Raw genomic sequence first — 144,179 nt, forward strand, 5'->3', positions numbered from 1 at the left:
TATAAGCCAGACTTTATCTTCAGCATGACAGATAACCTAAGGAAAAAGCCTGTGGCTCACAGGCTAACAATGGCAATGACAAAGACACATTGACACACACACAGACAAATCAGTGTTAAAGTCAGATGTGTGGTGCATTGCTTACGTTCTTATATTGGGTGAGGTAATAATGTGTGGGACAGAACATGATAAATGTTTTAGTGTCTGTGACACCCAACTTGAAACGGGACGAACAATTTGGTATCAAACAATTTAGCCTGGTGACCCTGAGGAAGAGTCAAGAAATGACATAAAGCAGCAAAATGTTATTTCATGGAGAAAGTAAGTTGATTGTTGAGTCTCCTCCCCAAACCATTCCCAAATACTGACGCTTTGGGTTGGCAGCTCAGGTCGGAGCCCAACCCAAAGCATCAGCCGTTGATGATTTGGCCATGAGACTCAACGATCAACTAACTTTTTCTAGGAAGTTTAAGTACTCAGATTGGCTGCACCAAGTGGTGAGATATTTTGCAGGATATGTGAAAACTTAGTCACAAAAGGAAGTAAAACTCATCCTCTGGGGGCCATGAATTTCAACAGACGGATTGATTGACTGATATTACCATCCCTACAGCTGTTAGCATGGCTAAAAATAGAAATAAATGGGGCATGAAATAGAAGTAGAACCCTTTGAGATCCCTCTTTTGCAGATTGTGAAGTTGACAGTAATTATACTGTAAGCTGAAACGTGTGTCTGTCCTGCTGTGATGTATGCAGGTCACTGGAAACCTTTGAACAAGCTGTAGTCAGTGATTCAGCTCAAAAGGGATCCAGAGCACTACGTACTTGTTATTGCATGTTTAATCTTATCTCATGTGGCCTCCCTTCATGGACACCAAGAAAAGAGGGTTTTCCTTAAAGCTTGTTTTTTTCCTGTCAGGTGAGGTAAACCCCGTGTCACTTCTTGGACTTTGGTTGGCCTCCTTGTGGCACTAAATTGCACCACAAACCTCCCACGCAGTCCACAAGCGATAAGAACGGATCAGCAGTTGTGGCTGTTCGTAACAAGATGTTGTCACAACAGTGAAAGAGACACAGTTGTATTTTACTTGACAGCACATGACGTTAAATATATAATTATAAGAATGGGATATGCGTAAATAGTAACAGTAGGCGACCAGGTAGACAAACTCGTTTCCTGAAAATAGAGGAAAGGACAATGAGTCTTTATCAGATAGCAGGGCTGCGATGAGTCATGTGTGGGTGAAAGTAGGCCAGTCTGAGAATGAGAGACGCAGGTATTCAGGTGTGGGATGTAACCATGGAGTTCAGACACAGACCACAACCCCACCCGTGTGTTTGTACGTTGCAGAATACGTATAGAGACCTGCGTGTTTGAGCGAATTTGAAAGATTGCATTGACACAGCAGATTTCTACAAATAGCAATAAAACATAGAAATCCAGCACGCTTGCAGAAGATGTGGGATAAGAGGTTGTTGTGATACCAGTTAGTCCAGGAGACATTTATTTATCAACGGTCTGCTGGCGTTTGATGCACTGATAAAACTCAACTACAGTAGCTCTGTTTTTACTGGCAGAGCACACTACCATTTCACTCTTAAAAAGGGCATAACATTGTACTTTTTTTCATGCATATGTCCTTGGAGCACTGTTTTTTTTTCCTGAATTGGCTCTTACAAAAGAAAAGAGATCATTTAAATAACTTTTCAGCATTATTATTTGGGCTTAACTGTCACAAAATAAGGTAAATGTCATAAAAAGACTACAGAAATGACCGGAAAGATGAAGGCTGAGGTCATGGCTTTACAGCGTGATAACAGATGTACATATGTGTGTGTTTGTGCGTCTGCAAGGATGTGGGGCTTTCTGTTAAAAAGATATATCAAAAAAGATATATCACAGCACAAGAAAATAATCATGAACCTGTGCGTGAGATTTTGGTATGTATGTATTTTATATCCTAATACCTACAGCTGTTGAGCTGAGAGCTGAGAGCGCGTTACATAATTCAGGGTTTGTTTTGCTGGTATGACGCAACTTCAAATATGGCCCCACAAACCCAGGAGGTTACTTTATAGACATGTAATTTACTTTTATAAGCCCAGCTTTAGTAGTTGGGAGTCAACGATGAAGAAAGAAAACCAACTTTGCCAATGTTTGCATGATTCAGTTCGGCAACGCTCTCGAGCAGAGTGCTAAAGGAATGTATGAGAAAATCTCAACACGACTCCTCAGTGTGTGTCACTGCAGTATCAAAATGATGTTCCCTAAATTAAATGTGGAGTAATGGCTGACACGGAAACCGATACGTTATGGTAAACACGGAGATTTACTGATACAGTAAGTATTTGCACACTGATATGACTTTGGTTGTTTTGGCCTCATTCCAGCATCTTGGATACGGAATGAAACAATGAGTGTGAGGTTAAAGTTCAGAAATTCAGGCTGAAGTGTGTTAAAGGTGCTCAACCATAGTCGTGAACGTCATAGGAATACGTATACACACCCTTTTGGGGGAGTGTATAAAAAGAAAAGCGACAATTTCAACACAGTTTATCTGATGTGGGTGTCAAAGCCTTCAAATTAAAGCTGAAAGTCAGCACTTTATCTCATAGTTATTTCATTTCAAATCCATTTTGAACTGTAAGACGGAAATTTCCACCAGTCTCCTAGAACACGGCTGACTTAATAAGTCAGTCATCTATACAATGGAGAAATGTTAGTAACTATGTAGTATTATTTAAGTTGCTAAAGATAACAGGATCCTTCTTTGTCAGATGTTTCATGAGGACCAGTAAAGACCTCAACCAGCACAGCTTCTGATTGGTTAATATTTAGAACAAGTAGCCAATGTAAGTGAAACCATCGAGCAAGAAGAGCAAACAAGTCTAATCCTTGGTTGTCGTGTTTAGCACGTTTAGTGTGTTTTGTTATCATGTTTAATTTCTGTATTTTTAAGGAGGACAGATTTTAGTAAAAAGTTGCACTTGAAAAACGCAGACAGAAGAAACACTTAGTATGTATGAGACAACTTGACAACCGCGGCTGTATGATCGACACCGCCCCTTTGCCTAGGCCAGACAAAAGAAAGCGCGATGGTGACGTCACCAGCTCGGAAAAAAACGCTTTGTGGACACGGGCCCTAAGATGAGAAGATTGGCGCCACCCTCATTATTGTGCACTAAACATGAAGCTACCAGCAGCAGCTGGATAACTTAGCTTAGCATAGAGACTGGAAACAGGGATAAAGCTAGCATGGCTATGTCCAAAGGCAACAAAATCAACGTAATCTGTACAAAAACCCAGGTGTAAAAATGCCAGGGAGCTATATGCAGGACTACTTGCTAACGTCCTGATGTTTCACTGGTTGCCTAGTAACTTGTCCTGACCTAGAAACAGTCCGGCACAACACCCATAAAATGGTGAACTGTTGTTTTTACATTTCAGTTTCTGTACAGTCAATGTAAAGAAAATGACATATAACATGTTAATCATTGAGCTTTATAGGTGCTGGCAGATATTGTCACAAACTGTCTTCCTGCTTCCGTCTTTATGCTATGCTAGGCTAACAGTATCCTGGCTGTAGCTAGCTAGATCACAGATTGGATGGACACGTACAAGAGTGGTATCAATCTTCTCCTCTAAATCTCGGCAATAAGAGAACAAACAGGGATTTTTCCCTAAATATTGATTTTTTTCTCTAAAGAGGTTTGTAACATACTACCCACACACATGCTGCACGGCACGGAGATGGCTGGCTGGATCGTTATACTGACATGCGAGGCAGACAGGTAGTGAGGTCTGCAGCAGTTGATCCCTGGCCAGCAGGGTGTGGGTTCACTTCCTTTGCCAGAGCCGTGTCAAAACTCTGGCACAGGGCTTCATGTCCTCTGGTGGGTGGAGAGCTTCTGTGTTGTCTGGTGATGAAGTGCCCCGTCATGGCAGATGAATGAGGGCGGGGTGAAAAGACTAAAACGTTTGAGAGCATCAATGGGCGTACGGAAAGATATCCAGCATGTATGAAGGTACTTGTGTTTGTGCACATGGGTGTGTGCATTCCTTGATCACGGCGAGGCCCTTCTTGTGTGTATCCCTCCAGCTGACAGGAGCTTCCTGTTGTAGTAATTGTCTTTTTATAGCCAGACAGAGGCGCCCCTTGGCCCAGGGCAGACAGACATGCAGGCACTTCAAAAATCACCTGCTAGTCAGTGAAGAAGAAGCTCACTTAATGACAGCAGAAGAAAGTGAAAGAGGCTAAGTGCTTTCAGGTGAATTTAGGAATGTTAAAATGTCAAGAGGCCAATCAGTTAAAGGCTTAAATCAGCCCGATGTGGCAGCAGCCGCTCAGGACCTTACGTAACTTTCGCTCCATTTTGTTTCTCTTGAACTACACTTATCTGAACCGTGGCCCCCGTAAAAGGAGCCTTGTATTGTTCCTGAACAGAATAGTAACAAGATTAGACCTAGCTCGGCTTTGTGTGTGTAATAACTCCACCTCTGTAGCATTCATAACACAGGCCTGGGTCACAGTTAAGAGGCAGAGAGGATAAAATAAAGCAACGGCAGCGTTCTTATCCGACGCTCCCCTCCCTTCTCCTTTCCTTCCTGCGAAATCAGATCTGAGCTCTGGCCTGTCTCTCCACCCGGCCCCCCGAGAGAGATGGAGGGGTCTGTCTGTCCTCAGTGCTTCCTCCCCGGTCTGACCAACACGGGTGGCGCTGGGGCTGTTGTGTAACTGCAGGTTGAAGGCATGATGTTATGAGGTCATCGTCCTGTGACCGACATTTATGCCTGCCGACTCCTCTCCAGCCAGGCTCAAGCTCCAGCCTGTTCCTCCCTTCCTGTGTGCATCCTGTGATGTAGTGAAAGTAGGTCTGAGTCTGAGGTCAAGTCATGCTCCTGCTGCAGTAGGCGCACGTAGAGGGGTGAAAACACTAACGGGTGAGGCTGATATTATGTCATAATTCAACACAAAAAAAATAAAAGAAAGTTGACCTTCTGGATAACGGTGGATAAATTCTTTTGAGCGTCACAACCCCCGAAAAATGACTCTTTTCACTATCATAATTTGAGCCATTCGGTCCAATAACATTTGGAAAGTCTAGAAGAGCCACACAATTAATTTATTTTATCCCCCTTCAAGTTAGCCGGGCGCTAAACTGAAAGGGTTTTAGCATAGCAAGGAAATTGGATCTTTTTCAGCTTCAAAACACCAATGAACAGGGTTCTGCCTCCGACAGGGTGTCCAGTCTTAAATAAAAACGTCCTTAATAGACCGTATCCTAAATTCCTTCCTTATTTACGCGCCACCATGTTGATAACGTGTCATCACTTCGCGCGGTGGAATTTAGCGTATTCACCCAGGTCTTACGTTTAGATCAGAGCCGAGCCGAGGTGGTAAAAACCTGCGTCTACTACAGAGTCAATTGACCCGGTGTAAATGCAGAGTTCACACATTCCCATTGCACACAAAAGCCCGATCTTAGCTGGTTCAAGCGGGATATATGACTAGTGGAAAAGGAGTATTATTTTGTAACCTCATTTATCAGTATGCTTCAAACAGAGTGCTTGTTGGATCATCTAATAACGCATTGGGGGATGCCTCCAATTTTTGTATCTTCCATAGACCAACATTGGCGCTGCCAGTAGGCAAAACTTTTCACCTACTCTGAGAAATATCTAAAAATCCATCGTTCCCCAAAATTGTATCTGAATCAATTTGATGTTTGCTGACTACTCTTTGGTGTCGCCATGTGGTTTTTATATCTGGACAATTATGACACATTCTTGTCACTTTGAACCGGACTTAGGCCCGATATAAACAGGCCTGGATGAGCAAATATTCCATTGTGACACCGTCCAACAACCCCTGAGTTTGGATTGGTTGGTCACTGCAACCTCTGACGATATAAAACTGTGTCTTTGTGCTTATCAATCAAAGCATCAGTGAACTCAAACAGGAAATGTTTTTTTAATGACCATGCTGCCCCTGTACCGTAACGCTGTGCTAGCCAATTAGCTGCCAATAATTACATGCTCATGTGTATTTCAGAAATGGACCTTAGCTCTGAACACAGTCATTAGTTCTGTTTAGACAGTGAAAGTCTGTGAAAAGGTCTCTTTGAGAAGCTCCTCAGGTGCTTTTTGTCACTGCGGTCTGCTGCCTTATCTGATGGATTATGAGACGGAGCTAGCATTCTGTGGTCCACTTTAGCATTTCCTACAGCGAAAACTAAAACATTTTGTGCTGCAGATAGTCACGACATGAACTGGAGACAGAATGGCGCACAAATATGATGATAAGCATCAAATTGCTGCCATCAGCGACAAAAACTGTCTCTGTTTCTCACATTTTGTGGCTCAGGCAAAGCACGCCTTTTGAAAAGTAGCTGAATAGGACACATTATTGAATTATCACAGCATTTAGGTAAGGAATGACAAGTGGGCAGAACATTCAACTACCTTAATATACAAGTTTAATGTGTGAGTGGAGGTTTTCATTGCGTTTGCTTGGCTCTTTTCCTTTGCCATATTTTCATGCTCATAAATGAGAGTTTTTACGGGGATCCTAAAAATGAAGTACCTCAGAAAAAGCATTCAGTTTATGTGTAAGCAAACAGCTAAAATCACTTCAACACAAGCCACACAGACTCTCCAGTACGGTGGGCATGGTATATCACATGCAATATGAGTCTGGGCTCGAATTTACGCAATGACTTAAGCAACATGATTGGATCTTTACATTAAAATCATTCATTCCTGATATTTTCCATACACGCTGAGGATGCCAGATCAGCTTTTTCTAACTGCTCAGTGCTGCTATTTTTTCTGTCCTGTCACTGTTACTGAGCCAGTGTGTGTACAGTTTAAGATAAAAGGCTGCTCCTATCTGTGGGCAGAGGGTGTGTACACCAGATCAGCACGCACATTATCGTCAAGTGAATATTTACTCTTGGCCTGGTGCCTTAGCTTCTCTCTCACGATGGCATCTGACGTGGTTTCTGTGCCTCCGCACTCACTCAACTGTGGACGGTGCCACATTTTGATCCAAACTGAAGTCAGATTTTCACATTCCTGTTGGGTTTTTCTTCGATTTCAGAACATTACCAGAGCTGGGTTGTATATATGTCACATGGACAAGCTGATACAGTGACTGCTTTGGTGAAGCCAAGTGTAATAGTATTGCTGGCAGTGTCCACCGTGACATTATAATTTAGGTAACACCCTCATTATGGCTTAATGGGGCTGTAAGAGTGACATAATACTACAGAGACCCTCAGCTCGATGGAAAACCCCCTCGACAATGATCTTTCTTTGACCCACAGTTGTGTTACTATCCCCAACACCTGCTTTGTTTCACACTCTGAAAGTCTTTCTCCTCACTTCCATCATCACTCACACATCCCTCTTTTCTTTTATGCTGCCTCTGTAGTCTTATCTATCTCTTCTGTTGTTACATCTGTGTATCAGTTTCAGGCTCCTTACTTGCTCTCTTTCAGTGCATATAAAACAAATAAACAGCTTAACATTTCCATGGAGATGCATTATCTACATTACAATCTAAGCCTGGCTGCCAAAGTGCGCTTCTCTCTCTGTTTTTGTACACAGCGTCATTCACACCGGCCTGGCACCGGGAGCAACAACAGCGTTGATGATGAAGACGAGGACAATAATAATAATGGCAAGAGTAATGGAATACTACTCTCAGGTCTGCAGCGGCTGCTTACGCACATATGAGAGTGAGTCACAGGGAAGGGAGGGTCCTCCCTCCTTCTGCAACTTTGTGGTGAGGTATTAACATAGTGAGGAGAGAGGAAAAAAAACTGGTTTGACAGACAGTTACACAATCTGGATTCTTTGTTTTGGAACGCAGGGTAAGCCGTGGTGGATGTGTTGATGAGGGGCAGTGTGCGTGCACATTATTCTGCTGTTTATACGAAGAAATATTCAAGGAGAAGGAAAGAGAGGAAAATCAATATGGTATTTGGAAGCGATGATATTTTAATTGAATCCACACGAGCTTGCTGTGTACTTTACATTAAAAGATAATTGTGGTTTGTTATAACTTGGGTCTTATTTTGACAGTTTTAACCATCCTATGAATCTGTTATTATAACACTGTACTCAACATCGCTACGATTACTTCAGATGGGAGAAGAAACAGATCAGACAGGTTGTGGACAAGCCAAGTCACATGATCTAGACCACTTTGTTTTAAAGGGAGCGTCATGGAAATGGAGACTGTGTGCACACACAACTAAGTAAGTTACTGGGTCATAAGTAGGCCTACAGTCGGTTGGATGAAGCAGGAAGCTGCCCTGCCCAGCTATGCAGGATGTTGACAGTGGACAGTCGGGGCTATAATCTTACGTTGCTCTGTATTTTTATGTTTTTTATTTTGTTCCTCTAAAACCATGATGCAAACCCGTGATGTTTCTTTCCCATTTAAAGCAACATTATGTAACTATTTTAGCCTAAGATAACAGCTTCAAAATCTTTTTGATGGTACACTGACTTCTCAGAGGGAGAACTCTCCCTGTTATTCTCGCTCTGCTCCCCGAATGTTTGTTCTTTCACTATGAAACTTCAGTGAGCAAGTACCGAAGAGGACGTTGAAGGAGAAGAGGAAGAGAAGACAGCGACCAAGCATGACGCATGGGACAAGAGTAAATCTCAGACTGGCCTTTTAGAGCTGAAAGGCACATGCTACAGATATTCATGGTCCCCAGATGATGAGATGGAATCTCTTGGAATCATCTGACTTTCCATCTATTCTAGTGTAATCACTGGGTCAGATTTTTAATTTCTCCAATACATGCAAAACTAATGTTGTTCCCATTAGCCTCAGCTACTTTGTGTCTAATGCTGTATGTTAAATGTTAGCATTTAGCCTAAGAACAGCCTCACATAGCTGCTAACCTGGTTGTAGACGCTTGCTAGAGATGCTGCGCGTTTACAGATCTAACCAAATAAATTGAAGAGTATTATTAACAACACCAAGGAGGTTTGTTGGTTGGTTGGTTTGTCACCAGGATCACACAAAAACTACTGAACTGATTTCTACAAAACTTGGATGGAGGATGGGTCTCAGCCCAGAATAGATCCCATTAACTTTTGGTGCAACATTGTTTGGACTTTTTCAACAATTACTCAGGAAAAAAGCATAGATCTTGATGGACTGATCAGGTGCAATGAGGGTGCTGATGATGGGGATTGTTGGCTACCTCTTGGGGCTATGTGCTCTACTTGTCGCAATCGTAGTTACAAATAGGAGTTAGAAATCTAAGAAAATAATACAAGTAGACAATAACTTGCTAAGTGCTGTATGGTAGGCAACTGGACTTGATTCAGTTTCTTGAAGACGTTTCACCTATCATGCGAGAGGCTTATTCAGTTCTAACTACCTGGAGGGGAGTTGCAGGCTTTTAAACTCTGTGTAGGAGTGTCCTTGCAAAGTCGTTAAGGTCACGCGTGAAGTCGTTAGGGCCACTTCTGAATCGAGGAGTTGGCCCTCCTGCGCTGTGCCATTTACTTATAAATATATAAGTGAATGACAAGTTATAATAAACCGTAAAAACATCATTCTAAATACAAACTATTACAGCATGGCCATGTTCACAATCCTCTGGGACAGTCTTGAACCCAGAGGGGAAAAAGAGGTAAGTTGCTCCAAAAATAGCTCCACGTCCTCCCTGCGGTGGTTCCCAGCTCCGTGACACAGGAGAGAAACTCACACACTGAACTAACCTTCTCAGGTATACAATACACTCCTCCCCTATTCATATGTCTGTCATGTCTCACATAAATGCACATGTAGATTGAGGAAGTGAGGATACTTATAGCTCCAGGGTACGTGTGAGCACAGTAACACAACCGTTTACAACCCTTCAGTCACAACAGGCACACACACAGTTGATTGTTCTTCTCTTCACGTCATCCTGCACACTGTGGAGTCATCTCATGCACTTGTTTTGCTCTATGCAGGAAGGAGCCCTTAATTTATTTAACAAGAAAATACAAATACACGGCCAGCTGAATAAGCCCTTCATTGTTAACGCGGGTGTGCTTTAAATAGCAAAATGAGTTTTTCTTGCTGTGTGTGAATGTGGTGACACTGGTGCCGAAGCCTCCAACACAAACAAAAGGTTGTATTTTTCCCTCAGCGTTCAAAGTAGAGCTGTGTACGACTGTGTGCGCGCATATGCTTACATGGTGTTTGCATGCCAACGTCTTACTGGCTTGTTGTCAAGTTCCATAATATGTCGACATCTCACCACAGCAGAGTATACCGCATCACATTTTCCCTGGTGCAGATGTAGCTAGCTCACGTCTGCCATGTATGTGAGCAGGCATACATACTGTACTGTAGCTTAGCATTGTGGGGTAGTGGAATAAGTCCACACACACACCGTCAACAAGCTGGAGAGCGTCCACTCTGGCTGTAAAGTCTTTAAACCGACGCAGGGCAACGAGGTCACACAGTTAGAAACACAACCGCTGCGTGAGTCACACAGTCCTCTTTAAAAAAAAAAAGTCTTGTGGTTTGAAAAGCAGCACAGTGAGAAAAAGTTTGATATGTTTCAAGATAATTATCCGAATCCGTCAAACTGATGAAAGCCTTCATTTAAAAACAATTGTGGAAGCAGAACAAAACTGGCATCTCCTCAGGTTCCAATTCGGCGTGTTCACACAGGCAAAATGTCAACCTTGCAAGCAAATTATGCTTCAAACACTGCAGCTTGTGGAGGCAATGGCCAGCAAAACTCATTCACCATCTCCCCACGTTCTCTCAACTGACATATTTCTACAATAATGTCTGATTAGCTGTTGTTAAATGCAGGTTTCTGGGCACTGGTTAAAGATTTTGTTCTTCAGTTTGATATTTATAGTTGAATGAGTATGAAGATACTCATATATCAAACAGAATAGGGTTGAGAGAAACTTTTTTTGTGAGTCAGAAAGTTTTGCTTGCAAATACAACAGTTTTTGCGTGTTGAATCTCGTGGGCGTGACCTACGCTAAAAGACACATCTCGACAGAGAAGCCCTTTGCCTCTGATATCACGCTCAGGGTGGGAAGCTCAAATGTCGTGGTTGCAAGTTGGAAAAAAACGATTCCCAATTAATCAGCAGCTGGAAAAGACATCAGGCCATATTTTAAGATAGAACAATCAATGTACATCTTGGACACATTTATTGCAGTTGCTGATGGATCAATAACTGTTGAAATGAAAACAGTTTGTCACAATCCCTACATTTATACGACTTGCAACCTGTAACACAATAGCACTTTATCCTAGCATTTGAGTTTCCCATCCTGAGCGTGACATAAGAGGAAAATGGCCACCTTGTGAACATGGGCCACTCTGTATTGAGCTGTATAAGAAGTTGGTGTCGTGAAACAATATGGCATCAGCATATAAAACCTTATGTTGCGGCAAAGTCGCCAAACCTTTTAAGTGGATTTATTGAAGTTATGGCTCTCTCCCCATTCATTTAGATAGGAGCCTGGTCTTGTTAGCCCAAAATGACTGTCTGCAGGTGCTGCCAAGATGGCTGGCTAGACTTGCCTATAAGGACTAATCATCTTTAGTTAGCTCAGTGTTGTATGACTGGCAAGTACACCACTAATGTACTTACATCCATAAAAATTCAAAAGCAGACAGGGAGATGAGACTGGCTTAAGTCACAGCAAATACATTTGTGGTTTAGCCTTAAGATCTATGTCCTTCTCAAGACTGCACTTGATTGGTTAATGCTGTCAAATATTTGTTGTTATGCTGTAGTGAATGCTCACTGTTAGCTCTAAAGCTCTGTCTCTACCAGAACATAGAACAGTGTTCCTGTGCTAGTAGCTGGAAAATGAGATGACCAATATGACTGGGATCAGGTGTTGATCTTACATCAGTTCCAGTGGACCCACAGCTTTTTCTAATATCTCTCATCTGGGCCATCTTTACACAATTTACCCAGTTTTCCCACCAGAGATCAATAAAATCTGTGGGCAAGAAACACAGTAATCAGAGTGCTAAAACAGACTTACATATATCTCCACCGATGGCCAAGCTTTAATGATTTCCATGCTTTTGTCATGTTTATGAGCGTTTATTTGGAAGGTTTTGCCAGGGGAATCCTGATTTTACTCCGGAGAAATTCTGTGTTTTTTTTCTCTCTCAGGCCTATTTGATTACAGTACCATAGCATACAAGCTGCATCATGAATGTCATTAACAGTTGGTGAAATTACTTTAATGCCTTCACTATTGATCGCAGTTGGTATGAAATCAGAAAGCCTTTCATGTCTGTTCAAAAATGCCCGCAAATGAAGAGCGTTTTGCTGATGTGGCAATTTTCCCGTTTTGGTTCTGAAGAATGTGGACCTACTAATTTAGCTCACTTCTAACAGCCAGTTTTCTCTTCACACTCATTAAATCCATGTGTCTAATGAACAGCCTGTGTAGTAGCTCTCTCCCTCTTTGTGTATGATGTGTGTGCACATGTGTGTGTCATGTTAACGTTCTGGATTGAAACTTTGCTTTGGCTTCAAAGGAAATAGTTTGACAATTTGGGAAATATGCATATTTGCTTTTCGTGCAGAGAAGATGGATACCACTCGCATGTTTGTACGCTTAATATGTAGCTGGAGCCAGCAGTCTGTTAGCTTAGCACAGAAATTGGAAAAAGGGGGGAGACAGCTAGCTTGGCTGTGTTCAAAGGGAGGAAAACCCACCTCTGAAGCTCAATATTTTATATTTCATACTTTCTTGGCCTGGCAACTGGGCCCTGCTGTGAAATAGTCTGGCCCATAACTTTGCTGATTCTGTTGCCATACAGACCTACAGTAGTGAAGCTCCAGTTACCCCAGTGAGCATTTTTCTGTTGAAAAAACAGGGCAGTGGTCACCAGTGAAAGGCGTCTGAACACTGGTTTAAAGGTGAATTTTTTTTTTCACTGACTAACTGTTGATTGACAAGATGTTGTTTCAAGGGGCCCTGTTGAACTTCTGTGTTGCACTTGTTAATTTAATTTACCGGACTCCATTTCTAGCTAACGTTAGCTACTCTGTTCGCGGAGCAGAGAGAGGCACCGAGACGAGGCAGTAGGTTACGTGGATAAAGTCACATCTAAAGTCACATCTGACGCCAGTTACCTTTCAAATGCGTAGTATGAGCATTTGCTAATTGGCAAGACACTGGCGAGACGGTGTCCAAATGCCAACGTCTTCCATCTTTCAACACATCTTTCAACCTCCAAATTAACAAATTATCCAAATGATTACACAAACGTGCAACATGCTGATGGTAACCGCATTTTAGCTGGTTGAAAACATGGCGAAAAGACGTCTTAGACACTCGGACTGAATATGAACCAGCTTTTAAGTAGAAATTAACATTGAAATCCTAGTTGGGGCTCACTTAGTACATATTTAGTATTCAGACATTAAAAAACAGTCTCAATCTTTTTATCTAACTCTTGACAAGAAAGCAAACATTCCCAAAATGTCAAACTATTCCCTCAGGGGAATTCATTAGTCTATCCCAAAAGGAAAAATCGATATAAAATCCATGCATTTGGACATGCAAAGATAAAACTCTCCTGCCAGCTTAGTATGTTTTTATGATAAATGGCATGGTATCAGATTCTTACAATCAATATAAATCTGACCAAATAGGTCAGTTTAATGACACTTTATTTTATAGTTAACTATTTCATTGAGCCAAAACAGCTCTGAGTGTAAAAGTGAGGGAGAGAGACAGTGAGTGAGGAAGGGTGGAGAGAGAGAGAGGGGGGGGGGGGCTGTTAGTTCATGAGCTGGTGGCCCATCTGGTTTGAGTTACTGAAACCCCCCTCCTCAATTAGACTCAGCATGATGTCAATAAAACGTCAGACTGGAGAAGCTATCACTTAAATTGGGCCTGTCAAGTATTGTTCTTTCCTCAGCATTCCAGCGGGGACGATCAGTCTGAAATGATTTGTAGTTTGATTAAGGTTACCACAACGTGCCATTTCTGATTTGATTTGGACACTTGGCTTGAAAATGTTGCCATAAAAGTTGTTTGCCTAATGCCGGGGATATATTTGCACAGAGAAACTGCACTAAGGAAGGGAAACTAATGGTATTGAGTGAGAAAAAAAAGCAAGAAATAAGCATATACTTTGAACTTTATAACATTTTTCTGACTCTAATTTTCCATGTCTCTGCTTGTAGTCCTTAACAACATTCCTCTTTTATTCAACTCTTGCAAAGTTTTGCCATCTAGCTCTCAGATTTATGCCTGAGTATTAAAGTTCATACCATGGGGAGGTTTGGAGAAACAGCGGTGACATTTATGTCTCTCCTCTCTTATTGCACAGTGAATTTATTAGGAGTTCCCTGCTTTTAGTGACGGGAGTTTCCCAACAAGACTGTCTCCTCTCTCCTACAAACCATGGATCATCCCGCAGCGCCTACGTGCTGATATTCACAGTTATTACTGTCATTTTACGTCTCTGAATGGTTGCACCAATGGCAGGCATGTTTCCAGAGAGTTAATCCAGGACCTAAAAAAACGGCGATCCGTGGAAAAGGTCACACATTCCCAACCACTCCCACTGGGAAAACAGGAGAGTCCACACCTTCTCAGGAACGCAGAGGCCTACTACCCTGAAATCTGACAACAATTACCACATGAATTTCTGCATAATATAATGCCAAACACTTTGTCTGCAGTGGTGTTCAGCCAGTCTGGAGAACATCAGCAAGTGATGTGTAGGCTATTTGGTAGATTTAACTGTAAAAACTTATTTATACTTCAACTAAATCTGTTGGATAGCTCCAAATTTACTTACTTAAATGCTTAAAATTCCAAGCGCAATGACACGCAGGCTCAAAGCTCTGGAAATCACTCGGTTACACGTTTATGCCGCTATCAAGCTGCATCTCAGATTCCACGAACATCAAGATTTAATCAAGCGTTGTTGAAATGTGACAGCCGTGGTTTAACAGCAGTGCACGGAGAGCATAGGCGACCTATAAGCTGCTTTTGAATCAATGCCAGGGCGCCCTTGAAGGTTCGAGAATGCTGGTGATTGCCGTAATTGCTGTGCAACAGGGGTCTGATACAGACGCATACGGAGAAATAAAAAACTAAAACAGTCGTATGTTTCTATAGGAACCTCTCTAACATTGTAAAGATGTGGTCTTGGTTTACTGACGGCCTGTACACTCAGCTTTTATGGTACCATCGTGACTGGAACGGTTCATGTTAAATTAGATTGTTCTATAGGCTCATGTTGCTCTGGAATATACTTTATAAGACATAGATACAGGGGTGGACAAAATAATGGAAACATTTTAGGATAAGTCACTTTTTATTGCTAACATGCCCACAGATGTTGGTTATACTGACTTGCTGATTAGCTGAACCATATGGAACAATGTACTTTAAATTTCCAACATACTGTAACTACGTTAGTCAGCTTCAGCTTGTGAGTGCAATATTTGTTTTCCACATCATCCTGATTTCTGCGTTGGCTCCAATCCCATATTTTTTTTCTGCACCTGCACTTTCAGCACAGATGACTTGGCTTCTTTGCAGCTCAATTAATTGACCTCTATTGTGTTGAAACTTTGAATTCGCATATCAAAGAGTGGATTGCCAGATCTCCTTTATGGCTGACAGATGCTGCTGACTGGTATTCGACCTTAGACGACCCGTGTTTGAATCAGCGTTCCTTCCTCTCCATGTTTACATTATGTTGTCTACACCCTCGGATAAAAAGTACACACAGTATATATTTTATTAAGTACGCTGCTTTAAATGCAGACAACCTTACCATTTGGATGGTGAGTCACGTTTAAATAAAACAATAAATATAAAGCGTGGCGAATCAGGTTGAGGCATTCAGTAACTTAATGCTCAGCTCTTTCTCAATCTTTTGATTGAGAAAGAGCTGAGCATTAAGTTACTGAACATAGCAATACACCACTATATAAAAAGTGGCTTCAACATCAAATACACTGCACAATAGGAATCTGCCACTGATCCAGTACCCATGGATAGAACATGCTAGTGAAGTAAACCCAGCACACGCCAGTGTTATTTTATATTATTTTTGGGTTACTTGCTCAAACTGAGTGCTTAACACAACAAGCTCAAGTTCTACGTTACAATCTACAATTTAAGATATGGCCAGAATTTTAGTTTTTAATATTCAAAAAATGACACAGAGTGTGAAGAAACAAACTATGTTGACGTTATGTCAAAGACATCTGTGTATTGAGTTGCAGAGATATCTACTGAAGTTAGCTTGCTAACCAGCTAGCAAGGCACATCCCGTCTTGTAATACCACATTGTACCTCAAGGGTTGATAGTCCAATAGCCCCCTGTAGTATGGGAGCTTGGAGATGTTTACAAGTGCCGAGTTTGCTACGTTTTACAAGCTCTCTTAGCCTAGCAAGGAAATATACTGACATGTTTTTTCCTTTTAAATCAGAAAATAAAGCTGTACAGCTTCTACATTTAAGTTTCTCTCTTTTAGCGAGCTCAGATGAAACAAGCTTAATCAATATAAAATACACTTCAAACTTTTGTTTGGTTTTGTCTTTCCACAATGACCTCTGGTTTGGTCAAAATAAATCAAGTCACAGAGTAAAATGTGAATATATTTACTGGCTCTATACTACATTTTCACATGTTGCATGTGACTCTCTTGTCCCCTCCTGCCATCTTCACTGTAGCTGGAGTCAGAGTCCTGATCGGTGCCGCTGTAAATCACCTCTGTAATATAGCCCTTGTCTTCAAACTAGTCTCGGTCAGCCTCGGTGGGTGTGTTTGGTTGCAGTCTGGTATCCAGCCATGTTCACAACAATACTTCCATTGCTGGCGGTGTAAACACCAACACCAGCTTCAAGGCTAACTGAGCTAACTAGCAGCTTGTAGCTACAGCTCCAGATAGATTCAGCAAAGAGTACATTAAGCAGCAGTTGGCGTGATATGCTGCCCCCTATTAGATTGAAGCAACCTTCGACCAGTGGCTGTTTCTGTTATTAATTGCATCTTTAAAACTGTTGTATGAATTTTAGTGCTTGTATATTGACAAATATCCTGATTTAATCTTATTTAAACTAAATTAAGGCTGACATATTCTGCATGCTCATCCATGTATGATGATGTATCCACTGTGTATAAGAAGCAACCCAAATCAGTCAAACTTTAGGGTCTGTGATGTGAAGCTGGTACTAATTTAGCTGGTAGTGAGCTTGTGCAGTTAGAGACATGAACCAGTCCAAGTTCTCTGTATGTCAACAAGGTGAGCTCATGGGAAGTCCCTGATTCTCCCATGTCAGACAGACAGAGAAACACATTTTCTCCAGCTCTGGCAGCCCAGACCCAGGCCTTTTCTTTTTAGAGGCTTCTAATCCTGGCGGGTCCCTGGCCTGACGTCACAGCGTCCTCCCCCCACCACTCTGTCGGTTGATGTGCTGTACCCACGCTCTCATTTCCTCTGGAGCTCACGAACGCCAATCTCAGCTCTGGACGCTTTGGCTTCTGACGTCTGAGCATCTAATTAAAACAGACTGCCTCATCTGGCCAGCTGAGGGGGTTAAACGTTAGAGAAAGGAGGTGCTGAGTGAAAATGTGGGCTGGTGTGGGTATGAGGCAGCCAACCCAGCTCCCTCTCCTTCCCTCATTCGCTCTTCCCCACCTTCCCTCTCCTCTGAATCTTATTCAGCTGCCTGAGCGTCATGTGACCAGGAAGTGTGGCTCCCCTCCATTTCCCCTCCTGACAGAAAGGAAATATTGTAACAGAGGGGGCCGGCGCTGGGCTCTGTTACGTCGCTGGTTAAAAATAACTGGCATATTTAAGGCAGCCGAGGAATCCCAGGGCAGGCAAAGGCTGGACAGCCTGCCGCCCGGCAGGAGCTCTCTCCTCCCTCTCAGTCTCTTCTCGCCGACTTCTCCCTCTCTCGGCTTCCTCTTCGAAACCCATTTCACTTTACACAAGCCCTGCGACATGACCACGACCACCAACCCATTTCTCAACCACATTTTTCGACCCCTGTGGAAGCCCACCACTAAGTTATATGACGTGATGAAAGCTCAGGGTTGGTCTGTTGCATCCAAGCCCAGCCGCAGCTCTGTCCAGCTATAAAGGCTTGGCCAGCATTGTCCAAACAAACAGCCCCCACTGACTCAGACCTCATCCATATGCATACCATCACACAGCAGAACTGTCAACCAGCCCTGTCTAATAACATAGTAGCCCTTTGGAAAACAAATTCAGAACTGTTTTGTCATAAAACCAGAGCTAATTTCTGTCACTGCGGTGATTTATGTAGTAGGTTTCCACTTGTTGGTGAATGTCTGGACCACAGTAACAGGTGTGGTGAACTGAGACGGCCTAACAACTGTGTTTAGCTGGACACCAGGTCCGGAACGTAAAAGATCAGAGGTTCTCAACCATTTGTAAGTTACGGTCCACCTCTGATTGTTAAAAAATGTCTACCTTCCCAAATAGAAAAAAAACCCCATAACTTGACATAGGAGAAAACTAACTTGGCTGTGATGGGATTTCACCAGCGCAATGTGCTTTCAGCTCAACATCACTACCTGCCATCATGAATCCAAATCTAATGTATTCAGCATTGTAAAACACCAAAAATTGTAATAAGAAAAATGATTTTAATCGTAACATCTGGAAGTACCACTGCCAACCCACCAGTTGAGAATGGCTGCTTTAGATTATCTGAAATGAAAAAGTCAAGCAGTCCTGTTCATCCTCAGATCTGCACTCCTAATCTAAGAGGGTTGTTTAAAGTCTAACAATAATGACTGTAAATGGGGATTTAATTAATAATAATCAATAAACTTGTCACGTGACTGTTGTACATCACCTGATTTTAGAAGAAATGCAAATGCCATGATTTACAGCAACTATTTTGACACTCAATCAATAAGTTTAGTCATTTTTCAAGCAAAAATGTCAACATTTACGTCCAGTTTCTAAAATCTGAAAATGTACTGCTTCTGTTTAAATTGCATATCTTTTTGGTTTTTGGACTGTTGATTGGACAAAAAGCAACTTGAAGCCGTCACCTTGATCTCTGAAAAATGGTGGTAGACACTTCGTGGTGGTTATGTTTTCACCTGTGTTGGTTGGTTGGTTTGTCAGCAGGATTACACAAAAACTACTGAACAGATTTCCACAAAACACAAAACCACTAACTTGTGATTTAGATCTGGATAGAGGGACGAATCCAGGAAGTTGTTTCCACTTTCTTTAACATTGCGAGATATCAACATTTTTGTTTATTTCTCAGGGAATAATGCATGGATCTTGTAGAAAACAACCAGGAGTGAGTACAAAAGGGGACTTTGGGACTTTAGCGGTGATGTGTGCTCTAGTGATCGAGTGCCACTCTTGTGTCACTAGCCTGAAAAAATATATGACAATATACTAAATAATTAATTGCAGCCCTAGATGTTTGTATCATAATTTAAGGATTACAATATTTCATCAACAACATGGTGTTAATTATTGTTGTTTTCTTTATGAGTTTGTCATGCCTGAATTGTAGTTTATGATGTTTGAACAGATGTTTGCGTCAAATATGAAGCCAAACGGAGGAGTTAAATACGTTAGTTGACATGTTCAATTGAAAATAGCTTTTTAAACATGTCTCTTTTTAGGCAACGTCAGTCAAGTCTTCAAAATTCAAAAACAACAAACAAAAAAAAAACCCACCAGTGCCAGAGCAAAAGCTGTAAGCGCCATAGTGTGCCTTGATGCTTGAGCTGTTCAATAATTCTTTGGCTTCGCACTGGGTGACAAAACAGGCATTAAGTTCCTATGTATAATTGTATTAGAGCTAATGTGAGGTGGAGTGGAGGGAAGTTCAGCACCGAGAATCCAAAAAAGCTTGAGTCAGCTTTCCAGAATTAAGGAAAGAATGAAAGCTATTTTTTAATTACTGAACAGCATCTGGAAGAGAGCGCTGAAAACCTCAATATCTGGAGTTATGATCCGCTGGTACTCATATTCACTTGGGTGCTTTCCAGGAGGGGGAATTTCACTGAGGGACACCGGTGGAAGTCATGTCAGTCACTAAGCACCAAGGGGGGAAAAGCTGAAATGCTCAAGAGTTGTGCAGTCTAATTATTTAACTATCTGAATTGCGTTTCCACCGCAGCAACTTTCCTCTGGGACTCTGAACCTTTGGAGGAACTGAATGTGTTTGCACCGCAGGGACCTGGGTCTTAATTAAGTTCCGGGTACGTTTTTCTACCCACCAATTTATCCAAAAGTACCGGATATTTCTTTTTAGTTACTCGCAGCTTTTTATTTGAGCCACCATTTTTAAAAATCAAACCCTTTTAAAAGGTCTAAATTCATCAAATACTGTGTTTGGGATGGCCACCAACTAAACTATCTCTAAATAGGACTTTTAAAGGCTTTTTTGTCTCATATTTAAAACAAATAGGTGGCAGCAACAGAGTAACTGCTGCTAATTGTAGCTGACATTAGCAAGTTAGCTCAGTTAGCTGTGCAGCTAGCAGTCCAGACAAAGGGCCCGGGGTATTGTTGGTGTTTAGACCGCTAGCAAAGGAGCTTTGCAGCTGAAATGGCTGTGGCTAGCTGGATAGCATGCTAATTTCAGTAAATATCACAAGATCAAAACTGTTGTTTCTTCCCATTCTGTTTTTATTTTTAGTACATTTTAAATTTTTTCAACTAAAATTCTTACGTCGTTGCATGATAATATGACTTTTTAAAAAAGATGTGCTTGTACTTTTGTACTGAAGAAACTGAAGGAAATGTTTTGTTCCTTGAAACTGGGACTAAAAGTTCCTGGTACTTTGGGTGGAAATGTTGCTTTATACTCTATGTTTCCTTATACTATTAGATAAGTCATCACAACTGTGTGACTGCATAAGCAACTGAGCTTGACTTGAATATTAGCGTAACCACAGAATACATCCGCTCGACTGTTTTGAAAATACTTTCGCAGTCGAAACTCTCAGACCGGCCAAGAACAACACCTGAGCTCACCTGATTATTTTGAAGGTGCTGCACACTTGATGAGCACACAGAAACCACATTATCAGGACACTTAATGAGTTAATGAGAGGAAAATGTGACACATCCGAAGTATCCTTGCTGATGAAATAACATTACCTCATTATCTCAACATCCGATTCTACAGTTATGTCACCGATGACTTTAACAAAATGTCAAAATCCGTGTTACACGGATGATTCACTGAGGGCTGGGTATTGCAGCTTGCACTTCATATTCTGTCTACATTCGGTTAATACTGTAAGTCTTGCATCATAATGCCGTACAAAGGACTTGGTGTGAGTTACTAAATCACCATGACTTCATTGTGTCAAGAAAAGCACACAGTGGTGTCATTTTCTCTTCCTTTATGTCTTTTCTCTATTCCTTCTTTTCTCTGTCATTATTGCGATGCAAAGCAGCCCAGTTGTCAAAGTCAAGCCTTTGTTTTCAGGATCATTTTCAAAACCATTATCTCCCACCATAAAGAATATGGCTATAATGACAGAGCTGCCATTGTGTTCCTACCTGCTGTAGGAAACAGGTCTTCAAGAACAAGAGATGCAGTTCAAACACTAGAGGTTTAAAGGCATCACTTCTTACCACGCAATTTTGAAAACTAAGTTGAAGACAATACAAATATTACTGTTTGGATACTCGCTGGAATAAGTGTCTTATTGTTAATATATCAGACCATAAATCATGGGTTGCCCAACAGGATACACATCTATTTACCGAGTACCCATGTCTTCTTAGTCCATGCTTTTCCCACCAGTTGTTTGCCAACCAAAGCAACGTGCATTCAACCAATTCAAAGCTTTGAATGAAGACACCAACATGCGCTGACAGTAAATGTGTCCTGTTGAAGTGACGGCACTTTTGTTGACATGCCTAACTGACAAGATCCTGAAGCAGCAGGATCAGCGGCTACGCTGTGTTTGCTCTTGCACTGAACTCTTGAGTAAATGTGTCTAATTATGTTGGACAGAGAGGTTTGTGTTAGCTCGCGAGCTCTGAGCAAACACTGCCTGAACCCAATTCAAACTCCACACTGAACACTTCTCAGCATTGTAATGTTCTCAGGTGAGGTATGTTTTTAATAACTAATGTATACTGTAGTGTTAGTGTTAAAGAAGAGTATCACCACTGGAAAGACGTCTCTTGGATAAAACTGGGCTGCCTGTGCAGTAGAAAGTAGAAAGATGCAAATAACTCTGAAACAGGTGCCACATGACCAGTGAAGACAGAAAAACGGCTGTGGTGTTCTCTTGTGCTCAAAAGGTAGAAAACCTACAACAACCAGAATTCAATGCACCGCACCGGACAAATAAACACTCTGAACAGGGCTTGGTATTAGCTCAGAGTCCGTTTTAATACAGCAAACAGTACACTATAATATGTTTTGTGGTTTTCACAATACAGAAATACAGGCTTTTGTGTCATTTGGTGGATTTTTGAGAGCAGGGGGCTCTGGGTACAGGCAAAATGGTGAGGATTTTACAATTGTTCAGATGCACTAACTACTAACATTGTAATAATACGACTACTAATAACAATAATACATTTTAATTTGGATCTCTTAAAACATTTTGTAAAGGATTGTAAAAAGGAATAAAGGTGCAAATAGATGTTTTTCTTTATTTAAATCACAGCAACAAGAAATGGTGATAGCGAAAATAAACTGTTACATTTCAGGTGCAGCACTGCGACCAATGAATATATTTAGTCACACTTGTGACTTGACAGATTTTTGGGTGCATGTGCGACCAAAATAGTCGCACCCTGTAGCATATAGACTATGTACTATGGGCTTAATCACATGAGTCTGACTTTTCTGTCAGGATAAAAAAAGAGTATAGAGGTGATTATCTTTGATAATGTTGGCAATGCATAATTCATACGTCTACAATGTTTATGTGCATACTGTATGTGGAATTTCGAAAATATAGTTTTCTTGTACTGCCTGCTTAACTAAGCATAAAACTGTAAAAGTAAAAATAATATTATGATATAATATTAAAGATGCAATATGTACGGCTAACTGAGCTAATTTGCTAATTGTAGCTACAGTAAGCAGCAGTTAGCGGTTGTTCTGGTGATGTGTTTTCCCTTATTTGTTTTGAGAACTATTTCAACAGGATTCCAATCATTACATACTGCACGTTTAATATTATATTAAAATAACATGTTGTATTGGGTTTAGCATACCAGTCTTGTTATGTGGACCCAACGTGCACCCACAATAGAGTGGTGTAGCGATGACGTAGGCTAACCCGGAAGTTAGCATCGGCCTGGTTCATAATACTTACATGTTTTGTTTCACAATATAATCTTCACGGATGAGCACCACTTTGTAACTTTTGCCACTTTGTAACTAAATTGAATCTCTAGAAGGTAAAAGCTAATGTTAGGCTACAGACTACATTGCAGTCGCATGACTTAAACGTCATCACCATTAAGCATCTTACTGCACGTATTCTGTAAATTAATAAATCTACAAGTTGTAAAGTTAGAGTTAGAATAGTTTAAAACTGAAGTTGGCCTCTAAAGACAGGCTAGTGAGTAGATGAGTCTTGTGTTCGGCGTGATGACAACATTTGTAGTCTCAATTAGCCACTTGTTAGCAACCCCCATTTTTAAGAAACGTAAGCACTTTATAATTAAATTGTGGGACGTTTAATGATTTATTTTATGTGGTAGAACAAAATGTGTTAATATCTTTAGCCTGTGGTAACCACAGACCTTATTTCGGGTATTAGACAAAAAAACAAAAAAAACAATTAAACTTTAAATTAAACTCTGACTTTGAGATGAGGGAAGAGGATGTGCAAAAATGCTACATGCTACATTGGGAAATGCCAGATGAACAACACGGTGTTACTGTGTGCTAAATAACAAGTTCATCATCTAGCTAGCCAGCTAGGCTAACCTGTAGCCTCTGGGTGTGAGCTTACGTGTAGCCTAGCTTGCAGAAGTATGCTAATGTCAGCTTCAGGTGAGGCAGGTGAGGCAGGTGACACTCCGGACATAATCCAAGGATACTCACTGACATTCCAACTTCCGGCGGCGCTTCTTCACCTACATTTCGCAGGGACAAGAGCAGTAAGGATTGGTCCCGTTGCTATGCATATAAACAAACCTCTCTCTCCCACTCTCTCTCTCTCTCTCTCTTTCTCTCTCCCTCTCTTTCTTCCCCGCCTCACCCCCACGTGCTCCTCCCCTCCCGCCCCTCCCTCCCTCTCCCTCGCGCTGTATTGTTTTTCAAGCGGTCGCATAGCAACGAGGGGCGGGGTCAAACTCCAGTGATTTAAGGATACCTCTCACGCAGTGTGCTCAGTACAGCCCGCCGGTCTGCTGCATGGCAACAGGCGAGAGGGATTCCCCCCGTGTGTCGCCTCTCCGTCCTCCCCGTCAACGCCACCGCCGCTCCAACCGTTCACAATCAATCAGCGCGGCTGCTTCGCGACCCGGCGCGCCCATCAGCGGCGGCATGTCCTGGAATACAGCATAAGCGAGCGACGCCGGAGCAGAAACTTTAAACGCGGGGGGGAATATTTCACCCCTAAAAACACTAGAAAAAAAAAAAAAAAGTGCAAGTGAGCCGCACAGGACTCTACATCCCCAGATTCTCATTGATGAGGTGTGGAAACTTTTTTAATTTTTTTTTTATATAAATAACAAACTGATGAGCATCTACTCCGTGGACTATAACTGTATACCTGCTCCAAGGATCGCTCCACAAGGATTTACGTTGTTTGTTTTTTTTCTCCTCTTTGATTTCAGGCAGCCTCCAAATGACGTCGAGATGGCTTTAGGTGGGACACTGCTGCCGTCGATATCCACGTTCGCCAGCGGCCCTACTATCAAGAGTAAATCCATAGGAAGCGGCAATCTAGTGAGTAGCAGCCCGGGATCACTTCTTGTTGCATGCGCATGACAAATAGCCACGGGGCACGAGGGGGAAATGTGAGGCGAGACATGTAAGCATGCAGTTTTATTGACAGTGAAGCTGTTCCTCCACTCTGCTGGGGCGTGCACCAGCTTTAACACAGGCTTTCATACAGCATGCATGGGGCATCCTGCTGCCTAACATTCTGATTATTATTTGAACATCACAGTGGGTCTTAAATAGACTACGAAACTTGATTGCAAGAATCCTCTGATGGCAGCCCGAGGCTCATCGTGCCACCACCAGCCCTCTCCAAGCGCACTTTCCTCATGAATGAGAATAATTTGTATTCTAGGAAGTGCTCTGTGCCAAGGACACTTGCTACAGCAGCTCTGTAGCTGAGCTGTCATAATAATCTTTCCATTACAGATTCAGGCTTTCCTTTCTCCTCGAAGCGCTGACTTTTTACTACATGTCCTTATCTGTTCAAAACAAGCTTCTAAGTAGGACAGACCTAATGTGATTTTTGGCTTTGGCTTTGGCTTTGCAAACACAAACACTCAGAAGAGTACAGTCATTAATGCCTCTGTAACTTTCCCCCTAGAGATGGAAGGAGGAGTTGTCCCTTCTTAAGAGACCCAGTGTGCCGACCGAAAGCAGCTGCTCTGACCCAGACCATCCCACTGCCACCAGCACGACAAGCCCCAGCATGTCAAAAAAACACGCCGAGCCTGACTTGGACTTAGACTACGACTTCATCCTGTCTAACTCCATGCTCCAGCAGCAGCAGCAACAGCAGCAGCAGCAGCAGGAGGAGGCCATGGCATGCGGCTCTGCCCAGGCCCTGTCTCCTTCCCCTGGCTCTTTCTCCTCATCCTACCCTCTCCCCTCCCCTCAGGGCACCGCCAGCGAGCTCCTCTATACCATCCCAGACATCAGCGACGTCTCGCCCTCTGGAGGCTTCGTAGCAGAGCTCATGAGGCCCGAGTTGGACCCGGCGTACCTCCACCCCACCAGCCTCCACGGCAAGTTCGTGGTCAAGACGACAATGGACATGGGAGAGTACAGCCAAGGCGTGAGCGTAACCAAGGCCTGCGTTAATGCGGTGTCAGACCCTTCAAGGGTCTCGCCTTCCTTTCCGTGCCACAGGATAAAGCAGGAGAATCCAAGTAACTGCACCATCTCGCAGCCCATTGACCTGCACCTGGCTGGGGTGAACTCCCAGGGTCGAGGGAGCCAGCAGCAGCAGCGCCCAGGCCACTTGGAGCTACATGGCTTCCCTGGTGGAGGGAGATCCATGACAGGTGGTGGCAGGTTATCTTCTTCCTCCTCCCTCTCGCCAGACCATCCTCTGAGCCGGGAGGTCCTGGGGCATCCCCACTCTCAGATCAGTCTACCTCCCCAGGGATACCACCACGGCTCCACGCAGGGCTACGCCTCCTATCCTCAGCCATCTTCCATGCAGTATCAAGGTGAGCGCACGCTCCTTTATCCTCATCATTCAGAGCTGTTTTATGAACTTTTCTTGTGATTTTTTTTATGGCTAAATCAAAGAAAATGCATCACAAAACAGAATAGACAACAGGAACACAAAGAGTCTATTTAAATGCATCTAAGGGCTACAATTATACCCCAGAACCAGCAGTTCAAAAGGATTGAAACCTACATCCAATTTCCTTCGCCAACAAACCTTCAAAGACATTCCCAGATGTTTAACAAGATGTGCAATTATTAAGTTATTTTTGGACAGTCAGTGTTTATTGTTCCTTTTTATGCTTTTGTACTTTAGATTTCTGTGAAAAATCTGCAGTTTTTAACAAGTTTTTATGAGATAAAAGCTGATTTTTAGGGACTTTCTCTACCGTACATCAACCAGTGTGTCTAAAGTGATTACATGCTCTCCAAAACACAAAACTATCTGCCATTTTGGAAACTGTAACACCTCATAACACCGTGTTGAATCTGATATATTTCCACACTGACTATTTTCTCCTTACATGTGATAATGACCTTGACATTTGGCCCCACAGAGCCCCTCATGATCACCAGTGGCGACTGCCTGCCGGAGGAACCGAAGCCCAAGCGTGGCCGGCGCTCCTGGCCGAGGAAGCGGGTCGCCACGCACACGTGCGACTACGTCGGCTGTGGGAAAACGTACACGAAGAGCTCCCACCTCAAAGCACATCACCGCACGCACACAGGTATGTAAATGTGTCACGTTCATGCCTTTTATATTTGGTTATAAATTAAATTATGTCACCTGCAGGAAGCAGGAAGCTTAACTTTGTTAGCTATTAAACGCTCTTTAACACACTTCTTTCATGCTGTTTTTACTATCCCACACATCTGTTGCACATAATGCTCCAACACATTGAATAATTGAGGCGTGAATGGGGGTTAGATGAGTGGGGGATGGGGTAGTCGTTTGGCAGGTGCGGTACAACAGGTTGATACTGATCCCTGTTCAAATACAAACCCCAGGCTGATTAGCTCGGCCTTTATACGCTCGCTGCAGGACAGGACGAACCTCTTTTCTCCTGCGAAAAGGTTGGACCAGTTTAACCTCTGGGCTGCCACTAACTGCTCCATGTGTGTATTGTGTTTCCATCAAAGGGGAGAAGCCTTACCACTGCGACTGGGAGGGCTGTGGTTGGAAGTTTGCACGTTCGGATGAGCTCACACGCCACTACAGGAAACACACAGGCCACCGGCCGTTTCAGTGTCAGAAATGCGACCGGGCCTTCTCGAGATCGGACCACCTTGCTCTCCACATGAAGAGACACTTATGATGAGACTTGGCGATGGGAATGAAGGCTCCAGAAATAAACTGACGTCAGCAGAACAAACTTTTTAAAAACCATAATTTGCCTTCAGGCCGTCGTCAAGGAACTAGACAAGCTGTGGCGTTCACGGCAAAAAGAGCATTACTTTCTCAAGAGCCTCGAGCTTTCTCTCGAGGCCGATCCCCCGCAGGTGACTCGACAAGACCTCTCAGTCAGGGTTGTAAACTTTTATGAAAGGGACCAAACTGGAATTTGTCTTATTTAACCGACAAAACTTGGAGGACCAGGTGCCAACAGCTTTTAACTGGAAGTGTATTTCTGTCAGGGAAACCAGGAGCAACAGACAAACATCTCCAGAGGCCTTCTACCAGCAACACGCCAATATAGGCTCTCTTAACAACTACACACTGTATTAGTAAATACATCTATATTTATATACACATTTCACCTGCAATGCCATTAATTTCAGGTACAATGTTAACTTATACAGAACGGTGCTCAGTGACTCTGAAGGGTTTTTTTTTAAGAAAAAGGTACCAAAGATTAAGGAAAATATACAAAAAGGGTGAAAACTATGAAAAAAGTGCCATATGGTTGTTTATGTGTTTCCTAGAAACCTCTCTTCCACAATCGGACTTAAATCAGGTGAACACTTCACTTATAAACGGTGATGGCAATCTTCAATGCACTGCAGCTGCAAAGTGCAATAATTTATATGAGACATTCATATTTTTGTATTGAATGAGTGAACTCTGAACAAAGATTTTTTTGTTTATAGCCAAAATATGTAATATAATCTTAAATTTTGTACATTTGTGAATAAAAACGCTTTGTTATTGTTTTGTATTTTACAGTATAATAAAATGTATTTGAAATAAGAAAACCCACATTGACCTTCATGCTCATTATCGCCTGAAGAACAGTAAGAAAACATGTTGACCCCAGAAAGTAAACAACAGTAGGAGTAGTAGTGAACATCAGCAGTGAAAGTAATGGTAGATATCCCTGCGAGTGTAAATTGAGAAGCCCATTTAAAGTGCAGCAATAGCTCACACACACACACAATATCCCCCCCGATAATAGTGAGATCGCCGCAGGCAAGCCAACACAATGTTGCCGGTAAAAAAGATTTTCAAAAAAATGTCCTGTTTCCATGGGGTTCTCTTTCCACCTGTCACTGGTTTGAATGGGGAGGACAGCAGAGTTACTGGCTGACATTCAAGGGTGACACCAAATCTGAGCTGCAGCCCCTGAGGCGCACAATATGAATAAAACCCATAAAGATGCAACAGCAAGATAGCGTCTTGATGTGTATCTGCTATATGATTTCTGCATCATTTTGTGTGGTGAATGTAATGTATCCAACTAGATGTTTTTTTTTTTTTTTTTTACAAAAAAGTTAAATGACAATATCACGAAACTGAATTTACATAAACATAGGTTATTACCACAGTTTTACTTACATATAGTGAATAATTTGTCTTTTTTATAAGTTATATCACCTTAAAATTGATTCAACACTGATGGTGCATGACCTGTAAATGTTCAGCTAATGTTATATCCCACAATTCTTTTGTATAGATTGGCAACATCATATCAAAATGGCAAAAAATGTCTTAAAATTATTAAATAGTACAAACGACCAACAAAAACAAATTAGTGACGCAGTTTAAATAGCATTAGGGCCAAACTTTTGTATTCATTAAAGGGCCACAAGGTCTTAAAATATGTATTTCAACTGTTTTAAGTCGCCTGGTAAGAGGTCAAACTGTTGTACTTTAACAGTTTATTTACATAAACAGAGTTTATTACTGCTACATTTACTTCCCACAGTGAAAAATATAAATCACACCTTTGATATTCACTTATTTTGCGATCACACATATTCCAGAACCTTGGTGTTGATGGTGTTAACTTTTGGAAACATGTTGCGGTCTATGTTGCCCCCTATAGGTCAACTTAAGCACGTTCAGGGCTCTTGGAGTTTTAGCCTTTCTTCCATGGAGCATTTTTAGGCCTTTAAAAATAATTCAACATGTTGCAGTTCACCAACAAGCCCGAGGCAACCTGCAAAATATAAGAAGCGGGTTAGATCTGTTGTTTCGACAGGAGTTCTGTTGGTTGTGAGGTCCCCAGCAGAAGAGGACCTAAAATACCTCAAACATTTATCCCAGTTTTTTGGAAGTTGGAACAAAGAAAACAACTATAGTGATCCTAGTGATCACTGATTGACTTTAACATTTTTTTTTATCTTTTAACCTAATAATGCAATAAAAGAAAATACAAAATTCTCTGAAATTAGGTGTCTGTGGTCTACTGTGCATGTATTGTGGCAGAGTTAGCCATTTTTTCCCTCTGTAATCAAAGGCATCATCAGATTTCTCTGGTGTTTTAGTGGTCTAGTGGACAAATTACTCTCTGAAAAAAGGCAAAAGTTTACCAATAAATTGGGACCGGGATCAATCAATAGTCATAAAGTGACTGTACACAACCAACACAAAAAGTGTATTTAGTGCTATGATAGTCACAGCCTACATTCTGATGTTTGCAGTCACACTTCAAGCAAATACAGCAGAACAGGCACGACTTTCATTTTATTTTGAAAACTTTATTTTTCTGTAAAAATGACAGTCATTGCAACTGAACCCTACAACATGTATATAAACTATATACATGTTAAAATGCCTTCATATATGCATCGCAGTTCAGACTGCTGCCTACAATCATGTAGATTTACATGCAGATGAGGGATGTAACATAGAAAAGGAACCAGTGTTGCATTTAAATCTCCATAACTTGTCAAAACAGAATATGAGTGCATGAATACTGCCATAACTTCCAGATCTGAACTAACCCCACTTATAATGCGACATATGATACCATCGCAAACCAAATCCTTATCAAAAGAATTATATCGTTTTAACTAAAGTGTTTAAAAAAATCAATAACACAGGTAATTTCTGATGCAAAGTTATTGTACTTTAATTATTCCTCCATTTCAAACTGATCACAAACAGCCTGCCCGTGTACACCATAATGATCCAGTGTTATTAAGAAAAGGTGAATGTGGAAGTACAGAATAAAACGTTTTGTTTTGGAAATGTAAAAGGCTCGTTTTACATATATATTCAATATCAGCGATCGAAAAGTAGAGGAAGAAATAAGAAAACAGTCAAAACGAAGACGTCACTTTTAATCATCGTCAAAGTTCTGTTGTAAAAGGAAGTTGGCGGCCAAGTTCTCGTTCTTCTCACAAGCAAAGTAGGCTTGTATAACGAGTCCCTCTGGAAATCCTAAGGCTTTTAGCTGGAATAAGATCGAGAAGAGTTGCAAGTTAGACAAACAATACTTTAATAAGCGAGTGACAACCTGTGCTTCATGTTGACTGATCTCTACTGTGTGAAAGATAAAAGTGAGGATTCACATTCCAGCACTTTTGAACTTTGGACAGAGGGAAAAGGTCAGTGACAGTGTTGTGCTCCTCCTCACCCTCTCAATGGCCTCCTTCTCCTGCGGCGTGACCTGGATGTAGCTCATGTGACTCCCGCCGGCTGCGTCACCTGCCGCCACCCCTCCGGCTCCCCCTGCTCCTCCTCCTCCTCCTCCGCCTCCTCCTCCTCCACCTGCTGGCACTGGCTCTGGATTGGGTTCATTAAGCATCTGGATGAACTGCTCCTGATGGCTGCTTATCTCCTACAGTGGTAAATGGACAGTTGACATATGACTGTTTACTGTTCTTCGGCACTTATAACTCTGAATGGGAGAAAAATATTATTGAAAAACACTTTTTTCTAAATCATTTAGGGGTCTTAAAACAGACGCAACTTTTAGTCTCTAAAATGCTCAAACTGCTAGATCCTACAATTCCCATAATCCCTTCAAAAGTGTCGTTCATAAGACATCCTGCGTCCTAAATGCAGTCGTCATGCCAACTCCGCACCTTCAGTTTGCAACGCAGGATTGTTAAAATTCTTAAAACGTCTTTGTGTTTCCAGAGGAAGCTGCACTTTACCTGATAAATTGCCTCCAGTGATGTCACTCAGTGGCTGTTGCATTGTGGGTAATGTAGGTGACAGGTTTTTAAAAGCAGTCCACTGGTCTTGCAATGCACTCCTATAACACTGTTGGACTCATGATGGACAATTTAAAAACAAATGATCAAAATCGATACAGCGGCTCCAGAGATATCACCTTTTACAATCCACGTCTTCCTTTTCAAAACCAAGCGCCTACATTACCCACAATGCCACTCGCCGCTGAGTGACATCACTGGAGGCAATACACTACTTTGCGCTACTTTATTCACATATGCAGTAGTACTCCCCAAGACCTGTTAACACACTTTAATGTGTAAAATTGGTGGAGTTACCCTTTAATTGAACTGCGATTCCAACCCATATCACCTTATTAATTCAGAACTGTGTCAAGGGCCTCAAGCACATCCACACTTGTCACTTAAAACACATTGTCAGTGCTTCACCTGCAGCAGCTCTGGGTTTTCCCTGCCAATCTCCTGCAGCAGGGCAGGAAGCAGGGAGGCGTTCTGCTGGATCAGCTGCCGCATCATTTGGAACTGAGGCTGATTTCTTAGGAAACTCAACGGGTTGACTGAAAGTTTCAAGTGAGAGTCAGAAAGTCACAGAAGGATAATAATAGAAAAACAATTTTGATTTGCTCATTGAGGCTGCTGGATTATGCAGAAGAGTATGGGCTACTTACCTCCTCCAGCACTTGGTGAAGAGCCAGTGTTGGCGGGGGCGCTACTACCGCTTGTGGGTGCAGCAGGAGCAGGAGCTCCGCTCACTGCAGGAGCCACTGCGTCAGGTCCTGTTGCATCTCTGCCTGGAATACCCTGGAAGAAAAGTCATGAAACATTAAACTAACCAAGCTCGGGTGTCACAGTTTGATTTTGAGAATCAGTTTTACTTGTAGTTCACTTAAATTTGTGGTTAAATAAAGTCATATTGGGATTCAAATTATTCAAGAAGCAACTGAGGGAGTTTTTGAGAAGTGTTTGATTTGTATAACCATGTCATGAATGTCAATGTCGAGACACAAATGTAGTCGTGAGTAAACATAAATGTCTGCAAATTAACACATTCCTCAGGCACTCCAAATGATACCTGTGTAAGATCCTGACCTGAGCAGTGATGCTAAGCTCTATGATTCACCAAAACCACGGACACGGACATTAACACTGTACTTACTGTGAGCAGGTACTCCACAGCTCTGTCTGGGTTGTTGAAGCTCGCTCTCAGAGCCGCTACTACCTGCTCCCTCTCGTAGCCCATGAGCATCATCTCGTTCACCATGGCGTCATATGATTGGCCTGTCACTGAAGGAAACACCGAGTGCGTTATCAGTAGTGGTGGGACTTAAGAGCTTCTCAGTGGGTCAACTTTTGTTTTGTCAAGTGCAGCGCTGTGATTGGCCATATTTAAAGCCAGAAAATTAAGAACTTAAGCCCCAATTACTTTTAATCGCGAATGATTTTTAAAAAAAAAATACAAGATGCGGCTTAAAGGCACTGAGGCAGGAAGTAATTTCTGCACAAATGCCGCTCAATAATGACCAACACATTATGCTAACGAATGCAGCCTTACCTAGAGTTGAAACGGCCTCATCAATTAGGTTTGTGTTTGTTGAAGCCTCAGAGCTGCTGCGACAGAAAAGAAACCTTGGGTGAGGCGTGACCTGCACATCACTTATCAAAGCAAGGCACAATGAAACCAGAAAGATAGTGAAAGACCAACATCTACCCATCTTTACCCGACAGGGGTGGTAGCCGGTTCAGCAGTCGAAGACGGTCTCTCCTCTGGTTTGTCGTCTGCGGAGGCTCGCTCTGTGCTCGTTTCTGAGCTGGACGATGAGGCGGGAGGGGCAGCGGGGGCTGTAGTGCTGGGAGCTGAGGAGGTGGGTGAGGCCGTTTTAGCCTGAAAGTCGAGACAATTTATAATATAAAAATATGTAGAGTCACAGTGGATAATTTGCCATCAAAACGTTACTTTTGGTCCATCTTTATATTTTACTTCGGGGCGTGTTTGCTTAAGCAATGTCCTGGCTATCCTTTAATTACACTAATAAAGGCCATTGTGGAATTAAACTCTGTGATAAAACTAGAATGAGTTTTCTTTCAGATATACCGATCGCAAATTAAATTTACTCCCTGTTAGGGTTGCCTAAAATCATGTTTTTGCTCCCACATTAAAATAGGTGAAGCTTTCTAAATGTGTGGCCTCTAAACACCTCCGCAGGAACAAAATACAGTCCAATCACTGTATTCTACACTGTCCTGTAGTATGTCTGTATTACATTGTACATCATGTATGTATCACAGCAGGAAGGTAACATGAGGAAATCACAAATCAAATGCAGTTAAATGTATATAATATACCTTAATATATTTATATATATTAAGGAAAATGGATTTGCGTGCATCTACAAAGATAATCTTATCTTCATCTCATCTTATCCGCAATATACTGCAATATATAGGGGCAAACCAGAGCCAGGCATTGAGAGCACTGACCCCACTCTCAGCCTACAGTGGTCACACTGTGAGCTACTTGTTCTAGTGCACCATAAGAGCCTCGTTCAGCAGCTCCAGACAGACAGACATAAGTGGTTGGCAGTGGAAAGAGCAGGCTGCAATCCTAATCATATCTCACCGTTCGCTCCTATTTTTAACATTCAAGGTTGTGATTTTCTACAAGACAAATGTCACAAACAAAACCTGCCATTTACTGAAACTATTTCTACATCCCGCACCTTTGTCACCATGACGACCACAAAGTTCTTCTCATTGATTTTGTATTCTTTGAGGGCTGTGTCATCGTTGAGGATTTTACCTGTGAAGAAACAGAAAAATGAGTCACAGTTCTGTTGACTTTACCTGACGTGAACTCTGAAACTAAACACAGGGATGTAACAATAGTTGGTGTCACATTTCATCACTGAATAGACGGTTGTTGATCGGATAAAATTGCCTGCTTCGCCACATCTGCTTCTTTTCATTATGGCGTAAAACAGTAACTTTTGTTTTGTTTTGTGTTGTTGTGTGTCTGAGAAGCCACTTGAGGTAGGTCTCACAAAACTCCAGTGTCTAAATGACACTGTATGCATATACATACACGCTGCCTATAAAATGTCTTCATCCTCCCTTGGGAGTTTGTCGCATTTGATTGTTTAAACACAAAGCACACTGGTGTTATCGAGGGACTGACAAAAAACGTAATTACCAACCGGTTTTCCCCCCCGTGTTCCCCAAGCTTTATCTATCTTTTGAAAGACAGATAACTACAGAGCTTGTTTAAACAAATGAAGGTAGGTATGTCCTGAAATTCTTGTGCTTTCACGAGCTGCAACCTTTGCAGTTATCTGGCTCACATTTGTCTGACAGACAGGTGTGTTCTTTGCCAGGTTTCTTGCTACATGAGATTTGATATAACCAGCCTTTACCGTAGCTTTAATGCATCTGTTTTACCTGTCTAATAAAGACATTTCAGGCCTTCAGCAGCTGCTCTGATACACTGCATTTTTATATATGTGCATTATCACAGAGAATCTAAAATGACACATAGTGCCCGTTGAGTTAAATAACTCTAGCGTCTGTACATTTGCATAACAAAGCACAGGCAGCTACAATAGATATGGAGACAGATGCTTATTTACAATTACACAAGTTCTATTACTATGCATATCATAATCTGACTGATAACGAGGAAGACAAAGAGCTGAACAACTTCTGTCTCATCAAAGTTTGATTGAAAGGCTCAGTGACTCGACGGTAGACTACAGAAAAGCCTCGTGCTATGACTCACAAACCAAGACGCCAGGCGACAACAAAAGCTAAATCTAGAAATCATGTTTTTCCGACTGTGTTCAAGGCTTGTTTATATCAGTTTTGTTTGTAAACACATGAGTAGAACAACCCTATAAAAATGTATTTCTTATAACAATAACTGGGATGTTACAAACCAGTCTAAATAATGGGGTAAGAGGGGGATCCAGGCAGGATTTGATCGATTGATATGGGCTTTCTCTCGAAAATGCCACACTGTGCTCCATTGAAACACTGGAACTGCACAGCGGTGGAAGCAAGGTAACCACGAGTGAACCAACGAGGGATTAAACAGCAGACAGCAGTTTCAATTATTTATCAGCATGCAGCAGCGAGATGAGAGCTGTTCCAGGAAAAACAGTCACTTTGCCTTGATTTCTGAGAAGATCTGGAGGTGTACCACACGTTTATAATGCTGTTTTTATACTGCACATAAACGCCAGTGTATTTTCATGATGGGTTTTTGTCAATTTTTTTGCCACTAAGGTTCAACATTCACTCTCCCCTTTACATTTATAGCATACAATTTGCTATTTGCTAAAGGATATGTTACAACCTTTCACAGTACACCATTACAGGAAAGCTGTGATGCAGAGGTACCTTCTGAATGCAGAACTATTCAGCAACATTTTAATAATCTTAATATAGGCCCACGTCAGGCTTCAAGAGCACTGTGAATCAAATCTACTAGCTTGTTCGTTTTTATGACACATTTCCCTGTGACTGAGCAGAATACAAAACACTGACGACGTGGATCCAAATATGCATCAGAAGAAAACGCTGGCATGAAGGCTTGCAGACAGCAAATACATCGACTCACCACCATTTCAGCTAGGGATGTCCAAGGGAACACATTGGATAGTGAGAATAAACGTCCGTTTCAGCTACGCATACGTTGGATAAACAAGGTGCTTCCTGACCGGTGTGAGTGTTTTACAGTTTGCAAACAGTTCTCTGTTGGCATCAGCATCTCACATGCATCGCTATCATAATTTGACAGTGTAATGGGCATCAGAAATGACATTAACACCCAATACAATCCAACAAAACACAAAAGGCAGCTATTTTGCGAGATCTTTTAAATCATTGAACCATTGATCAACAACCTGGAAATCAAGGCAGTGTAGACTTTGGCTCGCACAGAAAGTAAAGGTGGAAAAGTGAGGATTTAAGAAGGGTCAAAGCAGCCTGTGACATACCAGCATATATCAGCTTCAGTCCAGAAACTGAGAAATTGTCTTTTCCTTTCTCCTCTTCGATCTTCTCCTTTAACGTCTTCACCTGTGAAAAAGATGATTTGTTACAGTGACCTTTTCACCCAGCCCTCTTTGTAGAAAGAGTCATCAAGTCCAAAGTGTGAACTGGACAACTGCTAACACCATCATAAAACTGCTCATGTATAGACATAACACTGCTGGCTCCTTACCAGTGACCCCAGAAAGCATGTTGTAAACTGAATTTAAATTAAACATTGACAGAATAACGTGAATTATAACGAGAACATAAAAATGTTCACGTGTATTGTAACGTTAACGCTTCATATGAAGACTGTGTACAGTAGCTATTTACGCTAACGTAGCTAACGTAATATGCAGGCTTTTCGAAAGTAAAACAATAACTGTTAATGCTGCGAAATGTGGCTATAGTTTAATATACAGTGAACAGTCATGGACTCTAAAGTTACATTCATTGTTATCACCAAACACAACGTTAAGTCGAGGTTTACAACTTTCAGACTAGCTAAAAATTACAGCAAAGTCATGTTAGCTAACATTAAAGGCTCTGACTAAGTAACGTTCAACATTTAAGTTTAATTGACATCTGTCACCTAAGTCGTGCTAATTAAATGTATTTCACAGAACTGTAATAATTTATCATAACTCCGCGTTATTCTTCTACAAAAGCTAATCAGCGTTATTGCTAACTTGTTCACCCCCCCTCAATCTGGAACCTGAAGTGGGCTACGGCTAAATGCTGGCAGTAGAAACTACTTATCTGATCGGTATTTAACAAATTGAGCTAATTTGTCTCATATCGCGGGTCAAACACAAGCCGTACCACCCCGAACATGTACTCAATCCAAAATGTATTCGTGAGGTCTAGGCAGACCTATCTATCGCTCATTTAATTTGAAATGGTTATGAACTAAAGTACTCCGTTCCAGGACATACCCAACTCCCACTCCACCCCCCTTAGACAAATGCATGGTTTCAATTCTCACCGTCTCGTCTTCATCGATGTCGATTTTGAACGTCTGCTGCTGTAAGGTTTTCAAAGTTATCTGCATTTTGCCGTCTGTGTTTTTTTTTTTGTATCCCCGGGCCTGGTTTAAACGCTGTGGGTCCAACTTGCAAGAATCTTGTCTGTTTTCGTTGGCTCATTACAAACTGTCAGCCGCCATGACTTTTCGCCGTTCTTCTTCTACGGGTGATATTTAGGCAACAGCGCCCCCCTCCTGGTGAGCATTTAAACTGCAGTGAATTCCGCCTGTTTGTGAGTGGAATTGGGAGTTTTCATTGCAATCATCACATGATCCTTTAATAAATAAAAGTTGTGCAACCTTAGTTTTTTAAAATACTCAATTACAGGAAAGAGTCCTATTCAACATTACAACATCACATAGTACTTAAACATAGAGGTGTTGTAAGCAAAATGTACTTTTTACACAGAATGGCTCTTCTTAGAGTGTTATAGGCTACTATTACAGTGTGCTGTTTTACTGAGTACCTATTACTGATGCATTGACATGTAAGCAGCATTTAAATGTTGTAGTTTGTTAATATGGAGCCAACTACTGACATTATATGCTGCTTCATGTTCTTTATTCAAAATCCTCTTTATATGCAAAGTAACTAGTAACTATAACTGTCAATACATGTAGTAAAGTAAAAATTAGATTACTTGCCACTGAAATGGAGCTTAGTAGAAGTGTGGAGTCACAGAAAATAGAAATACTAAAGTAAAGCTCATTGATGGAATGTAACAAAGTATATTTATTTGTCTACTGTACTTGAATATACTTGTACTGTACATTTTGAGGAACTTGTGCTGTACTTGAGAATTTCCATTTTCCGCTACTTTATACTTACACTCAACTACATTTTGCAGGCAAATATTGCACTTTTACTCCTTTACATTCATTTGATAACTTTAGTTACTTTGCAGATTACAGCCTGCATCAGTGACAGTAGTAGTAGTGCTTTTATAAAATGTATTTATTTGATCAGCAGTCGGATTAAAAAAAAACACTGATTCCAGTAATCAGAAAATGACAGTATAATGACAGTATAAAAAGAGGAACATAACTTAGAGTGACACATGCACACACGGCTAATTCAGGGTGTAACAGCGAACATAAAGTTGTGTCACTGCAGAGCAACAACTCGACCATTGAAACCAAAGCATTGTTAACTGGCTAGTTTTAATTTCTGATTCAAGAATCCTTGACAGATTCAACATTTTACTTGCAGTTTACCTTTGGATACTTCATGTTTTTGGAGCTTCGTCTCTATGCTCTCAAAGTTGACATTGTTAGAATATAAACGGCGCCCTTACTGAACTTTAGAAAGCATTTTATGCTGTTATCATAAATTTCAACAAATCCCCGGCCCTTCAAGCATGGAGGAATGTGAGTATCCAGCACTCAGTATTCAGAGGCTTTATTGACTTCTCGCTCATACGCTGCCATGCTGCCCAGCTCTGACTTTGACACTTTGACTGTTAAGTGCCAGAGATAATATGCTAGAGCTCAATGGGGTCTCTTCCCCCAGACTACTTCAACCTTATTCTCATATCGCTCCCACTCACTCTCTATGAGTCTGTTTATCTTTATCTGCCACTCCTCTCAACACTCTCATTCTTCTTCTACCCTGAATTTCCCTCCTCTCTCTCTCTCTCTGTCTACACTCAGTCCTCTCCCCATCCAGTCATTACGGCGGGAGCAGTGCGCCCTCGCCTGCCCGGGCCCGAGCACGCTCTCATCAGGCATTCCTTTTGTTGCTCCACTCAGCAGCAGCAGCAGCAGCAGCGGCAGCGGCAGTGTCCTCCTTTCCCCTCTCCCCACTGTGGCTGTGCCTCTTGCTCCCGTCTCCAGGGGTCGTCAGTCTGCCATCGGCCCCCTCTGATGTGGTGAGCCACAGAGATTACAGTCTGATCCCTGGTGACTTGGAGATATTTTTAAGAGATGATGTTAGACATGTGAAATAAAGACTTTGCCCCTTTCTAAAATAGGCAGGGGAGGAAATGCTGAGGACAACTGAGACCTTCAGCAGAAAGACACCAGGGACAGACTACTCCACATGCTGTTTTTTGGTGATACAGGGAAAAGATAAAGTGGAAACATAGCTGAATTGGTTAGATGGCACCGTAGAGAGAGTGGGACTTGCTGAGAGCTCCTTTTATACAGTTTAACTTATTTTTTACTTAATCTTTGCACGATAACAATACACCCTTGTTGCCGTTATATTTGTGTCTCATGTACATACATGTATAGACAGTATAGACACATGCACCATATCCCTGCTGTCCACATTTTTATTCAGCATACTCTGTTTTTGTTTCTCTTTATTGATTATTGTATTATTCTTATTATTGTAGTGGAGTCTCCGAGCTATAGACTTTCACATGAGTGTACTTGAACAACCGGAGTGACAATAAACATCCTGAATCTTGAACTCGCTGATCTCAATGACTTGTGGTACTCAAGCATTTCATGCCTGTACATTACCCAGACACACAAAGACGCACACGCACATGACTGGCATTTGCAAGGTTTGTGGTTTTGGTCAGCAAAGAAAGAAAGAGAGGGAGAGAGAGAGAGAGAGCAACAGAAGGGTGGAAGGGTGGAACACAGTTGAAGGCCACTGAGATGCCTTCTCAGCCCGAAGCTATTTCCTGTGGACAAGCTGCCGGGACTATTATTGGTTGTTCCAAGGGGCCCTGCGGACATGTTACAAAGGAAATCCTGTGTGTCACTGGGAATGGGAAACATGTTGCACTAAAGCTAGAGTGGATAACCATGAAGAGATTTTACAAAGTGCATGATTAACTTTGGAGGACGAGTAATTAATGATTAGATTGTTTCCACTGAGTGTCACCAGCAGAGGCTGAAGTGGTTCTGGTGTCCGTCTTCTGTTGTTAATCTTCATAAATATTAACATAATTTATGAACAAGCAGCAGACTAATGACAGAGGAGGCTCAATTTTAAATATGTAAATTAACAGTAAGAAACCAAGACAAAGAGCCGGCAGGGGTGTGCTAACATGCTCACAATGACAATGCTAACTGATGTTTAGCAGGGTCATTTTTACCATGTGCAACATTTTGGTTTGGTTTGTTAGCATGCTTGGGGCGGCTGTATCTCAGGAGGTAGAGCAGGTTGTCCAGTAATCTGAAGGTCGCTGGTTCAAAGTACCAAGTCGAAGTGTCCTTGAGCAAGATACTGAACCCCAATTTTTTTGGCACCTTGCATTGCAGCCTCTGCCATCAGTGTGTGTGAATGGCTGAATGTGACAACTGTTGTAAAGCGCTTTAAGTGGTCAGCAGACTGGAAAAAACGCTATAGAAATGCAAGTCCATTTACCACTTGCCAATTAGCTAAGTGCAGTGTCATCAGGTATTTTCTGTTAAAAAACAAAGATGGTGCTGGACCAAATAGCAGGTTATCAGCCAGAGTCATCCAGAGAGAAACTGTCAAACACATTTGAGGAGCCTCCTAGTGGAAATATATTTGAGTTTCAGCCCCTCTCGCTACCACAAAACGTAAATGGATGCTTGTCTCATGTTTTTTTTTTCATGATGATGATGATTTATGATCAAGGTGATCCAGCAATGTCCTTAATTAGTGTGGAGAATATTTGGCAGGGTATTCAAATATATCATGCCCAACATAAACTTCAAGTAATGACATGAAATACTCACTATTTGATAAAGTTTGACAATATTTTTATGCATTAATGTTCTTTTCACTGACACCTTATTCTCATTTTGCTATTCAGGAAGCTTGCTTATTGGAAAATGTTGGTACTTTGACATCTGTGCTGCTTTAGAGGGCAGAGGAAGTTATGAGGAAGTGCTAATATCTGTGATAAAGTGTATCAAGTCTGCAGAAAATATATAAAAAGTTATATCAGAAGGTAAAAAGGCATCGTCGTCCCACAATTCTATATAAAAATCATCAGATGGGTCCGGCTTGACCCTAAACTTCTGATGCAATTCACAGCATATGACGTGTCTGTACAAAGAGGACATCCACACAATGAACCGTTATCTGATAACTTTATTATCAAGTTAAAAAAAGACAATGAATTACAATATTTACAGAATATCCAGAGATAAATGGAATAAAATTGTAAACAATCATTCTAGGCAACATCACAACCCACCATCAGGTAATCAGATTTATATGGGAAGAAAGGCAAGAAGGAGAGATTCTAGTGTCAAACTATGGAGACAACAGTCTGAAAAGAGAAATGCTTCGGAAACAAACCAAACATATATACAAGTATCCAGTGTGTTGTCAGCAGGGGCGTAACTTTGGGTAAACTGGGAGTATCACAGTCTAGAGACTGCACACAGTGAGGGATTCATAGTCATTTTCTATTAAAATGATCACAGACCGACAAACAATTTTGGGTTTGACAGCTTCATTAACCCGAACGGCCCAGTATATCATCGTTATGGTTCGCACTGGGCTTTCGCGCTGGGCAACAAGCTGCCTTACAAAGCTTATTTCTACAACAACAGTTTTACTTTGAAAAAGCTACAAGCTGGTCCTGAAAAACAGAAAAAAAGGGCTTTGAGATTCAGCACCAACTCAAACGGTTTCTCAGGTTTTACAAGGACTGAGGAGTTCAGTGGGGTTGCTACATTCCCACCTATTGTCAACTGGGTAGACTAAGGGCAGGAGCAAGTGAGCTGATGCCCTCACTGGTCGTGGATAGAAGATACTGGAGTGTCAGCTAGATCTCAGAGGGATCTATCGGTTGACTGGGAACCCAGACGGTGGCCAATCCCAGAAAAAGGACCAAGCAGTTTAGGTAAATGCCCCCAAAGGAACAAATATTTTCTTTTCTCTTAGTTTGCCATCTTTTTCTCCTTCACAATAAAAGCTCTGTCCGCCATTTTTCCTTCACGTGTTTAAATATTGTACAACCACACTGCTCTTCCTATCTGCTCATTCCCATTACAGTACAAAAAAGGAGATATTTTTCATTGTAACCAGACATTGTACGACAGTGTAATAATGTTGGATTGGGGGACTCAAAAAGCCCCTGAGGGTTAGCTATCATCTTTAAATTCCTTTTTTTTTTCGTCTTTTTTTTAAGAAATGAGAACACCTAAAGGAAAAAAAAGGGTTAAAGTATCCTTTCTGAAACACCACAGTTCAAACACTTAACGAGTAGTTTTGTTTTTCTATACATGGCTGCAAACATGTAGTTCTCCTGGGTTCCATTAGAACTCTAATTCCATTATTCCTATGGTCCGAACCCAGATTTCCCATTTCCATCAATGGTTCAATGCTCAGGAAGGACAATCACAGCAGCAAACACAGCAGGCTTGGTAAATATTTTGGTACCGAGAACACAATTACATTAATTGTGCTCCTCCTCTACTAATTTGATATTGTAGTCATCAGCCATTTTTATTTCAGACTGTTCAATGTTGCTTATTGGTCTTATCTGAATTGGACATAAATTTGACTTAATTGCTATTTATTATCTTATAAGGCTTTAGGGCATTCAAGCAGCAACTTCCAACAAATACAATCTCTGCCTTTTTTCAGTATCAACGATAACGTGACGACTGCATCTAAAAAGAAGCACACAAATGCAGGTTGTGTCGATACACAATGAGAATTTAAATGGGTTAAAGTCGGGGGATTTGACACCTTTGAAAAGTCAATCTTCAACATACAGTCCCAGTGGCAAATATATTCTATATATATATTTGAAAACATATGGTTAAAGGTTTTTCTGACATGGCTACACTTGTCTTTTCAGTAATCGTGATAATCTTATCACGTCAAAACTGGATCTGTAGTTTTTCTGTGGGGAGAAAAGGATGTTTTTGAATTTGGAGTAGAGGTAATCACCAGGGCTGAATGTGAAAGGCAGAGACATCTGTCAATCAAGCAAACATGGGTCCAAATATATCTGTTATATGGAGTTTCATTTGTGGTGCTCACAGTATTAAAATAAAAACACTTATTAAAGTGACTAGCAGCATTTCTTTCCATAAACAACATGGCCGTTTACTCAAGATAACAGAGCACAACACACAGAACACACCGTCAACAGTTCTCAGAGGGACGACTGATTTCAGGCCTATTAACGACTTTTTTTTAAAAGGGCCAGATTCAGAGAAAAGAAAAGTGCCAAGGTGCCGGACATTTTCATCTGAGCTGTAAAGTTCGGATTATAAATATGTTAAAAAGATTCACTTTTTATTTTCTCTTCACTTGATTGGTTTTCACAATTGAAAAAGGATCGTTACGTGTACAACATTGCAGGAAACCGGAATAACCGCCTCACGGTCAAGATGCTGATCCAGAGCTGTCGCCTTGAATAACGGGAGGAACATTTTTTAGCAGAATATTATGACGTCACAGTGCATTTAACCTGTTGACCTTTTGGATACATATCAGTTCATCCTTGAGTCAAAGGGGGCCGAATTTTAAGATATTCCTTTGATGCATTCTTCAGATAAGGCGTTCTTTAGAACGGTACAGATGCACGAGCGACCCGGAAACATAACGCCTACCCTCCAGCGACTGCCGTGGCTGGGAGCATTCTGTTTTTGGGTTGACTCTCCTAAATTCCTCCTGGTTAAACAGCCTGGGTTGAAATAAAAGTATTTCTGTGTTTGGCAACAGACATAACTAATGACTGGGCCGAGTAGCAAACTAATCAAAGGGCGACAATAAGGCTGTTAAACGGCCACATTCAGCCCGCGTGTTGCAGGTTCTGGTTTATTTGTGAAAGAAAGTAAAGTAATTCTGATGAAAACACATTTTTCAATGCTGTGAGTTTAACAAATGAAGTCCCATTCACTTCTAATGCATCAGCAGAAATCTCAAAGCGTTGGCGAATAAACCAAAGCTATTTGCAGTGGGCTAAACACCACCAGAGGTCAGTGAGAATATTTACATCTATATATTTTGTGACACTTTAGCCGCAGCATCCTCTTTGCTACGGTTTGCTCAGCTAGTTAGACGCTAAACCACATTTCTTTGTATTGGTATTACAATGCAATTACAATGGAGTCAAATCTAATTTAATCTGATCTGATCCTAATTAAACAATGACTTTCCAAATTGCCACTAAGGCACACATTAGAAGAAGTGAAATTAGCTGTTGAGGTCATAAATTCTTGTGGGAAAAACTTTGCATTTTGAGAGAGAAGTTGATTGTTTGTCTGGTTTTTAAAGTCATTTAAGCCGTCTAGTGGATATCCGCATTTTTAAGGCACTTGGGCACTGGCTTCAACACTCAGCCTGGGTGGTCATTTTATCATTTATCCATCACTCGTGGATGCACCACATTCAATCACAAATTTTGCACTGAAAAGACAAGTGTAATCAAGTGATCATGATGACTGATGATATCACACCACTGATGTTAAAACCTGTAGTTATGTTCCAGGGTAACGCTTGCAATGCTCAGCTTTAACGGACACCTACGTAATATGGATACAGTTATGACACATTAAATACCTCTGTTGTTATATTGATCTGCAGAGTGATATTGTTTAACCTGGACGACGAACAACATATCCTACAGGGGAGGGGAGATCTCAACAGTTATTTCCATGTTTTCATCACATCAGTGAAATTACCGGACAATAAAATATCACAGTCAAAATGCGAAGGGTGCCACAGGCTGAAGGCTTATACGTAGTATAATATTAAGGGACATAAAATATAGCAATTTGCTACAAACATTGAGGGGGAAAAATTTCATAATCCTACGAATGAAGAAAAAATGATTTGTGATTCCACTAAAATAGATAAGGTGCGACTCTTCCTCAAGGAATACTTCTACACATTTAACACGAGGCTAACATGGAAAAAAAGGTCTCAGATTTCGACAAGAAACAAGAAAAGGGTAGCTCTACAGTGGGCCACGGTTGTAAATGCTTTCATATCTCGTTTGCTCCTTTTAAGTGAATTTACAGTAACCCTGTTTTGGACGAGCAGGGGGAGGGGAGTGTAAAAGGTGCTTCAAATAATAAAAAGCTAAATTTAGTTCATCATTTTGGACAACATTCTTTATAAATAGCTTCGTTTTTCTCTAGGTGGGATCTTTCACTGTAGATTTGACCAGAATGTCAGCAATAAAGAGTTCTGTTCACTATTGGTTACCAATATATTAAGATCTGTCCTAGGGGACTGCCCGTTTAAAGAGCTCAGCCGTTTTATGCAGCACAACCTAATACTTAAATATGTAACACCTAAAATCTAGTAATGCGCCAACTCATAAGAAGTCTTTTTTTTTTTTTTTCATTTTCACTCTTTTCGTTTCCTTTGAAGTCCTATTTTAAGATCCAACTCAGTGCTGATCCTAACCAATATCAGTTATCAGTTTCAAGCACAATATCCCAAGAGGCCACAATCAGTTCAACCAAACTGTTGATCCTTTTTGGTGTCGAGCATTTCTTTGTCTTCCACGTACTGGCTTTGACTTCTCAGTGATAGATCAGCGTCCTCTTTTTTGTTGCTGGACAGGTCCAAACCCGTGTCCATCGGGGCGGAGGAGCTGGTGGAAGATGAAGCTGAGGCCTCGATTGAGGAGGTGGTGCCGGTCTCCATCCGGCTGTTGTTTACCATCCTGACAATGAAGCACAAAGAGGTGTTTTTAACCTGTGGAAATATACGGACAAATGTAGGACTTACAAAAGAAGGGGCGTAATTTCAATATGCAGATACACAGAAAAGACACAGGACTTAAAGTCTTCAGTCGTGCTGGAGACACTGAGCAGTACTATGAGCCAAATGCTTGCAGGCGCTCAACGACAATGCTAACATGCTGACGTCTAGCATGTATGTTTACCATGTTCACCGTCTTTGTTTAGCATGTGTGCATACTAATCTTTGCCAATTAGTACAGCTGAGGCAGATGGTAGTATCATCCCCCATGATAGTGCCCTCTGGGGCAAAACGTGGTGAAGTGACGTTTCTTTACTATAAATATATCACTGCTGCGTGTCTCATTTTTTTTGCCTCTGCCCCTCAAACAGCCTGAATCCACCACTGGTTTTGCAGTTATCTGGTTATCTGGTCATGAATGAAGGATTACAGTTCATCCTCTGGGGAACATGAATGTCTGAACCAAATTTCATGACACTAATATCAACCTTAACGCCATGGAAGCACAAGATTACCTTGTGAGGTCACATGATGGTTGACCCAATCAGCATCCTTTGAGGAACTATTGGCAGCTATGGCTGTGGTTTAGGTGAGGTGCCCAGCGTGAGAAGCCACTGTCCGATTGAAAAGACAATGTCGGCTCCTCAAGAGGCTAGTGTAGCTGCAATAGCATCAGTTGCATGAGAACTGGAGGGTATATTTCATTGAAAGACAGCAAATAAAGGCACTGAAGACTTTTTCTTGGTGGAAAAGATGTTTTTTTCTCTTTCAACTGGCTTGGGTGAGAGGTTGATTTACCAACAGGTTCTGCTGGTGGTAGCACTCTCCTACTGTTGATCTGATTCATCCCCTGTGGACCAAGTGTCACGTCAGCCTGATGCTTGTACCACACCTACTAACTGCTCTCTGCCTCTGCCATCTATAAACTCACCTACCACTCCCTCCTTCCCTGCAGTAAACCCTTTGTTCACGCCATTCAAATCAACTGCCTTTCCCTCGCCCACCTGCGCACCTGTTCCTACTTCCTTATAAGCCTTGCAGTACATACTGTGGACTTGTTCGCCTTTCCCTGCTCCTAGCTGGCCAAATCTTACCATCTCTTCCTTCCTGACGATGAGTACGGCTTAGCATTCAACTTTACCAGCCTGCTTCACTGAGTGAATGTGTGTACCGGATTTCATGGCTATCCATTCAACTATCTATAGAGCCACGCTTGCAAGGCTAACGTGGCTAAAAATGTTCCTTGTAGTGCAGCACTGAGAGAGATACTTCCCTCACCTTGTGTCACCCTGACATCTATCGTCTGTCATTTGCACAAAGACCAGAGAGACAGGTGAGGAGGCTCACACGCAAGGAGAGAGTGAAGAAGAAGAAGAAATTTGAAAAATAACCTACATGCCATGTCGCAGGACATGTCGTTCCCACTCGAGGCTGTTGGTGAAGCAGCGGCCACAGAACTCACAGGGGATACGCTTCTCCACACCGCTCGGCACAGAGCTGCTGTTGGTGCTGCTGGTGGGAGACGCAAGGACCTCTGGGATATAGAGTTCATGGAAATATTTACTGCTTTATTTGCAGGAAATCAATATTCCACACATAAATGTGAAGATTCTCAACGTGATCTTCAGTAATATTCTGGTATGAAATCTACTTTCTCCTTCAGTGAGCAACCAATATCAGTAAAGTGACTCCATTTATTACAAGCTAGAAGAATGAAATGAGAAATCAATTCAGAATTACATTGAGATTTTGGCTATTTTGGAGGACAAACAGTTCTCACGAAGAACAACTAAAGCACAATACTCATTACACAGCAGTCTACATCTCACTGATGGGCCCATTGATTTGGCTTAAAAGGACACAGGAGATTTTCACACATTTTGAACAGAAAGACAGAAAATGACTTTTCAGCAGAAGCACATTTATAGCTTTAGAAAATAAATATGCAGAGTGACAAACATCTGTATTTACCTTGGAGGGCAGGCCTCTCTTCCTCCACCTCCTTGATTTCCTCTTCCTCCTCTTCCTCCTCCTCCTCCTCTTCCTCTTTGATGTTGTCCTCCATCTCTTCATCATCCATCTCCCTCTGCTGCCGCACCAGATTCTCCATCATCACCATTCTGTCATCGTCGTCGTCGTACTCCTCCTCCACCTCTGCAGCAGCTACGTTTCCACCTCCAACCATCTCCATCTCCATTGCCATCATTTCTCGCTCTTCGTCCTCCTCCTCTGCGCTGCTCTCCTGTCCCTTTATCATCTCCAGCTGGTCCAGGTTGACCCGGCCCATCAGCTCAAAGTTGCGGATAACCTGGTCGGAAACAGGAGGTGTTAGTCAGTTCGGTGTTGAGGGATCTGAGCAGGATTTATCTCAGAAATTCTCTTTTCTTTTCTGCTGCGGTTTGTTGAAGCCTTCAACAGTGTGAAGGAGTGGAAACTTTATTCGCATATAGCGTTAAATTTTATGTGTTTCGGTCTTTATTCCTCTTTTTATATAGTGAAATGCCACTAAAAAGTTATTACACAAATTTTAGGCAGACTGTTCTTGTAATCTGCATTTTTATATTTAATATTAACCACACAATTATAAATTCCGGACCCTTTTTGATGCAGATTTTACGACTGGTTTAAGACAGTAAAACTGGTGTTTCTGATCTTGGTTCAACACAAATCCACACCCTGCTGATACGAGATATTCAACCTGCAGTAAAACTGAGCAAATGTTTTAGCAGAAGCCCGTCCTTCAGCACAATCTATGTTTTGAGGCTGATTTAAATTTATATTAGCTCGAAGTACAACAACTGACTTCCCCCATGTCTTTTCGAAAACAAAGAAATATATCTGTGTACTGTACAGGACAGCATGAGATCATTAGTCAGTGAAAAGTGATCTGAGAGAGAGGTATTTTAACAAAGATTGTGATGACAGTATCAGACCCTCACATGGTTATGTATCTTGTCATAAATTACATCACTCTTTGTGAGCAATTCCCTCCTCGTATACTCCCTGCAGACATGCTTCCGAGCAGTGAAAACACCTGCTCCGAAATAAAATTCATCCAGTATGAGAAATACTTGCGCATTGTCTTTTCTGGACCTTTCATGACGTTCAGCGACCCGTGAAGTCACATGTACTGGTACTCATTTTATTTATAATTGAAAATATTCATATGGATCCATTTGTGTAAACATAGCCAGGGACAAAACTCACCGGTCAGAGGATATCAGCAGCACCTCTCAGTATCCAAACAAATTAAGGTTAATGAGCTCTTCTAATTATAAACAAAATCCTAAAATGAGCCATTCTAGCTACAAATGAGAATAATTTACAAATGTCAAAAGATAATCTGCACAGGCACACGTTATCAGATCAAATAGAAACAAATACCATACTAGAGTTAGTATAGTTGTTGTTTCAGAGCTATCGCGTTGAATAATGGGCAACATTTTTAACAGAATATTATGATGTCAGAGTGCATTTAACCTCTGACCTTTTGATTATCAAATGTCACAACTTCATCATTTTATCTAATTTGGCATTTGTGTATAATTGTAATGTAATTATCGTATTAATTCTTGAGTTATGGCCAAAAATGTGTTTTGTGAAGTCACAGTGACCTTGACCTTTGACCTTTGGACACAAAATTTTAATTTTAATCAGAAGAGAAAGATCTTCAACGAAGGATTTTTTTTATGCCTAAACAAACTAAATAAACTATAGTTTATATGTGGCGGACCCTGCCACCTTTCTAGCTACAAACAGTGTTCTCGGGACCTTGTTTTCCTCTAAGAAAAGCTTGTTTATTCAGTTATGATATATTATTACCTCATTAGTATTGTAAATATAAAAATTCTGAGTTTCAATTTCTTCTCCAAAACTACATAGTGCCCCTTTAAGTGAGTACAAGTGACTGACAGTGTGTGTGATTTTTCAGGTCTTTCAAAGTAAGAGTTTTTTGATCTGGCGCCTCTGTCTGATGTGCAGTAACTTTGTAGTAACTGTGACCTTGATCTACATCTTAATTAGCAACACTTCTCTTCCAAATGATTATCTTAATGCGATAGAGGTGTAATAATACCATACTCTTAAAAATTATGATTGACACTAATTGTTATTATGATGCTTGTTTTGTTTTGTCTGAAACATGTATCACATCAAACAAGCGCTTTTCCTCTTTCTGTCCTTGTACTTATTATCCCTGTTTCTATCATTATTCTACTTGTAAAGCCAACATTATTAACTTATTCAAGTATTTTTTAAAGTAAAAACCAAAACAAAAAACCCTATAAAATTTTAAAAGATCAAGAACTGCATCAGCTCTTTTTAAAGCTTCAGGTATCTGGGATTCAAATCATTACAGGATATTTGATTTTTTTCTTTTTTTGCAATTCAGCCACTGATTACTGAGGACAAGTTTGATTTAGGAGTTGTTGGCATAGCGACTTGATATTGCTGTAATATAGACTGGCCTTATGATTACCTGCCATAAAGCCATATAGTAGAATTAATTGAACAGTTTGAAATTATAGAGTGCATAAGCTGTAAACACCTCATGTTACAGCCATTAAAGCAAGTTCATTATGAACTGTTCTAATAATAAACCACTTTAAATGAGACTTACAATCTCATCTGCCAAATGAGGGCCAGCCATGGCCAGACTCTTGCTACTTTTACATGATGTCTGTCAATTTAAATGTAGTTTTACTCCCAACTTTATGTGCATCACACGTGGATTTTTACTGACCTTGTGCTCAAGGCGGAGATGCTCCTCCAGCTGGCTCCGCCGACTGCTGTCATAATAACAGAGCTGGCACTGGTAGGGTTTGATCTCAGCGTGCTTCTGCAGGTGCAGCTGCAAGGCCTGGTCGCTGGAGCATGTGAACGTGCATTTGTGGCATCGGAACACGAGGCCCTGAAGGTGTCGCGACAGCTTGGAGCGGCTGACCTCGAGCGGACCCACGCGCTCCTCTGGAGGAGGAAGAGGAGAGAGGTGAGAGGATTATTAGGTTGAGGAGAGGAAAGGCGTAGGCGAAATATAACATGATATTTGTCAACAGTAAAAGGTAATCATAGTTTTGTAGCTTCTCACTTTCAACACAAACACTTCCTCGACATAACTCGTGATAGTCTCGTATAAAAACTACCCAAACGCCGACTAAAGTGCGATCGACTTATCACATCAGTTCCTTCTCTCTGTTCATGTTTTGGATTACACTGTAAGCAACATCTTAATTATTCAATAAAGAAATAACTCTGCTTGTACACATTTAATATGACTTTTGTTTAATTTTTTAAATTATGTTTACATTTCTGATCATGTAATACAGGGTGCAGGTCAAAGGTCTCAGGAGCTCGGTTTGTCACAAAACATGTTCATAACTCGAGTTATGAGGTTTCCATTTGACAGTGATAGCATGTCAGTTAAGTTTGACATTTTGAGAAATAAACTAAAATGCGAGTTGATGAGAAGATTGATGCATCTCTCGTGTCTGTGTGGTAAATGTGAGCCAGAAGGCAGTTAGCTTAGCTTAGCATAAAGACTGAAAACAGGGTCTAGCCTGGCTCTGTAAAGAATGTAAAAAAGTCTGCACCTCTACAGCTCACCAACTAACAGGGTATATAATATATACATATATTTTCTCTTTTTCTCTCTAAACAACCCAAAATTGTTTCAGTGCAAATAAAATGTGTTTATCCTAAAACAGTACTACACAAACTACAGGTGCACTGTGCTTATTCTTGTTGCTGCTAGCTCTGTATATCAGAAGTGCTTTTCAAGAGTTAATAAGAGTTTTGGTTACCATGAAAACAAGGTTTTATCGAAGTGTTATACTTTAAAGACTTTATCACAAATGTTATCATGTTATCCTTGACAATGTGACTATAATCTAGTTACCTTCGCCGAGGACATTACCCAAAAACTACTGAATGGATTTCCACAAAACTTGGTTGGAGGATGTGTCTCAGGTCAGAAAAGACTACCTCCAGTTCTGGTGTGGATCTGGATATAGGGACGAATCCAGGAATTTTTTCTGACTTTCTTTAACATTGCATGATAGCGTTGTTTTTTTTTGACATTTTCATTCATTTCTCATGAATCTTGATGAAAAAGAATCATTTCAGTGGTTGGTATCTATGAGTGACAACAATGATGATGAAGATCCTAACAAAAGTCTGGATGTTGAATTAGGCTTGATTGAATTAAAGGGGACTGTTGGGCCTTTGTGGAGGTTTGTACTGTACTGTGCCATTCTAAGTACACTACTGGAAATGTAATCTAGGCTACTAATACCATCGGTTACCTGTTACTATCCAACCCTGCCAATTCACATGTCATATCTCGTTTATTTAATCTGCACAAAAATCAAGGTGTGAAAATGACAAATTGTGATTTTAGAGGAAAGTTCGAGTGAGCAGCTGAGTGACTCCAACTCTTAATTAATAAATTGACTCTTAAAGCAACAGTAGCTCCCTCTTGGTGAAAAGAACTACAGGAAGTGATGCTAACATGGCTGCAAAGCACCATCACTGCCTAATAAAATCCAATATTTACACTAATACATTTGATCAGAAAAGCAAAAGTTGAACTGTTCCTTTAGAAGTAAAGTTTCCCTACCTCTGTGCAGGACAATGTGGTCAATCATATTGCTCTTGTGTTTGGTGTGATAGAGGCAGAGAGGGCAGCGCAGATCTTTAGGTAGGTCGTCAGGTATGTTGTTGTTGTGACCGGCGTCCACGTGCATGGTGAAGGTATTCCTGAGGTGGATTCACACACAGACAGATGGATCATTGAACTGTTGATCCATCTATACTCACATAAACAGCATCTATCATACATATACAACATTTTCCTCTTTCTCTCTGTCGCTCCTTACTTGTAGCAGGTGAAAAAGGAACAGTCTTTGCACTTGAAGAGCTTCTTGCCACCGTGGCGGTCCCTGTAGTGCCGACGCAGGCTCTGCATGTACCCAGAGCTGAACTCGCAGAACTCGCAAGTGAGGACGCCGTCTGGTCGATTGTCAGCCACTGTTGAGCCACCAGGTGTTGAGCTGGAAGACATTTGACTGCGGGAGGCCAGCTGGTAATGACTAAGTTGCTGACGAACGTCCGCTGGCTCCAGGTACGATGGGTCTAAAGAGGGGCAAAGAAATCGAGAAAAACCTCAGATTTTGCAGCAAAGTATTTTTACATTGTTGTATTGGTACTTTTACTCAAGTAAACTGTCTCTGTACACATGTATTCTTGAGAAAATGATGGATTTTATGGAGGATATAATGAGAACACATTATCTTTGTATCTTTTCTACTAGTTTCAAGAGGATCTGGACCAGCTTTCAACCCAGAGTCACTACATCTAAGACTTATGTTATTCCAATGCAAATCTTTGCACAGCAGGAGGGAGTATAACCTACTTTATTTATCCTCTCCAAGTGCCTCAACTATTCTCTTTAGGAGATGCCTGATGAGTTAAAAAAAGTGCATATATGCTGTAAACATAAAGAATATTTAATGAAAGGCAATCGGCACACAGCAGTCGATCCTTTTCTCTTGAAAAGAGACAAGACTACCACCACCCCCCCTCTATGTTTAACAGTGACTGTCATCATTTGTCCCCTACCTCTTTCCCTCCTCATTCCCTTTCTCAAGAGCCTATAATATCAGTGAGCAAGCTCATCTTCTCGTCCTACTTTGAGCCTCCAACACATCAATAAATAAACCACAGTGACACTAATAGAATATCTATCCATGTGAAAAATGCTTCATTCAGCACTCGCAGTACGAGAAAGCATGGAAGAAAGAAGGAAAAAAGAAAACTTTTAAACTTTAACTTTATAAAATGCTTGAGATCCAATTTCTCACTTTTGCAGAGGAGGCAGAGGAATTCATACGAATCAAACAATGCCACAGTTGATTCATGCTTTTAATATCCTCTCTGCATTGTTGAGATGTATGGAGATGAGATATCAGACGGAGAGCAAATGCTGTCATAAGATGGCGACGCGTCTTCTTGAATGGATTAGCGGTCAAAAACTGTCTATTACATGGCATAAATGAGAGGTGGAGGAGATGGGAGGAGAACGCCTCGAAATATCTCAAGAATGACTTTAAAGCAGCGTAAATAAGTGAGGATGTGGTTGGAGCTCCGAGGTGTGATATCCGTAGATTTGTGCAGGTGTAACTGCTTCAAAGCTGCAGCTATACATTTAAACCATTTCCCAATAAATCAGAGTAAACATCACGGCCGATCAAGTGTTAATCTTTCAAGAACAAACCCTCTGTTCCGCCGCGAACATCAGAATTTTAGACATTCATCTGAAGGTAGCTCGTTTGGCACAGCAGAGAGACATTCAATATGTCAGCTCTGCTCTTTCTCAATGCTTCACTTGTCTTGCTAAGGCACAGCTGACAGTGGTGGTTGGTGCATTGAGGAATGCTGCCCTGCTTCAGCTCCAGGGAAGATTCCACAGCTCCAGCAGCAAGGTGACAGCTGCTGCCAAGAACAGTCTGCGAGCTAGAGCTGCGGCTGCACAGCCACTGAAACACCTACGACACGGCAGCACATCAAGGAGCGAGCTGCTGCACCTACTGTACCTACAGTGAAGGCGCCTCTTTGGTAGAAAATGTTCTGTAGCCGAGACTGTCGAACGCAACAGTCAAACTCCTAAATTCTCATATAATTTATTCAATCCAGGCACACAACCCTTCCTCAAAGACGATGGCACAGACTTGATGACACTAACTGTTGATTTTCCATATGTTCATGTTATAAAACCACCCTGGATGAAAAGACCCACAAGAAAATGTATTTTTTTTTAGCCGAAATGTTGCCTTTGAAGTCTAAAATGCAAATGAAATAGCTCCCCCTCCAGTCAAAAATGTGTTTTTCTTCTTGTTCCTACAGATGAATGTTTGAGCTTCACACTGTAGAATGATGTGTGTGAAGGTTTCGACACCAGCACCACCTTTACACCAAAAATAGTGTGAATATGCAGGTTTTTAAAGCGAGTAGACCCACTAATAATAGATGTTTAACTCGAGACGATAAGATAAGATAAGATAAGATAGACAAATAAAACAGGGTAAAATAAAAATATACTCCAATAAATAGATAAAGTAGAACAGAATAAAATACATGCTATATACACTAGATGGATCTGTGTGCAGATACCTGTGTCAGACAACATCCAGAAGACATTAAAACGTATTTTAAAAGGTCTTAATCAATAAAAATTCTTGCTTAGACACATCGTTTTTCCCCGGAGCTAACGATAAAAGTTGCTAAGGAGTGAGATATCTCACTTCTTTTATTGAGAGTTGCTCAAGCACAGTAGCGTCCAGGCAGCTGGCCAGGCTCGTGTACTGACATGGAAGCCACTGACATGTAACAGCGGTAACTTTTCATTATCTTTTACTTCAGTCTCTCAGTCAAACTCATACACCATACATAAATATATCCTGATAACGAAGCCAACAAAGATCCACCCCCTGGTTTACACAGTGGTTTCTGTTTCAAACAGACCATTGGTTGGCTCAATTGGCAAGTTCAGCCTCCATTAACTAAATTAGCACGTCCACCCTGGTGTCAGCTGACCGGAGCTGGAGCCGATCATCACCCTTGACTACTGCAGATTTTAGGAGGCAGGCCTGCTATATATCCTAGATTTATTCATGTATCCTGGAATGTGGGAGAAGCAGTGGGTGTCATTTTGAGGATTTTAATGTGGGTTTTCTTTTGTGTTTTTTCTGCAAAAGCCGTGTCAGACACACATTAGAGACCTGTTTGTATGGCTAAATACCTTAATGTGTGAAAGCGATCATTAAGTATTATTCTATAACATTTATTATGCTACTTTTTTTGTTTTCATGAGAAAAAAGAATGATATATTTGCTAGAGCTGATCTGATTAATGTATTAGTTAATTACAGGAAAATTGACAGTGATTTTGATAATGGATTTTTCAGAATAATTGTCATTTTTCTAGCAGAAAGGCAGAACATTAGATGGTTTTATGTTTTTTTAATGTGAGGATTTGATGCGTTCCATTGTCTTATAATGATAGTTAAGTGAATTTCTTTGGGATTTGGACAGTTGGTCCAATTAAAAAAGATATACGAGTACATCTGCTCGGCTCTGGAAACATTAAAATGAGCATTTGTCACAATTTTCTCATATTTTATAGACCGACTAAAGAAAGATTATCTTAATGATATCAATAAAATAAATCACTAATGAAAATAATTGTTGGTTTTAGTCTGAAAATACAAACATAATAGATAGATTACTAAAACCTGCATTGGGCCTTTTTTTCCTTAAGAAAATGTACCAGAGTAGATTCTGCTTTAATGTTCGATTGAGACTTTCCAAATCTGTCTCGACGAGCTTATCATGTGATCTTATGTATCTTTATTAAAATGACATTATTACCATCTGGGGCCAAGGGAGTCTGCTCTGTGTTACCGGCCAGCCGGGAGGGCCTGAGGGCGGCGTGAGCAGCCTGGGTCGCAGCCCGGAGTTTTGGGAGGGTTAGCGCTTCACCGTGGTCTCTCAGAGAGTGCTCCTTCAGCTGGCTGATGGTCATGGAGGAGAAGGGGCACGACAAGCACTTGTACGTGTGCTGCTCACCTGGAAATCAAGAACCACATCAGTCAACAACTTGTATTAAAGGCTGTATTAGACGAGGATCTGTGGAAGAAGAAGAAGATTCTTTACATAAAAACACAGCGATGATAAACACATCCAAACAAAGCGATTCCCCTCTGAGGCAATCTGGAATATGTCATCTTGTGCTCACTTAGTGCTCCCCTTGGAATAATTAGCATAAATCTGATAGAAAAGATGTTCAGCTGCGACGTTTATTAAAGGTCCATTAAAATTCAAATAGAAAAGACTTGAGGTGTCGCGCATAAACATGATCTTACATATTAAGTTGGATTCCAGTTCCTCAATATACACTTTTTCTTGTCGGCAATGAGGAAGTCACAAAGTTGATGTTGTATTTATTCTACAAAAACGAGGAGAGTCTGGAGGGCAGGCATAATTAGCATGTAGCTCATTAGCTAGTCTCACTGTTTCTTGTTGTTTTTCAATGAAAATGGCACCTGAATGGATCAGACTGCCGAAGTCAGCCAATGAGGTCTGATTTCAGCATCTCCACATTAAAATAAATGCTTTGTGCTGGTTGGTGAGCCATTTATGGGGCTATACTGAATCTGGTTTTGCTACAGTGTGTTGGCAAACACTTTGGCAGAGGTATAATGTACCCACGGGGGGGTTTATAGCATCTTGCTTCCTGTAGGTGTTGAATATTTAAGCAATATCACACGAGAGGGTGTGCTTTAAGCGCCGACGTCCTTAAGCATCACTGAAGTGCCAATAATGAGAGTGAAGCTCACCCGCGAGTGTAATATTGTGATTACACAATGATTACCAACAAAGTAAAAGATGTTTTTAAATGTATTCATATTGTGAGGCAATTATCTCTCAAAATAGATCTCAGTTTAGTCTAAATCTCAGTTTCCCTGAAAATAGATGGGGTCTGACTAATAACTGGAAAACCATCAGTTACGTCAGTAGACTCCTGTGTAATGTAGCCTTGTCCACAGGCTTGGGGAGTAACGGATTACATGTAAAGAGACTGTAATACTTGGATTAGGCTCCTGACCACATTTTTTAACAGGCAATACATTTACATTTTTAAGTAATCTTCCAAACCTCTCGTTCGCCACTCCAGCAAGTAGGCAGACCCTTAGTAACGATTCCTAGTCAACCTCAGCTAATGTTAGTGTTTTATTCCCAAGATGAATAAAAACTACACACATAAGCACAACACTGCCTATAATCATGTAACTGTAAGATAGTAGCAACGTCAGCATGCGCTCGGTGTGCTGTCATGCTGATTTGGTCACGTACAAAATTTCTAGTTGACCAATCAGATCGCTTGGTCTGAACTACTTGTTGTATACATTTGCTTAACAGTGTTTCCCACATCATGTGCAATAAATTACTGTTGTTTGTAGCGTTTATGGAGCATTCATTTATACTGCTAACTACTGCCAACTATTTTATTTTTACTTATTTCGTATTGTCTTCCTTATTCATATCTCTCTATACTGTGATCTTTCTTTTCTAGAAGGAACTGTAGTAACAGTAAAGTACCAATTTCCCCTTGGCGATCAATAAAGTACTTCTGATTTTCTGATTCCTGTAAACAACCTGATGAAATCCTGAGGAGTGGCGCCGTTAAAATCAAATCTGCGCTGAGTGTTACATATTTTTCCCGAGAAGCAGTTAAACAAGGAAACAATGTCCTGTTTGAAATGTTTCTAGCAGGAACCTGTTCGTCATGAGGCGATCAATCCGAAGTATCTTTATCTTGTTAGAGTTGAAGCAAGGACACATAAAGTAAGGAACTGAGTCACAATGATGACATTTAAAGCTCACAGTGTTCACAAAATGTGCAAAATCACTCAATACTTAAAAGTGGTTTGTATTAATGCTCGCTAACATTTGTTGACTCTTAGAGCTGGTTCTCGTTCTCTACAATCAGACAGTTGAGAGCACTCAACGCCTTTTGAAAATTGGTCTTTCTCGTTTGCCAGTCTGATTCTTTCTTCTGCTCTGTCTATGTATTGATCGCTCAGGTTGCATTTGCTTGAATGTCTGGGCCTTTCTCTGCCATCTGGCTCGCTTAAAAAACAACGCCTTCGTGGCATGCTGAGGGTTTTAAGCTATTTGTGCTAAAATTTTAATCCCAAAATGGTTGTTTTGGATGCATAATTAGGTAAATACACAGTGAATAGCAACGCTGGTCCTACAGCTGATCCACAGGTTGCATTGTGCTGGGTCAGCTAAGTCAAGCCCAGTGTCGTTATGTGGAAGATGATAATCAGGAGGCTGCTATCCTGGCCCAGGAACACATTGTTAGTCGTGGATACTGCTGTAAGATGTGATTTAATGTGTGTCTGTGTGTGTGTGTGTGTGTGTGAGTGTGTGTTTTTACCTGTGTGTGCCTTATGCAGGTGGCTCTTCAAGCGACTCACATAGGCAGATTTAAAGGGGCAGAGTTTGCACTTGAAGGGCTTGTGGTGTCCGTGGTGAGACTGCACATGTCTGTCCAGACTGGCGATGAGACAGAACATATTAAAAAAGATAGAAAAAACAAGGAGGGTGGATATGAGATAAGAGGATAAAAGATGTACAAAAAAAACAGATGAATTGAGGACAAAAGGATGGCAGATAAAGAGGGAAAGTGACAAGAACAGAGCGGAGGGAAGAAATAGAGAGAGATCTACTCTACAGCATCCCCTCTGATGATTTCAACAGCGGGGTTTTTCAGCAGCATCTAAAGCACTCGATTCTGTTTACCTCACAAACAACAGCCGTCGCACATTTCCAATGACTACAGAAAGAGGAGCCGTGGGGTGAACTCATCTACCCACAATCCCCTGGCGGGAATGAGTGCGTGAGTGCCTGTGGGGACGGTGGCTGTGTTTTTAATGCCAGCCTCCTAGGTGGCATGGGAATGCGGCTTCTTTCTGGGTCAGGGCACATACAGTACAGAGGGATTACACCTGGGAGCTCAGAGGAGATGAGGACTCTCTCCCTCTCCCCCTCGCTCCGTGTCTCTGTGATGGATAAAACAAATCACACTACCAAAATGTCTGTCTCGCTGTAATGTTTGTCTTACTCTCCTAGGAGGCAGGAAATCTTAGGAGAAGATTGAGGATTCAAAGGGCTTCTGGTAGGGTAAACAGAGCAAGGTGTAAAATTGTGCTGTGTACAAAATGACTTTAACATCCAGTAGATTTGCAGAACAGCTGGTGTAAGACTGGTAAGGTATAGAAGCTACATACTGTAAGGGAGGGGGTGTACTGATCTGTCACTGAGACAAATGACATTATTGATGCGTAGCTTTTCATTAATGGCAAATAAACTTTTTTCTTACACTTCAAGAAGTGTAAGAAAAGCTGTCAGAAACAGAGATTAGCCTTGAAAGTTATAATCTTTAAGATTATAACAAGATCATATCCTGTTTCATCAAGAAGTTTCCATTGTTTGTGGCGCGGTCCGCCATTCCCGCAACTGTATTCAAATCACCTTCACACACGAGGGATTCACAGGTCATGTGTTGAGTCACTGCTAATGCAAGCCAAACATTTCCTACTGACGCTGCTTCAAAATAAAAGCACTCACCTGTCAAAACCATGACATGGATTTTATTGTGAAGCAGACACAGGAAACGCAAATTTGGTTGTCATCATGGTGGACTACCGTTTATGATAATGCGAATTAAATTGTCACCAGATCAGTTTTGATCGAAGGGGAGTAACGGAACAAAAAGGAGCAGCCAAAAAGGCAACTGACGCTGTGAACGGAGATTATATCAGTTACTTCTTTTATAAAAACAAGGTCACTTTGTTCGGCTGTATTGTAAAAAGATCCACCAGTTGCTCTTCTGTTCTTCTTCAGCTGCTGAGTGAGTGTCTGTTGTAGTATTAAACCACACTTGCTGATACTACCAGTAACAGGGGATTTTCTTTTAATTTCAAAGGGACAGTTCAACCCAAAATCAAAAACATGCATTTTTCCTCTTACCTGCAGTGTTATTTATCCACCTACAATGTTTTGGTGAGACGATAGACACGTCTGCCTTCTCCCTAATATAATGGAAGTAGATTGGTTTGTGGTACTTTGTGGTAATCCTTGTTGTGAGCAGTTTCATGTATTTTCTTTCTGTATCACCCCGCAGTGCATCTACTCATGCATGAGAGGCTGGCTAACTAACATTACAGCACAGCTGAGGAGGACACCGTGAACGTTTGCACCCCGCACTATCACGAGTTTCTTCTGTGTGTTGGTACTTTTGGCGGCTGTGGTTTGGTAGAAAGAAAATAGTTCCTGCATGCAACTGCTCACAACAAGGTCTGTGGATTATCTTGCGTAACTGGGTCATGATTTCTGGGAAGACACATTGCTCTTGACTTCTTCAAATGTATTATTTGGTGCCATCAGGTTCCATTATATACCAGAAAAGGCAGACGGTTGATACCTCTGAAACTCGGCTACTCACTCCAGAGCAGTCTGATGGATGAATAGCACTAAAAATGTGCATTTTTGATTATAGGGTGAACTGTTCCTTTAAAGGAACTGGACAGTTTGTTAAAAAATAAGATTATGGAAGACATGTTTCTATCTTGGACGAAGTTTATTAAGTATTATCTGATAGAGAGGGGACACTGCTGTATCCTCCATACTTACTTGTGTCTGAAGGGTGAGACGAACTGGCAGTACTGGCAGCTGTATTTGTCCTCTCTGCTGAACAGCGCCATGGCTGAGTGGCTCCTCTCATGGGACCTCAGTCCCTGCATGGACATGAAGACTCGATCACACTGGGCACACGGGTGACCCCCTGCTGTTAACCGCTGCTTCAGTTGGTCCTCTGACACCACGGCCCTCGCCGCAGCCACGAGGGCCGCCGCCCTTCCCTCGATAGCATCCGCTTCTGGCTCCAGCGCCTCCGCCTTAACATCATCAGAGGCTGTGGAAACCAAGGCCGGACCTATCATTGTAGCCGCGGGTCTCTCGAGGTCGTCTGCTTCAGCCGCTTCATCCTCCTGAAGGTCGCCGTTAGTAAGGCTCTCTGAAGGCAGCGTCAGGGGGACCTCGCTGACTTCCTGCTGCAAAACAAAGAGGAGAAGATGTTGATTAACCTTTCTGTGCCTGGTGATTTTGTCTGTCAAAGCCTTTTCCTGATGCGGGCGCACAACACTGCAGCAAAAAGAAAAAGATTGTCAGGGTTTGGGTTTTGGTTTTGGTTATTTCTTGTTTTATATAGCAGACAAGGTGGGGAGAGAGTTACAGTTACTAATTACCTGTTGACTAATCAGTAGTCAGCAACCTAATCCGAGTAGTTACATTACTTTAATATTAAACTAATGCAACTTGATTACTTTCCATTACTTTTGCATTACCTCAATACCAAACATATGCAAATGAAGACTAGAGAAAAGAAATATCAGTAAGATTTGCCTTTTAATTCAACTGCCGATAAAATAAATTAATTTCAAAAAGCTCTGATGATGTAATCCGCAAAGTAACTAGTAACTTAAGTTATCTAATAAATGTAGTGGAGTAAATACAACAATTAAAAACAAGATTTTCTATGACTCTTTATTTTTCTGGACTTTACTCCGCCTGCCTTTCTGCTGCCTGGCCTTCAGATTTTGGACTTTGGATCACAACTTTATTTTAATAAAGCTTGCATTTAGTTTTTCAACCTGCCCGTCTGGGTCCTTTTTGACAAAGTCTGACAAACACAAAGGGTGACAATTTATTTGAATGGTCCATTGTCGATACCGGCTACCAGATGACAGAAATAGCTGCTCAATACGGGAATCACTTCGAGTCTTGAAACTCTAACCCTTTTTTCCAAGATCAGGAAACCCTCACAGCACACAAGGACCAGTTTTAAATATCTGTCTCACACCACTGCTTCTATCTATATCAGATCAAGTCACAGCTCTCTCACTCACCCTCTGTACCTGAAGCTGATTACATTATGCCTGAGTACTGAATATTTAAAGATCAGCATGTGGGTATATCATTGACCAGAAAGCTTTTCTATTATCTTGAACTATTTGTCAGAAACAGCCAAAACATGAGCCTGCATGAGGGGCAAAATTAAAATGTTTCTGGTCCAAGAAGTCCAGTAGAGACAAGCTTTAACAGTATCCTTAGGCCAACTCCACTCCTGACCTGAAACTCTGCTGTCTGCCGGTATTTACTGACACACCACTCTTGCTTGATATTGAGTTAATTGCAATATCCAAATGGAATGTGACAGGAAAATTTGAGTCCGACTCCCTCGAATCTCCCCAGGAGCTTTCCTACATATCGTCTCCAACTCTCTTACATCTTTTAACTGTAATGCAATAAAAATCCGTCTTAACAAAATCAATCGCCCACTCCTATCTTTATACCAGGCCACAAGCATCTATTCTGAGTGTTTAATATTCTTTGTCTGCTGCTACCAGAGCTGTTTCATTATGAACTGCTGCTGATGCTAAATCACCCCGAAAAGAAACAACAGATAAAGAGCTAAAACAAAGTCACACAGTTTTGTTTTGTATTCTGCCAACTGCAAAGCAAAACTCCTCCGTGTATTTCTTCTTCTCCCCTCCGTCTGCAGGCTGGTTTCTGCAGTCGTCACAAGTGGACGGACAATCACCATGACTTCTTTACTGCCCCGAGGAAGCTCATTCTTTCTGTGGAAGGACCTGACCCTGCACTTCATGCAGCCATAAATAAGATGTGGCATCCACAGACCCAACCTTGCCATCCAGTCTGCCCTGGCTGAACTGTCAGCCTGTGCTTCATCCAACTGTATTAAAAACCATCGCAGCAACTGTGTCCACGTTACTATAAAAAGCAACACTCTGCGATGTGTAAAACATACAGTTCATTCCAACTGTTGTATCATCAATACGGTCATTGTGTTGTAGCCCATGACTGCTTGCAACCTAAGTGCCATTAGCTACACAAGTTAACATCTTATCCCACATACTCAAGATACCAAGTCAAAGTCGCCCCAGAAGTACTCCCTTTATTTTAGTAGACCTCAGCTGCCAAAGTGAATCACTCCCCGTGGCCTCAAACCATCTCATCTTAAATACATAAAAGACAGACTGAGTGTCTGACGGAAGAACCAGGCCTCCGTTTGGGTGAGGCGTTGGATCCTCAGGCCTGTTCCCCTCACTGGCAGCCTCAGTGGAATACTAATGTTCGAATGGTTACCCGCCGCTGCCCTAAAAGTTATGGCTCACCACTCTGTCCTCCACTCACCCTCCTCCCCCTCCACTGCAGTGGGACGGCGTTGCTTGTTTTCTCTGGGGGAAGCTGACAGACTGTCTACCCAGAAGCCTCCGTCAGTAATAAACAGAATGGGAAGCAGAACCCCAGTTCAGTAAAACAGATCAGTGTGGAGCGAGGAGGATGAGAGTTAGATTACAAGACAGAAACACAGGGGACGGACAAAGTGGGTCTTTTAAGTGTTGTTTAAAAAAAATAAAAAATCTATAATGTTGTTATCACTTTTGCTTAATCCCTGAAGTCGAGCTGTTGTAGCTGCACTATTTGTTAAAGGAATAGTGTGACATTTTGGGGAAATTGTGGAAAAACACCTTTAAACTTTACAATTTTTTTCCCAGTTTTTAGTCTTTATTTGAACCCGACTGATACTCGATGGGGTTGACGCCAATCTGATATCTACATAACAATACCGGGAATGTTAACCTTATACATTAAAACAAGCATCTCTTTCTGCATTATGTTCTGTAAAACATAACAACAACAACTCTTTGTATCAGTGTATATTGGACAACATCTAAGCCAATACCAATATATTTATGATAAACCGATATCGGCCTTGATACTTTGGTCAAGCACTAGTCTTTTTGCTAAGCTAAGCCAATTCAGCTACTGGCTGCGGCTTTATATTAACTGGACGTATATGTAAGTGAGTTTCGATCTTCTCATCTAACTTGGAAAGAAAGTTACAAACTACTAAACAACAATTGCCGTATTAAAAAAGAAAACTGTGTTGTGTTGTATTTTAATTTACTCTTTCCCAACTTTTTAGGAACCCGGGTTTAATTAACATGAATCAATTTAGTCTCATTTTAAATAAATATGTTTAACATTGACATAGTCGATATGAAAGCATTTTAAATGTGATATAACAAATTCCCAGTTGAATAAACTAAATACTACAATAGGTCTGAAGACATGTAAAATAAATCCAACTCATTTTACCTTGACGTGTCCTTCCTTGACCTCTCCATACTGGACGTGCTTCCTAAGGTGGTTGCAGATGGCTCGGATGGTGGGGTGCACCTCTACGCAGAAGTTACACCTGAATCCTATGGGAGCTTTATTTACAAGGCTTTCCTGTTCACAGAAAGAGAAGGACAAAAAGGCAAAGGTTTAGTTGTTTGACAACTTGACAAGATATAACAACAGTGTTATATATCTAGAGCTATTGACTCCTATGAATCTATCTGAAACAGATGATGTATTTGCCACAGTCAGAGGATACTAATATTTCTTTTCTGTCTATGAAGTTAAAGATTGTTACTGTTCTCCAATTAGAGCAATGGTATTTTAATGAACTTATTATGAAACTAATTATCAAATCTCACTATCATGCATGGTTATATGTTCCTGGTGACATTAAAGGGCCAATTTGGTATATATAATTATCTCTTTAATTACATTTTGGCAGGATAGGACTACTTTGGGTACAACTGCAATGATTGTCATGTTATGATCAATTAACAATACACTTAGTGATACAGTATGTCTCTATGAGCTGTCAAAAGACTTAAATATGATAGACAGTGGCACTTTGTGACTACAGCATCAGTAGATTGAGAGTATGCTCTCAGATATTAATGAAAAACGAAGGACTTGTATCTTAGCTCACCTTCTCAAGTTTATTCTCCGGTAATTCTGCGGCCTTCTGTTTGCTGAGCAGCTGCCTCCTCCTCTCCTGCCTCATGGCCCTCTTCTGAAACTCCTCGTTGTGGTTCAACAGATGTTTAGCCAGGATTGGGAGAGCCAGGAACTTGAGCTCACAGTGAGAACACTGGTACAACTCAGAGTCTTCATCCCCGGGACCGGGCGCTACCAAAAAGTCCCTCTTCAAGTCATTGCTGTGGTGGTCGTTGTAGTGCATAGAGAGCAGCTCGCCTGTGCTGAAGGACAACCGGAAGCATTTTAGACACTTGAATGGCAGCCATTCAATATCTGCGTCCTGCTCGGGCTCGAGTGGAACCTCCAGGATCTCCTTGTCTTCCTCTACCACCTCGCTGCAAGGAATCTTCTCGGGTTCTTTGGCATAGATAACAGTAAAGTAGCGACCAAGCTTGCTGGCATGCTGCTTCTTGGGGAAGACACCTGGGTGGCGTTTAATGTAGTGTGAGACAATGCTCTTCCTGCTGAAGGCCTGGAATGCGCAAAGAGAGCACCGTCGTCTCTCCACAGCCAAACGCAAGTCTTCACTCATCTCTGAATTTTCCGCTTCTGGCGGCGGGGATGCCACCACTTTGGTAGGCTTTTCGGTCATAGTCTTGGAAGCAGCCAGACAGTGTGTGTAATAGGCATCGATATCATGCCGCTTCTGGTAGTGTGCTGCCAGGCCTTTGCGTATAGGGTTTGTATACGCACACAGAGCACATTTGAAGACGTTGTTTTTGCCTTCTGGCTGAGCACGGACGTTGTTGTGCTTGATGCGGTAGTGGCGAGCGATGCCTTTCCTGGTGGAGCAGAAGTATTTGCAGAGCTGACACTTGAATATAGCATGTTTGCTTGTCTTATTGATGGGTAACTGGGAGAGGGCAAGATCCAATTCACTGACCTCCTGGACTTTTGCTGCACTTGATAAATTACTAGCACTGCATTCAGCTACTGGCTCTGTATCCCTACCAGGAGAGAAAGGTGTCACAGAGGCAGCGAACATATCCGAGGCCGACTGATTGTGATATTTCTCATAATGGATTTTAAGTTTCTCCAGTGTCCCATGTGTGTACGGGCACATTTTGCATCTGTACGCACCGTAGCCCTGCCTTTGAGTTTTGCACTTGTCATCTCCTTCATTTAAGTCAGCGATTTGCTCTATGTCATCTGCAAAGTCTTCTGCAGTGACTTTCACTAGCGGGTGTCTTTTCTGATAGTGAGTCAGGACGCCGTGGATGCGGGAGTTGACATACGGACAGTGACGACATTTATACACAGAACTGGGGTTGATGTCTGCCTCCTGTGCAAAATCTGCAGCTTTTACTTTCATGCCCGGGTGCTTCTTCCCGTAGTGAGTGAGGAGGCCGTGGAGGCTGTTGTACTCGGACAGACATACAGTACACTGATAAGGATTGTTAGAGATGGAAAGACGTGGATGGGAAGGGTGGGGGTTGCTTTCTTGAGGCGGGGTGGCGATGATCAGTGCGCCGTCATCTTCTACAGAACTGAAAGACAAGTGTTCTTTGACAACCTGCTGCTGGATCTTTTCAACCGAGCCATTTCCTTTGATTATATCCAAAAGCACAGATTCATCCCCTTTGATGGCCCATGGGTGCACTGCCTGATAGTGACTGGTGATGTCCCATATTGTACAGGCCTCAAAAGCACAGTCTCTGCATTTGTAATGCTTGGTTTCTATATTGCCCCCTTGTTGGGTGGTCTCCGGACCAGCCCACAGCTTGCTGGCCATGTATGTGTAGTCGACGTTGTGCTCAGGATGCCGTCTTTGGTAATGGAGCAGCAGGCCTTGGGGTTCAGCATGGGAGTAAATGCACCACTCACAGTGGTAGCCAGCCTCCAGAATGCCATCTTGGTAAGCCCAGTGTAAAATGGTCATGGCTGTGGCTTTCACAGTGGGGTGCACTTTCTTCAGGTGCTTCTTCAGGGCATAGACATAAGGGGATGTGTAGGAACAGTGTCTGCACTTAAGGGAACGCAAGGACGTAGAGTTTTCAGGTTCTGGAGGAGCCGGGATCATGGCAGAGGAGACACTACTCGACTGAACCATCTGAGCACGCTCGCGCTGACTCCGGACAACAGCAGTGTGACGACGTACGAGGTCAGCGTTGGCCTTGGTTTCCCTGTGCTTCTTCTGGTAATGGATGAGCACTCCTTTAACAGTCCGGTTGCCGTAATCACAGTGCTGACAAAAGAAGAGCTCGTCCTCACCTTTCTCACCACTTCCTGGTTTAGGGCTTGAGTTGTTGGATCCATCGTGTCCGTTGTTTTGAAATTGCTTCAAAAACTGTTTTGGAGCCGCAATTTGCAATTCATCCATCAATTTCATCAAACCAGGGGTGGGGGCGCCGTGTTTGATATATTTTGCTGTTACTTTTACTTCTGGATGTCTCTTCTGGTAATGGACCAACACGCCAACAACAGACCTGTTGCTGTACACGCAGTGTTTACAGTAGTACATTTCTTCATCAGATCCATATAGTGCTGCGCTCTGTTGTTTCGGAGGCGTAGCCACACTTAGATTATAAGAAGAGTTTGCGACAGAGGGTGATTGATCCACTGACACCACCTTCATGTTTTTCTGGATACGGAAATAAGATGCCTTTTGCTCTGGGTGTTTCTTCTGATAGTGGACCAAAACAGAGTGCATGTTGGGGCTAGCAAAAGAACACACATCGCAATCATAGACGACAACATTACTACCCACAGATTCTTTGAGAGGCTCTGGTTCAGCGCTGGCTTCAGGGGTCTTGGAGACAGTTTTCGGCACTGGACTCGAGGAGGACCTCGGGGTCGAGGTGGCTGAGTTAAAATTTTTGGGACCAGAGTTCAATATTTCCCTCAGGGTTTGTGATTCACCCGTCTTTTGGGACTGCTCCACGACATAGCTGGAGAAGATCATAGCATTGTTGATTTTCACCTCAGGATGCATTCTTTGGTAATGGGGCATTAGGCTCCTGACGTTGGGGCTCGTGTACGAACAGAAGCGGCACATGTATACCAGGTTTGGTTGGTTGAAGTTGAGCACGTTGCTCGCTTCAGGGTGGTGATCCATGTAGTGTTGGTGAAGATCGTTGTAATTGGTGTATTCGATGTAGCACTCTAAGCAGCGGAAGACCGCGCTCTGGTCCTCGGGGTCCAGGATGTACTTAAAGCTGAACTTGATGTAAGGGTGCATCCTCTGGTAATGTGTGCTGACGCTACGAGCTGACTTGTTGTGGTAATCACAGTGTTTACAGTAGAAACGTGCCGTTCCTGGTTCTTCTGAATAATCAGCATTCTCTTGGCTGGTGCTGTCGCTGGGATCAGCAGAGATGTTCTCACTATCGTCTGAGAGAGTCAAGGATATCGGGATGTTTCGAGGTTTTGACTTAGGGTTGCTTTTTCTTTTCCCTATCCTGCCTCCCTCGTGAGGGATCACTGACTCTCTTGCATGAAGCTGCTGGCTGTTATAAGCGAAGACAGGGTTCTTATTATCATGTTCTCTATCCTCTTTATCAGCACCTGCATGATTTTCTCCTGCGTCTTCCTCATCCATGTCATCTAGGTTTATGATCATGTCCTGCTGGCTTTGGCTTATCTTACTTTGAAGGTTACTGGCAATTTCATCAATTCTAGTTCTCTTCTTAACTGAGGATAAATCCAAAGGCAAGTCATTAATGGACTTCCTGGCTCTTTTCCCTGTAACTAAGGACTTTTTGGTGGCAAGTCCTAAAATGGAGGTCTGGGTTTTTTGTAGAAAGATCGGAGAAGCGTCCACTTCAGAGTCCTGCTGGTCAGTCAGCTGGCTTTCAAAGACAGTTGGATCTAGGTCATCACAGTAGGAATGCTTATGCTGCTGGTGCACCCTCAGACCTTTCAGAGTGGTGGTGGAGAAGCTGCAGAGCGTGCAGCGGTGAGGGTTCTGCTGGTCGTTGGATGTGCTGGTTATCTTTTTTCCATTGACTTTGGAGCTGACATTACCCCCATTGACTGGCTCTGCAGCATCATTCGGAGGATCCGGGCTGTCACTTGTTAGGTCCATGGTATCTAAATCTGAGGAGCTGTGGCTCTTTTTGTGCGTGCCTAGTTTGAGAGGGCTGGTGCAAATAAACGGGCATTCATCACATTTATACACGGTGGTTTTACCAGAGAGGTGGATGTTTTCGATGTGGCGGGAGATGCTCCGCCTGTGCATGGTGAGGAAGGAGCAGAAGGGGCATTGAAATCGGTTCATGTACTTCCTAAACGGTATTCCTTTAGTCTCCAGTAATTTATTATCGTCGTCGGTTAAAAGCTGCTTTGCATCTGCTGACAGCGTCCCAGTGTAGCTGGGATCATCTATATCACCCAGCTCCTCTTCATCATCATCCTCTAAGCTGCTCCTAGAGTCTTCCTCGTTGAGTAAGTTGGCATCCATCTCTGTGACACTGTTGGAGACATCGGATGAAGCAAACCTCTTGGACAATATGGAGGAGCCTGTGCTATTGGGTGTTACGGCACTTATCTGTGCATATTGGAAGGATGAGAGCTCTGGGATTGTATCCTCCAATGTGTTTTCTGCTGGTTTTGCTCCTGAATCTTCCTTCCCAGTGAGACTGATCTTTGATCTAGTTGGGCTTCGGGAAGCGGAGGGAGAATCTGGTTTGGGCGAGCTTGCACTTGCCTCTCCTTCCAGCTCTGCAATGCCGGAAACTATCTTGACCTTGTCGCTGTGTTCTTTCACCACGTGATTGGTCCAGCTGTCCTTCTGGTCAGTCTGATAGTCGCACCATTCACAGGCAAATGTTCCCTTCATGAGTCCGCTGGCCGAGTCAGATTCCTCTCCGGTCTCGGTGGAAGGATCTCCAGTGCTCTCTGAGGGAACTTTGTTATGATACATAAGCTGATGTTTAATTATCCTTGCTTTGCGTGGAGACTTGTATGTGCAATACTGACAGGAATACACTTTTGAATGGTCATTGTGCATTATAACAGTGTAGCTGGGCTGCTTAGCTGTCTGTGAGGAGATACTTGCATCCGAATCTTCCTCTACAACGTTATGCACTTTTTTGGTGTGGTTTCTTAAGAATGATTTCGATCTGAAGTAACGGACACAGAACTTGCACTGGTAAAACGGCAGATGGGTTTCGGCGGTCTGCTTTTGTGTTGCTGGGGTGGAACTTTCAGTAGAGTTGGGGCCTAAAAAAGAAGAAGAAGAGAGAGTGTGTGAGATGTCTGGGGAAAAATTGTCAATCACAATAACATTTTCCTGCCATTATTTAGTCAAGTAGTGTCCAAACTTTTTCTCTAGGAGGGTCAAAACTAAAATTAAATTGTGGGCAAGTACCAAAATCAAGCGCCTATTGAAGCAATGTTACACATTAAAGTGTGTTTACAGGAGTAGTAGTATAAATCCTTTTTTGGCTCTGAAGAAAGCTGCATGTAATCTCATGAATTGCTTCCAGTGATGTCACTCAGTGGCTAAGATGCATTGTGGGTAATGTAGGCAGCAGGGCATAAAAAAGGCGATACATCTGGTTCGGCTGTATTGATTTTGATAATTTGTTTTTAAATTGTCCATAATGAGTCCAACAGTGATAGAGGAGTGCAATGTTAGACCAGTGGACTGCCTACATTACCCACAACTTTGCTGCTGAGTGAACACTGAAGGCAATTTTTCAGATTACATGCAGCCAGAAAAAGGGTTCATACTACTTTTTTTTCCATAGATGCAGCAGTATATCCTAAAACCTGTAAACACACTTTACTGTGTAAAATAAGGATTCCATATTTAAAGAGCAGTTTACCTTACAAAAATAAAACTTCCAGCAGGCCGAACTGTACCTTATGTTGGGCCAAATTTGGCCCACGGGCCCCACTTTGAACAGCCCAGATTTAGATTCTCAATAAAACCAGCAACAGTGCAATAAATTTTTACGCTCCTTAATAAAACAAACAATCATCCTACTATAAAGAGTTCTTTGAAACAGAAAAAATAAGTGTATCCTAATCCTCAACAAATTAACTGTAACATCTGAATTAATGTGGTTGGGCCTACTCGTTCCAGCTTTAGGAGGCGTGTAATCCTTGTCATCCCTCTCATCCTTATCCTGGCAGTCCTCCTCTTCCTCCTCATCTTCATCCCCGTCTTTCAGAGAGTCAGACTCATCTGCATCTGCAGGCTGCAGGAAAACAGTGTGCACTTCCTGAATGTGGGTCTTCAAGTCGTCATATGACTCGGCACGGAAGTCACAGCCATCACACTGCAATACCTCCATCACTAAAAAGAGGGAGCACTCCCTGGAAAATCAGGGAAACCTACAGAGAAAAGAGAGAGAAAGAAAAGTCAGGAGGACTCATTTTTCCAAAGAGTACAAGCTAGAATACATGTCATGTTAAGGACTAATTTCCTGTAAAGTTTCATATTCAGTGTAGTGAACAAGTCCTTTCCATAAAATTAAGCTTTGTGATGATCAAGCATGATTAACAATGGCAATTCCTGCTGTGAACAAGGAATCATCAAGTGCAGGAGATGACACACATTTCCAACAAGTAAGACAATGGCCAGCAAAAGGTGTAATGCTTTCAAATGTTCATGGGTATTTGCTCAAGTGTTATGGAGCCTCTTCAAGGTGCATTCACAAAGAATATGTACTGTTTTTGTATCTTTATATATTATTACTGCCAGCATTAAAGGACACCTATTATGCTTTTTTCTTTTCCTTCAGTATGTTACACAGGTTCTTGTGCATTTAAAAGGTCTTGAAATTTAAAAAGTCTGATGAGCTCCTCTCTCCTACAGAAAACACTGCTCCTGAAACGCCTCGTCAGTAGTCCCGCCTTTAACTCCATGACGTCTTGACATCACATTATATCACATCACAGTCGCACATTTGTATGATTTTTGCCTATATTCACGGAGAAAGTTGACAGAGCCGACCGGAGACACTAGAGTGAGCTCAGGCGTGTGTCAGCTGACCAATCAGAGCGGACTGGGTAATCGGAAGAGAGGCCTTAAAGAGACAGGAGCTAAAACAGAGCATCTCAGACCGATGGGGAATACAGTGCTGCTGGATCGTATGAGAAAACTGATGTGTTTTTTTTGGAAATCAAAGCATATAAACCTAATCTTGTAGGAACCCAAAATAAATTATGAACCTGAAAATAAACAAGTTTTCCAATGATTAATTTTAAAATTGCTTTGATGTTGTATAACACGTGATAGTCATGAGATGAGACACACAAGCACGAGTCTAAAAGTACGACTGAAATATGACACTAAAATATAAACAAACCACAAAAAATTAAACAAAAATTAAAAAAGCCTTATTCTCAAAAATTAAATACAGAAGGCACATTTGTTCATTTATGCCCTGCAACAAATGTGTATTGTCTCATGATGAAGACAAAACCACATGAATAACAAGTCACAAAGTCATGGAAAAATTAGAATATTTTCAATCACCAAAGCGCCTGAAGCTGATAGAGGTCTGATACAAAGCCTGACGAAACATAACAAAGCGGAGAATTCAGCAGATGCTGATGTTACTCCGAATACTAAGAAGGTCCCATTTTTTAGCATAGCATCATTCCAAGAACAATGGAGGGACTGAGGAGGGATTATGGGCTGATTTGTCCCATTTTTATTACCTTGGGATAAGCAACAGCTGGAGAGCAGCTCCACAGCTCAGTATTTAGAGCAGACTATTCCATCAGATTGTATCAAGCGCTCTGAAATAAGATTGAATGAATCAGCTGAGAGATGAAGGCTTTATGTCTTTGTGCTGCTTTGCAGTTTGGACTTGGCCAGAAAAATGGATGTGGATGATGTGGCCATCATTTCACAGCTCTTTCATCATGGCTGTCTAATCAACTGACGTTTTGTCTCAGAAACCGTATAATAACATGGGGCACAGTTTACAACCTTGACTCTTAAATCAAAACCCGATCAATATGAGCTTTTCACACTTTCTTTTGAACACAAGAAGAAGTAAATCAAACAAAAGACACAGAAAGTTTCTCATTTCTGTGAGCTGTTTTCTTTGAGGGGAAAAAAATCAAACACGTTGCATTGGAGATGCAGTAACGAAGGTGAATCATATTACTGTTGTATGACTACGAGGGTCACGATCCTGCAGATCCATCACTCAATTTGAAGGTCACGATTTGATTAAATTCTCCATTTAAACATTTTTTTCAGCACCGCCGGCAATGCCATTGTTAGACTATCAAGTCTTGATTTCTAAAGATCAACAGATCAGAGTTTTACTCCCAAGTGTCATTTATATTTTAAAAATCTTCTTTAAAAAAAATAGGCTTCAAGTAAAAAAGTGTGATATAACTGACTTGTGGTTTTTGGCTCGGGCTGCAACTAACTAACTAATTATTTTTTGTGTTGATTAATCTGTTGATCATTTTCCTGATTAATAGAATAGTTGTTTGTTCTATAAAATGTCAGAAAATGGGAGAATTTTGACTTTTTTTCTTTAAAAAAAATAAATAAACAGATTAAACAAATGAATAGTTGACAACTTATCAATTAATCATTGCACCTCTAGGTGAGGGTGAAGAGAAAAAAAAGATTCTGGGAGAATCGCTGATCCTGCTTTTGATTGTGATAATTGAAATTGTGACACCTGACGACTACTAATTATACTTTAACAGGGCTCTAGACTCATTTTTTTTTTACACTGGTTGCACTGGTGAGTCGAAATCTTTCATTTAGGTGCACCAGCATACAGTCTAGGTGCACCCAATAATAGGAATACAGGAATACAATTTAAATCACATTCCAGGCAACAAGGCCATCTCAAATAAATCAACCTAGAATATTATCAATTAATCATAATGTCAATTTATATAAAAGTTAACAATCTAATCTACAGAAACTGTGTTTATAGGCTAATCTTTGTTCAAAAGCAACTGTCTGTACATCTAGTTAGTGTTTGTTAAAAATACTTTTACAGGCAACATTTCTTTGATCTGACCTGCTAATACGACCAATGAGTATACGTCAGGTTTAAAAGACTCACAGAGATCGAACGGTCAGGTATAAAAATCTGCATGTTACATACGAACAAACTGCACAACATATTGTTACTTAGTTTGAAGAAAGTCAACAAATATATGCTTAACAGGAACTGAATCAGCACCTCTCTGACCCAGTTTGTACAAGAGCCGCACATGTGGGTTTTAACAAAGCTGATATTTATATATAACAAGGCTCCCATTCATATCCAAAGTGCTCATATCCACGGCCCATTCACAAAGACACAACTGACACAGAGGATCTGTAATGGTATGGCTGCGTTGTGGGATTCACTCGGTCTGTTGATTGATCTTCATAGATCCATGAAGGCCAACAGCCTTATAGTAGGAGACCATTTCACAGACTGTGGCACAAACACTGGTTCGTCATGATGTTTCAATATCTCAGGACGATTACATCCTCAAACCACCAGGCAAGATTAAGAGCAGTATTGTCTGAATCTACACACAGTTACACCTTCTACGACGGCATTTCAGTATAGATCTAATACAACACTAAAAAAACAATGAGGTTTACACAGGGAGAGTATGCACACACGAGGGTGTGTACACAGACGCACACACACGTCAGTTCTGTTTGTAACCGTTAAAAGCGACCAGATCAAAAGACTTGTATATTTTTGTGTACTTACAAAGTTATTGATTTTGTTTTGTACGTAACATGTTTTCTGAAGTATTTTTGCCTTTGTTGTACAGCTCGACAATATACAGTAAAGTAATTGGCAACATGGGGAGAGAGAGATGATGTAATTCATGTAAGGACAGCACGATGACATTGGCCACATTACGGTCCAATAAAAGGACGATATCTCTGGTTCTGCTTGAAGATTGAGGTGGAGATGCACCGATCCACTTTTTCTGATACCTTAATTTGGATATCTACATAACACGATACAAGTTCCTGTCTTGCTTTCGCTTGCTTTGAGACTAAAATATCTCCAAACTAAGGACATGTTGAGTTCGCCAACTGGTCCGAGCTCATTCAGTTTAAGACTATCTCATGTTGGGTTACGGGGAGTACGACGTTACTTCCATTCACATAGGGACTACTGGATATCTTAGTAGAAGTGTTTAATGGCTGTAGGATCTTGGTTATGGCATTAAAATGGCCATCATTACATTTTTATAATTCACAACAACATCAGACTGAAGAATCTGGATCGGCATGTGGATCAGTGATTCCAGCGAGTAAAAGTATTGGCACCCTGGCCCGTTTTTGAATCGGTTCAGTCCCAGTTCTAGTGTAAAGCTAAACTGGGGCAGTGCTTTTTAAATATCTCCAGTTTTGGCTGGATAGTAGGAAGGCTCAAGAGAGGAGAAATCCGGATATTTCATTATAACTGCGCCCACACAAGTCAGAGTATCTTGGAGCAGTTGTTTTTTAACAGGAAAAGGCTTACTACTCAAGTGTACCAACTTAAAAACAGACTTTGATATTTGCAAAGTAGCCTCAAATATTCAAGTTTCAGCCATTTCTTTCATTCTCAGAAAAATGTTCTCTGTCTATTTTTGTACAACAAAACATTTCACAGTTCCAGTGTTATTTATTTTCACGAGAAACAAATCAATGAAAGAAACGATGTACTACTGGGAAAAAAAACAGGAATTGGGTATTGTGTTACAAAGTCAGCTTTGATTTTGACAGATATATTACAGAAATATAGCTTTAGTGCCACGATCAGATTCAATCCAAATGATCTGGATACTGAATTATTATAATTTTTTTTAAGTGAGATGGAGCCAGAGACAGTTGGGAATCCCGCCCTGCTTCCTACACCCAACTGGCCGTCCAGTGGAGAGCTCCATGTGAGCCGGCCAAGCTGCCAGTATGTCCCTGAGCAACCAGGGGATCCATTGTTGTCCAGGGTCAGGTTACAGCCTCACCAAGGGGCCCCACCCTGCTCTCTTGGCAGTTCACTGCTGTTTTGAACAAAGTTGCCTCCTAATGCCAGGTTCCTTGACATGGATATCAAGAGAATCCTTTCGGAGAGAAGGGGAGAGGAATGCCCGGGGAGGAAAGAAAAAAAAAAAAAAAGCCTCCTACACAACCACCATCTGCCTTAGAGTTGGCTGTGTCTTTTCAGCCAGTCAGTCCCTGCGCCACACCAAGTTAATGGGTGAGATTGTGTAACTGCTTTCATCTCGTCAGCTGGGGCTCTAACAGGCAGCGACTGAGCTGCTCAGATCCTCCTCTGAGCCGAGCTTCAAGGGCAGCCATTTTAGGAGCAGACTATGTGCGCTTAGGTGTTTCAGCCAGCACACAACATGGACCCGCAGATCTGATCCTCTTCCTCAAAGGCAGGCAGCCCTGACACTGGAGAGCTGCTGACAGAAATCTATCTGCCAGATGTACAGAGCTGTGCCCAAGCCCTCTGCCCACACAGCTCAGCAGAAAACATCTCACGCTCTTGCTAGGCTGACTTTGCCTCGTCCTCTCATTTCTCAGGGACATTATCTCTCACACATCGGGAGATTTCCAGAGAAACGCTTCCAATCCCAGTTCCAAAGAAAGACGGGGAGTAGGTCAGCGCGAGCGGCATGCACCAACACTTTCGTGGAGAAGCTGCCAGCTACGTTCCACAAGGGGGGTCTAAAAATGTGAGGCATGTCTGAACTTCTTTATCTCAGAGCTCTGCAAACCCTCAGCCCCGAGGAGAAGACGGGGAAAAAAGGGCAGAGGGAAGCAGGAGGGGAGAGCGGCGAAGGGCCCTGGAGGGGAAGGGTGGGAGGGAGGAAGGGAGGCAGCGAGGGAGCATGACAGAGCCACCTGGAAGACCTTCAGTGGGAAGCAACAGAGGACAAAGCCATCAGACTGGGCTCCCCAGATTCCAAAGTCTACTGACATTTGTTAATCACCAACCGGTCTCTCTGCATCGGCGAGCTCTGCCAGCAGTCACACCCTCTACTCAAACTGGCTGACAGCAGCTGCTCTGTCTGAAAGAGGGCCTTTGAATAAGCCAGCATTAAGCTGATTAGGAGTACAGAGGTTTTGTCCTTAACTGTTGGTTAGTGCTACCATCTCATGCCGACAGGGAGAGGAAAAACCCACTCGTGTGTTGTTATATTGTTACACGTCGAGCATCCCTGGCTGCAGTTAATTCATCATGACGTGCATCTTGTCAACCTGCACACCCTCAATAATTAATGAGCCATTGATTGAAAACGACAGCCAGCTTTTTGAAAGGGGGGGAGAAAAAAAACAGTGGCAATAACAGCAGGTGACCACAGCCATGGAGATTGATTTTTCTTTTTCTTTTTTTTTGCGAGATGAGATGACAACATCAGAGGGAAATCAATATATTTTCAGTCAAGAAAGTTATTAAAAAACAAAGAGAAAGAAGGAGCGAGGGTAATCATATAATCCCTCAAATTCTGATCTCTTCAGTCCACAGACGAGAGCCGACAAGACAGCGGCAGAAAGATCTCATTGTGTCTGCAGACGGAGCAGAAAAACGTTGCGTCACGCGAGCGGCGTGAGTCTTGGCCTCTTGCACAAACAGGAGACGGAGAGCTGGAGATCAAGATGGCTACTCCCATCCTCTGATGTCATCAGTCAGAGAGAAACTCAACACACCAGATCTGATAGCAGTGTGCGTACACAAATAACACGAGGCACGATACAGCGCAACACAAAACAAGACACCGCAGACTGCAGATCAACAACGGCTGTGCAGATGCAGGTGTTCAGATGTCCACCTGCCCTCCATGGACACATCTGCGGCAAAATCAAATCAAATCAAAAGTGTCACAAATAAACATTATTTTATTATCCAGCAGCAAACTCCAGTTGTAAATATTTAGCTCATCATGTTCGTCGAGAATGACGGCTCAGAAAGTCAAGCAAAGTAATCAACAGTTTAATCCACAGTAAAAAATATTCGTTAGTTGAAGCCCTAGAAACACGTATAAGCCTCATCAGAAGGTAATATCCAGACAGCAAAACTTGGCCTTAGTGTCTAAAAACGTTGGATCAACAGAGCAGGACACCTCAATGGTTCGTCGCTGCGACTCTTTTATCATTCAATCATCGCTGACATAAGAGACGAGAAGTCTGCAGCGCTTGACTATGACACAAAGCAAACGGGTTCACAATCAGCAGCTTCTGTATGCGGCCTCACTGCCTCTGTGTAAATAACTGATATTCAGATTGATGTGGCAATCTCATCAATGCCTAGTCCCTTTTGTCTTACCCTCACAGTACTAATATGCACCTTCTATTCACTTTTGGGCACGTCGTTCCACTTTAAAAGCACTTTCTGCCATGAAATGTGCCAATTTGTGACAGGATGCTGCAATGAGGCTTCAACAAGATCTGGTCAAGAGGAGCGAAATGGAGAATGAGCAGTTAAATGCATAACTGTGATGATAACAGGTATTACGACTGATGATGGTGCTGCATTTGTATAGAAATTGATGGAACTGAAAAACAGATTTTAAGGAGGTATATTGGTATAAAGAAAAGGCTTTTATTGTGAAGCAGCTTCAGGCACCAGTCGCCAGAATAAAATGTTGGCACGTTTCTCAAACCGCTGATACGTTCACGTCTGTATGTGTCATAAACGACGTACCATATTGACATTTCCACATAATGCATCGTATTGTTTATGACCTGACTTTCATACTGGGAGGCAGAGGGGGGATGGTGGTGGAGTTAAGGGAGAAGGCTACCAAGCCAGTGACTGCAGTTCAAGACTGTGTTTCAACATTTGTAAGTTTGAAGCCACTGGATACTTTTTAAGGAGACGTCTACGGCCTCGTTTATGGCGCCAAAAAAGGGTGTTATTAAGGAGACCCTGAGACATCTCAAGCTGCGTTTGTAGCTATCAAAGCAGGCTAACCCTAACCCTAGCCTTGTACGCCAACAACAAGTGTTTTTTGTACCAGTTTCAACATATAGTCCCCTCCAAAACTATTTGAACAGCAAGGCCAACAGTTTTATATTTGCTGTACACTGAAAACATTTCGGTTCGACACCATAAGATGAATATGAGACAAGAGATCAGTATGTCAGCATCCATTTCCAGGTATTTACATCTAGATCTGTTAAAAAAACAGGTGTGTCCTATTACAAAATATAGCTGAATGTCTACTCTCAGTTTCAGCTTTGGGTTTTGCCTTTGCAGACTGCATTTATAGTTAAAAAGGTGTAACCATCATGAAGACCAGAGAGCTGTCTATGGGATAAAAACCAAGCAATTTTGAAGTGGAGAGAAGATGGAAAATCAATCAGAGCTATTGGCCATCGCCAGTACAACCATTTGGAACGTCCTGAAGAAGAAAGAAACCACTGGTGTACTCAGCAACAGATGTCCAACTGGTAGACGAAGGAAAACATCAGCGATTGATGACAAAACATTGTGAGAGCCGTAAAGAAAAACCCTAAATCAACTGTTAGTGACATCACCAGCAACCTCCAGACGGCAGCAGTGAAGGTATCACAATCCAGCATTCGCAGGAGACTTCGGGAACAAAAGTTCAGAGACGAAGCTCAAAATTTCTGGAACAAAGTTTTATGGACGGATGAGACAAAGATTAACCTTTACCAAAGTGATGGAAAGGCTAATGTGTGGAGAAATAAAAGGATCTGCTCTTAATCCCAAACACACAAGCCCATCTGTCAAACAAGGTGGAGGTAATATCATGGCTTGGGTATGCATGGCTTCTTCTGTGGATGGGCTCATTGAGCTTCATTGATGATGTAACACATGATGGCAGCAGCCAAATGAACTCAGAAGTCTACAGAAACATTTTGTCTGCCAATTTAAAGAGAGACGGAACCAAACTGATGAGGAGATCCTTCATCGTGCAGCAAGACAACGACCCAAAACACAACCGAGGAGTTCATCAGTTGTTCCTTTACAAGTTATGCTATCTTCTGAGTTTTATTACAGATCTAGATGTACCTACCGCGCTTGACAAACAACTTTAAAGATGAATCAACTCTTAGTTTCCCAGTGAAGCTTCTATCCATCAACTTATCTATTAATTGACCTGTCGTTTCAACGCTGACGCATACAGAACAATTACGTCTACAACACTTTCTATTTTTACTCCCTTGAACACCTTTGTTTCGACTGCATATCACAACACAACTGTTATTGTATGTGAACTATGAGGCAAAGCAAGTTCTACAATAGATGCGAGACTAACAGCATTTGATGTGTAATCCCATTTTTGATCTTGATAGATATCAGTCAGTTCAATTCCTGATAACAAATTGTCAATGTGTATTCCTTTCATTGGATCACCTACTTGAATACTGTCGCCCCATGCTGTGCGCGAGCCTGCACACCCACCCTCGTTATCACACTTTTTGGTTTAAGTTTAGTAAACATTTAGCAGCACAACCTGCCTTTCCTGAATGTGCCAGATCTGCCTACGTATCTCTGAATCCAGTCAGTGTAAATATGTTTTTCATTATAATTGTATTATAACATTTGGGATCCCATTTTTTTTTTTATTGGGGAGCTAAAGGACATTTTCGTCTAACTCCTGCACCTGTCTTTATGGCACTACGAGCTCTCCGCAGCCCCTCAGTTGTTGTTTTTTTTTTTGTATCCGAAGGCTCAAATCATCGTCCTGAAATCCAACATCTGCTGATGCAAGTATGGGCCAAGTCAAGCAGCAGCAAGACATATTTATTTTGGCACCAAACCTTTAATCATTCCCTTTACCAACTTCACAACTGAGGGACTTTGAAACCAGAAAAAACTTCACGAAAGGCTTCGGTTTCAAAGTCAAAGTTTTTTCTTTGCTCGTTCTACACCTGGCAACCGCATCGTTGGGTGTAAGATTTAGGATGACGATCGGCGCTCGGTTACATGAGAGTTTAACTCGTATTTGCAGTTTTACAGTTCAAATGTCAGAATATTAACAGCCTTCTGCCATCCAACCGAAGTCATTTGGTATGAACACTTGTTAAGACATTTTTCAAGCATTAAAAGGCCAAACATTCTTTAGTTTCAGATTCCTAATTGTGAGGATTTTCTGCTTTTCTCTGTCTAATGTGATGGTAAGCTGAATATTTTGGGGGGTTTCAGACTGGTAGTCGAGCAAAACGAGCGATTGAGGACATCGAATCTGGCTTTAGAAGTCTGTGATGGACATTGTTCACTATATTTATAATATCCATGATAAATAAATGGTAAATTTACAGTAATTAAACTTAAGTTATTGTCAACACACAACATTATTACACAAAAGCGTTACCAAACAATTAACTGAAATAATAATTACCAGATTAATCATGACAAAGACATCTATTAGTCGCAGCTCGAGACCAGACTACTGATTCACACACACAAAGTATTTCATGTTTCTCTCATGTGCAGCACTTGTCACAGAAAATATTCTGTCTTTAGAGCTTCTTCAAAACCACTTTCCGCCACGAGTTTTCCACTCAGACTGTAAAAGACACCTAAACGATGTACAAGGTGCATTTCAATGTAAACCAAGCGAACTCTTCACGCCCTGAATGTGAAAAAAGTCGAGGAAAAATCCAACGTGCTGACGAGAGCGCCAGATCTGCCCGAAGAAGGCAACATGTGAGCGTTTTAACCGTACGAGACGTAACTCCTCACACTTCAGACTCTGCGGCTGACACCACCATCCAGGCCGCTCCGAGTTGCAAATAGAGCCACCACAGACAGTGACGAGAGGGTGAGGACAACTGAGTCACTCCTTCCACATCTGTGGGAAATCTTAACACACCATTTCTGTGTGAGCTGAAGCAAACTCACTCGACCTTAGCAACCTTTTTAACCGCAAAACAGTTTGATCTGTGGCGACTGCATTCAATATCGTCACGGCTCTTGCAGCTAAATAGTTTAATGAATCCATCTGACTACATTTAAAAGCTTAAATCATGATTGATTATTTGTTTTGTTCAGAAAATGTGAAGAGCCTATTTTCCCAGAGCCGGAGGTGGCATCTTAACATTATTTGGGTTTATTTGACCAATTATACAAAAACTCCAAGAGAAACAGTTAATTATCATATATTACAAAGATAAGCAGCTAATCTTTTATTCAAATAAGTAACAGAAAGTTTAAACATGAAAGAAAATGTGACACTTTCTCCTCCTAACAAATGAAAAGTGGAATTAATTGGCTCACTCAGATCTTAACACTCAAGGGTTTTTACAGTTTGGTCCAGTGTGACCAATTACTCATCGTGGCTAATGTTAGCTAATGTTAGCAAACTTTAAATAGATATTCCTGTTTAATTGAAATTACTGAGTCAGTTCACTGGTTTTTTGATTTTATAGTTCGTTCTGTGGTTATAATCTCTGAAAACAATGTGAAGAGGTTGGTCAAAGTTATGCTAGCCCTGTCTTTACAGAGCATTATACCTAGTTTCAGCTAATTCTTTAGCTTTGCAGCAACTTTACTAATTTGTTTCACCCTCACCCCTCTCGTAGCGTTGCTCCGGTCACAGCAGGCAGTTGTTTTTAGTGATAAAGCTCTAAAAACTCACTGTACGCTACCTGTTCGACACCAAACAGCAGACACAGTAAGCAGCTAGCTGGCAAACAAAATGGCGCATATAGCAGCTAAAGAGCTGGGTATTTCCCTCTGGATGTTAGCCTCGACTTTAAAGTGCATTATGCCTAGTTTCAGTTAATTCTTTACTATTTTGGTTCACTCTCACTGCTTCCGTAGCGTTGCTATGGTAACAGCATCCAGTTCGACAACCAAACCGCAGACAGCTAGCAGCTAGCTAGCAAACAAAATGGCGCACATAGCAGCTAATAGCTGGATATTTCCCTCTCGAGTTGGTAGCGACCAAAAACAGAGCTTAAAGGAGACATTAGCTAGATCAGGTGGCCAGAAATACAACTACAAATAAATGCTTATGTGTAAATAAACATCTCTTTGCTAATAAGTTTGCTGTATCAACTGAAAAGGAGATGATTTTCTGTACATAACAAAAACAAATTTGGCCAAGAAAATCAGGTAGAATTATAATATCAACGTAAATAAAATAGCATGACATTGTTATCAGTTTTATGGGGTCAGACACATTTAAATCATAAACTTCCAGCACATTCCTGCTGTATTATTTATGGTGAGCAGACACGGGGCTGCTGCAGGCACTCGAACCACAGCCAAAGGGTAACCAGGAAGCATAATTAACGTTTGGACGGTTAGACTGCCGGCTAACATGCAACCATATGTGAATGTGCCTACAATCTCTTAGCCAGGCGTGCACAACATTCATGAGAAGAAGGAACACAAACACACACACACACACACACATGCACCATCACCACCTCAAACTGACACGAACATCTGAATTTCAGCATCCACTATTTTTGGTTTTCTTCATAGATTTGCCTCACCTGAGGGTCTCAAACACACATGAAAAAGGGGCGCTGGTGCTGAATATGCCACAAAGAATCACTCCCTAAAAAGGATCTCCAAAGAATTTCTTAACACACATTTTGGAAGTTATTTCGGTGCAGATTAGGAACGGTGCCCTCAAATGCGAGCCAGCCAAAATAGCAGCGTCTGGTTTGTAGCGATTCTTTGGCCCGCGTGCAGCTTACACTCGCGTTGGCTCACAGTTTGGCTTTTATCTGTCGGCACTGTAGCAGATAACAACACTGGTTCAAATGAGAAAAGCTGGTCCGACCTGACTGACCTTCATATTCCATTAATCCCTTCACAGAAGAATAATATATTGACAAATGCAACCCCAACACTGCATGGGAGTCTCATATTGTGTCAGTAAGCATGATAAGTGGAGATGGTGAACTTAAGTTTTTCACAGATTTTCATTAAAATCACATCAGTTTAAACTGATTTTGTTATTGTAGCTTAAGTTACCTCACACCTACGAGTGTTTCCGGCAACAAGAAGACACCAAAGTTTACAGTAAACGCAGTACTCATGCAAAACGGAGAGCTCAGACAATGAAGATGAAAAAAAATGCAAATGAGTTACTGAGTAGTGTTGCAACGGTTTCATTATTAGTCTGCTTATTGTTTCTAACGATATAAAACAGAGACGAGCAACAAATCCTCACATTTGAGGAACTGAGATCAGAAAATGTTTAGTATTTCAAGACATGCTAATTCATTTTTCCCACCACTTTGGTCCAGACTACAATATCTCAACAACTATAGGATGGATTGCCTTGAAATGTGGTGCATTCACACATACATTCCTTCAAATCTAATCAAATAACATCCCATCAGCCTCAGCTGTAGGTTACTTATGTGCTACTTAGCAAATGTTAGCATGCTAACACACTAAATATGATAAATATTATGCCTGCTCAAATCAGCATGTTAGCATTGTCATTGTGAGTGTGTTAGCATGCTGATGTTAGCCTTTAGCTCATGTCGATAGCATGGTTTTTGGTTTTGTGAATACCTTAGAAAACTACTACTACTACGACAACATTCTCTTTAGCCTCAGCTGTACTTTGTGTTTAGTGCTATTTAGATAATGCTAACATGCTAAACTAGGATGTACTAAACAGAATTCATTATACCCTTCTAAAATCAACATGTTAGCTTTGCTATTGTGAGCATGGTGGCATGCCTTTAGCTTGTGTTGCTAGCATAGCTCTTGGTTTTGTGTCGTCTTGTGCTTCCTCCTAAGTTAAAAATATACTTTGGTTATGACCCAGTAGGCTAACCCTTTATGGCATTCACACTAGTCTCAGCTGTAGGCCTTCTTGTGTTTAATGCTATTTAGCAAATTTTAGCATGCTAGCAAGCTAAGAAAACGAAGACAGACTGCAAGGTAAACATGTTAACATTGCCATTGTGAGCATATTAGCATGCTGATGTTAAAATATCCTCAACTTGAAGAAAGGCTAAGGAGGGGCAGTAGCTCATAGCTGCATAGCAAATGTTAGCATGCTAACACGCTAAACTAAGATGGACCACATGGTAAACATACCATCTAAAACCAGCATGTTAGCATTGTCATGTTAGCATACTGATATCAGCCTTTAGCTCGCGCTGCTAAGATACTTTATCTGTACTTTATCAAGTAATAGCTTCAGTCCTGCACAAGAGTGATTTTAAGTAAGTATAACAAATAACTTTTGAACATGTAATTGCCACATTCTTCTAAATATATGTTGTTAAAAAGCTAAATTATGTTTTAAAATCAGAAAATAATATTAGGTGACCAAACTAACATGGCTGGACCTCCATGCCTCTGTTACTTTGGCCTCTAACACCTTCATAACTGTACATCCATAAATAATAATCAATTGAATCTTAAACATAATCTAACACACTTTGACATTGGAATTCATTTACAATCCCACAATCTAATACCTGAATCTGACAGATATCTTGTTATTGATCTCGATGAGCCTATCTGTTTCATTACAGCAGCGTTTCAGCTCTCGGGGGTGATAAGAAACAACAGTGATCTGGACGGTGACCTCACTCCCGTCTGACTGCTCAGAGCAGAGAGCTTCCTTAAATGATGTGATCACATGGCGCTGCTCATTTGAGGAAGTCTGAATGCACAGAGATGAGACATCGATCCCACCTGGCCGATCGATAGACCAGGCCCTTTTTCAGGGGAGATGTGAGGAATCAATAATGTTCGGTATGAACGTTTTGTCATAACATTCATCAGACATCTGCAGGAATGGGATGAAAGGGGTGAGAATGGCATGAAACAGCAGCAGAATAGAGCAGGAAATACAACACAGAGGCCTGTAAACTGCTTACTGTTTGATTTTAATTATTTTAACTTTACATCCAAGCCTGAGGCTATTTCCAACTATGATCATGTTTGTAGGTTCTGTTTTTTTACGCTTCAAGGTCAACGTATTGAATCGGGCAGCAATTTTTAATCATCCTTTTCCAGCTAAATCACCAGCTACACATTCAGAGGCCATATCATGTTAAAAGTGAAACAACCAACCATCTAAACAACCATCAACGTTATCGTACGATATCATCAACCACCTGACTAAACACGCTGGCTGTTAATCTTGCAACAAATCTGTTTCATGAAGCATATGGCATTCAAAAAAAAGTAGGTCAACCATTAACCAGCTAGCAAGGCCTCGACCAGAAACCTTCTCCAGCACTCCTTCATCTTGAACCACAAAGTCCATCTGAGATATCAGATGAAGAACAGAAATAGACACAACACATGTTGCAAATTACAATAAATAAACGTAATAATTATCAGGACACTGAAGGGGTTCGCTGCTGCAGCCTGATACTTAGTATGTAGTAGTAGTAGTATAGCTTCCGGTGGCTAATGTTAGCTAAGGTTAGCAAACACTGGCTTTATTGAGTCAGTTCTCCGACCTTGTGCCTCTTCTGTACTTCTGTTCTACTGTTAAACTACATTTAAGCATTTTACCATCATTGCATAATATTCATGTTACTGCTGTTTGGCAGAAGCTCAACAGGAATGCTTTATTTTGAGTTAAAGGACAGTCCGTGACTTAGGACTGCTCTGTTCTTCTTTAGGTTTACTTTTGGGGACAGGAAGTGACAGGGAAGGTCTCATTTATCCCGTAACATAACAATTTTCGCACAGACACGAAGAAAAAAGGGATTCATTCATGTAAATGGCTGTATATTTTTTTACGTAGAGCCCCTTTAATGTAGGACTGCTCTGTTTTTCCTCACTTTTGGAGACAGGAAGTGGTTTCCTATCCAAGGTATTAACTCACTAAAAGCCCTTTTTTTAGAAATTTAATATTAATTGAATATTTAGTTTTCATTCTACAGTTTAGTTTCTTTATTTTCCCCAAGAAAAAATGACTTGAAATGTATTTTCCTCTTCATATTTGGTGACTTTTTAATGATTACATGACACAGCCAAGTCCTTTCTAACCTTTAACCTCTAACACATCGTCTCACAGTGTCTTTAACTATTCCCCTTTCTTAGCCAGCACGACAGCTGTGTAGTATTACGGTCCCTTCATTACTGTAAGCATTGTTCCTTAAGCACACGGACCTGTACTCCATGTGCCACGGCTCTATATTTAGGAATCAGCATCAAACGTTCTACCTTGGTTTCATCAGATCACAAGTTCCACTTCCTGTCATGGGAATGAACCACATGCTTGCAACATGAACATGTGCTTTCTTTTTGGTGAGAAGTGCTCCTCGTCTTGTTGCCCCTTCAGCTCAGAAGTGTTCAGAACACATAAAAACTCTTGCTAAGTGCATGTTGCGGATAGTCTCAGCTATTCGGTTATTTTTAGCTCGGCGTCGGCCTCTTGGTAGTTTTTCCTTTACAGCTTCCTCTTAAACATGACCGTCCATCACAGACAGATGACCCCGATCTAGATTAAAGGTCCTGATGGAGACGTAATTCTTCACAGTCTTCAAGTTTGTCTTCATTTTATTCAACAATAAACGTAAAGCGTCTTAAAATCTGATTTTTTTTTGTCTTGTTGCTGGCTCCTTCCTGTCCGGGCTCTTCTCTGCAGGCTCTGACATTCACTGAGAATCTACTTTTATTTGATCTAATAAGAATCACTTCATTTAATTGAAGAAACATTAGCTCACTTCTTGATTTTCATTGCAGCCAATTGAAACCTTAACAAAATTACAACCCTGAGTTTCATGAGGTATGCGCATACTCGCGCTACCAAAATGTTTTGAATGCATTCTTCACACCCACAAAAGCCCTTTTGTGTTTAACTTTCCCCTTCTGCTGGCTACTTTAACCGAATGAAACGAGTCGAGAAAAAGTCTGGATTTTGGGTCGAGCGCTCGGGAAAACCTGCTCGGTAATCCCACATTGTCTCAGAGGATTGGTAAATACAGGTGCAGAGCGTTCCAGACGCCGCAATCCAGCGAGCTTTGCTGATCTGTCTGCTGCCTGACCTTCACTGGTGTCACATTCAGAGGGCGTTAAAAGGAAACACTTCACGACTGCAGACCCGGGCCGCCCCTTAAGGATTCTGGGTAAAGGAGAAGATCATGTCGGCTTAGCACCGTCCTGTTTGACTCACTGAATGTAGATTTAACGGAACAAAATGAAGCCGAACTGGATTCCTTCTTTACTTTATCGCAAGATTCCGCCTTTTAAAACTGGTTTGCCTATCAATATCATGCTCGGGGACATAATCTGATTCAAGTTAATGCATAACATGATATGAACATGTGCCGCCACGGTAATAAAAAAAGGACAGCAAGCCGAGTGCAGACGACTGACGGAGTTTGATCTTTGGACCTCAAAGTATTCTGCTGACTGAGGCCTTCAAGCAAGTCCTCACATCAAAAAAGAGAGACGGAGAAGCTGAAAGGGAGAGCGAGGAATGCCATTAACATGGCGCCCAGTTGCAATACCATGCTAATCCCAGGAAGAGAAAGATAATTTTTCTATTTTATGTGTGTGCCGTCCATACTGCAAGGTCAGACAGTGCTTGTGTCAGCCTGTCTCTCTCTGACAGATGGCTACCTGACTTCACCCGCCCGGTCAGACGGCCTTTAATACTTAATATCAGTGCGCTCGCTCTTCCTATTTATATTCTTTCTTCTTGCGAACCGTGACATTTCTTCTCTCAATCAAAAGACATCCCGACTCGCTAATTACATGTTTCTCTCTCAGGCCGCACCACGAAAAAAGAGAAGAGAGCTGACCATCGCGGTACGAGTAACCTTGCTCCAAGGGTAGCCTTTGTGTTTAGCGAAGGGCTCGGATTGTTCCTTCTGAAAGGACGAGAGGACGGCTGCATCGCAGAGCGATCGCTACCAACATCTGACCTCTTTTGCACAGAAGATAATGACCAAGCAGATTAAGAGGAGACAAGCATTAATGGCTGACGTCCATGTGGCTGCACCGCCTTCAGGTTGTCATGGTGAAAACTCACTCCTTCAAAATACAAAAAAAAAAATATTAAAATACGACTCCATTCAAACTAAAGCTTACAGTCTTTTCCATCTTAGAGATATTTACGTGACCTTCACTCCTCAAATTTGCACAAAGCAACAAAACAGGCTGGTAAATCCCTCGGCTAAAGCCTGCTGGGTGTGAAGGTTAGATAATGAATGCCCTCACATGCTCGCACTCTTCTTCCCGTTAACAAAACCCAGTGATGAATCTTTTCATCTAAGCTGATTTTTTTTTGTGCGTGCGTTTCTCTCCAGCCACCGTGCGTCCGAGCACCGGATGAAAAAAAAAACGCCAGTTAATAACAGAAGTCAGAACCCGGGAAATGGAGTAGCTGAGCTGAGGGATGAGACGTGGGAAGACACGCATGAGTCTGAATTCTCTGGAAGTCTACAGCTCAAGCTCCCCTCAGTATAGTCACCTCACTTGGCTGCTCTCTCGTCTCTCTCTCTCGGGGCTGACAGAATTATCTTCTGCATCAGAGCTGAGGCCGGGCCAACGCTCCACACAGAGGACTCCATTTCACACAGCCGGCCCCACTGTGGCCAAGGAGACACAGGCAATCATGCTGGAGTGTCAGTGGCAGTGGCCATCCACCATTTTGTGCTCCTCAAGGTCTTTGACTGTCCTGCTCAGCTGCGTGGAGCTCGCCTCTGCTCGCTTCTGCTATCTTGTTACACAGATGGAAGTGTTTAACTTTAAGAGCAGAGACCTGAGCGAGCAGCCTCGCCTCCTCCTGTCTGTTCCTCTGCAGACTGTCATGGCAGTCAGCAAAAAAAGCAGAAGTGAGATGTGCGGGTTTTTTTTTTTTGCTCGCTTGCGAAGATGGCCACCTAGAGAGAGGCTCGCGCTGATCTTCAGAAATCTGAGGACTGCTTCTAAATATGGAGCTTTCATGCAGAACTTTGAAGAAGATACGTGTCTGTTATCCGGAGATAACGTGATCAAACACAGGTGACCCAAAAAACATGTTTCAGAGCTTCAGCGAGAGACGTTAGAATATTTTTCTTCTCTCGACTGAAAAGCACAAAAGATAAAACTTGGGGCAACCCTCTGCAACGTGATTAACTATTCCATCCAAAAAATGATTAAGTGCACGATTTAATTAATCGCCTCAGGCGTGATTATTTTTACAATTTTATATGGGAAGGAATAGGTAGATATATTTGGTTTTCTCAAGAGGTCTCTTCCCTGGAGCTCAGGGAGAAAAACTCTCAGAATAAAGGATTGTGTGAAGCGCTGTGCACGAGTAGGCTACGGCAGGAAAAACACATATTTATACCGCTTCACATACAAACACACAAGTCTCCACCAAAGCTTCCCTACAGATGTCTCATGACTGGGTTCATAGGCTACATAAACACCGCTGAAGACTCTAAGCAACTGAAGGATGTCCAAGGACAGATCTTGGAGAGAAACCAGGAAGTGTTTTTCCACAAAGACAATTACTCCAGGAAACCTTACATTCCACGCAGCCCTCTCGACCATCTCTCCTAGGAAACCATTTCCTGGTGTAAATCAATCTGACGCCGTCTCAAATAAATCCTGTATCATCTCAGACGACATATATGGTCTACTTCACTCGCTGAGGGCAGATATTGGAGGTGCCAAACTCTGAAGTGTGTGATTTCCTCCTCACTATGAGCAAAACAATCTTCCACTGACGGCTCTTATCTGATCTTAATCAACAGTCTAAGTCCTTGGTTTTCATCGCTGTTTTTCCCTTTTATCTATTTAAACGCCTTCAGGAGTATCTATTTCAACCAATTCACCAAAAAAGAACCAAAAAAAAAAAAGCCCAAGATGACAAGAAAAGGCTGTGAGATGCACTGAAGGGATCCTTGTAAGTGCAGCTCGGTGGACAACTGCCAGAAAACACTGCAATGCTGACTTCCTTGTAAGCCTGACATGGCAGTTACTACAGTTACAGGGAGTGGGTGAGGTTACAAGCTCGTCAGGATGGAGCATTTCAGAGTGACCAACAGAAGACGGTGGAAGGAAGAAGACACACAAAAATCAAAAGTCAAACTCAGGTTCACTCGCAGAATTGTTTGGGGAGGCAAGACGGTTTATTTCTGGACAGCTTTTTAAAGCTGATTTTTATCTAAGAGGAGGCGAGTCTCCTCTCCAGGTTCAACCAAACCGACCTCTTGAGGCAACAAGTTTGAGACGGGAAAGATGAGAGACCCATCAATATTAACTTACCACCGAGACCTCCTTTCCAAGCCCTTAAATATTTAATCGTCTTTGGACAGCTCTGTTGCTTCGTAGGCCGAGCCAGTGTGGATCCCTTCTACAAGACCACTCCTGTTCCTGCTCAATGAAGGCCTTGTCTGGTGGCACCACACTGCCCAAGGAACGGGCGTCTCCAAAGAATTCAGGATTTTTTTTTTTTTTCCACCACTGCAGGCAGCTCGAGGCTGACAAGAGTCGGTTCACTGTGTCTTATTAGAGAAGGGCATAAATCCTGAACTGGGGCTGGAAACCTGAGCACACCGTGATGGCTTCATTTATCTCACGGGGCAAAACTGTACAGGCATAAAAAAAGTCTTTCTGACTAACCCTCCACATGCTTCACATGTGTGCTGAAAAGACTGGCAAAAGACACAAACGCGAGCTATATTGAGCTACAAGCGATTTCTTCCAGGAGGGGGTAAAAGGTGACATCTGAACTGTTGATGTTCGGATGGAAAGCAGAGAGGAGGAACCAGTTTTGCAGCGACGTGGCAACTGACAACAGAAACTGGAATGACACCTCCTGAGAGCTACTTCCTTGTTACAATTTAAAGCCCCTGACATGATGCAGTTTGTTAGCTTTTCTGCAACAGTGCCCTTCACGTCTCAATCATACAACTAAATCTAGAAATAAAACTGTTTTATGGAGTGAAGGAGGTCAGTAAAACTACAAGAGAGAGCGGCGAGTTTGCTGCTCTGCTGTGATAGTGTTGTTTTGGATCTGGGGCCCTTGTGTGTCTCAGCACACTTACAAGTGTAGCAGCAGGGCCAAGCTGCATCTCATGAGCCATGCATCATGTCAAGAAAGCACTCACTGGAGCATTTCAATTTGCTTTTGTGCGTCTCTCCAGCCTTCTTCACTGCCCCAGGTAGAGAAGAATGGAGGAGTGCATCACCCAATGTGAGTGAGTGAATGAGAGGGAGGGAGGGAGGGGAGGGAGGGAGGGAAGGCCGCTGTGTGTGTGTGTGTGTGTGTGTGTGCGAGAGACGCAGAAAGAGTATCAGCGTGAGTGATGAGCTTCAAACCACTTCCTTCCAGCGTTCGAACCATCACAGAAGTCTCTCTTGTTTAATCCTCTGTCCTCTCTGTCGAGCTTTTTCAGTGTAATCCTGAAATACCTTGCAAAAATCCAGTTATGTAATTTTATTTCTAAAAGTATCCACCGCGGTTCAGTTCTGCCCTGTCACCTTAAAGCTGAACCGCGAGCAACAGTGTGTGTGCGTTTAATATTTCACGCCAGGGTAAAAAAAAAAAAATTCAACCAGCTTTTGAATCGGATGGTCGCCGTCGCTGCCAAACACCGTTAGTCAGTCACACATTCGGGGCCATGTTGCAAAAATACTGCGTTATTATCCATTTAATTAAAGGTTGATATTCACAATATTAATGAGGTAATGTCAGAAATATATATGTTTTTCCATAACTAAGTAAACAAGATGTTCTCAGAGGAAAATAAGGTCCCCAGAACAGGTTTTGAAGCTAGAAAGGTGGCAGGGTCCGCCACATATACACAAAGTAAAACAGTATTGTGTTGTCCTTTAAGGTCAGTCTGTTTTTTCAGTTTATTCAGTCATGAAACAAAGAGTTTGTTTCTTCCCCCAAAACTACATAGTGCACCTTTAAAGCCCTATGCTGGTGTGTTTACCAAATGACAGTGTCTGTTTGAGGAAGGGCCGGACGAAACTGCTAAGGAGGCTTCAGGGCAGAAATGAGGTGTGGGCCCCCTCTGAGCCCGGCTCCACACACATACTCTCCTGATGCATTCAAGTCCCAGAAAACAACCTTTTTTTGTCTCCTGACGGTGGAATACACCCCGACCCCAGGCCAATGAGTTTGTGATAAACTGATTAAACGCAAATTTGTTTAACGATAAGCGCCGTGTGAGTAAAATACTGACGATTCAATTGAGTGGCGAGTAATGACTATTTTCAGCTGGATTAATCCGACGATTATGTTCTCGATGTTTATCTAGAAAATGCAAGAATAAAAGGCGACATAAACATCTAGTTTTGTTTAAAATCCAGGGAAATTCAGTGAACTAACATACACTCAGACAAATGAGAGCATATGTTTGGAATTATATCAGTTTAAGTTGAAATAAAAACCAAGAAAAGCAGCCAAATCCTCGCATTTAAGAAACTGGAGCCTGAAAAATGTTTGTCCCAACATTGGCAGATTCATTTTCTGTCTTCACAATTCAGACACATGCTCTCTATAAGACGCAGCCTCGAGATAATAAAAATCCAAGCACCACCTCAGGGCCCTGAGCTTTTCAGTTTTTTAATGTACTTTTCTGGTGTATAAACTCCTAATTAATCAAATTACAACAAAGTAATTGCCATGCAGAGAACCTCGGGGGCCTCCGAGAGTCTGGGGCCCCCGAGGCAGTTGCACCACTTTGCCCTGTTAGTGATCCAGCCTCGCTTCACTATAACACAAACGATGCCATCTCTGCACCCAGCAAAAAAAAAAAAAAAAGCAGACAGCCCTGACCCTCGTGACCTTAGCTGGTCGAGTTGCAGTGAAAACCTGAGCACACAGATTAGCTTCCAGCCTAGCATGAATGAGCTTCACAATGGAGGATGGAGTCAAGAATGTGTTGAGGACTTGTGAAAGTTACAACAGGAACTCTGAGACGGCAAACAGCGTCGGTGTCGCCGAGACAGCTACCTCCACAGAACATCCACCATCCATCCACGACTAGACTACATCCACCTACAGCACCCCCGAGGAAACAAAATGTGTCGACCGCAGCAGATTCCTGCCCGGCCCGTCCTCTACCTCTGTCGCCTCCTTTCCTTTGAGAACCTGTTTGCCCTGCTGCCACGCCAGGGAGAAGGAGCATCGCCACCATTTTGATTGCTCTTCTCAGCCCCGGCATTGTCGCAGCACAGTGTGTCAAGCTCGCAGTCTCCTTGTCAGCAAGATTTCACACAGTGGCCAGGGGAACTGCAGAGCGTAGCACAGCCACAGCCACACACACACACACGCACACAGAGCTTGCAAACACACCTCCGTCTTCACTCAGGCTGACAGGCTGGTCAACAGACACCCTTTAAGGATATAACGTGTGAAAAGTCACCTACATTATAGAACAACAACCTAATCCATTAAATAACTTTTGAAATCTTGCAAAAACAGGCAGAGGCAGCGACCCACCGGTCCCGCCAAGAACCAGAACACTTTAATTGTGAAGTCAAAAGCCATTTTAGACCAGACACAGGTGAGAAAACGTCCCAGAAACCCATCGAAAACAACGAGCAGAGAACCATCTTGAGAACTTCCTTAAAGAAGCTGCAACAGCCATTACTTCACACTCGCACACACACATACACACACACACACACTCAGAGCGAGCGAGAGAGAGAGTGTGTGTGTCTGAAAGCGTGTGTGTGTGTGTGTGAGACCACTTAGTTGAACATTAACCACCTGCACAGCCCAAAAAACACTGCATTATTCAGCATTAAGATTCCCTCAGACATCACAAACAACCACAACAGGACAGACAAGCGTCACCTTCAATCAAATCTTTTCAAAATAAAATCATACTTAAAAAAAAACATGAGTGAAGAAGAAGCAGCAAGTTCATGGAGTTAAAAACGACACAAGTTAACCTTGAAAGCCCCACCACCACCACTGGAAGGACCCCAACCTCCCTCACTTTGCAGACTTCTTCTGCTTCCTCTGGCTGACTATAAACTTCCGAGCTGAAAACGCAGAAAAAGAAAGAAGAGAAGAAGAAGAAGAAGAAGAAGAAGAAGAAGAAGAGGAAGCAGCAGAAGCAGAAGCAGAAGAAGAAGCAGAAGAAGAAGAAGGAGGAGGAGGAGCAGGAGGAGGAGGTGTTGGTGGCTGTGGCCGATTATTTCTTGAACACAACCTTTGTTCTGGCGTGAGGGGATCCTGCCTGTCTGACTCCAGGGCTTCTCCTTGGAGACTCATCTGCCTTTCCTCCATTTTATGGTTGAAGCCCTACCAGCAGCTGACATACCTGACTTTGAGAGCAGTGACAGCAAATAAGGCATCCAGAAAAGAAAAATATAAAAAATAAAAAAAAAATAAAGCGACAAAAACATTAGAATAAAAATAGCTCCACACATTCATTTCACCACCATCACCATCTAGCTCCAACCCTGAGGAGACTCAAAAAAAATCGCCACCAGATCCTGTTTTTTTCTCCTTTTCATTAAGAAACGAGCAGGAGGGCTGCACGTACAGCCTCCTCGCACTGGACATGGCTCTCATAGTGTGTGTGAGTGTGTGTGTGTGCGTGTGTGTGTGACTGGACCCAGCGGCTATGCCAGCTCCTCTGTGTCGCTAATGGAGGCTTGGTTGAGGAGAGGAGAGCAATCCGTGCAATGGCTTCTCCATGAAGCTAACGCGCAACAACACGCACGGCCGGAGAAGAAGCGCAGGAGGTGGAGGGGGGGGGGGTGGTGGTGGACGACGCACGGCACGGCACGGCACAGCACAGCCGGCCGGGTCTGCCTTTTTTTTTTTTTTTTTTAATTCCCCTGACCAAAGACATGTCAGAATAACAAAACACTCCGGTGCTGCTCACAAAAACACACGCAGGCGAGCCCTCGGTTGTGTGTTTCTGTTTTTTTAGTAGACACCGCCGCGTCCATTTCCTTGTGTCACTTTGACAACAAACCCCCGACAAGGCGACATAGCGAGGACGCGAAGGTAAGGCAGGGTTGGCTAGGATATTAACTGGGGAAACGAGAAGACCCACTTGACTTTGTGGCTGTTTGCATGGAGCGCCCACCCGACTACACACACACACACACACACACACACAAAAACGGGATACAAAATAATAATAATCTCGCCCCGGCTTCCTTCTCCCAAGTCGGCTTGGACCTGGACTATAAAAAAAAAAAAGGAGAGACGGAGGAGGGGGGTCAGCTCTTTCCAGGTCATTCACGAGGCGCTCTCCAAATTATATCCCATGATCTACCATAGCGACGTTCTCGCAGACCTTGAAAGCCCAGCCGAAACTGGAAATATAGTAGTGCAAAGAGGTGGGGAGGCAAAAAACCAAAACTCACTGGTACAATCTTCTCCTCAAGCGATCCTCCGAAAAGTTGTCCTCGTATTTCATGCGTGCGCCCGGTCGGTCTAATGGATGATCGCCATCTTTCCTGCTTCTCCTTTGCTGCAGCTGCAGATGACCTGAGATCCGTCTGTCTCTGAATAATGAGCAACCACACAGACAAGGAAGACAATCTGCAAAGCAGGCTACACAAAGAAGTTTGGGAGACTAGCAAGCACCAGAGGGTGCACAAGAGTTTACGATGAGACGAGGGAGCATCAGCAGGATGGACAACGTCTACGTCTGAGAAGCTCATCCTTCATCTGGACTGAAGGCAGATAGCCCCGCAAAGCCTTATCTGCGGTTCAGACCACCACCGAGATACATGCGGGGCTCTGTGAATTTTATATAGGCTTTACCATACAGTGTGTCTGCCACGTCATGGGGTTATCTGCAGTTCACTTTGGTGGTGATGATGCTGCTTCACACTTCAAGCACACAACATAGATAGATAGATAGATAGATAGATAGATAGATAGATGGAGTTACAATGAAAATATCACAATATATGAATAAACATATTAAAATATAATAATAATAAAAATATTTTTAAAAATCCCATCCAGTGATCCCCACACAATAACCATTTTAACCCAACAGTCTCAATTCATTCTGTCCTTCATTCAGAAAAAACAAACAAACAAACAAACAACACAAAACAAACATGGCTGATGTGTTGCAGCATGTTGTCATCACACTGTTACTACTGTAACACTGCTGCTCTGTCCACCAGCTGCTAACAAAGAGGGAGCGACCAAGACAAAAGGTGCAGGGTCCTGCTTAGATGTATGGATGGGTGGGTGTGGGCGGGCGGGTGGGTACAGTAGGTGGGGGGTCGAGCGGTAAAGAAGGGGGCACACATGGGTGGGTGGGTGAGGAGAAGAGTCTACCTCGCGTGATGGAGAGGCTGTAATGTCATCCGGGAGCTGTAAAATATTTAAAAATATACTTAAAAATATTTAGTATTTGAGGAACACAAATGTCAGAGTACTTACGTCAGGGCGGCAGCTCACACTATCTGAAGATTTGAGAGTATTAAATAACTTGAAAGTCATTTTTTTTGCTTGTAAGTGGATCAGAGGAGAAATATAACAACAAGTTTATCTCTAACATGAATTATTATGATTATATGTGATGTACTTTAATTTACTCAAATTGCTTATGAAGTCCTGTGAATATCCTCAATAAAGTGTTGTTATTTATTTTTTTAGGTTTGTTTTGATTGTTTTCAAAATATATTTGTGTTCATAGACATTTAATTTATTTAACTTATAATTTTGCTATTATAATTCTGACAAGCTGATCCTTCTCGAGAAAGAAAAAGAAATTGATGAAACGGATCAATTAATTATCAAGTAAAATAGACTAATGGATTTTAAATTGTTTACGCTTCTCGGCTTGTACAACCTAAATGTAATAATTGACCTTGCTTGGCAACTCTGAGGTAAATAGTTTCCTGACTTTTTGTTAAAGAAAGTCAACTTTTATAATTTACAGTGTTGTTTTTTTCTACTATTTTGAATGCATATTTGTTTTTAATGTCACTTTTGTGATGTAATAACCCTGATGGTGGTCACCTGGATCACACCTGTGTAATGATTACACAACTATTCACATTTTGATGAATTTATTACAGAAAATCTAAAAATAAAGTTGTAACAAGGTCACTTTTGTCTCTAACTGACCTGACACCTAAATGAATCATGCACAGTCTAAACTTCACAATAAAAGCATGGATATATTGAAGTGTGTCGACCAACGGATGTAGGATCTTTTTATTTTTTTGTTTCATAGTATGATGGGAGTCTTTTGTTCTTCCTCCCTCATCCAAGTTCGGGTTCTCTACCAGAGCCTGAGGGTCCTGCTCAGTATCTCAGCTGTTCCCAGGGCTTCACTCTTCTGGACAGAGATCTCGGATGTTGTTCCTGGAATCTGCTGGAGCCACTCTCCCAGTTTCGGGGGGTCACAGCTCCAAGTGCTCCTATTACCGCTGTTACCTCCACCCTCCATATCTTCTCCAGCTCTTCTTTCAGCTCTTGGTATTTCTCAAGCTTCTTGTGTTCCTTCCTCCGGATGTTGCTGTCCCTTGGGACTGCTACATCTATCACCACTGCCTTTTTTTCTGATGTCTGTCCACAACAACTATGTCCGGTTGGTTAGCCATCACCAGTTTGTCTGTCGGTCTGGTTTTGGCCTGGTCATTCTCCAACACCTCCGGAGGTGTCTCCCATTTTGTCCAAGGGGCTTCCAGCCCACACTGCATACAACCCGCTGCTATGTGCTGGATTGTCTCAGGGGTGTCTTTGCACAGCCTGCATCTGGGGTCCTGTCTGGTGTGGTGGACCCCTGCCACAATCAATCTTGCAATTGCAACTCAAAAAGATACTATTTATAACATAAATAAGATAAAAAACATGTATTAATATTCATAATTAAATAAACAAGCCGTCCTTGGACTAGAATAAGGAGCTCCTGCAGCATCAGGCCGAGTAAAACACTATGAAGTGTGACGTCCTTTGTTTGTTTATTCAGTTACCTTTTATATGCACAGAAATGACCTGAATAAATGAAACTATCATTAGTCTAATATGTAACATTATATTTAAACGCATGTTTATGTTTGATACCTGCTCTCACTGTGCTCTCTGTCTCTCTGCCTGTGTGAGATGCTTTTCTTTTGTCCTCTACAGACAGTAGATGGCAACAACAACATCCGCCCTGATTACAACAAAAGCATGCAAACTCCTCTGCAGCGTTTGTAATTTTCAACAACAAAGTTGTTTGCATCCCAGAAACTTTTTTTTTTTCCACCCTATAATCCTGCCTGTGACATTAAAACACCTCAAAAACCCTCCACCACAAATCTTGCGAGCTCCCTTGGTTGCTGATCGTTGGCTGATTTACAGACAGCGACACAGAGAGGAATTAAATTTGTGTAAGATACAGACGTAGTTAATCATGTTTGACAAGTGTTGGTGTTGCCTCTTGCGAGCGTTCGGTTATGAATTATGGATTGTGGGATACATATTTTTCGTGGGATTTAATAGAAAGCTTCAGATAAGAAATGATATTCAGTCAGTCTTTGTATCACCAGCCTGCTCTGCATGTCAGTGGTGCTAATACAGGGCTCGATTCTCCACAATGCTGTTAAACAGTGTGACACAAACAGCGTCTAAAATATGTGACACCTTGGGATCTGAATCATGTGAGGGTATGAAATATATAATGTGCTGTTAAACATAAGGTGACAGATGGGAACAGGATTTTTTTTTTTAATGCAGCTCCATAGTGCCAGTTTTCCTGTTGCAGTGACGTACATAGCCCCATGTATTTCCCAAACACTGTGGCCAATGATCACTTGGCCCAGGAATGACTTCCTCCTCCTTCGTGTTTACCTCTGATGACCTCTTGTTCATTCATGTTTTTATCTTCCAGAAAATTAGAAAGATCACACACACACACACAAAAAACACCTGTAATATTTCTAACATTTTTGATGTCTCAACAGATCCCTTGAAGGAAAGTCTCCGGAGGAGCGACGTGTGAAATACACACACCCCTGCAGACACACACAAACTGTGTTGACAGTGTGTCCTGTGGGTGCCAGGTAGCAGCCGGGGTTTATCATGCTGCTTGGACATATGGCTGCTGCGGCAAATCTGATTAATATGGGAAGGCCGGGCGTCCAGCGTACAGCAGAGGACAGACTGCGACAGGACATCCCCACTGGTCCGGCCTCCCCCGCACACCGTGCCAGGCCTCCATCCAGCGCGGCTAAAAACAGACCAGTCGTCAGGGATTCAGATGGTCTGAGCGGCGGGTGAGCGGGAGGAGCGGAGGGGTGCTGGACAGATTTAGAAAAGGATTTTTTGGATGCGTTAATATTCATGTATCACCATTTCACTGGGAAAATATTATCGCTAATTAGTAACAAACATCTTCAGTTGGTTATTTCTTTAGATTTTTGGCAAATATGAATATGATTAAAGGAGCAGTTCACTCAAAAATGAAAATACAGTCAACAGTGTAGCATTCAAGAAAACTGAAGTTTTTCTTCTTTAAATCAACATTATGTAGAAATGGCCTTTTTGCATGATTTGGCGCCCCCCACAGTTTGTGAGCGCAACACCGCCGTCTCAAATACAAATACCAGGTCTGTAACAGTTTGTCAGATGTAATGTAGGTGCCAAAACTTGTATGATGGAGCAAACATGTATGTAACGCTGTGATCTTAACCCTCTCACTGAAGTTACATACTGCAGAAACAAGTGATGGGGAGCGGAGACAGAGACACCGTTCACTCTATTACAAGACACTGTGCCATCTACATGGTTTGTTTTAAGGTAAAAAAAAAAAAGTTATGTAGCATTAAAGGCATCTGAGAAGAAAATTAAAAATGTGACCTTGTGCTGCAAACTCTCCGATACGCTGGCGAGAAATGCACCTGCTTGAAAAGTTCCCAAGTCTGGAATTGAGACACAGCGGAGTCCTGTACGGGTCAGCAAACATTATTAGAGGTCCACCCTGTGCCAGTGGAGAGGGGAGAAAAGAGATACGAGGAGATAAAATGATCGTCGCTCTGATGGTATCTTCAGCCGCAAGTCTGATTGTGTCTGTTTTTTCTAATCTGTTTGACGCTTTTTACGTCTCGAGGAAGATAACCTCCGTATACACAGCGAACACGTAAACACACTGTATGTGCAACTTCAAGTCTCGTATTCTCAAGAAAGGCAGACAGGAGAAAGAAAAGGTTGACACGTCTTCATAATTGAAATGGATTTTCCTGAGATTATGATGAAAGAAATGGCAATACATATTATTGTTTCTTTCATCAGTATCTACACCATCTCACAAGAATAGCTTTTTTTTTCTCCACTGCAGCTACTGCATGAGGGATCGCTTGAATTACAGAACGCAAGTTAACAACGTGCATACAATGGAAATATAACCAGAGAAGCTGTTGCCTGCGAGGACTTCCAGACGGGGATGTTACATCCCGTAAATTGTGGTGGCATGTGCCTAAATGGAGAAATGATCATGAATTATTAATGCTTCAATTACTATTTCATTCAGATATACCCTTCGACTCTTCAGTAATGTCTTCATGTTTTCAGGATTAGCAGAAATGGGTGCGGATGAACACGGATCTTGCTTGTTGGTTGTGAGGTTAGCAACGTTTGCTTGTTTTGCTAGTGCTGGCTCTCGTCTGTGTGTTATACCGTCTTCTAACAGCTTAAAGATGCAAATCAGGCAAATCTGAGGCCCTAAGTTGCCCTAAAGTCTGTGTTTACCCTGCAGACTAGTGACCTGTATGTTTCCCTTCTCTATGCACAACAAGAATATGTAAATACAGACGACGACAAGAAAGAGACTCTGGAAAGATGTTCTACAAAAAAGTAACACCAAGACTTTTGAGCAGCATCTGAGGTATCTAGTAAAAAAAAGCAACCTTTTCAGACGTTCAGGTGTCTCTGAGCCTTTATTCAGTCGCATTTATGTAGTTCCAAGTGAATTTTTTCTCCAAAACCAAAAGAGAACAAGCGGTACAATCATTACAGTGCACTTACAGTAGCACGTCCAACAATACACATACCTGCTGTGTAATCTGAATGCAATTTTCAGCGGGCTAAACTTAAAATGCTCCTCTGAATGAGAGCACTTTATATATTTTGTGGAACACAACAATTTGTGGCGGCAGACAAAGCGAAGAGACAGAGGGAGAGATTTTCATTTTTTTTACTTTCAAGCTGCTGTTTCCCTCAAAAAATCTTCCTAATCATCGTATTTATAGAGCATCTTTAGTTATTAAAATCAAATTGTTACGTATTCTTTTATGGGAAGACAACTAAAAAACAACATTTTATGACATTACTGTTGTTTTCCGCTGACCTTCAGAGACAAATCAATTGATAAAAGTGAGCTACTCAAAATATGAGTTTTCACTTACTTCAATCAGCGCCTAACAAATGTACAGCCGTTCATTCACATGCACGTCGAGGCACATAAAAGAAATGTTAACATCTGAACCTTTGATGTAGATACAGTTTGTGTTGACGCTCCCCGATGTGAAGGGAACGGTCCACACACGACAGAACCAGCGTGGCTCTGGGCCGCCTGCAAACTGCTGCCCAGTGATTTGCATAACCTTTTCACAGCTCATTTGACTATCGTATTCTAATCGGGAGATGGTGTCACTTGATGCATCACCTTTCTACAGGGCTGAGGGATTGCTCTGCCACTCCCGTTCATCCCTCGCCTCCCTCATGGCTGACTGGCTCTGTTTGCTCCTCTCTGGTGCTGATGGTACTGATGGTGTGTAGGAGTGATCTGTACTCTTGGACTGTACGCAGACAAATGGGTGTCTGGATGCGCCGCTTTTTTATTTTGCTCAGATCAACAAGTCAGCTCTTGGTTTTTATAAATTTAGGATCAAATAAAAGACATTGATATAAGCTAATGTTAGCGCTAATGGCTCTGATATGTCATATTATGTTCACCTTACATGTTTATGACCAAGCTTTAATCACGAGAGGTGGAAGCCAATGACCGCCGTTTGAGACTGCGTTTCAACATTTGTAAGCGTGACAACTCTGGATTTTTTTAGGAGAACTCAGGCTTTGTCCAGCTGTGTTTGTGGCGAATAAAACAGAAATGACCTTTTCTAACCCTTACCAAATGTTTTTCGTCCAAACCTCATCAAATCATAAGCACAGCATTGTCGCAACTTAAAATAGAAAATGTAACCTAAAGAAACATAAAATTGCGACATAAATACATGTAAAGTTTCAACATATGTAACATTTATTCTGGCAATTTGGCTGAATAAGTACTTCAACAAGACACAGACTACGTTTTAGCTACAAGCTAATGCTAACATGCCCGCACCCCTCAGTGACAAAGCTAACATGTTTGGTAATCAACTGAATGACGATTGAGACAAGAAAAATTCAACATTTAGGAAAAGCTAAAGAAATAGTTAGCTAATTTTCTTCATGCTAGTTTAGCTCACTTCGAGTCGATAGCATTTGAGTATGCTAAAATTAGCTATTTAATGAGCTATTTAGCTATTAGCCATTGAAGATGCTGCAAACACGGCTAAAAATGAGTAGTGCTGACCAGTCCTTACTGTCTTTATCTGCTGTATTTATTTTTCTACCAGTTGAAAATATATGTGTGGCTTCATGTATAGAAGCTGCTCTTTGTATAATATTGTTTCATTCATGGTAAAGTGCTTCAGCATATGTTTCTGCACATTAAAAATACCATTGTGTGTGCACATGTGTGTTACTCTGTGTGTGCTGGTGGATAATCCCTCATTGTGGGGAATTTTATTGCTTTCAAGTCCTCATTCTCTGACCTCAGTGAAGTGATTGCCTCTGATAATGCCATTAACCACTGCCCTGCAATTCTCTGGGGCGCAGTCAAGAGACTGAGAATAGAAAATACTTTTATTTCAGAGAGAGAGGTGTGGATGTCTCTAGCTCCAGATTTATCAAAGGGCAAAAATTGACCACATTTTATTTGCTGCTAACTAACTGAATCATACATCGATCGGTGCTCACATACTAAGCCTTTCATTTGTATGCCAGCGGCTGAGGCGGACAAAGCTGGTCAAATGAATGGACAGCAACAAATGGCACTTTTATGCTGAAAAAGCCGCGACCTTCTTTTTTGTTATTGCTGTAAAAAGGAATAGAAATGGGCTCAGTAATCATCTGAGTCTTTAGTGTTTACTGTTTATTATAATAGAAAGATGAGAGCGAGAAACTGCTTTTTATTATTTGATATTGTGATATTTCTTCTCTACAATTATGTGATTTTTTTGAGCTCATCACTTGCTGTTTGTTCACAGCTATTTATTCATTTCCATGCTAGCAAAATGGCTGCAGGGATGGCAGTGTTGGGTGATCTGATGGTCCGGACTGAAATATCTCAACAATTATTGTTTTGATTGCGATGAAATTTAGTAAAAACATTCATGTCCCATTCTCCTGACTATTCATACAGCGCCATCGTTAGGTCAAAAATTCAAAAACTAAACTAAATAAACTATTTCCTTCAGCCTCAGCTGTACTTTGCATGGTGAACATGGTAAACATTACAACTGCAGTTGTCATGGTGAGCATGCTAGCAGGAGTTTGTTAGCATTTAGCCCAATGTATGCCGTCCAAGCCCCCGGGAATAGTGGCAGGCTTTGAAGACAGTTGGCCAAATCATGTAACTACAATTTACATTACAACTCCAATGAAATTCATTTTACTGTCGTAATTTGAGCCATTTGGTCTGATAACATTTGGAAAGTCCAGGAGAGCCGCACAATTAAATAATTTTATTCCACATTCAAGTTAGCCAGGCATCAAACCAGAAGTTAGGCGTCTTGACTTGGCTTTATGGGCCCCGCAACGCAGAAAATCTGGGTATACCCATTTTATAACTGGGAATTTGACCTTTTTTGGCTTCATGTGCCAATGAACGGGGGTCCGCCTCCATTGATGTATCCATATTTTCCTTGTTGGATCCATGTTGCTGTCAGGGCCTCCAACAGGGTGGTACATAGGGTCAGTTGTCCCGGGCCCTGGGTCCTGGGAGGGCCCAAAAGCAATATGTAACTGATGAAGTAATCCGCTGGGGTGGCTTTTGGATATCATCTTGCCCTGGGCACGAACAAAACAGTGGCCCTTTATGCTGCGCTTAAATAGCCCCCAAAATCCACTAACATGGCTGGAGATACTTAGCCTTGTTACATGCAGTTTTATGTGAGGGACATGGAGCTGCAATCGTTTGTATTTGAATCTGTGCCTCATACTTTCCACTTAAGAGCTATCTGAATCTCACAACCTGTTTCTTTGTCTCTTTATCTGCGATTCTGTCTGCAGTCGGTGTCCAAGGTGCCCAGTCTTTATCCCCATCTATGTAACAATAAATCTGCTCTGCCATAGGAACTAAAAAGTCCCCAGGTGAGAGCTGCACGAGGAGGCCCTCCTATCAGGGAACAGCCAAGCATACAGTGGACAGTGGCATCTCTGGGATTAAAAACTGCTGCATCCACTGTTCCCCTGGCCCATTGACGGATGGATAAAGCCTTGGACTTCACCTTATTGAAAGAAGGAGAGAGCGCCCGGGGAGCCATGAAATCCATAGACCCTTCTTTAAATGGGTTTGTAAGAGGCTTCCGCCTAGCAAACCACGGCTGAAAGAGCCCATTAAATAAAGCCCAGCTCCTCAGCAAGGAGCTGGGGCAGATTCATCAGAGAGAAGAAGGCAAAGATAATGATAGCTCATGGCCAGATGTGAGACGTTGACTCCACTCGCGTGTCATGTGGGACCATGTCAATAACAACAGACAGACAGTCTCTTCTCACTTTCTGCTGCCGTCTCTCTTTGGGGACCGTGTCTTGCAGAAGCAGCCACATGTGGACAGACAAGTGAGCACATCATGTACACACAAGTTTGGGACAGAAAACAAGTTAACTCGCCCCGAGGGTGGGCTGTTTTCCTACCTAAGCAGTCTTACAATCTTTTATTAACCAGCTTCAGTTTTATTTCTTCTCGGCTCTTGTGCTGCAGAGCACCACTTACGACGTATGCCTCTGTCATTTTGATGTGTCTAGCTGTGTTTTAAAGAGTCAGGGTGGGGACATTAGCCCACCTTCTTTCTCCCTTGGTGGTTTGGCGAGACCTTCACGGCGAGAGAAGGTGGAATGCAGCCTGGGCAGATTTGAATATCAATGTGGTCAGATACGATGGGAAGGTGGCTTGGAGGAAGGAGGGAGGAAGGAAGGCTGAGGAGGGCCTCTGGCAGGACAGTGGGTGAGATGGAGAGAGAGAGAGAGAGAGAGAGAGATGCAGGGAGGGATGAGGAGAGAGATTTGTCATTTGCTCTCCGTTCCACCTGCTCCCCTGTCATGCATCCTGCCGGGGGGGAAATACACCCTGATGTCTGAGGGAGACAGAGGGAAGAGGATGAGTGAGGTGGCGGGGTGGAGGAGGGCGGGGGGTGAATAAGCAAATAGAGGAGGGGAAAAGATGGACAGGAGTGAGAAGGAGACAAAGGAAGGCGAGATGGGGGGGGGAAAAGGACACACAGTTATAGAAAAGAGGAGGAAAATATATGCATACCGTTGCGTATTTGAGGTGCCAAGTCCTGAAACGCAGGAGCTAACTACAGGGGCTGGCAGGTATGCAAATAGGAGGATGTACCAGTGCGCCACCAGATTACTTTTCCTGCATTTGCTATTCATATATTTGCAAGGTGACTCACTTCAGACAAAGCAGGTGATCAAGAGCTCTTTCCCTTTTTCCCCTCTCGCTTTTCTCCTTCTCTCTCTCTTTCCTCCACATCTGAATAGCAAGGAGAAGAGGAGAAGGCAGGCAAGGCATGATGGATCCACAGCCTCAGCAGAAGTCATAAGCCTTGCAAATGCCGCAGCCTCACAATTGCATGCCCGCAGATTTGATATGTATTCCGTCAGCAAACCCCGTTTAATCCATTTTGCTGTCAGCCCCCCTTAAAAAGCATCTCGACTAATGCGGGGAGAGTTAAGAGTGCAGGAGAGAGACAAACAAGACACCAACACGCATAGCTAACGATCACACCTGAATCACAGGGAAACATTTGAAACGTTCGCTGCGCTTCTCCTGACCCGTTCTCCTCTAATCGCTGTCTCTGTCCGTCAGAGATTCAAGCTTGTTTATTAAGGGCCGACTTTCCCCAAAAGCATCTAAGCATCGACATCTCCATCGACTAATTGCGCAGAGTTCATATTTTGACCAAAATGCTTTTGGCAACTGAAGCCCAGGTTGCAAATGGATGTACTTGACTTTGGGAACACACTTGAAAACACTGACCTGCCTCCTGCTGTTTGCTTAATGAACATGTAGTGAAACGGCGCTCGACTGAGCTTCTGCATACAAATGTTAAACACCTCAAAGATTATATTTATGTGAGGAATTAGGTCTCTCTGAAGCTCGACCCTGGCAGTTTTAAAGTCCTGCACTGTATCTCTATTTCTATTACCCCAACATAAAGATACCAACCCCAAATGGTCCCATCATCAATGGAACCAGCTTTCCAGACTTCCTGTGTGCGCTGACCGGTCCTCATTCGTCTTACCGGATCTGGAAGTCCTACAGGAACCAAGCTACATTCCTCTCAAACCTTTCTGTGTCTAACTTCTTCTTTTGACGTGACTTTCATGGCTAAGATATTTGAGTTTTTTAGGAAACATGAGACAGCTAGCAAGACAAAGCGTCTGCAGCCATGCTAGCAGTACTAAGTCTGAGCTAAATGCTAACACCAGCATGGCAACACGCCCACATAACAATGGCAACATGTTGATGTTTAGCTAGGCATAATACTGTTCACCATGTTCACAAGCTCAGTTAAGCATATTAGCATGCTAACATTTGCTATTTCAGCATGAAATGACAGTAGAGCTGAGGCTAACGGGAATATCATTAGCTTTGCAGGACGCGACTAACGTTACGGTACAAAATGGCAAAGCGTGGCCAGCTACACTGCCGCCGACTTGCCTTTGAAAGTTGAGGCCAGCTCAAAGATTTGTAGCGCGTCACGCCCGTCATGCAGCAACAAGTTTGTGGCGTCAGTTTGTAGCTTCATATAGCCGACTACCATTGAAAATGACTTGTAGCCTGTTGCTTTGTCTCCAGTAGTCTGAACACACCATGAGCTATATCTTACGCCCGGTGCTAGGCGGCGCACAGCACTTAGCTTCAGTGTTCATCTTCACACATGTTGCGTAAATAGTAAATGTACTTGGACCCACCTTTTGTGTCCTTGCGTGTTGGTCTTAAAGTGAGGTGTTGTCAGGTGCACTGATGGCGGACTGCTATCTTTGAGGCAGCAGAAAGTGACAGTGCCATAGACCAACAAAAAGCCGGTGTAAAGTCAAAGGCCCAGTCCATTTACTGCTATTTAAAGAGCACATTATTCAGATACTATGATGCGCCTACGCAGGCGGGTTCACAACATGCATTCACACTGATTTTATGATTAGAGAGGCTGCTTTCAGTTATTTCAAACATTAAATATAACAGTCTAAAGACAGACTAGAGGAATAGTTAGGGGATTACCAAACTCGTTAAGCAACATGCTATTTCATGGCAGTGCATCCAGTTAAATATTGGAGTCGGGACCAAGACGGTGGACCGCAAAACAGCACACATGTTCAGGTCTCAATCAGAAATAGACTCAACATTAAAACATGAAGCGGGGTCTGTACAGGCATGAGCAGCCATCTCATGAGGGTCAGTGGGTCCGAAGCAGATATATCTACAGATACAGATAGTTGCACTATATATATATGTATATTCAGCATATAGATGAGGATTTACTCTCCAGGGTCTCGACAATCTTCTAAAGGCTTTGTCTCCGTGAGATCTGAGATGAGTTCTTCTATTTGATGACAGCCTTGTGAGTCCACAGTAAACGTACAGGAGAGAACTGCGGGAATAGCATTGTACATTTCCATTCAAAATCATGAATGTGTAACACTGTACCATCATAATAGGGGATACAGGACATAAAGAGGATATCTGTGATGCACTCACTGTGCTGCAAGGTGCCACAGTCTCTCCAAGGTCACACTTCATCTCTCCACCAAGGCTGTCATGCAATCACGAGAAATAAATGAAAAGCATGCAGCATCCTGACGAGGGGGGGAGGGGGGGGGCACAACATACTAGGCGTTGGTCTTCTGAATCCCACAAAGAGGATTTTTAAAACATGTTCAATAGGTTTCATGAATTATAAAAGCGTTATATATTTTTTTTGTTTCTACTCCAAACTGACAATCATGCTTCGAATCGCCCATGCTGAGAAATCCCCAGAATTTAAGTATTTCATTTTTGGGGAATATTTCCTTTAGGTCAAATCTCAGGACTCAAATCCAAGACCTCAGGCAACATTGTGGCCCATATTTCTTTGTCAGGCCACCTCCCTCACACGACTTGTTTGTTTCACTTCACCCACTTTTGGGTAATGCTCTTTTTCTTCTTGATCTCTAATTCTGTCTCCGATCTCGTGATATTTTTTAATATTCTAGATTATTATGCCCGTTTCTTGGCAATTGTATCTTGTCAAATGTTGCTCTATAAGTTGTAAACACACAGTTAATAACAATTAATTGGTTTTAATTGGGGGGAAATTCATTTTTCTCTCAAAACAGCCTGAGTGGATTTTTGAATAATCCAATTTGCTCTCTCTAACTGAAGGATGATTAAAAGGCTCTCTTCATAGATGTGGAGTAACCACTGGCAAAATCCCAGTCCCGTGAAATTACACTTTATATTGTGCTTTTCCCTCCTTCCTTGTTGAGCCCAGTGTAGTAAGGTCATAGTTGTCAATAAAAAGATATGGGAGCAGGTATGAAATATTAAAGCCGGGGCGTAACTCCAGAAAGCACAGAAGAAGTTGTCGGCATTTAATTTCACTTCTTTGTTGAGATTTCTTCCTGGGACAGTTGGCGGCGTCAGCAGATTCTCGCCGCTGGCACGAAATTCATGGGACAAGTGTCCATGTCAGCACTTTCTCCCCCCTCAGCCGGTGTATAAAAGGACATCACACTTGTCAGCTGCGGTAAGCCGAAATTATAAGGACAAATAAAATGGTGTGTCTGAGAGCGGGGCTTTTCAAAGAGGATGTCCTTTTGGCTGAACGATATAACTTGTACAGGGTTCTCACATGGGCCGACAGATCGTGTAGCTCCCCAGTGTGTGTGTGCGTGTGTGTGTGTGTGTGAAGTTTGTGAACAAGAGTGTGGATGTCTGTATGTGCACATTGGCCTGTGTGTGTGTGTGTGTGTGTGTGTGTGTGTGTGTGTGCTTGCTGGTTCGCTCTGATAGCATCCAGACATTTGTGATGTCTGCACGGAAACAGTGCTTGTTATTTAGGATGCACCTTAAAGTTGAACGTCTCCTCACTTTTCGTGTGAAGAAATATAAACTACACTTCAGCTAAGGTGTGTATTTTTCCGTTGAGAGGATGAAACTGTTATTCAATATATGTGGAAACAGCATCTTGGCTTCAAGCCTCTTGGTGGGCAGCGCCACTTGAGGAGAGTCACTGTCAACGTCTGTGCACTACTGATGGGAGCACGTGAGCTGAAAAGTGTTTATACGAGATGTTTTTTCTTCTTCCTTAACAAGCCCACAGTGTGATTTAATCTGTCGTCCAACGTCAAAGCTACCGAGCTAGGCTAACTAGCTTGTAAATAGGAGCTCCATGGAGAAAGTGGATGCTAGTTAGCCTAGCAATGTTGACTTTTGGTTTCCCACGAGACACAAACAGAGGTCTTGGAGTGTTTGAACAATCCTTCCAGCACACTTCCTCCATATGCAGACTTTGTCTCTCTTTATATTATGTCACCTGACTTCCTCCTATGCTCCTGTCATAAGTACTACACGCCACTAGAGGTCGCTGCCTAACAATAAATGTAAATATGGATCTTAAGAAGCCGTTTGCACAAAACGCCTGTTTTTCTGGTGGCTTAGATGAAACAAATAAATGCAGTCAGACCTCAGATGGTTAAAAACAATGTGGAAAACATGTTAGAAATGTGTTTTTTATGTTTATTTTATGTTAATGTTCTGCTCAGTATCTTCTTCACTTCAATTAGGGAGACTGAAATCACTGCTAAGCAATCTAAGACACTGTTTTTTTTTTTGCCCATTCATAATCAAATCAATCAATCCCCCTGATCCTTCCTTTTCCATGACAATAATTTTAAGTTTGATCTCAATAAAATGTGACAACGCCCTTCATGAACCTGTGTCGAGCTGCCATCGACACATACTCAGTGCCGGTCGGTAAGTGAGTGTGAGGTGAGTCAGGTCAGGAATTAGTAGCTGGTAGGTGTGGATTAAGATTGCTGCTCATTAGCTGGAGGTAGCAGAGCTATAATCCACATCCTCCCTCACACCATCTATGCGCACATACACACACACAGGCCTATAAACAGTTCACACACAGAAACAAACACCCTCCTCAACCCATTAAAAAAGTTTACATTCATTAATTTTGCATGACCAAATGGCAGGAGCCTTTTCTTTCAGGGTTTACAGATCGAGCTGCTGATGTAACTGGGTGGAAATGATGGGATGGTTGCAGCAGGTACGCAGGTTGAGATTTTTATCTGAGAAAACTGTGGGAATGGCTGTAACGTTGCAGCACCTGAATCTGGATCATGGCTGCGGTGTTTTTCTGTGGCTTCTTGAATCAGTGAAATGGAGCTGAAGCAGAGGTCCGCAAAAGTCTAATCCTCCGCGGTTCTGCCAAAATCCTCACAGGGCGTCATTATGAAGTTATTGATCTGAAGATGGCCACGCTGAATGTCACAGCAGAGATAGATGTTATTTTCTTGGTATTTGCAGGTGCTGTAGTGTCGCAGAAAGAAAAGAAGCAGTCAGGAGAGGTGCAGTGTAATGAGATGTAATTGTGAGGAGTGACAGAAAGAGAGTCTTCCTGCGGGAGGAGGTTAGAGGAAGGACAAAACTGAGGTGCAAATCCATGAGAAGTGTTCAGTATTGATTAGTTTTGTCTTCATAAGTCAGTCCTTGTGAATGACATATACCTTATTGAGTTGGTTCAGGAGTGGACAATAAGAAGGAGACGGCTGTTTTTTTTTTTGCTTATTTACTCAGATTGACTCAATATGATAGAAAAACTTTGCATCAAATGTGAACCTTGATACTCAACTTCAAGTCACTGTTTTATTAAAGTCCACACTTTAAAGCAGTATTCTTCAATCCTGGTCCTCTGAGCCTCTTGCTCTGTATGTTTTAGGATCTTGTCCTGCTCCGGCACACCTGATTCAAATGAATGACTCGTTATCAGACTTCAGCAGAGCTTGATGACGAGCTGATCATTTGTTTCAGGTGTGTTGGTGCAGGGAAACGTCTCAAAGAAAATACCTCCAAAGACAACTAACTTAGTCGGTAAGCCGATCCATGAGTCTGTCAGCGAAGCTGCATCAACAATCCTTAAGTTGTGACCGTTGTTAGTGTGATGTCACATTTGGTCTGTTTGATACGGCACAGGCTTTTTACACTTGATGTCCTTTCTGTTGCAACCAATCTCATTTATCCAGGCTTGGGACCCACAGTTAGGATTGCACCATCTTGTGCACTCCCAGTGGCTGGAGAACAACCTGGGTTTCAGCATCTTGCTGATCTATCTGCAAACCCTGTGATTAGTAGACGAGCAGCTCTACCTCTTGAGCCACAGCCGCCCTCACCCTTCCCCTTTAGAGTAATTAATTGAATAAAAATAAATAAATTAATCAGTTAAATAATAATAAATTGTCGCTCTGATTGTGGTAAAGGTATTCGTATCGGGGGAAGCTGGTGCATTGCCAGAGTAAGCAGTGAGTTTTAAAGTCCTATAAAACTCTTATGAAGACAAAGTGTGATTCTGTGCGTTGCAGCGCTGCTGGACTATTGATTTTTAAAGGATGTGTGGAAATGGCTCGTGTTTTGGTTCTCCTTAATGATCTGTTTTATAAGATGAGTGCGGTGCAGTATAAACCTATAAGAACTTCAAATACCTGAAAGTCAATATTCTAGTCCAGATAGTGTATAGAAAATGTTGAAAGAAAGTATTTGAAGCGTACAGTAATTAGCTCTTTGTTGGGTGGAATTAAAATTTGGATTTGAGCGATGTCAACAACAGTGCGGCAGGAGTAAAAAACAACAGCTTAATGATCCAGTCGGTTTGTGAACTAATTGGTGTACATCAGCAGTGACAGCTCTGAGTCGCTCTGAGCTGTAAGGTAATCATATCTGCTTTAAATGAGCAAAGACTTTAGCTGTGTGGGTGGGTACGCCTCAGTGGGAAGTATATGTGTCATGCATTTGTTAACATTCATTTTCCTGCTGCTGATGGACACATATTCTTCCTGAGACCACTTTACATGCATTAACAGTCACGTTTCAGCCTGACGGAGTGGAAAACACACTCATTTTGCATGATAGTTCTCATAACTAAGATGTTTTTTAACTGAGCGAGACCCCCAGGTATCTGACTTTTGCTTGTTGCCTCTCACCTTGCGCTGTTCGCTTTCTCTCTGCTCTGCATATAATCATGTGGGAAGGGCACTACGGCGCGCACGAGGCAGCACCTTTGTGAAAAAAATGAAAAAATAAAATCTGGTCTGCGTCTGAAGGAGCTCCACCTTATCTCAGAAACACTGAAGGCAGGTTTTCAGGCTTCTGATGTTTTATATTCAGGGGGTAATATCCGGATTCAGATGAACAGAGGAACCCAGGTGTATGTGGCCAGTGTCTGTGCAGAATTCAATCAAAGCCAAGTCAGATCTGCTCCATCTCCCCCCTCCCTTCTCTCTCTTACTATTTCTCTTAATTTCACTTCAATTCACAGCGCTCCATTGGCATGAATGATAGATGAGGTGTATATTGCCACAGCATCACAACAATAAACATTTGTCTTTTTTTGACCGTTTGTATCCGTGTGTACTATACGCACACTATATATTGATGAATTCAACAGCCAGAGGCCTTTGTTTCATCATTTCCATATCGTCTGCTGTCAGGTAGCACACGTTTTGTGACATGTGATCATGATTTAGTTTGTGAATTTAAACCTTTCTTTTATTAGAGCAGTTTATTTGTTACAACATATTTTCTCACTACCACTTCTGTGCTGATATGTTTCGATTTATTAGTGTTCAGATGTAGTTTTCTTTGGATGAGCTCATGTAGAGAAAATGAAGCGTTAAATATTGTGACAAAATACAGTAATCCAAGCTTAAAGGTGCAATGTGTAAGAATTTTCATTAAAACATGTAAAAAAATTAACCAACATTATCAATGGAGCGTGAAGAAACAACGGCGTTGATTGTTTGGCAGATACGTCTACTGAAGCTAGCATGCTAACCAGCTAGCTCCAGCCATTCCTGTCTCTTGTACCTCAAAGAGATGATAGTCTGAGAGCAGCCTATAGCTCAGGCCGCCCTCTCGCCAACACCAACACTCCCCCAACGTGGCAAGCAATCAGTCCATACTGCTAGCTGCACGGCTAACTGAGCTAATGGCAGCTACAGTTCACAGCAGTTCGCAGTTACTGTGGTGATATGCTGCTCCCTGTTTGTTTGGAGTATGAATTCAGAGGTGGCCAATTCTTACACATTGCACCTTTAAAGATCCACTTACTAGCTTTTCAGAGCTTTCAACTGTATTTATTCAGCTCCTGTACATACTGTACATACAATTTACATAGAAGTACATTACTTGAGTATTTCCATTTTTATGCTACACTTTTACTTAAAAGTTGGTTGTTCTTATTGTAAGTGGTGTCCGCCAATTCCCACTTTCAAGTTTCTTGAATCCAATGTTGCTTTATGAATTCACAATATGTATGTGTGCCTAAAGTGTAATTATATTTCAAAGGTCAAGAATGAACCTTCAAGCTTCCCTCATTCAACAGAAATGTATTTTCCAATTTTTGTGCATTACTGCTCCAAAAGTAACAAATGTTTTCCATGAAAGCTCAAACTTTAATTCATCTAATAAGATGCCAAATGAATAGGAAACATTGTGAAGACACTGACAAGGTTAGACATAATCATTTTTACTTGAAATAATAATTTTGTCCTTCAAAGTTTGCTCTCTTCAAAGAATCCAGCATTTACAGACTTTGTATCTTTTGTATTCTTTGTTAGTTCATCTGAGGAGATTTCACTCAATGCTTCATGAAGCACCTCCTACATAGTGGACTGGCTTGATGGGCACTTAATAGTCACCCAGTAGGGTTAAGTTCTGGTCATTATCCTGTTGTAGGATGAAGTTGATGCCACTCAGGCGCTGTCCACAGGGTATGGCTTGATGTCGCAACATGGAGTGATGGCCTTCCTTATTTTTGTACAGATCTCAGCACCAAAGCACCCCCAGACCGTCACATGTCCTCCGCATTACAGATGGCATCAAGCACTCCTTCAGCATCTTTTCATTTGTTCTGCATCTTACAAATGTTCTTCTATGTGATCCAAGCATCCATATCAACTTTCCATTCTTCCTCTGTCTAATGTCATTGTCAAATACTGTTCTTTTATTGGCCAGTCTCCGATATGGCTTTTTCTTTGCTACTCTGTCTAGAAGGTCAGGGTTCGGGTGTCACCTCTTCACTGTTGACGTTGGGGTCGGTGTTTTGCGGGGCACCATTTAGTGAATACAGAATTGTCTGTCCATAACACTTTTCCAGTCTTCATCTGTCCAATGTCACTGTCAGTTTCTGTCCTTTTATTGGCCAGTCTCTGATATGACTTTTTCTTTGCGACTCTGCCTAGAAGGCCAGCATCCAGGTGTCACCTCTTCACTGTTGACCCTGAGACCGGTGTTTTGCAGGTACCATTTAGTGAAGCTGCCAGTTGAAGATCTGTGAGGCGCCTTTTTTCTCAAACTAATGACTCTGCTGTACTTGTCCTCTTGCTCACTTGTGCACCTGGGTCTCCCACATCTCTTTTTATTCTGGTTTGCGCTACAGAAGTACCACATGTTGTATGCCAGTTTCTGGGACATTTCTTGTGTGGAATAACCTTCATTTTTCAGACCAAAAATAGACTGACAAGTTTCAAAAGATGGTTAATTTTTCCCGCCTATTTTGCGACTAAAATCGAACCAACAAATGCTGATTCTGCACATACACATGTTGCCTGAGGAAGGCCACTTTTATTGCTTCTTTAACAGTTTTCTGACAGTCAATTAGCCTTTTAAGACAACAAACTTGGATAAGCTAAATGGTCCTTTGTACACCTATGTACAGTAAGATGCCGTTAAAAAGAAGCCATTTCCAGCAAAAATTGTAATCTACCTCCTTAATTATGCCTAGACTATCTGTATTTCTGACCAAGTTGACATGAATCTAATTGAATAAAATTGTGCTTCTGTTTCAAAAATCTGGAAGTTTCCAAATGACCCCAAACAGTCACAGGGACCATTTCTATGCAGAAACAGTACTTTTACTTTTATATATTTCATTTTGCTGATAATATTCTGCCATTTGTTTCAAGCTGGATTTTAAATGCAGGACTACTCCTTCCACCACGTTCTGGAGATTGTGCAAAAAAAATAATATTTCTGACGAACCAAGTCCTTTAAATAGCACAAGCTGCTGGCCTGAACGAGGGGAAGCTCTTCATCCAGTCATGATCTGTGTTGCGTCTGTGTGTGTGTGTGTTTGTGATCACACTTTGTTGGGGAGGGGATTGGATTTTCTCTCTCCATTTGGGCCACCAGTGATTAGATGAGTCTATGTCTGAGAGTTTAATCCTCGTTGGAAGGAGGACCAAGTGACACACACACACACACACACACACACACACAGACACACACACGCACGCACGCTCACAATTTGAGATCCAGATGTATCTTCCCTTTTTTTTTTTTAAGTGGAGCTGCATCTGCAGGGAGGCATCTCGTGGCACGGGCCCAAGCTGCTTATTGATGGGCAGATTTAGCCGTTCATTTCGCTCAGACATTCCTTTGTCAGACCCCTCGTCCTCGCTTTCTCTCTCACACAACACACACACACACCATGTGTCAGATGATGCCAGCAGGGGAGACTTTGTGCAACAGGCCAGAACGTAAAGAAATGATAATATCTGTTTAGAGCCCATTGTAACATAATCCAATATTTGGCTTACTTATGTCTGCTTTCTCTTTCTCCTCTCTCTCCAGTAATTAAAAAGAAAAGTCTGACGGACTTAATTAATGGTGAACTGTAAATCAGTGAATTTTGATTGTAAATCTGCCTCAGCCAGAAGGGCAGAGTGGTTTTTAGCATAACAATGCAGCTTCTCTACTGTACATTAATATTCATTTTTACAGACTGCTGCTGCTGCTGCTCTTGACAACTTGGCCCCTGTTGCACCTGCCAGACATGTGTGTCTGAGTGTGTGTGTCTCTGCACATATGCATAAAATAAATAAATAAATAATTAAAGCCCACATGTTTCACCTGTAACTTTATGCGTCTCCTCCTATAGGAATGTTTATCAGGATCAAGAGGTTAGGGTTAAAATTAGAAATGTACACGTTTCAGTGCTGCTATTGCATTTTCTATCCACCCACCTTCATCCTCTCTGGTAACTTTGCCTCCATCTGTTGCCGAGACAATTCAGATCTGTGACTGATTTAATGGCACCCTAACACGCATTTGAAACACTTGGGACACACGCAAGGTTTATAAACTGTTTGACGGGAGGGCACAGTTTTAAAGACGAGGAGCACACAAGAAAAAATGTAATTCCCAGTGTTGTGAAGTGTTACTTATGAAATGTAATAGGTTACAGACAACTAGTTAGATAGATCACCAAATACAGGAAACAACAATGTAAGAACAAACAAGCAGTTAGTAAAACAGACAAAAATCGAACAGCTCACATTACATGTTAAAATGACTCCTCTAATTTTTTTAAACTGAGCAATAAACTCAACAAAACATAAATATGTAGCCTTCCAGGATGGGCATGGTCAAAATATAGAGCTAAATGACACCTTGAACAGACAATGAAATCAACCAATCAAATCAATACGAGCAACACGCATTGATTTGTTTATCAGACGAGAGGCGGGACAAATTAAAACAAGAGAGCCCGATGAGTGGAGCCTGTCTGGACGTAGAAACAGCTCCTTGTGAGCCGTCCTTCACTCAGATTTGTCTCAATGGCTTTACTGACCCGGACTGCGCGGAAACGTGAGAAAAGAAAGTGTTTCAACACAGTTTTTCCAGAAAGTAACATTTCTTGATGAAAAAATGTGGCGTATTAAGGTAGCTGGTATCTGTGAGTGGGTACAATTTGATGCAGGTAGATGTGTTAAGCTTGAATTATGGTTAAACAGTAATGAGTGGTGGGATGATACAGGGCTATCAAGTTTGATGTTGGATTAGGCTTGCTTGAATTGAAGGGGACTGTTTGCGGAGGTCCACTCCAGTTTAATAGACACTTATTTCAAACATAAGCCCTTTTCAACTCTTCATATCAGTCTAATATGTAATTTTAAGGTGAAAATGTTGTCATGACACTGTTTAATTGACACAAAAAACTAGATGTTAATATATTAGATCTGAATATGTGGAAAATATATTTCTGTTGCATGAGGGAAATCATCGTCCTGTCTCCTTCTGTCTCTGGTGGTGGTTTAAATCATATTCCTCTTCTCCCACTCCTGGAGACAGAAAAGTGCAAATCACTATTTACTGTGAAAATTCACTCGATAAAAGAAAAAGTAACAAAATATTTATCCTGCTGTTAATTTAACCTGTGTTGACAAACCTACACGACAAACCTTATAATGGGTTTTAGCACCGTGGAAGCAAATTACAGCCAGTTTCTGTCATTAAGTTCAGCACAGCCTTTAATTAAAACACTAACGAATAATCGGCTTTTGTTTAATTTTCGTCTTTCATGGATTCATGTGAGCAGGTTAGAGAAGTCGTTATTTAAGGGTAAAACTGCATGTTGAAGTGGCTTAATGAGCAGGTTTTTGTTTTGGCAAGGCGGCGTACTCTTTGTCCTTGATTATAGCATTTTCCTGTAATTTGTTTTCTCTGGTAAATTGGATTAAAACATATTTGCGACTGTGTTGAATGGTACATTATGAACTGTTGTTTAGCGTCTTGGAGAAAGCACGTCCACTGGCCTGGATTTTTTTTATACTTTCGGTGAGGTCTCTTCGGATGCGACTCTGTGCTGCCATTTCCTCCGTCCTGAAATGCGACTCATGCATCCTCTGGCTCCGACCGACATCATCATGTTACTCATACCATCCTAAACCGCACAGACACACATACACACATACACACAGACCGAACATCTTACTCATTCCATCCCAAATACAAGTTCAGACAATATTTCATCACACACACGCCATCTGCGAAATGGGTGAAAACACAGGCTTTCCGAAGCCCTTCATTGTTTTTTTTTCCTTTCCTGTGAGTGGCCCATTCTCCTTGAGACTTCTCTGCATACATATAATGAAAAGGGCCTGTAGATGTAATAGAGACATGAGAGTCTTATTGATGAAGCAAAATCCATTTTGTGCATTCAAATGTGGTCTTCCTCTCAGTTATTCTAAATTTCAGTCCCCTCACCGAGCCCTCTTATTTAAATGGTAAATCTACGCATGTTTTTCTAGAGAGACATCTGTTACCGGGGTGAGCCCGTCTCCTCAGAACGGTAATGTTTTTACATGACACTCCAGCATTTCATTATTTGTGATCATCTTTTCTCTCGGGCAGGAAATAACATATCTCACAGCACAGCAACGGGAGCGTGAAGGTTGAGAGATGCATCAGAGGAATCGTCAGACATCCTTCAGGGGAGAAAACAAGAGGCTTATTTTTGTCATTTAATTGAGAAACAAAAGCAAAGGTGATTGCTGCCGAATTAGAATCGGGGAAAGGGGAGAACAGCGGTTGGGATTCGGGTGATCACTGGAGGCCGAGTGGAACAAAAAGCGGATTTGCAGATGAAGAAATCCTGTGTTTATATTGCCATGTAGACTTTTTGTCCCCAAACAATCACATCTCGTCCGTGTTTTGATCTACGCCCGTTCTCCACGGATGACGCCGAATCTTAGCCTGTCTTGGATGACACTTTTTATTGCGGCAGAGACAGTGAAAAATAGTTGGTGCCTTGCATGGATGTCTGGCTTGTTCTCAGAGGTGAGCGACGCGCAATTAGTATGCAACAAAGACACCTCAATGTGGCCGCAATCTGAACGGAGAAAATGAAAGTTGTGGAAAATATGATGTGTTTTCAGAGCCTTGGGAGAAAGGGAGCTAATATGCATGTCAGTCAAGCCCACTGGCAGCAGATAAAGCCGAGCAACCATTTTATGCCCGAGAGTGACTAAGATATTGGTGTGAACTAACTGACCGGATGCTGTTTTCAGAGTCAGTGACCTCCAAACAGAGATTTATGCAGAGCAGGGGAGTGAGGGAGAGGAGAACAGTGATTCTCATTTGTCCGAGACGTCATTCAAATCGGGGAACGGAGTGACACTTCAATTAACTCCCCGTCCTCAACAAAGTTTACCTTGGTCTTCAGAAAGGCGCAGTATTTCATCTCATCCTGCAGGATTAGCCAATCATATTTCCAATCTCAGACCTGTCACCATGGTGTCGCTGTGCAGCAGCTGGGAGTCATAATGACAATCTATTCTTCAGGAAGTGAAGAGCTGTTTTTCCCTCAATTTTCCCAAAGAGAAGCATCGTGTTTTCACTCTCTTACTGCTTCCACTCATATTTTCTTCTTTATGATAAATACAGAATTTATCCATCTGTACGTCTGCCTGCTTTGAGTTGTAGCACGTCTGGTCATCTGTCTATCCGTCCCCTCCATCTGTTATTTATTTATGTTGGACTATTTCTGAAATGATACAGCATTTTCCCCCAAACTATACAGAAGAGAATTGGTAAATTAAAGGTCCAGTGTGGAGGTGGCTGCTGAAAAACATGAAAAACCCTCTCGATAGCCAGTGTTTGCTTTGTTTTTTCCAAATGTTCTTGGACCGAATGGACCAAATTCTGATAGTGAAACAAGTCATTTTGCTGTTTTTAAAGGCTAAATATAATAAATCTACCATTTTAAAGATGCTTCTTTAAAAGTACATCCTTTCTGTAGATATAAAGGGCTTATTGTAAGGTAAGGAACACACATTTCTGCCAATATTATATTCCCTTTCTGCTCCTCAAATCCTACACACTGGACCTTTAAAAGACGGTCATTCACTCATTCCTCACATTCCACCTCTGGGCTGGGTCACGCCAGAGGTTTGTGTCAGAGGCAAAGTGGGCCCTGGACAGCCGGCAGCAGAAAAACCCCTGGCCTAGATCCAAAGACTCCTCCACAGTCCTGGAGAAACTGCTCTTTGGATAGATTTTGGTCCAACGTCTTCCACTCTCCGGGAGGAGAAAACACCACCATGGCGTTAAAGAATGAGGTTTGAGGAAACACACTGGGGAATCTCAGGGTTTCAGCGGAGCACAGAGTGGAAACTGACATCGTTCCAGATGTTGTAGCAGGACAGCTCTGGCCAGCGTCACCTCCCTCTGCTTCTGGAGTAATGCACCAAGAGACAACTGAGGAATGCAAGCAGATGTTTAGCATTACCGTATGTAGGCCCGGTCTGGCTTGGTTGTCCCATGATGGCTGACAGAGAGCGACACTGCCTCCGCTGCAGCCAAGGACGTCCGCAATGGTGCAGTGCATTCTCCGCTTCCAGGAAAAAGACATGTATATATGAGGAAAGCTTTACAGCTGTCAAAACATTATTGTAAAGTGCTGCAGAACAGGTCAGGATGAGAAGGCCTTCATGCAGCTTTCAACAGATGATAACTACCACACTATTTAGGATGTTTTCTCCTCCTCTGTCGCCGCCCCTCTCCGCTCTCAGGTGCTCCTCATCAGGCGATTAGCCATGCCTCATATTTAAGGGAGGTTGGAGGAGAAGGAGCTCTCTCTTCCACAGACAAACAAACAGTCCTGGCTGTTTTCGAGTCTTTGTCCTCAATCTGTTTTGTGTTCTTTTGAGGATGGAGGCCTGGTAGTCCTGTTCTCACGGCTTTGTTAGCTCTTGTATCCATGGCCAGGCCTCCAGATTAGTTTGGTAATTTTGGTATTTTTTCCCTTTGCACAGTTGTTCTTGGGGATGGTGTCCTCTTTATATGTTGCCGGTCACAAGGTAGAGCCAACTGCGTGTTTTGTAGTGGCCATAACATATGCCAGAAAATACTTGTCACAATACATAGTATGTCAAATGCAGTGTGCTAAAAATACCAGGGTGTCTTCCTGCGCCCGTTTGCAGCATGCAGGTCAACATACTGACGATGAAGGTCCTTTAACTTTAAGATAGTCACAACTAACCAATACCAGCTGTTAAGTGCCTAAACCAAAGTAAATTTAAGTGTGTGACATCGTGGAACAGATTTATTTTCGAGTGTTTTGTTGTTTAATCTGGAGGGCTTGCTCGACTGAGTTGTGAGTGGGTAAGGATAAAAACATGTAAACAGGTAGAATAAGCATGTAAACAGGTAGAATAAACATGTAAACAGGTAGAATAAGCATGTAAACAGGTAGAATAAGCATGAAGATCATTTGGTCAGTTTCATTACGGAAAATGTTGTTTGCAGTTACTTTGTAGAGTAAGTCTGGGACGGAGCATTTCACACTTGCCATTCAAAACTTGTGGTCTATAATTAAAATATTCCCTCTCGTTCCTTTGAAAATGCCTTCAGTAAGTGAATGAAACAGCAGAGAACAGATGTATGTTGACAATGGCGCTTTCTTTTTACTCCCTGTCTACCACCGCCAGCTATTTGTCCCTCATTTCTGCAAAATTAGAACAACTGCTGTGTTATTGTCTCGTTTGTTCTCTCTCTGCTGGTGGTATCCATTCATTGCTCTAAAACATATGACCCTTTATTTTTTTTTTAACACATTCAAATTGGTGATTTCACAATAAAAGCGTTTCGTGTGGGGACTTAACGTTGCGTTGTAATGACTGACGTCGAGTTTTGTACGTTGGATGACAAAACATACGATCATGCTTTTGATGTTTTGTTAATACAACCAGCGTTTGAACATTAGCAATTATGGAGAAATATTTTTCCCTATTGAAATAAACAAGACGTTTATTTTTTCCCTGTTCTTGTCTTCTCCCCTGTCTTTGTCCTCTCTCTCCTCTTCTAGTCAGCTGCATTGTATTCCTTCCTCTCATAACAAGTGGCCCCTGATTAAATTCATACATGAAATCCTAAAAAAACGTCAACATGAATGCACAGATTCCTTAAAATGCTGCAACAGGCTTGTTCTCCTACAGCCGCTGCACCTTCTGCATCCAATATTCATCACCGAACAACAAACAACTCTCCTACGTTAGATCTGCGTCACATGTGAGACAAGATGATCAAAAACCACCGTGAGTCAAACACACATCCAATAATTTTTTTTCTTCATCTGAGTGTCATCCTGCGCCTGCAACACAGGCTCATCCCAGCTGATGCAAACACAAATATGACTCCCTCCATAGCCTCGTGTGGTGGGACATCGCTCCTCCACTGTTGCAGCCCTCAGAATGTGCATCCATGGTCATGAATATAAATTCAACGGCACATAAAGAAATGAGTCTCAACAACAGCATCTAATAAGAATATTCATACTGTACACCAAGGCATGCATGAATAAATATAATTGAGGGACGTGGTGCAAAGGCAGAAAAAGAGGAAATGACAGACAGGAGAGATGCTGAAAGGAGATGGAGAGATGGAGGCGTTGAGGATTTTGAGCTGACAACTGAGCTTAATGATCGAAGAGCAAAGAAAGAAAAAATGCATCACGCAACAGTTGTTTACTGTTGCAGTGCTCGACCCTGAGCTTTACACGTTGAAGGTTTTTTACTTCCTTACCTTACTTCCCCTTTTCAACGCCTACTTTTAAATCCCAGTTCTACCTTTTTCATTATATTGTCTTTAGCTGTCTGTGGGAAAATGCATCAGTTTTAGTGATAGGAATTCTGGCTCTTCATTTACTGCCACTTCTGGCTGTTACAACTCAGCCAGATTTAGCAATATATTGATACTTTTTAGTGTAGTATAGAAAATCAATTCAACAGTTTAATTATACTAAACCTTATAATTTCCAGAATACCATAATCATACATTAGGTTTGGTATAAAAACCTTAAATTATGTAAAAAAAAAACATCAAACATTATTATGTGTATTTGTATTATACATATATTTAATATATCCACTCCATTTAACTTCCTGTTTCAGCTAGGCTAACTATGAATAATAGACACAGACAGAAACAATCGAAATACCGAAGTGGTTCAGTTATCATCTGAGCACATTGAAAGGCAAATAACAACAAACGACAACATGTGAAGGTGGCCCAACAAAAAAGGTAGCCCACTGCTAGCTAGCTTAAAGCTGCAATATGTAAGAAATGTTGTTGAAAACATGAAAAGAATACCAGTTTTGACTTTATGACATCAATGTTTTGGGTTGTAGAGATATCTACAGAAGTTAGCATGCTAACCAGCTAGCCCTGGCTCTTCCTGGTCCAAAGCTCCTGTGCTAGTAAACACTAGCACTCCCCTGTTCCTCCAAGCTCCCAGAACAGGCTACTACGGCTTACTGAGCTAACTAGCTATCTGTAGCGACAGTTAGCAGCAGTTAGTTATTCTGGTGATTTGCTGCCCCCTACTTGTTGCGAGTGCACATGTAACAGGATGCTAATTCTTACATATTGTGCCTTTAACATTCTTAGCCCCATTTCTTCACCTCAAGCCAGCCTCATTAGTGACCTCAGCACTCCTTCAGGGAGTCCTTCCTGTTATTCAGCAGCCGGTTTAGTCTTCAAGACTTTTAGGGATATCACTCTGCTTTCTGTCCAGAATGATAAAACATTTGCTCAAGGCGAAACCAATATTTAAAATCCAATATGTCCACAGCCTCTGCTGCTACTTTCTCTGCTGTTCTTCACTGTTACAGTCTGTTACAAGTTTAGTAAAAGTATTGGATTTAAATGTTGGTTTCACCCCAAGGAAAACTTGTGTCTTTTAGGGCAAACAGAGGCCAACTGAAGGTTGAAAAAGAAACTTTTGGAGATACAACTGCAGCTGGATAAGACTTGAAAAAGTAATACTTTAAAAAAGTTAGCATAGGGAAAGCTACGTGACTCATTTGAATCACCCCGGTGATTGATCAATGTCTGCCTGCCAGTGGCTAATGTTAGCAAGAGAGCTGAAAAGACACAGAATGTCAATAAGACTGCTTTGGAGTTACCTGAAGTTGTATTTTCTGTCTTTTGGTAGAAGCTGACAGCCTCTTCACAGCTGTGCCAGGACCAGGACCAGGACCAGGACCAGGATGTCCACTGTGCACACAAAGACAAAAGTGATATCAACCCTCCACCAAACTGCTGTGAAGACAACAAAGAAAGTACCAGAGCAATCCCGTGATTTCTAACTGCATTATAATTACCCTTACCAAAGTAATCAGATTACTGTAGCACTGCTAAGACACACGTCAGCCCAACACTGATCACAGAACATGTCAAATGACGCCATCTCTGACAAGCAGAACCTGTTTCTAAAAGTTTCATGAGACGGCTGACTGGAACATGTAGTGACAACACCACGAGCCTGACAGTCAGATTCAAAATGAATAACTTAAACCTCAATTCGTGTTTTATTGCTTGTCACTATTGTAGAAGGTAATAAAGTCAAGTAATAGAGGTTTCATAGAGTCTCCAGGCAGTCAGCCCTGCTCCTCTGGCGTCTGAGCGGGTGACACGCTCACCGCATACTTTCTGTTTCCAAAACACTCTCACACACAGACTCGAGTTTGATTTAAATCATTTTCACACATTGGCCACCCGTTAGCAGCACTTCCGTTTATGAAACACAAGCGCTCAGACACGCTTCCTGGAGAGGTTACAAGGTCAGCAGAGTTCGTTGCAAGAGTTTGTAATTGTCAGTCAACTCAGTTCATTCATGAGCATTATTTGTAACAAACAAACAGTTACAAAATGTTGCTTTAAAACTGTCTTTATACCTTTTTACAACTACATTAGTGTGTTGAAAACAACATAAACATGTTTAATACACTGCTGTGTATCTTTTATGTTAATAGCTATAACTACATTAAAGCTATTTTGCGAGCCGGCTCAGATTAGTCACCTCTTTGTGCTGGGTATCAGTCTTCATCAAGTTTAAGTGCATAAGCTTAACATGGCTGACCTTCCCCTAGCTAATGACCCTTGTTATCACACAGGCTCCACACGAGCACTTTACACCAGGGAGACAGTACAAACAACAGCCTCGGTCGACCGGTCTTTCTATCACCGCCCCGTAATAGCAGTTACCTTGGCGCGGCGATATCCGTCATCATCATCCGGCATTAATTCATCATAAGGGATGAGGCATTAGAAACTGCAGAGGGACTTAACATGGTAGAGCAGTGACAGGGGCTCCCTCTGGTGTGATGAAAAAACACACTGGGAGCTCCATGCTGTGATGGGCAAAATAGTATGTATGTCGCAGATGTGACAAACGATGTTTGGGGAAATTGAACAGCGTTTCAAAGACGACTGCGAGAGAAGGATAGTAATTTGAGGAAGTAAAGTCAGTTTATGATGTTTTAAGAAGTGTGTGAGAGCCGGCTCAGTCTGTCTGCTTGGATTATTATCTATGTCAAGTGCATGTATTGATCTATGTCCCCCCAGAAGCTTATTCCTGGTGTATGGGGATGTCTTAAAACAGCATTTAGACCTTTATGTTGGGAAATAAAGGTTATTATAAAGGCTGATTATTCTTTGTCAGAGGTTAGTCAGTTGTCATCATGGCAGTTGTTGATTTTCAGTAAAAATTCCTTGAGGGAGCTACTGCATTTAAATAAATATACTTCACCAGCTGAGTCAATGACTGTAATATGACAACAGCAAATAAAGATAAGGATGAAGTCCTCCACCACACATAAATGTGTTTGGCTTATTGTTATTTCACATGGATGTTTGACTCTAAATGTGCAGAATGACGTAAGTGCAGCGTTTCCATCCCGGTCGCCAAGATATAATATTAGCAGTTAAAGCTTTTTCCAGTTTGAGTCTGTCTTGCGGCACTTGTCATCGTGACACCACCATCTATTTTTTTAGGAGGGCATTTCCAGCTGTGTTTGTGGCAACCAAAACCGCATTTTTTTCACGGGAAGTCAGGCCATCTCTCGCTGCGTTTGAGCCGACTGAAGTGGGTGTTGTGCCCAAAAGAGGTATTTTATGTTTTCTTAACCTTAATCAAGTGGTTTTTGTGCCTAATCCTAACCAGAGCACATTGTTGTGACAAGGGAGAAATAGAAAAGTGGACCTAAACTAACGTAAAGTTGCAACATACAGCAACATACAGCTTGAATTTATCTGTTTTTTTTGTTTTTTTTAAACTACACAATGATTTTGGGACATCACAACATGCTTGGAGGCCAAACACAATCCACTGTGCAATTTATGCAAGTGTAATGTTTAAACTTGAAGCCTTAGTGCACATACACAGGAGGGTGGTCCCTGCTCAGGCCTGTGAGAGCTGACCAATCGGAGCAGACTCGTCTTTTCAGGACGGGGGCCTTAAAGAGACAGTCACTAAAACACCGCGTTCACACAGAGGGTGAATAAAGGTGCTGCAGTAATGGACAGTATGAGGAAAAATAATGTGTTTTTTGAACATTAAAGCATGTAGACATTTTGTAGTAGACACCCAAAATAAAATGAGAATAATATGGGACCTTTTTAAAATGAAAAATATTCGCATATTCAAAGATTTTTAATGAGGGAGAAGGCGAGGATGTAATTTTAAGAATTTATAACTGCGTAATTAAAGTTTTTTGTGTAAAAATCATATCAGACACAATTCATTATTCCAAGCAGAGTATTTTAATATTTCTTTAAACATGTCTGGAGGGGATTTTTAATAGACTTTCTTTCTGGTGCTTGTCAGAGGGACCACTCGACAAAAATTCACCTTACCATATTTAGTCAGCGCGGCCATGTTAGAGGTGTAGAGGGTTCATTTTCTAGTAATCAATAAACTGAAAAGTCAAACTGAAAAGGACAATATGCATGATAGCTAAAAGCATTACAGCAAATCAGAGGCTTTTTTGCAATCACCGTGAGGCTGTGCAAGCAAGATTCAGTTTACAGTAAGTAGCATGTTAAGAGTAACCGTGGTAGGTGTGCAGACAGATCCATAGGGGCTTGTGAAGAGGAGGTGCCGTCTCCCACAGGAAGGGTTTCAGAGCAGATGGTTGCCTGGGTGTGCAGGCTCGGTGGCAATCCTTCCTGCCCTTTTTTGTGTGTGTCACCCTGGCATCACGCAGCTCCTCCGTGGAGGGCAGCTGACAGCCATTCACCCACTCATCAGTGCAGCCACCATGTTGGAGATTGTCCTCGGTGTAGGAGGAGGCAGATTAGAACCAGATTGTGTTGCAGGATTTGAGGATGTTTTCAATCATTGATTTGTAAAAGAGGAGAAGAATTGGTGAGGGAAATGCTGGACACTCCCAGATGTTGTATGAACGCTCTTTGTTTTAATTATTCATTTGATTTGGGGAGAGATACTTCGATTTTACAGCGTTGATACTATTCTGCAAAAATCCCAGATTACAGCTGATTTTGTTAAAGGTGTGGTTAGAGTTGTATAGCTGAAACACTTTGTTAAAGCTATGGTTAAGGTTAGAGTGAAAGCAAATATAAATACAAGCATTGATTGCAGGTATGTCAAGTCTCTTTTATGACACCTGAATGTTTGTTTACATTATTAAAATTTTCACTGTCTGCCATATTTGCGCACGGCATCTGTGTGGTTAAAGCTGCTACAAGGTACTTTAAGGTTTTGCTGATTCTGGCGCCCCCTGTGGACAAAACTGGTATGCATTTAAATACATATTTCTATTTGTCCAATATGTTAGTAATTCTTTGGGATCCTGGCCTGAGCCAAACCTCCATCTTGACAATCTTATCAACACATCATAATATCATACATCAAAACAACATACATCACCGTTCCCAGAACAACATGGCCATTGAAGTGTACCAGCGACAGGCGTACCAGACCTTCATCGCACACTCGCAGTTTGGTTAGGTTTAGGCAAGAAAACTACTTGATTGGTTAGTGGTTTAAAATAACTATTGAGTTACATATCTTCAAAACTATTCAGATAATGAGGTGCCTCGGTAGCTCTCGTGGTAGAGCATACGCCCCGTGTATGGAGGCCAAGTCCTCACCAGTGGCCCAGATTAAATTCCATCCTGTTGCTCTTGCGGCGTATTATTTCCTCTTTCCCCTGTTTCCTGTCAATCTTTATTTGTTGTTCTGTCCCCAAAATACTATCTTAAAAAAAGAGCCCACCTCCAGTAACTGCAGCTCTGCCTGGTCATATCTACGCTCTTCTGACCTTTTTGGCTGAACTTCCTCACAAACCAGAGATCTGGCAACTCTGTAGGAATTTAAGTTACCCAAGTTATTCAAGGTTCACTCTCTGATGATCAAGGGTTAATGACCAGACTGAGGGATTTAGAAGAACCAACGATCACCACAATTTAGATTTTTATCGCCTCCAGGTTGTTGGCAGAACTTCCTACAGGCAACATTCCTCAAGGTCAGATCTCCACATGTTGATCTGTCTCCATCACATTATACCAACACCTGTTTCCTCTCCAGACATTTCCTTTTGTGTCATGTTGTACTTCCTCTTCCTGTTCTCATCATCCCTCCAAAATCCAGTCCTTACTCTTCATCACTTTCCATTTCCTTCCTCTGAAAACTCTTCCCTTTGAAGACTCCACATGTCTTAGTATTTCCACAGACAGAATCACACTTGACCTGTGCAGCTCGCTTCGAATGCCTGAAAGCATTATTAGTTCAGCAAATATTGATGTTAGTACATCATGAAAAGCATGGGCTCTCTCAACCTCTGTGTCACTCCTTTTTTCCTTTCCATTTCTGTCTGGTTTCTAATGTATTCTACCCCTCTGGTGGCCTCTAGCCAGCCTCTCTCTTATGTTCTTTAACAATGGAGACGGAGGAGGTCACTTGATGCCTCTCCTAAGCTCGACTCTGCTCTCTTTTGCTCTCCTCATATTCCCTAATATGCTGTGTTCCCCTCTCTCCTTTCTTCTGCTTTCCTCTCCTCCCCTCCCCTTTTCGTCTTCTCCCCAGCCCTCTGGGTGAGGTTGTCCTACCAGGATGTAACTAAGCTCTCTCTCTCTCTCTCCCTCTCTCTCTCAGTCTCCCTCTCTCTCGCTGTCTCGCCCTCGCTCTCTCAGGAGAAAAGAAAGAGCTGACACGAGGCACATTACAGCAGGCAGGTTCTTCAGAGGACGATTTGACTCTTGAACGTACAGAAAAAACATCAGGAATGTGCTGTTCATCGAAGGCAGATGGCACAAACACATACAGACTCATCATATGTGGTGCGATACATGAGATACACAACTACACTTCATGGCCAAGCGTATGTGGACACCAGAATATTACATCCATATGCGATTGCTGAAGATCTCATTTTGTAAGCATGAAATAGATTCCGATCTACATGACTTTTCACAAGGTTTGGAGGCTGGCTGCAGGGATTTTAGCCACATGAGCATTAGTGGGGTTGGATGCTGATGTTCAGCCACAAGCGCTGGCTTGAATTTTGTGTTCCATGTCATTCGAATCCTGTGCAATAGGGTTGAGTGCAGGACAGCCAAGGTCTTCCTAAGCCAGCATCCCTTTGAATTTTGTCCATATTGGAGGATTCTCGACACAAAAATGGCAACATTCAAGGCCAATTCATGCAGTTCGTGCAACATATTGGTCGGATCCTCTGAAGGAATAAACACACGCGGTCGCATCAGATGCTCAGAGATTTTTTTTATAATTCATAGGATTAAAAAGTGGATTCATCTTCACTCCTGTTTATCAACCTGACCACAGCAGCAATCCTGCTGGAGGAGGAGACACCCAACAACGGTGGAGATGACCTCCATTGTCGTCCATCGTTAACCTTTAACATTTTAAAGCAGATTTCTTACATATTGTATCTTTAAAGGCATGGAGATCTGGGACAGAAGGTGAGACTTTGCATCCTAACCAAGTTACCTAACCACTCTTACCTGCACAGGGGTTTCTTTGGCAAATTTCCCCCAATCTTCACCAAACTGTTGCAAGAGGCAGATATTGTAGAAAGCAACAATATTGTTAAATTCAGGCTTTTGCAGAATCATCCACCAACCACATTCATGTCTGACAAAAGGGTTAGTTCATCGTGCCAAACCCGGAAAACTATTTCTGATGGACCTCAAAAGGGGCTTTCCTACATTTTTCCAAAAGGTTGGAAGCACTTTGTGGTGTAAAGTATCTTTGTATGCTTCTGCAGTGAGCATTCCCTTAATTGATCCTACAGTCCTACAGATAAATCTTCAATCTTTCATTCAACCTCTAAGCAAAGATTTCAGTTAATCCTGGTCAAGGTTTTTGCTTCCCTCCATGTCCCTTTTGTTCTCATGAGATCCAGAAAAGCTGCAGCAGGATCCATCAGCTACTGCTACTACAGCACACTGCATGTGGAGTCAGCAGAGGAACTGGCCATCAGGTCCTGATCGACCTCCTCTCAACCCCTCCACCCCTCCATCCCTCCATCCCGGTCCTGGACCTTGCTGGCGGCCATGATGAATGATTCATCTTCGCAGCAAAAAGAGCTGACTCATCGCTGCATTCCAGCTCCATATTTCCAAAGTGGGCAGGAGCTAAATGGCTTTACCAATAGCCCCGCTGTCTGACTAGCTACAGCTACCTGCTGCTGAATATGCAGAAGAAGGCAATGCAGTATTGAAATGTATTGCTGCAGTCTGAGTTGAAGCCATAAAGGCCTATTTATCTCTCTAGGCTGCAGCTAATTACAGTGTAGTGTATCAATATATTTTTTGAATGTAGGTGCATGTTTTTTTTTTATCTAATGTGCTGCCTCATGAGGTAATTTATCAATTCAGACGGGACTCCTTGTGTTAAAGGTGCAATGTGTAAGATATGGACCGATTATTAGATTAAAACATTCAAACGTTTTGTCAAAGATGTCTGCTTAAGTTAGCATGCTAACCAGCTAGGCCATAATAACACCTTGTGTCTCGAGATGCAATAGTCTGATAGCGCCCTGTGGTTTTCAACTGGGTGTGTATGTGAGTGACAAGTGTGCTCGTTTCTCACGCTCACTTAGGTTTTAGTCTAATTATCAAAATAAACTCACATAATATCAAGAAAGGAAATATTCTTACATCTTTCTTTATTAAACAGACTCGCGTTGTGGTACTCGAGATTGTCTTTTTTCGATGGTCTCGCCTCGGACCCGAGTGCATTTTTACTCGATCACGTCTTGTTCAATGACAAAGAGGACTCTGGATTTTATTTCAAGATCATTCAAGTGCAAGGGATATCACTGTAATTATTTTTTCCCCCCATACATTCTGTACTTGTACAATAATGGTTGTGTGTGTGTGTATATATATTTACTTATAGGTGGAGAGCTGCAGAAGATGTGGAGAGTGAAGGCAACGGTGGTCTCTGGTAATAGGAGCACTTAAAATACTACACAGAACCCTCAAGCTCCCGGGCCTCGGGTAGAGGACCTGAGCTTGGATGAGGGAGGAAGAACACAAGACCGGCCACAGCGGCGAGTGGGGGATAATAATATGTTTATACATGCAATAAAAGAGGTGAATGAAGAGGAATTTTTCTTCCTTCTGTAGGTGTTTTCGCGGGACTGCGGATATTTCAGATCAGTTTGAAGACTGCGTATGGTTTGCAGGTTTCACACAGGTCTTGCTCCTGACTTGGTCTCAACCCCTCAAAGTCTTGGTCTTGTCTTAATCTCGATACACTGGTCTTGGTATGGACTTGGTCTCGGCTGAGGTGGTCTGGACTACAAGACTGCGTACAACAACTTAACTCATCGTAAAATATGCTTCATTCCGACAAAATGAAACTCACCAAAAGCGTCTTGTGTTGTCTTTCCACAGTCGCCTCTGGGTTTAGTCGAAACAAATACTCAATTCACGGAGTTAGATGTGAAAATTTTACAGCTGTTTCTCCAGGCTGGTGATGACCGGCCATGTCTTCTTCTGTAAAAAACCTCTGTACTGGATTCCCTGTTGTCAAACTAGAACCCGTGTCGGCTCTGCATCCGGCCGTGGTCACATGCCGCCTTCGAATGGTGGCCAATCTTTGAACATTGCACCTTTTTTAAATGGTCATCTTAAAAGTATCTGAATAGACTCAATGTCTGTCTCTTTGAAGATATTAGTTTTGAGGACTTGGTGCACACAAATACCCACACACACTCACAGTGTGACATTCTGAGATGAAGGACATTTTAGTTCTGCTCTGCTGCAGTGGGCTAATGGTCAATAACAGATTCATTTTCATCACTGTACAGTACGTGAATGCATGTGTGTGTGTGTACGGGCTTGCGTGAGCGTGCATGTTTGTGTGTGTCCTTCACTTCCTTCTCCGGCAGTTATTATGGACATTTGAAATTCTGTGCCAGCTTCTAGATTGAGCAGGGGGATTACTCATCTGCCTCAGATATTGTGCTCCTTGGTGGTGCTTGGCTTTGCGGCTGACTTAATGAGAGTGGAAAGCTTTGTTGTTGTGAATTTCTCTATTCATCCAAAAGAGGAGGAAAGGTGCCCCACCGAGGAGAAAAGAAAAAAAAAAAAAAAATAAGGTAGCTACTCTCAGCTGCTTTTCTCGGTGAAAAGGAATGACAACTAATACCTGAGGGCACTTCCTTATCTCCAGCCTGTCAACACAGACGGGCCATATCATTCACCGGGAGCTTTACTCAATGGGAAAAAGCCATCCACCAATGGGAATAAGCCCTTTCTTGAAAACAGTGGTGCTCTATCTCTCACTGTGATTCGGTAACCTTTATCATACAGTGTTTATGGAAGAATGGTTCCTCACTCTGCCAAATACTGAGACTTTCTTTCATTTCCTGATTTCAAAGCGAGGCTGAGATGTTCTCGGCTTAGACGAAACAGGATGATGCGAGGAGGCAGGAAGTGCATTGTGGGGCAAAGATGAGATTATGGGGTGAGGGGAGAAGATCAGGTTGAGATTCAAAAGATGTGCTGACCGCAGGTGGTGTTATTAATGTGCGTGTGTCTGTGAGAACGTTGCCCGCTCAGACATTTTTCTTCATCTCGTGTTCAAGGATCATATTTTCAGTGATGATGCAGTTTTAAAGTCGTGCTGGAAAAAACGAAGAAAAGCACTGAATGAGATGACGTATGTTTGATAATGTACATATGTAAGATGCATGGTACAGGGAGGCCATACGTGATCTTCCCCATCTCTTGCCATTGGCTATACAAGCCTGTGGACTATTTGTTTCAGTTGTTTAATGCTGCTGGACTGATGATTTCTTTGTAAAGGACTCGGGTCAGTCCAATCCAAAGGATGTGATGTAATGCTCCGACCAGTGTATGCTAGCAGAGTCAACTCAGGAAACGCCTTAAAGGGGCACTGTGTAGTTTTTTGGAGAAGAAACTCCAAATTTTATTATTTTTAATGAGGTAATAATAAAACTCAGAAATATTGACCTTTTCCATAACTGAACAAACAAGCTGTTCTCAGAACACTGTTTAAAGCTGTTGAAAGGTGGCAGGGTCCGCCAAATACAAACATAGTCAAACTATGAAACTGTGGTCAGTTTGTTTATTCAGTTTATTCAGTCACACTGTGATCCGACCCTGTAACACTGAAATGATTTATCTTAAAGTAAAATAGTTACATAATGTTGCATTAAATGAATAAATAACATAGTGTCTTCAGAGAATGTAGATTCCCATGGATAAGGGTTAATAAGGAGACAAATTATGTAACAGCGAGATGTAAATTGTATTTTTCTCTGGGGATATTGGAGAGACCTACTACAACAGAAAATTCACCATTTACATTTCGTTCAACCCCCAAACTAAGCCACCGAAGCCACATCCTGTGAATACCCACTGAAGCCACATCCGTTTACGCTAAAGACAGCAGTTCTTCACACCTACAGTACTGTGGGAATTCTCATGTATACAAAACTCACTTTTTAAAAAAAATCTGTGCTCAACGCAGCTGAGCTCTGTCAATTTCCTGATGAAAGCACCCCCCCCACCTCGCGCACACACACATACATACTAAAGTGTCTCCCAAGAAGAAATCGATGACCTTCTGTGGGAGGTGGCGATATGCCACAATCGACTACACAGCCCACTAAATAAGCAGCCACTGGCAGATGATGTTAAATGAGGGTGGGAGGAGATAACACACTGGGTTACAGCGATGCTCTGGTCCCATGAGGGTGCAAGACATGATTCAAAGGTACGAGGGGGGAAAAGCCAAACAGTCATAAGTTTCCACTGGTGGACTGCGTTCTGTAAAATGAGTTGTGCTGGTTTGGCAGATCTTTTATGGGCCATGACACCTGAAAAAAGTGTTCGGTGGAAATAATTGGAAATATTCAGCTGACAGACGGTCAGTTGGATGATTATTTGAACGTATAACCTCCATGTTAGTAATGTTTAAAACATTAGTGATAATCTCAACATGCTAATGAGTCTCGGTCATTAACCGTGAACACATCAGAATAAAGAAAACACACCGCTGTGGCCCATTTTGCCTCAGGAATAAGAAGACTAAGAGTCATGCTCGGGATTATGCGCGCTGTACTTTGGTACAGTTGTGCTTTGAGCTAAATGCTAATATTAGCATGCTCACAACTGACGATGCTCATATGCTGAGTTCAGCAGGTGTTTTCCTCATCCCAATTATCTTTAATTATGGTTAAGCAGTTATGGGTGGTTTGATACTGGGCTATCCAGTTTGATATTGGATTATGCGTGATTAAATGAAAGGGTACTGTTGAGCTTTGGCAGAGGTATGCACTCTCCTGAGTACGAGTTTGTATCAAATATTAAGCTTCATAAAGAATAAACTCTAGAGTCTCTGTTGTGTTTAGTTTAATTACTATTCATTTGCACTTAAACCCTTTATTTATTGATTACTTGCTCCTGTCACGTCGACATTAGACATAATTAATTTAATCTCTTTGATCCCTGTATGATCCTCTATAAAGGACAAAGAAATCGTCACCATCAGTCTTTATTATTATAGCAATAGTTTACTTTTAATGATGCCTTCTCCGCCTGAGTGATCTAGTTTTTGTGGTCTCAAGGGGAGAAGTTCAATTCCCCATTCAGCCGTGACCTCCACAATTAACTCAGCGACCAATCATATCAGAGATAGATGGAAGTGGATATGAGCCACTCAGAGCTCTGGAGACTACAGGTCCTCAATACTTCATCATCGCTGTCATTATCAGACATAGACCACAAGACTTGATGTTACTGGGGAGAAGTGAGAGTGGAAGTATCAGAGGGGAAGGTTTTTAAACCATGTGTGTGTGTGTGTGTGTGTGTGTGTGTGTGTGTGTGCACAGTATAAAATAACCATAGTTTGTGTGTTTGAGAGTTTTATATTGAATTGTATCTTCTGTCTTTTTTCTTTCAAACTTTAAAGGAAATTTATTAGTATTAGCTGTCATATTATATATTGTTTAGCACCCTTGTTATCTTTATTTTGTTGATACTGCCTGTCATTTGTTGGATCATTTATTTATAATATTGATAGTTGTGTTGTATTAACATCAGTCGCTTTGTTTTAAATCTTGCTTTCATGATTGTATTAATATCTTCTTTGGATCCAAGAAAGATTATAAACTGCTACGGTGGACGCTAATGAGGACGAAACAAACAAACAAATACGTCTGAACTGAAACGCAAGTGAAGAGTCCAATTCGTGCAATTGGCATAATTTAGGGAAGAAATGATGAATCTTTTTGATCTTGAGTGATGGGGTTTGAATTTAGAACAAAATGTTCAATTTTGATTTGTTCACATGAGAGATGTCTGTATTTCTTGTCTTGTGAGCGTTTTTCAAGGTTTCAAGGTTTTTTATTTCAGTTATTGCTTATTTTGTCATGAACATCACATTTTCTACAGAATAACTTGGGAGTTTTCAGGGGTTTTAAGGTAGCAGCGACAGTGGGAAATGTTGAGATGTACCTTTAAGACATACTGGGCTGCTTAGTTAGGATGGCAGTAATGTTAGGGTTACATGTGGTCGCTGTTTTGTTCACGTATGACAGAATAGTCGTCGTGCGACTGAAGCTTTGTAAAGCTGATGTGCTGATAATAAACACATGTGGGTGAGTTTTGGCGAACTTCATCGCCTTTATTGTCCGAGCTTCATCAACCGAGATATAATAGACCCAAAGTGTTACAACTGCTGTACAACCACAGACATGCATGTTACTAGAATATTCACTTAAGTAGAGATAACAATGTGTACTTACGATTCTGAATGATTGAAAAATGTCAGGAGTGAGGAGTCACTCCACCTGAACGTATACAGTATTCATTGCATGCCACTGACTTCCTTTTATTTGACTAGTTTTCTGCCTGCATATCTGCCTCCATATTGATGCCGGGGAGAGCATCAAGATGAAGAGTTCCTCCAGACACACGGCCGCAAAAACGGTTCCCGAGACAGTCGAGATTAATGATTGAAAACAAGTGGGCGAAACTGAGAAATAACTACTATAAATACTGATGCTGTAGAGAGCTGGGATCAGGCTGGAGCCCTGCACATCAATAAGAGCTTCTGTGCTCTACTTCAACACCCATTGTCTGTACATTGAAATGGAAAGTGAACCTTTTTTTTTAAAGACTTATGAACGTGAGTCATTCTGAAGGTGAAATTTAAAGGTTACAGCACCTGACATTTGTCCAAGTGGTCATTTTTAATTCAAAGCACATCAGGAATATTTAGAGGGCTGCGAGGCTGACTGTGAAGTGCTGACCTCTGGTCTTTTATGGACATGCAGAGGAGTTGCTGTACATCTATTAAACCAGTCACATCAGTGGTTTCAATCCCCAGTCCATTTTGTCCAGTACGCCCAGTAGAGAAGAAAATCTTTTGTTTTCAAGAACTTGTTTGTACTCGAGCCGAGGACAGCCGTGCTAGCGATTTTTTTTTTTAATGCCGTTATCTCGAGTTCGGTTGTTAATTATTTTGTTATCTTAAGAAAACGAGCTTCATTATATTGAGACATACTGAGATAATAAACCCATTATCACGAGACAACAAAAGGTCATTTTCTCTTATTTCCTGTGTTTATCACAGATCAGGAGGGCCGTGCCAGCGTGCACAGATCGTCCTGTGAACTGTAGCAGCTGATTTATGTCCCATTATTCATCAGACTGTACTTCAATCTTAACATTTACATACATACTGTAAACACCCTTCAATGTGGGTAGTCTATTTTCCAGTTCCCCTTCACCAATGAGAATTATTTTGGTTGTAACCTGTTGGACAGTAACACACTTTTAGGTTGACCATTGTAAGACTATCCCTTAAAATAATAAGGAATTTAAATACCTCTGTATCGCTTCAAGTTACTAGGGAAAAAATCTTTCAACAAAAGGCAAAAATGTGTTTAAAAGTTCATATAGTTTTCTCTGAAACTTCCAAGTCTACCCAACAGAGCAGGGTGGGCATGTCACAGTCCACTGAACTCTCTTGTGATGAATCACCATCTCAAGAAATCTGTCTTAAGGATATAAATCAAGAGGAAAAATGAGCTTACAAAATAATTACTCACAAGTTAAAAAAAAGTTGCAAGCACGACCGTTCTCAGCTTCTGTCAGTTGGTCCGAGAATAACTGGTTTGTTTTCACTCACTGATTAGGTTGATGGGATTAGGACGATCTAAGGCTTCTGTGTCCTCTGACACTGGATAGGTTGATGTTGGAGGTTACCCAGCTTGGTGTTGGATGTCTGGGAGCTCTATCACTGTAAGTTGATGTCCAGGGAGGTGGATGCCATAATGTAGCTCTGTTTAATTTACATGTGTCTTTATCTGAAATGTGATTGCTGCAAATCGGATTCAATCCACATTTGGAGGTGGTTTGAAATGCTGTTAAAATCGGATTTCTACAGATGCATCTTCGTCCGGAGGGTCAGGCCGCTCATATCGGATTTCAAAGCGTCTTTTGTGTCACTCGCAGCGCGACACACAATGGCGACGTCAAATCCAGAGACGTGGAAGTGCAGAATCCACATCCGCATCTTAATGTGGGGGGTCTATGGGGATTGACTTGCAATTGGAGCCAGCCTCAAGTGGCCATTCAAGGAACTGCAGTTTTTGGCACTTCCACATTGGCTTCATGTTTTCATCCCTGGTAGTTGCCACTTGGTAGAAACAAAAATGATATGTTTTTTTATCTGGTCAAGACCACTGACTGGAGAATCAACCTACTGTGGATGTTTTTTGATGGCGGGGGAAGCGAGCACGGAGGGAACATACCCCCGCCGACATTCGAATCCAGGACCTTCTCGCTGTGACGCAACAGTGCTGCCACATAGATAAGCAATTGTTTGCTTATTTGAGTAGTATAGGCTGAAAGGTTAACTGCAGTACTTTGACACAACTGGACCAGTCGCTCAATTCATTGTGAAAACGGTGTGGAGATCTGGTATTGAAATGCAAGACTGTCATAACAAATACATAATGGAGAAACTATGAAAACAGCTGTGTGATCCACTGTTGCTTATATGCAACAGTAATCAGGGGTCGGGGCTCTGAGTTGGTGTTGGGCCTTGTTTCGCAGCCTTCCTCATGGCTGGACTTGTACATTCCTTTCCAGAGGCAGCAGGTTGATCTCAGTGCCAGGGTAAGCTGGAGTAACAGATGGTTGCTGGAGCACGCCTGGCCTTTCCCCATCTCTTTCTCTCTCTTTCACTTCCTCACACTCTGTCTCTCCTCACAATAACCCCACTGCTGTTCTCATGGTAACACTATCTGCCAAGTCTAAAGGATTGGATTTTTACAGGACACATGAGCTCAGCACTGTACCAGCGGTGGACGCTCTGCTCCCACCGTCTCTCTCCTTCTCCCCCCTGCACCTTCATCTTTCTTTCTGTGTCTATCCAATGTTTCATTCCTTCCTCCTCGCCGGGCCCTGGATCTCTTTGTCTCCTTTATCTGTCCCCGCCTCTCCTCAGCTCATCTGTCATCGCTGCTTGTTGAGTCAACCGTCCCTTCTCCTCCTCCTCCTGGTGCCGTTTCATCATGCAGAAATCCCAACCATGACTGGGCTGCTTTATCAGTTAGCGCGTATGAATCTAACTCCAATCTAATCTCTTGCATCTGCTGTGCTATTGTTCCTCTTTTCTTTGTTTCACTGTGTCTTCACACAGCTTGCCTCTGCTGTATCATGTTCTCCAGACTGTGCTGATAGTCTTATCGCAGGACTGATGGTTTCAACTGGATGTGATCTTTAACCTTAAAAGAATGGCGCCCATTTTGGTGTTGGGTTCTTTGCGCTGCGGCTTGGTTGACTGTTTTTTTTTTTTTTTTAAATCTAATCGGGGACACACACATGCACAGACCCATACAAACACACTTATTAAGGATATTAGATTTAAACAGACACAGCATGGTGTCGGAAAGACAGCCAGCTGTTCTTTGTAGCAACATAGATTTCTGAAACAGTGGCCATCTGTGGTGCACCGATTGAGGGGGGTGACCCATTCTGAATTCAAAACATCTACAAATCAAATGCGAGACCACACACGCACGCACGTTCGCCCCGGCACCCTGCTCCATCAAAGAGGAAATTCAAATCACGAGAGTTAAGAAGGGGAAGCTGGCTTTTTTTCCTCTGTGTCTTGCCATCTTTTCCATCCACAAGGTGAGCTCGCCTGGCTCCTCTTCCCCCTCTTTCTTCCTCTGACGGCATTGTAAATGGAATGAGTCTGGTTGCATTGCTGTATTACGGTGGGATAAAGTATCAGTGCTGGTAATCTTCCGTGGATTAATGGCTTCTTCTTTATCTGCTGCGGCTGCTCCGCTCAGATGTCTGGCCGGGCCAGGAGCCTCCTGCTGGAATACTAATGACAGACAGACAGACAGCTCCAGCTCTCCCTGTCCCCAGCCCCAGCCCAGCCCACGGGAGCCGTGTGTGTGTGTGTGTGTGTGTGTGTGTGCGTGCAAGTGTGATTGAAAGAAAGGGAGCACATATGTGTGAAGTGCATGTGCATGTAGATAGAGAGGGCACACAGCAGCGACAGAGAAGGAGACTGGCGCACGTGTGAAGAAGTGTGTGTGTGTGTGTGCACATGTGTGTGTGCGTTTTTCGCCCCCGAGACCCTGTCGCCTCCTTTGTGAGGTAGTCGCTGTCCTCCTTGTCCTGGCTGACACCTGCTTTGCATACAGGAGGGGCCAAGCGGAGAGGAGGGGAGGGGCAACGATGGTGAAACGAGGGTCCCCCAGGATGTGAGAGAGGGGACACGGAGGGGACGAGGGAGGGAGAAGGAGGAGGAGATACAGCAGATTAGTAGAAGAAAATAAAGCGGACTGATGGAGTGAAAGAAGGAAGCGGGGAGAAAACTGAGAAAGGGAACAATGGGAAATATGAACAAATCCAAACGACTAGACTAAGAGCAGATCCGTGGTGTATAACCTGCTGTAGGGTGTAGTCATTGTGGAGTGGGTAACTCCAACTCCATTTCCTCAGCAAGGTCACATTTATCCCATCCAGACCGTGGGCTAAGAATATCTAGTAGGTCCTTTATGAAAAGGAAAAGGAACAACACTAAACGCCATCTGCTTCCTCAGTGACAGAAGAAAAGAAGAGGAGGAGGAGGAGGAGGAGGAGGAGGGGGAGTTGCAGAAGCACACCATGTACCAACTACTGGCCATGCTTATGTGAACAGAAATGCAGAGGAGAACAAAAGACGAACAGAGCTCACCTCATTTCCGAGGTGGAGCAGGAGAGGCATCAACAGAACATCCGAGAGGAACATCCGAGGAAGCTTTAAGTCGAACTGTCCTCGATAACTCCATGGAGCCAGTGAGATACCAGAGAAACAAGTGCATTCAGTGTCAAAATAATGTTCTCAGAAGCAGAAGGTGTATGAACGTTTCTAGCTGCTGTAGTGTTATGTTGTGTCCGCTTTGAAAGCCCTAATGTTTATCAAAGTCTGCACCTCACCGTAGATTGACTCTTCATTATAAATCCTTGTCTGTAAAATGACCACAGAATTAAATGTAGTATAGAGTCTCAGTCATTGTGAGCGCTGAAGACTTGGTATCTGGAGGAGCTTCTATCCGGAGACCTTGCATGAATCTTTTTGCTCATTATCTTGTGTGTCCTGTCCTCTTCCAGGTCACTATGGTGGAATGGAGGCCGTGTGACTCGGGCACTGCTTGGCGATGCCTTGGCCTGCTCCTGGATCCACACGCTCTTCACATGGATGGATAGGTGGTTGTCTAACATGAAGACAACCACTCCCACGACCCCACGCTACTTCATGATGTCATCAAGCTCCGTCTTTTGCTATTGTTTTGATTTAGAGAACCGTAGAGGCACAACTTTTGTCGTTGTGTTCATCAACTTGAACTGAATTGTACATGGTGGCCCAGTGGCTAGCACTGTCAACTTACAGCAGGGAGGTCCTGGGTTTGAGCGTGCATGTTCTCCCCATGCTCGTTTGGGTTTTCTCCAGGTGCTCAGGTTTCCACTAACATTAAAATGTAGTTAATTCTCCTGTCAGTGGCCTTGAACTAGGGATTAACCTTAAGTTGGCATGTTGTACGTGGCAAAAAATCTTCTTCATCTATACTATATATTATTTTAAGATGCAAAAAACACTATAGAAACACTGCACATTCAGGCGTATTATACATAAGTTTCAGTAGTTGCATCCATATAAAGTTTTCATGGGTGGAAAAGCAACATATTTTTGGTCTTTCTCATTCTTTAGAAGTATAAAGACCGAGCCACAGGGCCGGCCTTTGTACCAACAGTAAAAGAGATGAGCGTTATAGAGTTATTGCTCAGTCCAGTCACACACAGGTTACAAGTTCTTCAGGCACACCTGTTCAATCTAATGCAATCCAATGCAACGGTCCTGCAATAAAGCATATCTCTGTGAAGCTTATCATGTCCAGTTTGTGTTGACATTGAGTCAGAGAGGTGTTTATTCTAGCTCCACGGTCATTTTTGAGGTTTTACTTTGTGTAATATTATATAGAGGGGTGATTTTAATACTCTGTGCTCCTCGTGAATGTAAACAAAACATTAAAAACAACCTTTGAATATGTATTTTTCTTTAATATAGATAGGTTTTAAGTATACAGTAAGTTCCCCTTGACTAAGAATCCTGTAACCTACTAAAAATCGAGTTTAATCTAAGATTCAGGGGCAGTATGTTGAAAAAACAGTCCTTTTATGCCTCTTTAAAGGTATAATTTGTAGAATATGGCCAGTATTCAAAGATAGACCTGAAAACACAGGGAGTAGCTTATATATCACCAGAGTAATGGACAACTGCTGCTCTTTGCTGGCAATCCTTGGCTGTAGCTATCATTAGTGAATTAGCTCATGGT

At 42.0% G+C, this 144,179-nt stretch overlaps 3 protein-coding genes across 8 annotated transcripts; 1 reads left to right on the forward strand and 2 right to left on the reverse strand.

The window, feature by feature from the left end:
- The first annotated feature begins 24,335 nt into the window (after nt 1-24,335).
- klf4 (Kruppel like factor 4) lies at nt 24,336-27,775 on the forward strand. 2 transcript variants are annotated; one of them, XM_084382632.1, is made up of 5 exons: nt 24,336-24,679; nt 24,823-24,934; nt 25,533-26,400; nt 26,959-27,129; nt 27,542-27,775. In XM_084382632.1, the coding sequence occupies exons 1-5, from the start codon at nt 24,675-24,677 to the stop codon at nt 27,715-27,717; spliced, it is 1,332 nt and encodes a 443-aa protein (XP_084238758.1). In that variant the 5' UTR covers nt 24,336-24,674; the 3' UTR covers nt 27,718-27,775. The 2 variants fall into 2 exon arrangements, with proteins under 2 accessions (XP_084238758.1, XP_084238759.1); XM_084382633.1 differs by having other exon boundaries at nt 25,827-26,400.
- Nucleotides 27,776-30,668: 2,893 nt separating this feature from the next.
- Nucleotides 30,669-37,985, reverse strand: rad23b (RAD23 homolog B, nucleotide excision repair protein). Of its 2 annotated transcripts, none has more exons than XM_084384013.1 (10): nt 37,773-37,985; nt 36,751-36,832; nt 34,480-34,559; nt 33,481-33,644; nt 33,315-33,370; nt 32,919-33,046; nt 32,431-32,563; nt 32,192-32,319; nt 31,201-31,404; nt 30,669-31,017 (listed from the first exon to the last, which is right to left on the reverse strand). In XM_084384013.1, the coding sequence occupies exons 1-10, from the start codon at nt 37,836-37,838 to the stop codon at nt 30,904-30,906; spliced, it is 1,155 nt and encodes a 384-aa protein (XP_084240139.1). In that variant the 5' UTR covers nt 37,839-37,985; the 3' UTR covers nt 30,669-30,903. The 2 variants fall into 2 exon arrangements, with proteins under 2 accessions (XP_084240139.1, XP_084240140.1); XM_084384014.1 differs by having other exon boundaries at nt 33,315-33,367; nt 37,773-37,984.
- Nucleotides 37,986-41,811: 3,826 nt separating this feature from the next.
- On the reverse strand, nt 41,812-97,525 carry znf462 (zinc finger protein 462). Of its 4 annotated transcripts, none has more exons than XM_084383962.1 (13): nt 97,073-97,525; nt 71,962-72,221; nt 65,893-71,102; nt 65,223-65,357; nt 61,671-62,089; nt 59,413-59,531; nt 56,838-57,035; nt 53,289-53,544; nt 53,030-53,169; nt 51,158-51,381; nt 48,388-48,724; nt 47,812-47,950; nt 41,812-46,378 (listed from the first exon to the last, which is right to left on the reverse strand). In XM_084383962.1, the coding sequence occupies exons 2-13, from the start codon at nt 72,179-72,181 to the stop codon at nt 46,168-46,170; spliced, it is 7,608 nt and encodes a 2,535-aa protein (XP_084240088.1). In that variant the 5' UTR covers nt 72,182-72,221; nt 97,073-97,525; the 3' UTR covers nt 41,812-46,167. The 4 variants fall into 4 exon arrangements, with proteins under 4 accessions (XP_084240088.1, XP_084240087.1, XP_084240089.1 ...); XM_084383961.1 differs by lacking the exon at nt 97,073-97,525 and adding an exon at nt 83,360-83,563; XM_084383963.1 differs by lacking the exon at nt 97,073-97,525 and adding an exon at nt 83,360-83,563 and having other exon boundaries at nt 46,288-46,410.
- Nucleotides 97,526-144,179: the final 46,654 nt, after the last annotated feature.

The sequence above is a fragment of the Pagrus pagrus genome, assembly GCF_965226575.1.
Source record: "Pagrus pagrus genome assembly, chromosome: 19".
NCBI classification, from domain to species: domain Eukaryota; kingdom Metazoa; phylum Chordata; class Actinopteri; order Spariformes; family Sparidae; genus Pagrus; species Pagrus pagrus.

Bases quoted from the DNA above. Each gene is read 5' to 3' on its own strand.
- klf4 (XM_084382632.1), top strand. The intron at 24,935-25,532 runs GTGAGTAGCAGC...CTTTCCCCCTAG, and splicing joins CCATAGGAAGCGGCAATCTA to AGATGGAAGGAGGAGTTGTC. The intron at 26,401-26,958 runs GTGAGCGCACGC...TTGGCCCCACAG, and splicing joins ATCTTCCATGCAGTATCAAG to AGCCCCTCATGATCACCAGT.
- rad23b (XM_084384013.1), bottom strand. From the start codon at position 37,838: ATGCAGATAACTTTGAAAACCTTACAGCAGCAGACGTTCAAAATCGAC. The intron at 36,833-37,772 runs GTGAGAATTGAA...TCTTTTTCACAG, and splicing joins ACATCGATGAAGACGAGACG to GTGAAGACGTTAAAGGAGAA. The intron at 32,320-32,430 runs GTAAGTAGCCCA...TGAAACTTTCAG, and splicing joins TTCACCAAGTGCTGGAGGAG to TCAACCCGTTGAGTTTCCTA.
- znf462 (XM_084383962.1), bottom strand. From the start codon at position 72,181: ATGGAGGTATTGCAGTGTGATGGCTGTGACTTCCGTGCCGAGTCATAT. The intron at 53,545-56,837 runs GTAATAATGTCA...GCCCCTCTTTAG, and splicing joins GACTCCCTTGGCCCCAGATG to ACCCATCGTACCTGGAGCCA. The intron at 48,725-51,157 runs GTCAGTAAAAAT...GTTTCCGACCAG, and splicing joins ATCTCCGCCTTGAGCACAAG to GTTATCCGCAACTTTGAGCT.